The sequence below is a fragment of the Lichenostomus cassidix genome, unplaced genomic scaffold (genome assembly GCF_008360975.1).
Source record: "Lichenostomus cassidix isolate B80296 unplaced genomic scaffold, HeHo_3.0 HiC_scaffold_583, whole genome shotgun sequence".
Lineage (NCBI taxonomy): Eukaryota > Metazoa > Chordata > Aves > Passeriformes > Meliphagidae > Lichenostomus > Lichenostomus cassidix.
The window spans coordinates 1-122,463 of record NW_028147961.1 but is presented as its reverse complement, the minus strand read 5'-3'; the positions used below and the strand labels follow the sequence as shown (position 1 = coordinate 122,463).

At 53.4% G+C, this 122,463-nt stretch overlaps 5 protein-coding genes across 9 annotated transcripts; 3 read left to right on the top strand and 2 right to left on the bottom strand.

Annotated features, from left to right (window-relative positions):
- The first annotated feature begins 20,006 nt into the window (after positions 1 to 20,006).
- Positions 20,007 to 37,562, top strand: LOC146420503 (lysyl oxidase homolog 1-like). Of its 2 annotated transcripts, XM_085048198.1 has the most exons (7): positions 20,007 to 21,018; positions 27,249 to 27,357; positions 27,942 to 28,079; positions 29,695 to 29,851; positions 33,705 to 33,800; positions 35,244 to 35,359; positions 37,449 to 37,562. In XM_085048198.1, exons 1-7 carry the CDS (start codon positions 20,052 to 20,054, stop codon positions 37,453 to 37,455), a joined length of 1,590 nt encoding a protein of 529 aa, XP_084904324.1. In that variant the 5' UTR covers positions 20,007 to 20,051; the 3' UTR covers positions 37,456 to 37,562. The 2 variants fall into 2 exon arrangements, with proteins under 2 accessions (XP_084904324.1, XP_084904325.1); XM_085048199.1 differs by lacking the exons at positions 35,244 to 35,359; positions 37,449 to 37,562 and adding an exon at positions 26,966 to 27,161.
- Positions 37,563 to 38,979: 1,417 nt separating this feature from the next.
- Positions 38,980 to 47,929, bottom strand: LOC146420502 (zona pellucida sperm-binding protein 3-like). 2 transcript variants are annotated; one of them, XM_085048204.1, is made up of 9 exons: positions 47,406 to 47,929; positions 45,380 to 45,498; positions 44,719 to 44,822; positions 42,527 to 42,713; positions 41,422 to 41,542; positions 40,494 to 40,585; positions 39,684 to 39,811; positions 39,347 to 39,430; positions 38,980 to 39,146 (listed from the first exon to the last, which is right to left on the bottom strand). In XM_085048204.1, exons 1-9 carry the CDS (start codon positions 47,730 to 47,732, stop codon positions 39,019 to 39,021), a joined length of 1,290 nt encoding a protein of 429 aa, XP_084904330.1. In that variant the 5' UTR covers positions 47,733 to 47,929; the 3' UTR covers positions 38,980 to 39,018. The 2 variants fall into 2 exon arrangements, with proteins under 2 accessions (XP_084904330.1, XP_084904332.1); XM_085048206.1 differs by lacking the exon at positions 47,406 to 47,929 and adding an exon at positions 47,304 to 47,370.
- A 5,360-nt stretch (positions 47,930 to 53,289) lies between these two features.
- LOC146420501 (protein PML-like) lies at positions 53,290 to 59,314 on the top strand. 2 transcript variants are annotated; one of them, XM_085048202.1, is made up of 7 exons: positions 53,290 to 53,456; positions 54,426 to 54,990; positions 56,196 to 56,752; positions 57,257 to 57,300; positions 57,626 to 57,694; positions 58,172 to 58,319; positions 58,675 to 59,314. In XM_085048202.1, the coding sequence occupies exons 1-7, from the start codon at positions 53,423 to 53,425 to the stop codon at positions 58,755 to 58,757; spliced, it is 1,500 nt and encodes a 499-aa protein (XP_084904328.1). In that variant the 5' UTR covers positions 53,290 to 53,422; the 3' UTR covers positions 58,758 to 59,314. The 2 variants fall into 2 exon arrangements, with proteins under 2 accessions (XP_084904328.1, XP_084904327.1); XM_085048201.1 differs by having other exon boundaries at positions 57,197 to 57,300.
- Positions 59,315 to 61,981: 2,667 nt separating this feature from the next.
- Positions 61,982 to 69,219, top strand: LOC146420500 (inhibitory synaptic factor 1-like). The gene is made up of 4 exons (XM_085048203.1): positions 61,982 to 62,150; positions 63,702 to 63,851; positions 64,442 to 65,472; positions 68,507 to 69,219. Exons 3-4 carry the CDS (start codon positions 65,263 to 65,265, stop codon positions 69,104 to 69,106), a joined length of 810 nt encoding a protein of 269 aa, XP_084904329.1. The 5' UTR covers positions 61,982 to 62,150; positions 63,702 to 63,851; positions 64,442 to 65,262; the 3' UTR covers positions 69,107 to 69,219.
- A 2,902-nt stretch (positions 69,220 to 72,121) lies between these two features.
- LOC146420499 (CD276 antigen-like) lies at positions 72,122 to 90,315 on the bottom strand. 2 transcript variants are annotated; one of them, XM_085048207.1, is made up of 8 exons: positions 90,258 to 90,315; positions 87,403 to 87,535; positions 86,142 to 86,492; positions 84,588 to 84,884; positions 82,908 to 83,048; positions 81,619 to 81,660; positions 80,477 to 80,512; positions 72,122 to 73,630 (listed from the first exon to the last, which is right to left on the bottom strand). In XM_085048207.1, the coding sequence occupies exons 2-8, from the start codon at positions 87,446 to 87,448 to the stop codon at positions 73,611 to 73,613; spliced, it is 933 nt and encodes a 310-aa protein (XP_084904333.1). In that variant the 5' UTR covers positions 87,449 to 87,535; positions 90,258 to 90,315; the 3' UTR covers positions 72,122 to 73,610. The 2 variants fall into 2 exon arrangements, with proteins under 2 accessions (XP_084904333.1, XP_084904334.1); XM_085048208.1 differs by lacking the exon at positions 81,619 to 81,660.
- Positions 90,316 to 122,463: the final 32,148 nt, after the last annotated feature.

The following is a 122,463-nucleotide window of genomic DNA, read 5'->3' as shown; positions in this document are numbered from 1 at the left end:
CGTTGTCCTTGGTCACGCAAGCCATCGCGGAGGTGCCGGCGGGGACACTGGAGTGACACGAGAGGGACGTGGGAGTGACACCAGCCCGGGTTCAGGACAAAGCCATCCCCGCCGCGGGGCTGGGAGTGACACGGGAAGGACACGGGAGTGACACGGGGGTGACACGGAGTGGGTTCGGGACAAAGCCACCCCTGCAGTGCCAGGAATGACACGGAGCGACACGGGGGTGACATGGGAGTGACACGGGGGTGACACGGCCCGGGTTCGGGACAAAGCCACCCCCGCGGTGCCTGGCCGGGAGTGACACGAGAGCGACACAGAAATGACACGAGAGCGGGTTTAGCACAAAGCCACCCCTGCGGTGCCGGGAGCGACACGGGAGTGACATGGGGGGGCACAGGAGTGACACCAGCCCGGGTTCAGGACAAATCCACCCCCCCGCGGGGTCGGGAGTGACACGGGAGCGGCACGGGGGTGACACCAGCCCGGGTTCAGCACAGGGCTATCCCCCGCCGCCGGGAGCGACACGGGAGGGACACCGGAGTGACACGGGAGTGACACCAGCCCGGGTTCAGCACAAAGCCACCCCTGCAGTGGCGGGCCGGGAGTGACACGGGAGCGACACAGAAGTGACACGGGAGCGGGTTCAGCACAAAGCCACCCCTGCGCCGCCGGGAGGGACACGGGAGTGACACGGGACTGGCACGGGAGCGACACGGGGTGCCAGCAGGCCGGGTTCAGCACGAAGGCAGCCCCGGCAGGCTCCGCGGTTGGCGGCGCGGCGCTGAGGAGCCCGCGGGGCGCGGGGCGAGCCGGAGCTGCCCGGGAGCGGCCCGGGGTGCACGGGAGGGAGGGCGGGAGAGCCCCTTAACCCCTGCCGGGCCGGGGCGGGCTGGAGCCGTGCCGCGGGAGGGGCTGCGCTGTCTGACACCCGGCCGGGGTGCGAGGAGAGCGCCGGGAGAGCAGCTGGAGCTGCGCGGAGCCTTCGCACGGCAGCTGGTGCGAGATAATGAGCGAGAGAGGGGGAGAGAGAGAGAGGGAGGAGCCGGTGTGGGGTGGGATCGTGATACCGGAACTGTGGATGGGCTGGGATCGCAATCCTGCTATCCATGGAGAGCTGGGATCCCAATGCTGTGTCTATGGATAGCTGGGATCCCAATCCCGGTTCCTATGGATAGCTGGGATCCCAATGCTGTATCCATGGATAGCTGGGATCCCAATCCCGGTTCCTATGGATGGGCTGGGATCCCAATCCCTGTCCCCATGGATCCCAATCCCGGTCCCTATGGATTGTGGGATTGCTGGAAGGGTCACAGCAGATGGAAAAGGGAGTGTGGCAGCTCAGAGGGACACCAAGGGGATTTAGGGGACCTGGCTCAGGATCTTGGGACCGGGATGGATCTGGATCCACGGATGGATTCGGGATTGTCCCGTGTCCTCCCAGAGAGCCTGGCACGGCTGTGACCTCGCTGTGACCTGGTGACATCCGGGCCCAGCCGGGGCACAGGGAGCAGGCAGTGGTGACAGGGACAGGCTGGGGACACTTGCCCTGCCCTGCTGTCCAAGCCAAGCCCTTGGGACCTCTTGGTGAGCATGGAGATGTCCCCAAGATGTCACCATCTGAGATGTCCCCACGGAGATGTCATTGGCCCTGGGAACAAATTTGGGATGAAACCTCCTCCCCAGGGCCATGGGGACAAGCTCGGGTGTCCCCAAACGCGGGGACACAACCCGGGAACTGCCACCCTCTGTGGGGAACAGGGAGGGAGGGAGGGAGGGAGGGAGGGAGGAAGGAAGGAAGGAAGGAAGGAAGGAAGGAAGGAAGGAAGGAAGGAAGGAAGGAAGGAAGGAAGGAAGGAAGGAAGGAAGGAAGGAAGGAAGGAAGGAAGGAAGGAAGGAAGGAAGGAAGGAAGGAAGAAAGGAAGGAAGGAAGGAAGGAAGGAAGGAAGGAAGGAAGGAAGGAAGGAAGGAAGGAAGGAAGGAAGGAAGGAAGGAAGGAAGGAAGGAAGGAGCGAGCTCTGGGATGGTGAGGGATGCAGGAGGAGCTGATAAATAAAGCAGGAGCCGAGCTCTGTGCATTATGCAGGAGCCAGGGGATGCAATTAGCAGGGCAGGCTCGGGGCTGGGCAGGGAGGGGTCTGAGCGCCGGGGGGCGAGGGGGATGCTTTTCCCTGGAAAAGCAACTCCTTTTCCCTGGAAAAGCAGAGAGAAAGAGGCTCTGATTCCCTGGAAAAGCAGGAGAAAAGCGACTCCTTTTCCCTGGAAAAGGGGAGAGAAAAAGGCTCGTTTTCCCTGAAAAAGCAGCTCCGTTTCCCGGGAAAAGCAGGGGGAAAGAGGCTCCTTTTCCCTGGAAAAGTGGGGAGAAAGCAGATACTTTTCCCTGGAAAAGCAGGGAGATGTCTTCAGAGCATCTCCTGCCTGCCGGGATCGCCTTTTCCAGGGAATTTCCCGGGCCAGGCGTGTCCCCGAGTGCATCCAGCCAGGCCAGGGGACAGGGACACAGCTGGGGACAATCTGGGCAAAGCCGGGAATGTCTCCCCGCGGGAAGCAAACTGTTGCTCGGCAGCTTTCCGCGGAAAAGGGGAGCCTTTTGAGGCGTCCCAGAGCCACCCCAGAGGGGTGCAAGGCTTGGATCTCTCCCGGCGGGAATTCCACCCTCCGGAATCTCCCCCATTCCGTGGCCCTTTCCCGGATCCCAAATCCCGGCTCTCCTCCATTCCCACCGCCCAGCTCCCGGCCGCTCTCCCGGCATTCCCGGATCCACATCCCAAATGCGGCTCGGGATCGGCGCCGCTCCATCCCCGCGTTGCCATGGCGACGGGGCGGCGGCCGGGGGGGATTTGGGATGCGGGAAGCCTTTTAGTAACCATAGTGAGGCCGCCGGGGCAGAAGGGAATTGCTTTGCCAGCCGGAAGGGGCAGTTCAGGGATGGGAGCAGCGGGAAGGGGATGTGGGGCTGGCGGGGGGTAAAAAAACCCCAAAAAAGCAGCGCCGGGCCGAGGTGGGAATGCCTGGGAAAACAGCTGGGAATGCCGGCGTGGATCCCAAAAGGATGAGATCCCAGCTCCAGGGATTCCAGCGGGGTGAGGCTGGAGAGGAGGGAGAACTCTCAGGATTTGGGGTCACCGTGAGGGGATGGGAGGTGGATGGGGATTTGCTTTTGGGATAGCCCAGCCTCCTGGCAGCGCCTCGGCCCCACTCCTGACCCTCTGGACATCCCATAAATCCCACAGTCCTGCTTCCGGGGACACCGGGGCTTCCTGTGCCCCACTCCTGACCCCTGGACATCCCACAGATCCCCCATTCCAGGGACTCCGGGGGTTGTTTTGTCTCGCTGCCGATCCTCTGATATCTCACAAATCCCCATTCTCAGTTCCAGGGGTTGCTCTGCCCCACTGCTGACCCGCTGGACATCCCACAGATCCCCCATTCCTGTTCCCAGGGACACTGGGGTTTGCTCTGCCCCACTGCTGACCCCCTGGACATCCCACAGATCCCCCATTCCTGTTTCCAGGAGCTGTCCTGCCCTATTCCTGATCCCCCAAATCCCCCATTCCCATTCCAGGGACACTGGGGTTGTTCTGCCCCACTCCTGATCCCACAAATCCCCCATTGCTCTTTCCCCACTCCTGACCCCCTGGACATCCCCCAAATCCCCCATTCCGGTTCCCAGGCACACTGGAGTTGCTCTGCCCCACTCCCCATCCCCAAATCCCCCATTCCCATTCCCAGGGGCTGTCCCGCCCCACTCCCCATCCCCCAGTCCCCATTCCCGTCCCCAGCCCGCCCCTGTCCCTCTCCCGAGGCTCGGCATGACCTTGGCGCGGCAATTAGCGCAATTAGCGCACAAAAGCCCCTCAAGGTCGCCGGGAATGAGGCGAGGCAGCGGGGGAGGGGACAGGGGACAGGGGACAGGGGACAGGGGACAGGGCTGGCGTGTGTCCTGGGGGAGGTGGTGGCACCCGATGGACCAGGGAGGGACAGGAAACCTTTGGGCTGCGGCACAAAAATAAAATAAAATAAAATAAAATAAAATAAAATAAAATAAAATAAAATAAAATAAAATATAAAATAAAATATAATAAAAAATATAAAATAAAATAAAATAGAATATAAAATAAAAATAAAATAAAATATAAATAAAATATAAAATAATAAAAAAAATAAAATAAAATAAAATAAAATAAAATAAAATAAAAATGGGAATAAAAACGTCTTTTAAAAAGAAAAAAGAACAGGAAAAAACCCCCCAACAATAGAAAGTAAAATACCAATGGAAAATAGTAATAGAAAATCGAATGGCTACATGAGATAATAATATAAAATAAAGTAGCAATATAGAATCAAATAACAGTATGAAAATAGTGTAATATAATGTAGTGTAAAATAAAGTAATATAAAATAAAATAAAATATATAATAAAATATAATATAAAATAAAATATATAATAAAATATAAAATAAAATAAAATAAAAATAAAATAAAATAATAAAAATGGGAATAAAAACTTCTTTTAAAAAGAAAAAAAGAACAGAAAGTGAAACACCAATAGAAAGTAAAATACCAATAGAAAATAGTAATAGAAAATAGAATGGCTATGTAAAACAGTGATATAAAATAAAGTAGAAATATAGAATCAAATAACAATATGAAATAGCGTAATATAATGTCGTGTAAAATAAAGTAATATAAAATAAAATAATAGGCAATAAAAATAAAATTATCAAATAATCAAATAAAATAATAAAATAATAAAATAGAATAAGAACAGGAAATGAAATGGTGTCCCTCGGTGCCGCAGCACTCCCGCGATGGCATGCCGGGTGCTGCTCTGCTCCCGGGCAGTGGCTCTGCCTGCAGGGACAATGACCTGAGACACGGGAAAACCCTACAGCCCGCGGGCCGGGAGTGACCTGCCCTGTCCGTGCGCCTTAGCGCTTAGCTCTTATCGCTTATCTCTTATCTCTTGTCTCTTGTCTCTTGTCTCTTGTCTCGTCTCTTGTCTCTTATCGCTTATCGCTTGTCTCTTATCGCTTATCGCTTATCTCTTATCTCTTATCATCTCTTATCTCTTATCGCTTATCTCTTATCTCATCTCTTATCGCTTATCTCTTATCTCTTGTCTCTTGTCCCTTAGCTCTTAGCTCTTATCATCTCTTATCTCTTATCTCTTATAATCTCTTACCTCTTATCTCTTATCTCTTATCTCTTATCTATCTCTTATCTGTTATCTCATATCTCTCATATCTCTCCTATCTCATCTCTATCTGACATCTCATGTATCTCTTATCTCTTATCTAACATCTCATATCTCTTATCTCATATCTCATATATCTTCTATCTTACTACTTATCTCTTATCTCTCATCTCTCATATTTCATACATCTCATGCATCTCATACATCTCATATATCTCTTATCTAACATCTCATATCTCGCATCTCATATCTCATATCTATTTTCTATCTTCTTATCTCTTATCTCTCGTATTTCGTACATCTCATATATCTCATGCATCTCATATGTCTCTTATCTCTTAACACGTCGTATCTCTTATCTCTTACCCGCCCTGATCCCACTCTGCAGACCCCAAACCCACCCTGATCCCACTCTGCAGACCCCAAACCCTGCAATCCCAGTCTGCAGACCCCAAACCCCCCAATCCCGCTCTGCAGACCCCAAACCCCAAACCCACCCTGATCCTGCTCTGCAGACCCCAAACCCCAAAACCCAAATGCCAAACCCCCCCAACCCCACTCTGCAGACCCCAAACCCACCCTGATCCCACTCTGCAGACCCCAAACCCCAAACCCACCCTGATCCCGCTCTGCAGACCCCAAACCCCAAACCCACCCTATCCCACTCTGCAGACCCCCAACCCCCCCGATCCCGCTGTCCAGACCCCAAACCCCAAACGCTCCCCTCCCGAGCTGCTCAGGGATTTTTGCCCCATTCCCCCCGTTATAGGGCCGGGGGTGTTTCCCTCCCCATTCCCCATTCCCGACCCTATTTGGGGCAGGTGGGTCACCAGGGGGTCGCAGCTCCCCATGGACACCCCGAGCTGCTCAGAGCACAAACCCCAATCCCCCAAACCCATCAGTGGGGTGTCTGTGGGGTCAGCGGGGTCATTGCCAGGTCCCTGCAGCTGCCAGGACCTTTATTTATGGCCGAGAGGACCTTGCAGGACCTTTTCCACCCCGAAATGGGATTATTCCGTGATTTATTCATCCCCGTTTCCCAAACTGGATTTGGGGTCCTCAGTGCCACCCCGGTGGCTTCTCATGAGATCCCTGTGGGGTCTGCTGGTGGGAGAGAATCCCTTGGACCCTAAATCCTGAAATTTGGGAGATCTGAAATCCCGAAATTGAATTCCTTGGGCCCTAAGTCCCAAAATGAAATTCTTTGGACCCGAAATTCCAACATTGAATTGCCCAGATTCTAAATCCCAAGATGTAATTCCTTGGGCCCTAAATCCCAAAATTTAACTCCTTGGACCCTAAATTCCAATATCTAACTCCTTGGACCCTAAATTCCAATATCTAACTCCTTGGGCCCTAAATCCCAAAACATAATCCTTTGGGCTCTATTAAATCCCAAAATTTAACTCTCTGGACCCTAAATCCCAAAATGTTATTCCCTGGACCCTAAATTCCGACATTAAATTCCTCAGACCCTAAATTCCCAGAACAAACTCCCAAACCCCAGGAGCCCATTCCCAGGGCTGGCACCTCCCTGGCCCCACGGGTGTCCCCATGGTGTCACCTTCACCCCACAGCCTGGGCTTGAGGTCACCCCATGGGGCATCGGCGGCTTTAGGACCTGCAGGATAACCCCAAATGGTTTTGGGGCTGCCACTGGAGACCCTAAAAGACCCTCCAGCCCCATAGAAGTGTGTGGGGTGACTCTAATGAACCCAGCTAATGAGCAATCGGCGATTAATTGATCAAATAATTGATAAGATGGTGTGGGACAGCCCCGGATCGGGGGGGGGGGCTGATATAGGATCACCCCCTAATTAGCGCTCAGCAGACCCTAATGAGGCCCTAATTAACATTCCAGCCCTGGCCCTCTTCCCAGCGAGCTCCTCAGCAACCCCGGGATAATTAACCTCCAGGGGCTGGGAGAGCCTTTGGGATAAACCCGGGAATGAAAAATCCGGGAATGAATATGGGAATGAAAAGTCCAGGAATGAAAAGCTGGGAATAAAATATCTGGGAATAAATCTGGGAATAAAATATCCGGGAATAAATAATCCGAGAATGAAAAGTCCAGGAATAAAATATCCAGGAATAAAAAATCCGGGAATAAATCTGGGAATAAAAAATCTGGGAATGAAAAGTCCAGGAATAAATCTGGGAATAAAAAATCCGGGAATAAATATGGGAATGAAAAGTCCAGGAATAAAAAAGATGGGAATAAAAAAGATGGGAATAAAAAGTCTGGGAATAAATCCGGGAATAAAAAATCCGGGAATAAATCTGGGAATAAAAAATCCGGGAATAAATATGGGAATGAAAAGTTCAGGAATAAAAAATCCGAGAATAAAATATCAGGGAATAAATCTGGGAATAAAAAATCCGGGAATGAAAAGTCCAGGAATAAAATATCCAGGAATAAAATATCCGGGAATAAATCTGGGAATAAAATATCCGGGAATAAATCTGGGAATAAAATATCCAGGAATAATTCCGGCCCTGGAGCTCCAAGCAGGGGCAGAGCAGGGCACTGTTTCCGGCTGCCCCATTCCCAAAAATCCACCAGTTTTCCTGCCTTTTTCTTCCCGAAGGGAGAGCAGGGGAGGGGCTGAGAAACATCCCAAAATATCCCATGGGAATCACCCCAAATCTGCTTGTTTTGAATTCCAAAACATTCCATGGGAATCATCCCAAATCTGCTTGTTTTGAATCCCAAAACATTCCATGGAAATCATCACAAATCTGCAACCCCATTGGTGTTGAATTCTGAACATCCCATGGGAATCACCCCAAACTGGGGGCTGAATTCCAAAGATCCCAAAACATTCCATGGGAATCATCCTAAATCTTCTGGTGTTGAATTCCAAAATATCCCATGGGAATCATCCCAAATCTGCCTGTTTTGAATCCCAAAACATTCAATGGGAATCATCCCAAATCTGCTTGTCTTGAATTCCAAACTATCCCATGGGAATCATCCCTAATCCACCATCCCATTGGTTTGGGGTTCCAAAAATCCCATGGGAATCATCCTAAATCTGCTTGCTTTGAATTCCAAAACACTCCATGGGAATCATCCCAAATCCACCATCCCATTGGTGTTGAACTCCCAAAATATCCCATAGGAATCACCCCAAATCTGCCTGTTTTGAATTCCAAAACATGCCACAGGAATCACCCCAAACTGGCGGCTGAATTCCAAAGATCCCAAAACATCCCAGGGGAATCCCCCCAAACCCCCACCCCGCTGCTCAGAGCCCCATCCCGTTGTTTCACGGGAATTGGGACAAACCCCGCTGGAATTGGGGTCGGGATTTGGTTACAAAACCTGCTCCTTACAAAACCCTAATCCCTGCAGGCCCTGATCCCAGCAAACATGAGCAGATTTGGGGGATTGTCCTCTCCCTGCGGGATCCGGGCATTGCACGGGGGGGACCTCCGACCGCTCCAGATGTTCCCAGATGTTCCCAGATGTTCCCCCAGGTGTTCCCCCCAGATGTTCCCCCATTCCCACCCTTTCCACCCCACAATTCCCAGCGCCATCCACCACCACCAGCGAGCAATTTTATTTAATTTATTTTATTTTCCAGGAGGGGAAAAAAATTGGAAATTTCCACCCAAACGCTGCACCCTGTGGAAAATCCCCTCCGGGTTGCTCTCCCACCCCATTCCCTGCCTTTTTCCCGCTTTTCCCGGCGCGGGCAGGCAGGGGTTAAGCGGGCTGGGGGAAGGGAATGCAGAGTGGAGAGGGGGCGGATTGCCCTTCCATCAGCTGCCGGGGTTTTGATTCCCATAAAAGCCTCCCACGCCTTTTCTTTCTGCCATAAAAGGTTCCCACTCCTGGCTTGTTTTCCCCCATAAAAGCTCCACTCCTGCCTGCCGCTGAAATTGCCGCTCGGTAATGGGGGGAGGAGCTGCGGGAGATGGTGTTCCCGGGATTGGGATATTGCCCATGGAGCCAGGGTGGGATGGAGCCCGGGGAGTGGGAATTGTGTCCCAGTCCTGATCCTGTGGGTGTCCCAAAAATCCCCCATTCGCTATCCTAAAAATCCGCCATTCCCCATCCCGCAAAACTCCCATTTCCCTGCTCCAGACCCCCTGGACATCCCACAAATCCCACATTCCCATCCCGACAATCCCCCATTCCCATCCCACAGATCCCCCATTCCCCATCCTGAAAATCCCCCATTGCTATCCCAAAAATCCCCCATTCCCCACCCCGCAAAACGTCCATTTCCCTGCTCCAGACCCCCTGGACATCCCACAAATCCCACATTACCATCCCGACAATCCCCCATTCCCCATCCCGAAAATCCCCCATTCCCATCCCGAAAATCCTGCATTCCCCATCCCACAAATCCCCCATTCCCATTTCCCTGGTCCTTACCCCCTGGACATCACACAAATCCCCCATTCCCATTTCCAGGGACATGGAAGGGTTCTTGTGCCCTACTCCTGATCCTCTGGGCATCCCACAAATCCCCCATTCCCATTTCCCTGCTCCAGACCCCTGGACATCCCACAAATCCCCCGTTCCCATCCCACAAATCCTCCATTCCGATCCCACAATTCCCCCATTCCCATTTCCAGGCAGGTTTGTTGTGTCTCACTCCTGATCCTCTGAACATCCCACAAATCCCCCATTTCCCATCCCATAAATCCTCCATTCCCATCCTGAAATTCCTGCATTCCCGTTTCCAGGTGGGTTTGTTGTGTCCCACTCCTGATCCTACGAACATCCCACAGATCCCCCATTCCCTATCCCACAAATCCCCTATTTCCACTTCCAGGGGCACAGGGGACCTGTGCCGCACTGCTGACCCCCATGCCATCCCACAAATGCCCTGTTCCCATTTTTTGGGGACATTGGGAGATTTTGTGTCCCACTCCTGATGCTCTGAACATTCCACAAATCCCCCATTCCCCATCCCACAAATCCCCCATTCCCCATCCCATAAATCCCCCATTCTGATCCCACAAATTCCCATTTCCAGGCTCAGGGAAGGATCAGGCAGGCTGGGATGGATCCACAGGAAATTTCGGGAATGGAATGGAATGGGAATCCTTCGCCTTCCTGGAGAAATTTGGGATGTGCTGTCCATGGATCCTTGGGATGAGATTAATCCCAATTTGGGGCAGATCAGCCCCTCTGGGATCCATCCCTCCTTCCCCACCCCAAAATTCCCAGATTTGGGGTCCCTTCGTGCTCTTTCCCTAAGATCCCGGTGGGTTCTGCCCCACGAGAGAATCCCTTGGGCCCTAAATCCTGAAATTCAATCCCTCAGGCCCTACATCCCAAAATGTTGTCTTTCAGACCCTAAATCCCAAAATGACATCCCTCCGACCCCAAATTCCCCAAACAAACCCCAAAACCCCCTCCTGTCCCCCAAACCACGGCTCCACCCCACTCCACCCCTCTCCCTGGGGACATTCCAGCCCCGTCCCGAGTTTAATCGGATTTCATCCCTGATTTTACCCGGATTTTTCCCAGTGGGGGCGGAGCAGGGGAGCCTTGTGTAACCCCATAATCCCGGTGGGAAAAGCGCGGGGAAGGATTGGGATCGGGCTGGGAACAAGGTGGCCTTGTGTTGGGATCTTCTCCAGGAAAACAGGGAGGGAAACTGTGGGATTCAGGACTGGAAAAGGGATTTTCCCCCACAGATCCCGGGAAGGGCCAGAACTGAGTGTTGGGGTGCTAATTAGGGTGTTAATTAACCCCAAGGGAAGCTGCATCCTGAGAGACTCCATTTGGGATTTCTTCCGAATCAAAAATTCCCAAATCTTTGTGAGCTACCAGATTTGGGGATGGCAAAAGGATTGGAAAATCACCCAGTGTCCCACAAAATCCATTTGGGAATGGGGTGGGTGTGACCCCAACCAGGGTGGGTGTGACCACTTTGGGGACATTTTGGGGACATTTGGGACATCCCAAATCCCTCATTTTCCCGCATTCCCATTTCCCGATAAGCCGCTGGAGTGAGGGAAGGAACGGAGTCAGCGACCTTCTCCTCCTCAAATCCACCGCGGCATCCTCGGCATCGCCGTCGCCATGGCAACCGTGCTCCTGCTTTTGTTCCCAAAAAATCGGGGAGGCGGGATGGAGCCAGCGGGAGATCCAGGGATGAGCTGATCCATCCGGGAATGTGGATCTATATGGGAATGTGGATCTATATGGGAATGTGGATCTGTAATGGGAATGTGGATCTATATGGGAATGTGGATCCATCTGGGAATGTGGATCTGTATGGGAATGTGGATCTGTAATGGGAATGTGGATCTATATGGGAATGTGGATCCATAATGGGAATGTGGATCTATATGGGAATGTGGATCCATAATGGGAATGTGGATCTGTATGGGAATGTGGATCCATAATGGGAATGTGGATCCAACTAGGAATGTGGATCTATATGGGAATGTGGATCCATCTGGGAATGTGGATCTGTATGGGAATGTGGATCTGTAATGGGAATGTGGATCTATATGGGAATGTGGATCCATAATGGGAATGTGGATCTGTATGGGAATGTGGATCCATAATGGGAATGTGGATCCAACTAGGAATGTGGATCTATATGGGAATGTGGATCCATCTGGGAATGTGGATCCATAATGGGAATGTGGATCTATATGGGAATGTGGATCCATAATGGGAATGTGGATCTATATGGGAATGTGGATCCATCTGGGAATGTGGATCCATCCAGGAATGTGGATCTATATGGGAATGTGGATCCATGCAGGAATGTGGATCTATATGGGAATGTGGATCCATGCAGGAATGTGGATCCGGCTGGGGAAGCACAGGTTCCTCCAACCCCGTGAGAGGAATTTTTCTGGGATCAAAGCGGAACTCTCTGGATCGACTCGTCCCAGGAGGCCATCAATAAAATATCATGGACAAGAGGCCTAGAATTCCAGGATTATCCCAAAAACCACTCCTGGGTGGTCTGGGGAGCCCATAAATAAAGTGTCACAGACAGGAGGCCATGAATTCCCAGGCGAATTCCAGGATTATCCCAAAAATCCCCACAGTTTCCTGATAATTCTGAGTTTATCCCTCCCCAGGCTGTTCCTGCAGGGAAGGAACCCCCAAACCCCCAGTTTGGGATCAGCACCCTCAGCCCCACCGTGGATTTGGGATTTTTCACCCACACAGGGATATTGGGAAGGAAATCCCTGTCCTGCTCTGATCCCCTACAACCCCAGGGATATTTCCAAGCTTTAAACACAATTTTTTGGGATTCAGAGGGAAGAACCCAAACCCATCCACAGGGAAATATGGGATCCATGGATTTCCCCATCCCTGGCCCTGCTGGGACTCCAGTTTGGGATCAGCACCCTCAGCCCCACCATGGATTTGGGATTTTTCACCCACACAGGGATATCAGGGAGGAAATCCCTGTCCTGCTCTGATCCCCTACAACCCCAGGGATATTTCCCTTCTTCAAACACATACTTTTTGGGATTCAGAGGGAAGAACCCAAACCCATCCACAGGGAAATATGGGATTCATGGATTCTCCATCCATCCCTGGCGCTGCTGGGACTCCAGTTTGGGATCAGCTCCCTCAGCCCCACCATGGATTTGGGATTTTTCACCCACATGAAAACACTGGGAAGGAAATCCCCGTCTGCTTCCCCCCATCCCGATTCCCTACAACCCCAGGGGTATTTCCCTGCTTTAAACACATACTTTTTGGGATTCAGAGGGATGAACCCAAACCCATCTACAGGGAAATATGGGATCCATGGATTTCCCATCCCTGGCACTGCTGGAGCCAAGGAATGATTAATCCCAACCATCTGGCTCTGCCTGCAATCTGCCGCCTCCTCCTCCTCCTCCTCCTCCTCCTCCTCCTCCCTCGGGATTCTCCCACTTTCCCCCCAATTTGAAGAATCTGCCTCAGTTTCCCCACCTGTGGGACGCGCCTTGTTCCCGGGAAAAGTTGGGAAAGGCCTGGAGAATGAGGAGGAGGAGGAGGAAAAGTGGGAATCTGGGAATCGTCGCGGTTTCCAGAGGTGGACGGCTTTTCCGAGCTGGGGATAATGGGATTTGGGAATTCCTCGTGTCCTCTCGCCTGTCGCTTCCCATCAGCTTCACCTCCAGCAGGACATCCCCTCTCCCGGTTGTTTTTTTTGGGATTCCGGGGAGTTTAACCCTTCCCAGGATCCTGGAGACCTGGAATTCCTGGCCAGGAGTCGCAGGGAGCGTTGGGGGATTTCCTTGGATGTTGCCGTTGGGCCAAAAGCCACTTTTCCACCCAAAAAACCATGGATTTGGGACATGCTGAGGTCAAAGCCAATCCCTGTGGGTGCAGAAAGTCCTCATCTCTGAGATGTTGGTCCCTCCTGGGATTTTAGGGATTTTTGGGATCAATCTATTTTTGGGAAAAATCTCTTTTGGGGATTTTGGCGATAAATCTATTTTAGGGATTTTTGGGATCAATCTATTTTTGGGATTTTTTGGGATCAATCTATTTTTGGGATTTTTTGGGATAAATCTATTTTTGGGATAAATCTATTTCAGGGATTTTGGGGATAAATCTATTTTTGGGATAAATCTTTCGGGGGGATTTTGGGGATAAATCTATTTTACGGATTTTGGGGATCAATCTCTTCTGGGGATTTTTGGGATCAATCTATTTTAGGAATTTTTGAGATAAAACTGTTTTGGGGATTTGGGGGATAAATCTATTTTTGGGATAAGTGTATGTTAGGCATTTTTGGGATAAATAATTTTTTAAGGGATTTTTGAGATAAATCTCTTTTGGGGCTTTTTGGGATCAATCTATTTTTGGCATAAATCTATTTTAGGGATTTTGGGGATCAATCTATTTCAGGCATTTTTGAGATAAATGGGATTTTTGGGAACAAATCTCTTTTAGGGATTTTGGGGATAAATCAATTTTTGGGGATAAATCTCTTTTGGTGATTTTGGGGATAAATCAGTTTTTGGGGGAAAATCTATTTGGGGGATTTTGGGGATCAATCAATTCCAGGCATTTTTGGGATCAATCTCTTTTTGGGGATTTTTCCTCGGGGTTTCTCAACCCCTCCCCGGAGCTCCTCCTGGGCTCATCCTTGGGGATTTTCCAGGCTCACTTCCCTCTCCAGCCCAGCCGGTGCTTTGAAGCCGCCAGGAGATCCCAGGAGGATGAAGGTTGTTCCTCCTCCTCCTCCTCCTGGTCCCTTTGTTGTCCCTGCCGGGTGGCCGCGGGTGGCAGTGCCAAATGTCCTCCCGGATCAGCGCATCCATGCGCCGTGAAATCCCACACTGAGCCTCCATCTGTCCGCCTGATCCGAATCCCGAATCCCGCGGAAAACCGGGAATGTCACCAGGAGCCATGTGGGCTCGGGACCCGCGACAATTGGGGTCAAATCCGCGCCTTGTTCCCACATTTGGCGTTTCCTTCCCCCGCGGTGGCTGGAATGGCGCCGGGAGAAGCGCCGGGAGGTGGAATTCGGTGGGTTTGGGAAGGTTTTCCCCCAAATTGAGCTTCCCAAGGGCTGGGAAAGGAGAGGAGGGTGTGGGGTTGGATCCCAAGGATTTCCCTAAGGATTCCCAGTGGGCAATCCCACCTGTATCCCAGCCAGAAATCCCAGGATGAGTGAGCCCTGCTGGTGCTGAGCCAGCCCTGCCCATCCTGCAGGATTTTCCCACCTCCGGAGCATCCCAATCCCCCAAAGATGGATAACTCAGCTCTCTGAGCTCCATCATCCCATGAAAATCCCAAAAAACGGCGCAGAGGGAGAACCTGCGGCTTTTCCAGCCTCCCCACTTAGCAGGAACGTGCTGATGTGGAAAAGCCGATGGGAATCTCATTCCTGCTGGGTGGGGATGGAGGAGCTGCGGTGGATAATTCCTGGTGTTGGGATGTCCCTGATGAGGGTGACCTTTGGGAAATTATCCTGAGGCAATGGGCTGATGGAATTCTGGGGATAAATGGATGATGGGTGATGGATGGATGATGGATGATGGATGATGGATGATGGATGATGGATGATGGATGGATGATGGATGATGGATGGATGATGGATGGATGGATGATGGATGATGGATGGATGGATGATGGATGGATGGATGATGGATGGATGGATGATGGATGATGGATGGATGATGGATGATGGATGATGGATGATGGATGATGGATGATGGATGGATGGATGATGGATGATGGATGTTGGATGATGGATGATGGATGATGGATGGATGATGGATGGATGATGGATGGATGGATGGATGATGGATGATGGATGGATGATGGATGATTGATGGATGATGGATGATGGATGATGGATGGATGATGGATGGATGATGGATGATGGATGATGGATGATGGATGGATGATGGATGATGGATGATGGATGGATGATGGATGATGGATGATGGATGATGGATGGATGATGGATGGATGATGGATGATGGATGATGGATGGATCCATGGAATTCATGGATGGATGGATGGATCCATCGATAGATCCATGGATTCTCTCCAAATCCAGGATCCAGCTGGGAAAATCCATCCCAATGGGATCAGGATGATCTCCCTGTCCTCAGCAGTGCCAATCCCAGCACATTCCCAGGATTTTTCACATCCCCCTGGGAATGCTCAAAACCCCTGGACACCCTTTTTGGGTGACCCTGAGTCATCCCTCAGCTCCTGGTTCCCAAAAATATCCTGATATTGAAACATCAGGGATACCAGCAAGCCATCCCAGACTCCTTGGATTTATTGGAATTTTATGGGATTTTCCCGGTGCTTCCAGGTGTCCTCCCATGCTGTTCCAATCCCAAATCCCAGCCCAGTGATCCAGGATGGATTTTATGGAATTTCCACTGGAATTGAGGCCATCTGGGGGTTAAAAATCTGGGAATTTTCCTGCTGGATGTTGTTCTTGGAATCCTCTCCATCCCCCGGATCTTGGAAAACTCCTCCCCAAACACTGGGATTTGCATCCACATTGGGGAAAAAAAGCTGGAAAACAACTTTTTTGGGGAATCCTTCCTTGCCCCGCGATCCCGGATGACCCCAAATTTATCCTGCATTCCCAAATCCCGGATATTCCCTTTTTATTTCCCCAATCCCAAGGCCTGGTTTCCCATTTTCCCACTATCATCCCATTTTTCCAGGGATTTTCCCAATCCCAGAATTCCCTCCTATCCCTGAGACCCCTCAGGGCCTCTCCCTGGTTTTTTTTTTGGGAAGGCAGCTGGAGAAATTTAGCTCCGGCTCTATTTTCAGGAATTCTGCCTTGGATCCAATCCCAGCTTCTCCCAGGGAAACATTCCCAGCCTTTCCTTGCTTCCCTCAGCTCCAGGAAAAACAGGGATGGGGAGGAAAGACGGGAGTGACCCCAAAATCTGGGAATTCTCTTCCCGAATGCTCCGAGATGGAAAAGTGGGAGTTTCCTTTGGAGGGCAGATAGGGAAAACTGAGGGATAAAATTCCCACCATTCCCGGCTGGAATTCCATCCCTGGGAGCTGGGAATTGATGAAGGGTTGAAGGAATTCTGGCTTTTCCTTGGAAATGTTGGGAATTTCCTCAGAATTTCCTTGGAATTTTCCCCTCTCGGGACAGCCAGCGGGGGATGTTGTCTTCAGAGATCCCATCCCAAAAATCCCTGGGAATTCCCGTGGGAAACATGTCCGGGTTGAATTCATCCACCCTGGAAAACGGAATTTGATTCCAGGATTAAATCCCGAATGTCTCCATTGGGAAAATCCAGGGATTTCTGGAGCTGCCCAGTCTGGTGATTCCCAAAAAAAGTGAGAATTTCAGTGATCCATTCTTTATCCGTCTCTTTTCCCAAATTTTGGGAATTTTGGGATCTGGGAAGCATCTCCAGCAACATTCCAGCTTTTCCTGTTTTCCAGTAAAGGAGGGATCGATCCCAAATTGGGAATTATCCCAGTTTTTTAAGGGGATGGGGAGTTCCCTGCGGAGGTTTGGGATAAAGGGAAATTCCAGAGGGATAGAGAAGGAAAAGATTCCCAGGGATTTCCCAGGAATTCCTCCATCCTCCACCTTGGGGCTGAAAAATTCCCAGAATTCCCAGGTTGTCCCCAAATTTTTATCCTTCCAGGCTTGGCAGGATTCGCTTTTCCCGGGAAAACTGGGAAATCATCCCGGAAAAAGCAGGATATCCCGGAATTCCCGCCGGGAATTCGGAGAGGTTGCCGGTAAATCCATGGATTCCCGGAGATTCCCAGACCACTCCGATCCCGATCAATCCCGAGAACTCCCGATCCCGAAATTCCCTTTTTTCCGGGATTGGCCCTCCGGCGCGGGCTCTTGGCGCCCCCTGGCGGCGGCGACACCGCGGGGACAGCGGAGATTCCCGGGATGGGGAATTGGGGATTTGGGATTCTTTGGGATTTGGGATTTGTCCCCACGGTCACCTCCTGTCCCCAGTGTCACCTCCGTGTCCCTGTCCCCGCTCCGACCCCTGGGATTTGGGATTTGGGAGTCGGGACTTGTCCCCATTGTCACCTCCCGTGTCCCTGTCCCTGCTCCAGCCATGGGAATTTGGGATTTGGGATCTCTCCTCTGTGCCACCTCCCGTGTCCGTGTCCCCTCTGCCACCTCCCCATTCCCCAGTGCCACCCACCCTGTCCCTGTCCCTGTCCCTGTCCCTGTCCCTGTCCCTGCTCCAGCACCGTGTCCCCTCTGCCACACCCCCGTCCTTGTCCCCAGTGTCACCTCCCCGTGTGTCCCTGTCCCCAGTGCCAGTCCCGGTGTATCTCTGTCCTTTCTGCCACCTCCGTGTGTCCCCGTTGTCACCTCCCCCAGATCCCTGTGGCCAGTGCCACCCCTGTCCCTGTCCCTGTCCCTGTCACCTCTGTCACCCTCCGTGTCCCTGTCCCTGCTCCACCCCTCATGTCCCTGTCCCCATTGCCACCCCCTGTCTCCATTGTCACCCCCATGTCCCCACTGCCACCCCTCCATGTCACTGTCCCCACTGTTCCTTCTGTCACCCCCTGTGTCCCTGTCCCCAGTGCCACCCCCGAGTGTCCCTGTCCCCACTCCGACTGCCGGGATTTGGGATTTGGGACCTGTCCCCATTGTCACCCACCCCATCCCCAGTGTCACCTCCGTGTCCCTGTCCCCATTGTCACCCCTCCGTGTGTCCCCAGTGTCACCCGCCCTGTCCCCAGTGTCACCTCCTTGTCCCCAGTGCTATCCCCTGTCCATGTCCCCACTCTGACCCCTGGGATTTGGGACCTGTCCCCATTGTCACCTCCCATGTCCCTGTCCCTGTCCCCAGTGCCACCCCGGTGTCCCCAGTGCCAGCCCCGTGTCCCTGTCCCTGCTCCGGCCATGGGAATTTGGGATTTGGGATGAATGGTGCCGGCAGTGGCACTGTGTCCCCTTGTCCCCAATCCCGGTGACATCAGCCGGGCTGGGAATGGGATCAGGAGCCTCCCGGAATTCCCAACCCTATGGAGATCCATTCCCGCCCTTTCCCTGTCCTCTTCCCTCCCTAAATCCCTAAAATCCCCAAAATCCCATCCCTGCCATCCCAGATCCAGAGCGGACACCCCAGTGCCACCCCCTGCCCTTGTCCCCACTCTGTCCCCGCGATTTGGGATTATTTGGGATTTGGGGATTCCCTCCCCGGATCCCATTTTTCATTCCAATTTCCGGTTTAATTCCAGGTGTTTGCCGCCGGATCAGCCATAATTTCGGATTTAATATCCAGGGGAAAATTCCAGATGGAGCCGGAGAGGCAAAATCTGGGAGAAAATCCCATTTTTTTGGGACACAGTTTTCCCTTGGAAATCTTTGGGGAGGGAATGGAGTGGCTTTGCCAGAGGCTCGCCCTGGAAATCAGGAAGTGGTGGGAATTTTGGGGGAAAAAGGGATCCTCCAAGGGTTTTTAAAAAGCGGGGGAAAGTGAAAATTCCAGTTTTTATCCCGACTGGATGCATTTCCTGCCTTCTCCTGAATTCAGGATCAGCTCTGGAAGCATTTCCGGGAGCAAATCCCGCAGAATTCCCCCCAGATTTTGGGCGTGAGTCATGCCAGGGTTTAAAAAAGTGGGGAAAAAGTGAAAATTCCGGGTTTTATCCCGACTGGAGGCACTTCCTGCTGATCCCTGAATTCAGAATCCGCTCTGGAAGCGTTTCTGGGACCAAATCCCGCAGAATTCCCCCCAAAATTTAACAGCGTGAGTCATTCCAGGGTTTTAAAAAAGTGGGAAAGAGTAAAAATCCCGGATTTTATCCCGCCTGGATGCACTTCCTGCTGATTCCCGAGTTCAGGATCCGCCCGGGAAGCTCCTCCTCGGCTCCAAACTTGCCGAAATTCCACCCAAATTCCAGGATCTGAATCCCTCCCGTGCCTCCAGCCCGCGCTCCCTCCGCGATTCCCGAGCAGGAGGAGGAGGAGGAAAAGGAAAAGGAAAAGAAGGAACAGGAGGAAAAGGGGAAGGAGGAGGAGGAGGAGGAGGAAAAGGAGGCAAAGGACGAGGAGGAAGAGGAGGAACAGGAGGAGGAGGAGAAAAGGGAGGAGGAGAAGAAGGAAAAAGAGGAGGAGGAGGAGGAGGAAAAGGAGGAAAAGGAGGAGGAGGAGAAGGGGGAGGAGGAGAGGGAGGAAAAAGAGAAAGAGGAGGAGGAAAAGAAGGAGGAGGAGGAGGAGAAGGAGAAGGAGGAGGAGGAAAAGGAGGAACAGGAGGGAAAAGAGGAAAAAGAGGAGAAGAAGGAGGAAGAGAAGGAAAAGAAGGAGGAAAAGGAGGAGGAAGAGAAGGGAAAAAAGGGGAAGGAGGCGGACTAGCGGCACCGCAGCTGCGGCGCTCCAGGCTCGGTTCGGGCCCGGCAGCGGCCGGGAGGAGCCCCGGCAGCGCGGCGGCAGCGATGTCCCCTCGGGCGCTGTGGCCGCGCTGGGCGCTCTGGGCCGGGCTGGCCGTGCTGGCGGCGGCGCAGGAGCCCTGGCGGCAGCTGATCCAGTGGGAGAACAACGGGCGCCTCTACAGCCTCCTCAACAGCGGCGCCGAGTTCGTGCCGCCGGGGCAGGAGAGGCCCGCGGGCAGCCGCCTGTGGCTGGCGGGCACCGGAGCCGCCGCCGCCGCGGGGACCGTGCGGGGACAGGCGCGACATCCCTTCGGCTTCGGCCAGGTGCCGCCCGACTGGCGGGACGGCCCGCTCGGCGACGGCGCGGCCGCGGCGGGACAGCGGCGACAGCCGGCGGGGGGACAGCGGCGGCAGCCCGCGGTGACGGGGGGACAGCGGCGACAAGCGGGGGTGGCGGTGGCGGCGGGGGGACAGCGGCGACAGTCGCCCAACTCGGCCGCCACGGCGCCGGGGGTGGCGGTGTCCTCGTTCGCGTTCGCGGGCGCGGGGGTGGCGCCGCACGGTGTCCCCTACGAGGGCTCCCGCGGCTCGGCGGTGGCCGGCGCGGGGGTGGCGTTCCCGTTGCAGCCCGAGGAGCGCAGTCCCTACGGAGCCGCGCCGTTCGACGGGCTGGACCGCCGCTACTCGCACAGCCTGTACCACGAGAACGCCGCCGCGCCGCCCCAGGGCGACCCCGAGCCCCAGGCCGGGCTGGAATCCATGGAAAACCTCCAGCTCGGCGTGGGCTTCGGGGCGCAGCTCCCGCCCTACGAGCAGCAGCCGCCCTACGGCATGCCCCAGCCGCCCTACGGCATGCCCCAGCCGCCCTACGGGATGCCCCAGCCGCCCTATGGGATCCCCAATCCCAACGGCAACCCCAGTGCCGAGGGGTTCGTTCCCGGCCGGAGCCCCGAGATCGCCCAGGCAGTGCCCGACAGCCAAGGCCGCCTCAGCGTGGGGAGTGTCTACCGGCCCAGCCACGGGGCACGGGGTGAGTGTGGGGCTGGGGTTTGGAGTTTGGGGTGTTCCCAGTCCCGGCATTCCCTGGGGTGAGTGTAGGGTCTGGGTTTTGGGGTTTGGGGTGTTCCCAGTCCCGGCATTCCCGGGATTCCCTCTGGATCCGTGTCCGGAGCCACCGTGCCCCAGGGATGTCATCCCTGTGGATTTTGGGAATGACGGGTGAGGTGGGAAGTGGGGGAAGGAGCACGGCCTGGTTTGGGGGCTGCGATTGGGGTGGGACTGTGCTGTGTCCCAGGGAATCCCAAACTTGTGGGACGGGACTGTGCTGTGTCCTGGATCATCCCAAACTTGTGGGATGGGGCTATGCTATGTCCCAGGCAATCCCTGGGGTCTGTCCCTGCTCACCCCATAATTGTGGAATGGGACAGGGCTTGATCCCGGTGATCCCACATCCATGGGGTGTCCCTATCCCATGGATTGGGATCAAATCAGGATGGGGCAGGGCTGGATCCATGGGGTGTCCATGGATTGGGATCAAATCAGAATGGGGCAGGGCTGGATCCAAGCTGATCCCGTTATCCATGGGGTGTTTGGGATCACAGCAGGATGGGGCAGGGCTGGATCCATGGGGTGTTTGGGATCACAGAGTGATGGGACAGGGCTGGATCCATGGGGTGTTTGGGATCACAGCGGGATGGGGCAGGGCTGGATCCATGGGGTGTTTGGGATCACAGAGGGATGGGGCAGGGCTGGATCCATGGGGTGTTTGGGATCACAGCGGGATGGGGCAGGGCTGGATCCATGGGGTGTTTAGGATCACAGAGGGATGGGGCAGGGCTGGATCCATGGGGTGTTTGGGATGGGGCAGGGCTGGATCCATGGGGTGTTTGGGATCACAGCGGGGTGGGACAGGGCTGGATCCCAGCTCCATTCCCAGACGGATCCTCACTCCCCCATTCCAGCCACCCCAGGGACTGAGGTCATTCCTTCCCCACCCCCCTGACCCCAATCCCGATGAAATCCCATGGATTTCCCCGAGCTTTTCCAAGGGGTTTCTCTCCGTGCCGGAGGGCGTGAGGAGCCCGCGGGATCCATTCCCATTCCCGGCCCATCCCTCAGGAATCCCAGCCCAGCCCGACCCCGTGACCCCCTCGGCCCCATCCCTGCTTTCTGGGAAAAGCCCATCCCGGAGGATTCGGTGGGAAGGGCTGATCCCAGCCCTGCCCGGGCCGGGCGAGGCAATAAACACGGGCAGGGCGGGAGCGATCCCAGAAAAAACTCGGGAATGGGGATTTTAGGGAGAGGAAAAACCGGGAATGGGATGAGGGAGAGTTTCAGGGATGAGGGACGCATTCCCCAGGCTCCGCAGCTGCCCCGCGGATGACCCGCAGCGGCCGCGGGAAGCGGGGAAAATTCCTGCCAAATTCCTGCCAAAATCCTGCCAAAATCCTGCCAAATTCCTGCCGTGTCCTTCCAGGATCCCTGGAAGCCGAAGGTGGCTCTGCCAGGGATTTCGGGACACCCAATTCCCGGAGCTCTCCCCCTTCCCGGTTTTTGCCTGGATCCATTTAAAGACAATTGAGCTCATCCCAGGGAATTCGGGACACCCAATTCCTGAAGTTTTTACTGGATAAAGGGGATAGAGATCATCCCAGGGAATTCTGGACACCCAATTCCCGAGTTTTCCCTGGATCAGTTCGAAGGGAATGGCTGTGAAATCCCGGGAATGGCCTCTCCAGGGGTCACCAGCGGGGTTTTGGGAATGTTGTCACCTCCCAGGGCCACCGTCGGGACTTAATTGGAGCAAATCCTTCCCAAAGCCGGATGGGGCGTTAATTGCGGATTATTAATTATGAATTAGGAGCCCCGAGCTCCTCGGGCGCCTCCTAATCGCGGCGGGATCAGCAGGAATGCTCGGCATTCCCGGCCCCGGCTGGGGGTTAATGAAGGAATCCGATCCCGCCGGCCGGATCCGGGAATTCTGGGGCTTTCGGGGGCAATGGGGGTGGGTTTGGGGTCCCTGCTGCTCCTGGCTGCCGGGAAATCTGGGAAAAGGGGTTGGGAAAGATTTGGGGTCTGAGCCGGAGGTGGGAGAGGGCAGGGGGATCCGGATCCCAAAGGGTTAACTGACCCAGATCCCAACCCTGATCTCATCTCCAGGGGTTCTCTCATCCCAGTCCCGACCCTAATACCATCTCCAGGGCCTTCTCCACCCCAATTCTATCTCCAGGGGTTTCTCATCCCAGTCCCACCCTGATCCCATTTCCAGGGCCTTCTCCACCCCAATCCCATCTCCAGGGGCTTCCCCCATCCCAATCCCAATTCCGATCCCATCTCCAGGGGTTCCCCACCCAGATCCCATTTCCAGGGCCTTCTCCACCCCAATCCCATCTCCAGGAGGTCTTCATCCCAATCCCAACCCCAATCCCATCTCCAGGGGTTCCTCATCCCAATCCCAATCCCAATTCCGATCCCATCTCCAGGAATTCCTCATCCCAGTCCCAACCCAGATCCCATCTCCAGGGGTTCCTCACCCCAATTCCCACCCCAATCCCGATCCCATCCCATCTCCAGGGGTTTCCCCTATCCCAATCCCAACCCCGATCCCATCTCCAGGAGGGATTTTCTCCTTGACCCCATGGGTTGGGTCCCCTAGGGTTGGTTTTGGAAGGAAATAGCATTTTGGGAATTCTGTGGGGTGATGGGAATTCGGGTCCCACTGAACCGGAGTCGGGGTGTGGGGTGTCACTCCTGGATGGGCTGGGAGAGGTTGGGATTCCTGGGAAAGTCTCCCTTTGCTGGGTTTGGGATTGGGATTGGGATGATCCTGGGGGTTCAGCTGGCTCCTGGGAATCCCAGGGATCTGTGGGGAATGGGGATAGGGATTGGGATGAGGATGATGGGATGGGATAATGGGATTGGGATGTGATAATGGGATGGGATGGGATGGGATGGGATGGGATAATGGGATGGGATAATGGGATGGGATAATGGGATGGGATAATGGGATGGGATAATGGGATTGGGATGGGATGGGATTGGGATGGGATGATGGGATGGGATGGGATAATGGGATTCAGGAATGGGATGGGATGGGATGAGATGGGATAATGGGATGGGATAATGGGATGGGATGGATGGGATGGGATGGGATGATGGGATGGGATAATGGGATGGGATAATGGGATTCAGGAATGGGATGGGATGGGATAATGGGATGGGATAATGGGATGGGATAACGGGATGAGATGGATTGGGATGGGATGAATTGGGATTCAGGAATGCCAGGGTCCCACATCCCATTCCCACCGCTCCCAGCCCCACCATTCCCATTTCCCTGCCCAGCAGGGAGCAGCTCCCTGTGGAAAAGCCGGGATTTTCCCGCTCACCCGCACACCTGCACAAACAGGGATTTGTTATCCTGATTTTCCCCGGGAACGGATGGAAATCCCCTCCGGCAGCTCCCGGGGTGGCCGAAGGGCCGGGTGGGAAATCAGAACCTTTTCCCGCTGGGATCATCCCGATCCAGGGGCTGTGGGATGCTGGATTTTCGGGAAGCAGGAATCCCCCTGGAATCTGGGGTGGGCTGGGGACGCTCGGGGTGCCGTGGGGACAATTCCCGGGATCCCCAGAGCTGCGGATGCGGTGTGACCCTACAGAAACAACGGGGCCATCCCGGGGCAACATCCAGAAAATCCAAGTCCCATAAAACTCCCGCTGCTCCCGGAGTCGGATTTCGCTCCGGAGCTTCCAAGAATTCCTTAAAAACAGCAGCGGGGAGGGAAAAAGTTTATAAGGGATGGAAAAACATTGCCTCGGCTGGCGCGGGGTTGTTTTCCATGGGGCTCTTCATTCCTGATCGCTGTTGTTAGGGATTTTTTGGTTGGGGATTTTCGGAGGGAAGGGGGGAGAAGCTTTTCCGAGCTGTCCCGGTTTTTTTGGGGTCCCGGCGGGAATTACATCAGCGGCGATGAGCAGGGAATGGGGCAGGAAATGAGCTCCAAAGGAGTGACGTGATCCCTCCGGGGAAGGCGGGAAACAAGGAGGCATTGTTCTCCTTTCCAGGGAAAAACGGGAAAAGTGGGGAAAATAGGGAGTCGGGCTGGGAAATGGGGATGGGGGCAGTGGGGATCCTGGGGGTGGGAATGGGGTGGGAATTCTGGGAATGGGATGGGGAATGGGAATGGGGAATGGGGAATGGGATTGGGAGGGAATTTTGGGATGGGATTGGATGGGATGGAATGGGAATGGGGTGGGAACGGGATAGGATGGCATGGGAATTCTGGGAATGGAATGGAGAATGGGAATGGGAATGGGGATGGGGATGGGGATGGGGATGGGAATGGGAATGGGAATGGGAATGGGATGGAGATGGGATTGGGATGGAATTTTGGGATGGGATGGGAATGGGGAATGGGAATGGGGAATGGGAATGGGGAATGGGAATGGGGAATGGGAATGGGAATGGGAAAGGAATGGGATTGAGATGGAGATGGGATTGGGATGGGATGGGAATGGGGAATGGGAATAGGGAATGGGAATGGGAATGGGGATGGGAATGGGGATGGGATGGGATGGGATGGGAATGGGGTGGAATGGGAATGGGAATGGGGATGGGATTGGGATGGAATTTTGGGATGGGATGGGAATGGGGAATGGGAATAGGGAATGGGAATGGGGTGGCAATGGGATGGGATTGGGATGAGGACAGGGATAAGGATAGGAATGGAAACGGGTCAGGCTGGTCCCGTGGGGAAGGGAAACTGAGGCACGGGCAGCATCCCCCATCCCGATCCTTGCCGAGAGGCCATTCCAGGACAATTCCCGGGCTGCAGGAGGAGCCTTTGGGAAGGGAGCTGTGCGAGGGAGGATTTCATGGGACGGGCTTGATCCTCTTTAAATCTATGCAGGGAAAACTCGGGCAGTGGGTGTCCTGAATCCCCCTGGATCAGCTCGATTCCCTGTAAATCTAGCCAGGGAAAACTCGGGAAGTGGGAAGGCTGCGGGAATTGAGTGTTCTGGATTGCCTGGGAATTCCAGCCCCATAAACTAGGGATAACGGCGCTGGCCCGCCTGTCCCCCTGTCCCTCTGTCTGTCCCTGTCCCTCCAAACCCAGGGAACCCTCTGGAATTTAGGGAGAGGAGGGATAACTCAGGAATAACCCCTCCTCCCCCCCGGTTTTGGGGTGGAAAACAGGGAATAGGGCAGGAAATTGGGATTTTCCTCTCCCGGTGACCCCAAAGCCTGGCCGGGAGTGGGGAGTCGCTGCCGGCAAAGGGAGGAGTTGGGATTTGCCAGGCGAGCCGGGCGGGAGGAGAGGAGGGAAGGGAGGGAAGGGAGGGAAGGAGGAATTTCCAGCGGGAAATTGGGAAAACCTGGCGGGGGCGGAACTGTCCCGAGCGGCGCGGGGAGGAGGAGCTGCGACACCAAATGGTGTCCCCAGGGGTGTCCTGGAGCCGGTGACACCAAATCCTGTCCCCAGGGGATGTTCTGGTGACCCCAATCCCTGTCCCCAGGGATGTCCCTGTGCTCAGTCCCAGATCCTGTGTCCCCAGTCCCTGTCCCCAGGGGATGTCCCCACGCTCAGGGCTGTCCCCACATTCCCACAGGTTTCCCAGATCTGATCCTGGATCCCAGCTGTGTCCAGGCCTGCAGGAGCCATGTCTCTGTGGCATGTCCCTGTCCCCACAGGATGTCCCTGTGCTCAGTCCCAAATCCCATATGTGTCCAGGCCTGCAGGAGCCATGTCCCCAATCCCTGTCCCCAGTGGGTGTCCCCAATCCCTGTCCCCAGTCCCGCAGGTCTCCCGGATCTGGTCCCAGACCCCAATTACGTCCAGGCCTGCAGGATCCCTGTCCCCAGTGGGTGTCCCCAATGGTGTCCCCAATCAACCCCACAGGTCTCCTGGAACTGGTTGCAGACCCCAGTCCCTGTCCCCAGTGGGTGTCCCCAGTGGTGTCCCCACTCAACCCCACAGGTCTCCCAGATCTGGTCCCTGACCCCAATTACGTGCAGGCCTGCAGGATCCCTGTCTCCAATCCCTGTCCCCAATCCCTGACCCCAATGGTGTCCCCAATCAACCCCGCAGGTCTCCCAGATATGGTCCCAGATCCCAATTACATGCAGGCCTGTAGGACCCCTGTCCCCAATGGTGTCCCCAATGAACCCCGCAGGTCTCCCGGATCTGGTCCCAGACCCCAATTACATCCAGGCCTGCAGGCTCTGTGTCCCCATGGGATGTCCTTGTCCCCACCCCGCAGGTCTCCCGGATCTGGTCCCAGACCCCAATTACGTGCAGGCCTCCACGTACGTGCAGAGAGCTCACCTGTACTCCCTGCGCTGTGCCGCCGAGGAGAAGTGCCTGGCCAGGTGTGTGCAGGGCTGGGAATGGGATAGGGGATGGGAATGGGGATGGGAATGGGGAGAGAGGGAATGGGATGGGGATGTGGGGATAAAGGGGAAAATGGGATGAGGGAAGGGGAAAGGGAATGGGGAGAGGGGAATGGGGAAATTAAATGGGAAAGGGAAAGGGAATGGAAAGAGAGGAAGGAAAGTGGGAATGGGAATGAATGGGAATGGGAATGGGAATGGGAATGGGAATGGGGATGGGGATGGAATGGGGATAGGAATGGGGATGGGATTGGGATTGGGAATGAATGGGAATGGGAGTGAGTGGGAATGGGAATGGGGATGGGAATGGGGAATGAATGGGAATGGGGATGGGGATGGGAATGGGAATGGGATTGGGATTGGGATTGGGATTGGGAATGAATGGGAATGGGAATGGCAGTGGCAAACGCAGCAGGAAGAGCCCAGCCAAGCCCAGCAGGTTCCCCTTTCCAATCCCTCCCTTTTCCCTGTGGGAATTCCCTCTGGCAAAGTCACTGCCCTGCCAGGGGCTGATGGCACTGTGCCACCACCGGTGCCACCCGCTGACTGTCCCCTGTCCCCAGCACGGCGTACGCGGCCGAGGCCACCGACTACGACGTGCGGGTGCTGCTGCGCTTCCCGCAGCGCGTCAAGAACCAGGGCAGCGCCGACTTCCTGCCCAGCCAGCCCCGCCACAGCTGGCAGTGGCACAGCTGCCACCAGTGAGCGTCCCGCCTGTCCCCAACCCCCAGGGGCACCTCCGAGGGCTTCCAGTGGCATTTGGGTGGCATTTGAGTGGCATTTCTCCTGTTTCTTGCTTTGCTTTGTGACTTTCGTGGCTTTGAGGCCATTGGGATGTTGGTGTCACCTTGCTCCATCGCTTTGTCCCCAAGGCCACCAAGATGGCACAGCTGCCACCAGTGAGCGTCCTGCCTGTCACCAGCCTCCGGTGGCACCTTCAGGGGGCTTCTAGTGGCATTTGAGTGACATTGTGGTGGCGTTCCCTGCATTTCTGGCTTTGCTTCTTGGCCTTTGTGGCTTTGAGGTCATTGGGATGTTGGTGTCACCTTGCTTCATCGCTTTGTCCCCAAGGCCACCACGCTGGCACAGCTGCCACCAGGGAGTGTCCCCGACTGGCCCCAACCCCCAGTGGCACCTTCAAGGGCTTTGAGTGGCATTTGAGTGACATTTGAGTGACGTTTGAGTGACGTTTGAGTGACGTTTGAGTGACGTTTGAGTGACGTTTCCCCTGTTTCTGGCTTTGCTTTGGGATCTCAATAGGGACAGGTCTTCCTTCTCCTCCTTGTCCCCAAAGCCACCGCGCTGGTGGCAGTGGCACAGCTGCCACCAGGGAGTGTCCCTGCCTGTCCCTGTCACCAATCCACCCCCTGGGGACACCTTCAAGGGCTTTCAGCGGCCTTTTGGTGGCATTTTGGTGGCAGTTCCCCCTTTTGGTGACACTGCTTTGAGGCCTTGGTGGGGTTGGTGTCACCTTCCTTCAGCTCTTTGTCCCCAAAGCCACCGCGCTCCTCATACCCTTTTTGATGTCCCCTCGATTGTCCCTTGACCGTCCCCTGATTGTCCCCAATTGTCGATTGTCCCCCTGAATGTCCCCTTAATGTCCCCCTGATTGTCCCCGAGTGTCCCCTTGGTGTCCCCTGGTTGTCCCTGATTGTCCCCATTTTGCTGTCACCTGCCTGTCCCGCTGTGTGTCCCAAACGTGTCCCTGATTGTCCCCTTGATTGTCCCCTGATTGTCCCTTGCCTGTCCCCATTTCAGTGTCCCCGACTGTCCCCCAGTTGTCCCCATTCCGATGTCACTCTCCTTGTCCCCTGGATGTCCCCTGGGTGCCCCTGCCGGTCCCCTGCCTGCCCCCCACATGTCCCCAACTGTCCCCTCGGTGTGCCCTGACTGTCCCGTGATCATCCCTTGATTATCCCCCGATTGTCCCCAACTGTCCCTGATTGTCCCCCGACTGTCCCCATTTTGCTGTCCCTCAGTGTCCCGCACATGTCCCTTGATTGTCCCTTGCCTGTCCCCATTTTGGTGTCCCCAAATGTCCCTGACTGTCCCCTGCCTGTGCTGTGTGTCCCCAGCTGTCCCCAATGTCCCCAATGTCCCCAATGTCCCCAATGTCCCCAGCTGTCCCCAGCTGTCCCCAGTGTCCCCAATGTCCCCAATGTCCCCAGCTGTCCCCAATGTCCCCAGTGTCCCCAATGTCCCCAGCTGTCCCCAGCTGTCCCCAATGTCCCCAATGTCCCCAATGTCCCCAGCTGTCCCCAATGTCCCCAATGTCCCCAATGTCCCCAATGTCCCCAATGTCCCCAATGTCCCCAGGCACTACCACAGCATGGCAGAGTTCAGCCACTACGACCTGCTGGATGTCACCTCGGGCCGGCGGGTGGCCGAGGGACACAAGGCCAGCTTCTGCCTGGAGGACACCACGTGTGACTTTGGCCACCTCAAGCGCTACGCCTGCACCGCCCACACCCAGGTGACAGCTGGGGACAACAGGGGACAGCAGGGGACACCTCCCCGGGCCACCCCCGCGTCCCTTCTGTCCCCGTTTGTAGTGCTGTGCCTACACCCAGGTGACAATGGGTGACACCCTGCTGTCCCCAAAGCACTTTGGGTCCGTTTTTGTCACTTTTTGGTCACTTTTTTGTCGCTTTTGGGTCACTTCTTGTCACTTTCTGTCCCCGTCTGCAGTGCCAGGCCTGCACGGGCCACACCCAGGTGACACCACGGGGACAATGTGGCACATCCCCCCCAAGCCACTTTTGGTCCCTTTTGTCACTTTTCCCCCCTTTTTGTCCTTATTTTCCCCCTTTTTTTGTCACTTTTTGTCCCTTTGGGTCACTTTTTGTCCCCTTCTGTCCCTTTTTATCCCATTTGTCATCCTGTTTTGTCCCCTTCGGTCCCCTCAGGGATGCTCCTTGGTGTCCCCAAGCCACCTGAGTGATGTTTATGTCACTTTTGGTCACTTTCCCCCTCTTTCTTTTCCTCTTTTTGTCCCTTTTTGTCCCCTTTTGTCCCTTTTTTGTCCCTTTTCTGTCCCTTTCCCTCCCTTTTTGTTTCCCTTTCAATCCATTTTTGCCCCTTTTTTTTCCACTTTTTGTCCCATATTTGTCCCCAGGGCCTCAGCCCAGTGTCCCCAAGCCACCTGAGTGTCACTTTGGGCCACTCTTGGTCCCTTTTGGTCACTTTTTTCCCCTTCCCCCCATCCCCTTTTCCCCCCATTTTCCCCACTTTTTCTCCCCATTCTCCCCTCTTTTTATCCCATTTTTCCCCAATTTTCCCCCATTTTCCCCATTTTTATCCCATTTTCCCCATTTTTATCCCATTTATCCCATTTCCCCATTTTTTCCCATTTTTCCCATTTTTATCCCATTTTCCCTCTTTTATCCCATTTTCCTCACTTTTCCCCACATTTTTCCCAATTTTCACCCATTTTTCCCCTTTTCCCCACTTTATCCCATTTCCATACTTTTCCCCCATTTTTATCCCATTTATCCCATTTTTATCCCATTTCCCCCACTTTTGCCCTCATTTTCCCCCAATTTTTATCCCATTTTTCCCCTTTTCCCTCCCATTTTTTCCCATACAATATAATTTTCCCCATTTTTATCCTATTTTTCCCCACTTTTTTCCCCCATTTTCCCCCCTTTTCCCATTTTTCCCCAATTTCCCCCATTTTATCCCGTTTTCCCCAGTTTTCTCCCATTTTCCCCAGTTTTTTTTCCATTTTCCCCATTTTTATCCCATTTTTCCCAATTTCCCCCATTTTATCCCATTTTCCCCCCTTTTCCCTCCCATTTTATCCCATTTCCCTCTTTTTTCCCCATTTTTCCCCAATTTTCCCCATTTTCCCCCTTTTCCCTCCCATTTTTCCCATTTAAAATAACTTCCCCATTTTTATCCCATTTTCCACTTCCCCCATTTTTTCACTTTCATCCTATTTTAGCCCAATTTCCCCCCTTTTTATCCCATTTTCCCAATTTTTATCCCATTTCCCCCATTTTTATCATGTTCCCCACATTTATCCAAATTTTCCCACTTTTCCCCATTTTAATTTCCCCCTTTTACCCCATTCCCCATTTTATCCATCTTTTTCTCCATTTTTATCCCATTTTTCCCATTTTTATCCCTTTCCCCCCATTTTTATCTCATTTGCTCCCCTTTTCCCTCCCATTTTATCCCATTTCCCCCAGTTTTACCCCATTTTTCCCCTTTTCCCCCCCTTTTCCCCATTTTTATCCCATTTCCCCACTTTCCCCCCCTTGTTATCCCATTTATCCCATTTTTATCCCTTTTTTCCCACTTTTTCCCCGATTTTTATCCCATTTTCCCCATTTTATCCCCTTCCCCCCATTTCCCCCCATTTTATCCCATTTGCCCCATTTTTATCCCATTTTCCTCACTTTTCCCCATTTTTCCCCAATTTTCCCCATTTTCATTCCAGTTTTTCCCTTTTTCCCTCCCATTTTTCCCATTTAAAATAACTTCCCCCATTTTCCCCATTTTCCCCCAATTTTCCTCCATTTTTATCCCATTTTCCCCATTTTAATCCCATCTTCCTCCATTTTTCCCCAATTTCCCCCATTTTATCCCATTTGCCCCATTTTTATCCCATTTTCCTCCTTTCCCCCATTTTTCCCCAATTTTTCTCCATTTTTATCCCATCTTTCCCCCATTTTCCCCATTTTACCTGCTTTATACCCCATTTTTATCCCATTTTTCCCCCTTTTCCCTCCCATTTTCCCCATTTTTATCCCACTTCCATTTTCCCCATTTCCCCCATTATTATCCCATTTTCCCTCACTTTTCCCTTCATTTTTCTCCCATTTCCCCTCATTTTATCCCATTTTCCCCATTTTTCCCCAATTTTCCCAATTTTTATCCCATTTTTCCCCCTTTCCCCCCCAACTTTATCCCACTTTCCCCCCTTTTCCCTCCCATTTTCCCCATTTAAAATAATTTCCCCCATTTTTCCCCCATTTTCCCATTTTCCCCATTTTTCCCCATTTTTCCCAAATTTTCCCAATTTTCCCCAATTTTTCCCAAATTTTCCCCATTTTTCCCTTTTTCCCCAATTTTCCCATTTTTTCCCATTTTTCCCCATTTTTCCCATTTTTCCCTAATTTTGCCTTTAATCCCATTTTCCCTTTTCCTTCCCATTTTATCCCATTTTCCCCAGTTTCCCCCCTTTCCCCCACTTTTATCCCATTTTCTCCACTTTTATCCCAATTTCCCCCATTTTTCCCCAATTTTCCGCAATTTTATCCCATTTGCCCCATTTTTTCCCATTTTCCCTCTTTTTATCCCATTCCCCCCTTCCCCCATTTTATCCCATTTTCCTCACTTCTTTTTCCCCCATTTTCCCCCATTTTAATCCCATTTTTCCCCCAGTTTTCCCCCATTTTTACCCCATTTTCCCCCTTTTTCCCTCCCATTTTTCCCATTTAAAATAATTTTCCCCATTTTTATCCCATTTCCCCCATTTTCCCCCAATTTCCTCCATTTTTACCCAATTTTCTCCATTTGCCCCATTTTTATCCCTTTTCCTCCATTTTTATCCCATTTCCCCCCATTTTACCCTGACTTCCCCCATTTTTTTCCCATTTTCCCTCTTTTTATCCCATTCCCCCCCCTTTCCCCCATTTTATCCCATTTTCCTCACTTCTTTTTCCCCCATTTTCCCCCGTTTTAATCCCATTTTCCCCCCAGTTTCCCCCATCTTTATCCCATTTTCCCCCTTTTCCCTCATTTTCCCATTTAATATAATTTTCCCCATTTATCTCATTTCCCCATTTTCCCCAATTTCCTCCATTTTTTTAATTTTCTCCCCATTTTTATCCCATTTTCCCCACTTTTTTCCCCCATTTTCCCCCAATGTCCCCCTTTTCCCCCTTTTTCCCATTTTCCCCATTTTCATCCCATTTTCCCCATTTTCATCCCATTTTCCCCATTTTCATCCACATTTCCCCATTTCATCCCATTTCCCCATTTTTTCCCATTTCCCCATTTTCCCCAAAATCGCCATTTTTCCAATTTTCTCCATTTGCCCCATTTTTATCCCTTTTCCTCCATTTTTATCCCATTTCCCCCCATTTTCCCCCATTTGCCCCCTCTTTTTATCCTGTTTTTCCCCCCTTTCCACCATTTTGATTCCATTTTCCCCATTTTTATCCCTTTTCCCCCCATTTTATCCCATTTTTTTCCCTTTTCGCTCCCATTTTATCCCATTTTCCCCATTTTTATCCCATTTTTCCCACTTTTTCCCATTTTTATCCCATTTTAATCCCAATTTCCCCATTTTAATCCCAATTTCCCCATGTTACCCGCAGGGGCTCAGCCCGGGCTGCTATGACACTTACAACGCTGACATCGACTGCCAGTGGATCGACATCACCGACGTGCCGCCCGGCAACTACATCCTCAAGGTGACCTGGGGACAGCTGGGACTGCTGGGGACAGCTGGGGACATTGGGGACAGCTGGGGACAGCTGGGGGCACTCGGGGACACCTGGGGACACCTGACGACACCTTGGGGACACCTGGGGACACCTGGGACACCTAGGGACAGCTGGGGACAGCTGGGGACAGCTGGGGACATTGGGGACACCTGGGGACACTTGGGGACATTCGGGGACACCTGGGGACACCTGGGGACAGCTGGGACAGCTGGGGACACTTGGGGACATTGGGGACATTGGGGACAGCTGGGGACATTGGGGACATTGGGGACACTTAGGGACACCTGGGGACACTTGGGGACATTGGGGACACTGGGGACAGCTGGGGACATTGGGGACACTTGGGGACATTTGGGGACAGCTGGGGACAGCTGGGGACACTTGGGGACACTTGGGGACACTCAGCGACACCTGGGGACACTTGGGGACACTTTTTCCCTTTTCCCTGGTTAGGTTTGAGGTTTTATTTCCTGTTTTTTCATGTTTTTCCTGATTTTCTCTTTTCCCTCTTAATTTTGGGGATTTCCCTAATTTTCCCTGTTAATTTGGGTTTTTTCCCCAATTTTCCCTGTTAATTTTTGGGGATTTTCCCTAATTTTCCCTGTTAATTTGGGTTTTTTTCCCTGTTTAATTTTGGGGATTTTCCTGATTTTCCCTGTTAATTTGGGGTTTTTCCCTAATTTTCCCTGTTTATTTTTGGGTTTTTTTCCCTAATTTTCCCTGTTAATTTTGGGGATTTTTTCCTTTCCCTTTCCCCGGTTTATTTTTGTGGGTTTTTTCCCCACCCCTGTTTTCCCCTTTTCCCGATTAATTTTTGGGGGATTTTCTTTGCCTACCCTTTCCCCCATTTATTTTTTGGGATTTTTTTCCCCCCTTTCCTCTTCCCTGCTGATTTTGGAATTTTTCCCCTGATTTCCTCTTTTCCCTGTTTATTTTTGAGATTGTTTTCCTCCCACTTTTCCTTTTCCCTGTTGATTTTTGGGATTTTTTCTCTGATTTTCCCTGTTTCTTTTGGGGTTTTCCTTCCCTAGATTTTCCCTGTTTCTTTTGGGTGGTTTTTTTCCCCTTTCCTTTTCCCTGTTGATTTTGGGATTTTTTTCTCTGACTTTCCCATTTCCCTCTTGATTTTGGGATTTTTTTCCCCTGATTTTCCCTGTTTCTTTTGGGGGATTTTCCTCCTGATTGTATTTAGGATTTTTTCCCCCCTGTGCCTTTTCCCTTTTGCTTTGGGATTTTTTTCCCCTGATTTTCCCCATTTATTTTTGGGATTTTTTCCCCTGATTTTCCCCATTTATTTTTGGGATTTTTTCCCTCCCCTGCTCTTCCCAGCTCATTCCCACCCCGATTTTCCCCGTTTTTTTCCCCCCTGCTAATTCCCGGGCTGACTTTTCCCGTTTCCCACATTCCCAGGTGCAGGTGAATCCCAAATATCTGGTTCTGGAATCGGATTTCACCAACAACGTCGTTCGCTGCCACATCCACTACACAGGGCGCTTCGTCTCTGCCTCCAACTGCCGCATCGCCCAGTAGGGATCCAGGAATCCCATCCCAAATCCCATCCCAAATCCCAGTCCCATCCCAAACCCCAACCCCATCCCAAATCCCAATCCCATCCCAAAACCCAATCCCATTCCCATTCATTCCCATCCCCATTCCCATTCCCAATCCCATTCATCCCCATTCCCATCCCAAACCCCAATCCCATTCATTCCCATTCATCCCCATTCCCAATCCCATTCCCACTCTTTCCCATCCCCATTCCCTATTTTCCCATCCCCATCCCCATTCCCATTCCCATTCCCATTCCCACTTTCCTTTCCCTCTTTCCATTCCCTTTCCCTTTTCCATTTAATTTCCCCTTCCCCTCTCCCCATTCCCTTTCCCCTTCCCTCATCCCATTTTCCCCTTTATCCCCACATCCCCATCCCATTCCCTCTCTCCCCATTCCCAATCCCATTCCCAATCCCATTCCCAATCCCATTCCCATCAACACACACACCTGGCCAGGCACTTCTCCTCGGCAGCACAGCGCAGGGAGTTTCCAAATTCCCATTCCCATCCCCATTCCTTATTTTCCCATTCCCATCCCCATCCCCATTCCCATTCCCTTCATTCCCATCCCCATTCCCATTCCCTTCATTCCCATCCCCATTCCCATTCCCTTCATTCCCATCCCCATTCCCATTCCCTTCATTCCCATTCCCATTCCCATTCCCATTCCCAATCCCAATCCCATTCCCATTCATTCCCCATTCCCATTCCCTATTTTCCCATTCCCATCCCCATTCCCATCCCCAATCCCATTCCTATTTCTATTCCTATTCCCATCCCCATTCCTTATTTTCCCATTCCCATTCATTCCCATTCCCATTCCCATTCCCATTTCCATTCCCACTCCCATTCCCATTTCCATTCCCATTCCCATTCCCATTCCCATTCCCAATCCCATTCCCAATCCCATTCCCATTCATTCCCCATTCCCAGTCCCTATTTTCCCATCCCCATTTCCATTCATTCCCTTCCCTATTCCCATTCATTCCCATTCCCTATTTTCCCATTCCCATCCCTATTCCCATCCCCAATCCCGTTCCTATTCCTATTCCTATTCCCATCCCCATTCCCATTCCCATTCCCATCCCCAATCCCATTCCTATTCCCCATTCCCATCCCCATTCCCTATTTTCCAATTCCCTATTTTCCCTTTCCCCTTCCCATCCCCATTCCCTATTTTCCCATCCCCATCCCCACTTTCCCACCCTCCCTTGCCCATCCCATAAAACCACCACTCTGGGGCTCCTTTTTCCTGATTTTCCCCCCTTTTTTTCCCATTTTTTCCCTTTTTTCCCCACTTTCCTCCCTTTTTTCCACTTTATTCCCTTTTTCCACTTTTCCCCCCTTTTTTCCTTCTTTTTTCACCTTTCCCCCACTTTTTCCCCAGTTTTCCAGTTTTTTTCTTTTTTCCCTGCTTTTTTCCCATTTTTTCCTTTTTTCCCATTTTTTCCTTTTTCCCATTCCCCCCTTTTTTCCACCTTTTTCTCTTTTTTCTGCCTTTTCCCATTTTTTCCCCTTTTTCCCTTTTTTCTGCTTTTTTCCACTTTTTCCCACTTTTCCCCCTTTTTATTCAGCTTTCCCCCTTTTTTCTGCTTTTCCCCCTTTTATCCACTTTTTTCAGCTTTTTTTCCTTGATTTTTTTCCCTCTTTTTTCCCTCTTTTCCCCCTTTTTCTCTGCTTTTTATCCTTTTTTCCTGCTTTTTCTCCTTTTTCCCCCACTTCTTTCCCTTTATTTCCCTGCCTTTCCAGCCCATTTTTTGTGGTGAAGGGCAAAAAATATTTGCGATTTGGGGTGGGAATTGGGGTTTTGTTCCTTTTCCATGGAATTTTCCGGGATTTGGGGCCATTTGGGGTTGGAGTTTTGTTACTTTTTAATGGACTCTCCCAGGATTTGGGGTGGGAATTGGGGTTTTGTTCCTTTTCCATGGCATTTTCTGGGATTTGGCCATTTGGGGTTGGTTTTTTCACTCTTTTCCCACGGAATTTTCTGGGATTTGGAGCAGGGTTTGGTGTTTTGCTCCTTTTCCATGGAATTTTCTGGGATTTTCCCGTGTTTCCCTGCAGATCCTGATGGCAGCTGAATCCCGGGAACGTCCCTGTCCCTTTCTCCGGGAAGTGCCTGAGGGGCTCCTGTGGCCCCAAAATTCCCCTTTTCCCAATAAAAACTGGGGAAGCCAATAGGACTCTTGGAATGTTCCCTTATCCTGAATTTGTCCTTCATTCTGGGACAGGAATGGGGTTGGGAATGGGAATGGGGTTGGGAATGGGGTTGGGAATGGGGTTGGAATGGGGAATGGGAATGGGAATGGGGTTCGGAATGGATTGGAAATGAGGTGGGAATGGGGTTGGGAATAGGGTGGGAATGGGGTCGGGAATGGTGAATGGGGTTGGAATGGGGTGGGAATGGGGTTGGGAATAGGGTTGGGAATGGGGTTGGAATGGGGTTGGGAATGGGTTGGGAATGGGGTTGGAATGGGGTTGGAATGGGGAATGATGGGGTGGGAATGGGGTGGGAATGGGTGGGGAAATGGGGTTGGAATGGATTGGGAATGGGGTTGGAATGGATTGGGAATGGGTTGGAATGGGTTGGAATGGGGTGGGAATGGGGTTGGAATGGGATTGGGAATGGGGTGGGAATGGGGTTGGGAATGGGAATGCAGTTGGGAATGGGGTTGGAATGGGTTGGAATGGGAATGGGAATGGGAATGGGATTGGAATGGGGTTGGAATGGGGATGGGAATGGAGGTGGGAATGGGGTTGGGAATGGGAATGGGAATGGGGTTGGAATGGGGAATGGGAATGGATTGGGAATGGGGTTGGAATGGATTGGGAATGGATTGGGAATGGGGTTGGGAATAGGGTGGGAATGGGTCGGGAATCTTTTGTGGGACTCTAGGAGTCCCTAAAGTGTCATAACTCAAGAGAATAAACTGGATTTCCCCTACAATTAATATTCCAATCTCTCATTATCCTGTCATCATCATCATCATCACCATCCTGCTATTATCCTATTATTATCCTATTAATTTATTCCATCCCTACATTCTTATTTTCCTGGATTCTCCCACTTTGGATTTATTCTTCTCTTACTCCTGATTCATTTTTGCCAAATTCTTCCCACATCCAATGTTCCTTAAAGGAATTTTATAGGGCTGGGGCTGGATTTGGGATCACGGGGCTTGAATGGGGACACTGGGGTGGGATAATGGGATAATGGGATAATGGGATGGGATAATGGGATGGGAAAATGGGATGGGATGGGATGGGATGGGATTGGGATGGGATAATGGGATGGGATGGGGATGGGATAATGGGATGGGATAATGGGATGGGATGGGATAATGGGATGGGATAAATGGGATGGGATGGGATGGGATGGGATGGGATGGGATGGGATGGGATGGGATGGGTACAGTGGGATGGGATAGGGACACTGGGACAGCACTGGTGGCACCAGGACAGGACCGAGGACACTGCCAGCCCCATTCCCTCACTGTCCCCAGAGTGACCACACAGTGACCCCAGAGTGTCCCCACAGTGACCCCAGAGTGACCCCCCAGTGACCCCCCAGTGACCCCAGAGTGACCCCACAGAGGCTGTCGGTCCCTGCAGGGTTTATTGGCAATGTCATCGCTCAGGCCACACTGCGGCCACTCCTGCGCCCCAGGGCCACTGCCAGCACCGCCACGGCCACCAGCACGGCCACCGCCGCCACCGCCACCGCCACCACTGTCCCTGTGCCCAGCGCCGCCGCCTCTGCACCTGCAACGGGACGGGACTGTCACCCAGCGTCACCCAGCCTCACCCAGTGTCACCCAGTGTCACCCACTGCCACCCAGTGTCACCCAGTGTCACTGGGGCCACTGCAGAGGGCTCTGCGATGGGGACTCGGTCACAGATTGTCACTGGGACTGCCACCAAGGGGACTCTGGGAGTGACCCTGGTGGCCCGTGGGGACTCACCCTGGTGGCCCTGTGGCCGCTGTCCCTGATGGTCACTGGAGAGCAGCACTGGCCCGATGACCACGTCAGCTTCGGCCGCGGAGCCTGGGGACAGCGAGGGACAGTGAGGGACAATGGGGACAGTGAGGGACAATGGGGACAGCGAGGGACAGGGAGAGGGGACAGAAAGGGTCAATGAAGAAGCAGCACTGCAGAAGGACCCCCTGTCCCCGCTGTCCCCCCTGTCCCCTCTGTCCCCCCCATCCCTGTTCCCTCCCTGTCCCCTGTCGCTCACCCTGGCTGTCCCCTGCCACTGTCCCCAGTTCCCAGTCCCCTATTCCTGTCCCCTGTCGCTCACCGGTGCCATCGTGTCGCCGGTAGCGGTGTCCCCATGGCTGCGCTGACCGCGGGGACAGCGCGGGGGTGGCGCAGTCGCCTCGCTCACAGCAGCTGCAGATGTCCCTTGTCCCCTCCAGAGGCGCCCAGCTGTGCGGGGAGGGGACAGCTGTGTCACCGGGGGGGCTGTGACACAGCTGTGACACACCTGTGCCACTCCGGGCAGTGCGCCAGCTCAGGGAGTGTGACAGCCCCGTGCCACCCCTGTGCCACCTGCAGTGTCACCTGTGTGCCACCCGGGGGGATGGGACACCCCAGTGCCACCCCTGTGCCACCTGCAGTGTCACCTGTGTGCCATCCGGGGGAATGGGACACCCCAGGGTCACCCCGGTAGATGTGACACCCCTTTGCCACCCCTGTGCCATCCGGGGACTGTGCCACCCTCATGCCACCCGGGGGGATGTGACACCCCTGTGCCAACCCCAGTGTCACCCCTGTGCCACCCAAGGGCTGTGTCACCCTGTGCCACCCGGTGCCACCTGCTGTTCCCACTGTCCCTGTGTCCCTGCTGTCCCCTCTGTCCCCGGGTCCCCCGGGTCCCCGCTGTCCCCTCTGTCCCCTCTGTCCCCATGTCCCCGTGTCCCCTCTGTCTCCTCTGTCCCCTCTGTCCCCTCTGTCCCCTCTGTCCCCGCTGTCCCCGCTGTCCCCTCTGTCCCCTCTGTCCCCATGTCCCCGTGTCCCCTCTGTCCCCTCTGTCCCCTCTGTCCCCTCTGTCCCCTCTGTCCCCGCTGTCCCCTCTGTCCCCGTGTCCCCGTGTCCCCGTGTCACTCACGTGTTGTGGCCGCGGTGGAAGGAGCAGGCCTTGTTGACAGGGTCAGGACTTTGCTCGGCCGGTGTCACCTTCAGGTGGCAGCTGATGTAGATCTGGGGACACAGGGGACAGTGGGGACACCGCGGGGGCACTGAGGGGTTTGGGGTCACCCTGGGGCTTGGGGACATGGCTGGGGACACTTTCTAGGCTTTGGGGTCACTTTATGAGGTTTGGGGTCACTCTTAGGTGTCCCTGCAGGGTTTGGGGTCACTCTGTGGGGTTTGGGGACACTCTGTGGGATCACTGAGGGGTTTAGGGACACAGGTGGAGACATTTTCTAGGGTTTGGGGTCACTCTGGGGGGTTTGGGGTCACTGAGGAGTTTGGGGTCATTGGGGGGTTTGGGGTTTGGGGTCATTCTGGGGGGTTTGGGGTCACTCTCCCAGGTCCCTGCAGGGTTTAGGGTCACTCTGTTCCCTACCAGGTTCCTGAGGTCACTCTGGGATTTGGGGTCCCTGAGGGATTGGGGGTCACTCTTTGGGGTCTCTCTGGGATTTAGGGTCTCTCTCTGTCCCCTACCAGGTTCCTGGGGTCACTCTTTGCGTCACTCTTTGGGGTCACTGTGTCCCCTACCAGGTTCCTGGGGTCCCTATAGGATTTAGGGTCACTGAGGGATTTGGGGTCACTCTGGGATTTGGGGTCACTCTCTGTACCCTACCAGGTTCCTGGGGTCCCTATAGGATTTGGGGTCACTCTCTGTCCCCTACCAGGTTCCTGGGGTCACTGAGGGATTTGGGGTCACTCTCTGTCCCCTACCAGGTTCCTGGGGTCCCTATAGGATTTAGGGTCACTGTCCCCTACCAGGTTCCTGGGGTCACTCTCTGGGGTCACTGTCCCCTACCAGGTTCCTGGGGTCCCTATAGGATTTAGGGTCTCTCTCTGTCCCCTACCAGGTTCCTGGGGTCCCCGGCGAAGCGGAAGGCGTCCACGCGGAAGCGCAGCATGTCCGGCCGTGGCCTTGGGGACACGAAGGCCGAGCTGGTGGCATCTGAGCGTCCGTCCACCAGGCACCTGCGGGGACACCGCGGGGACACCGCGGGGACATCCCCACGGTCACCTAACCGCCCCAAATGGCCCCAAAACGGCCCCACGGGGTCACCAAATGGCCCCAAATGGCCTCAGGTCACCCGTGGAAGTGACAAGGGCTCAGCACCTCCTGTGGGACCCCAAAATGGCCCCAAATGTCCCCAAAGTGTCACCCTGCCACCCCAAAATGGCCCCAAATGTCCCCAAAGTGTCATCCTGACACCTCCAGGGTCACCCTGCCACCCCGAAGTGGCCCCAAATGGCCCAAGCTGGCCCACGGAAGTGACCCCTTTCTGTGACCCCCAATTGTCCCCAAATGTCCTCGATGTCCCCAAAGGTCACCCACTGGAGTCCATAATGGCACAATGGGGTCGGATGAGGTGTCACCACCCCCTGACCCCAAATGTCCCCAAGCTGCACCAAAATGTCCCCAAATCTTCCCCAGATTTTCCCTAAGTTGTCTCCAAATTGTCCCCAAATGTCCCCAAAACTGTCCCCAAAATGTCTCCAAACTGCACCCAAATTGCCCCCAAAATGTCCCCAAATCTCCCCAAACACCTCCAAAACAGCCCCAAAATGTCCCCAAACGTCCCCAAATCTCCCCAAAACTGTCCCCAAAACATAACAAAACTGTCCCCAAATGTCCCAAAAACATCCCCAAATTGTCCCCAAAGCTCCCCAAATGCCCCCAAAACATCCCTAAAATGTCCCCAAAACATCCCCAAACGCCCCCAAAACTGTCCCCAAATGTCTCCAGATTGTCCTCAAATTGTCCCCAAATGTCCCCAAAATGTCCCCAAATGTCCCCAAACATTCCTAAATGTCCGCAAACACCCCCAAAACTGTCCCCAAAAGTCCCTAAATGTCCCCGAACCATCCTCAGAATGTCCCCAAACATTGCTAAATGCCCCCAAACTGTCCCCAAGCTGTCCCCAGCTGTCCCCAGCTGTCCCCAAACAGTCCCCGTACCCGTTGAAGTCGATGATGGCGTAGTGGGGCGATGCCTCAGCGCCGGGGCTGAGCGCAGCCACGCAGGAATCCACGAAGAGGCGCAGAGGGACATGGCTGCTGGTGGCAGTGCCACCAACCTCGGCCTGGATGTGCAGCACGTCACCCAGCCGGAACCCCGAGAGATCCCGCTCAGCGCTCCAGTCCTCTGGACAGCGGGGCGGGCGGACAGAGATGGGGGAGAGAGGAATTGGAGCCTCAGCCTGATCCAAATCCTCATCCCAATCCCTATCCCAATCCTGATCCAAATACTGATCCTCATCCTGATCCTCATCCTGATCCTGATCCTGGTCCTGATCCTGATCCTTATCCCAATCCTCATCCTGATCCCTATCCCAATCCTGATCCAAATACTGATCCTCATCCTGATCCTGATCCTGATCCCAATCCTGATCCTGATCCCAATCCTCATCCCAATCCTCATCCCAGTCCCCATCCTCCTCCTCATCCTGATCCCAATCCTGATCCTGATCCTGATCCTGATCCTGATCACAATCCTCATCCTGATCCCAATCCTCATCCTGATCTTGGTCCTGATCCCAATCCTGATCCTCACCCCGATTCTGATCCCCATCCTCATCCCAGTCCTCATCCTGATCCTCATCCTGATCCCGATCCCAATCCCAATCCTGATCCTGATCCTGATCCCGATCCTGGTCCTGATCTCCTTCCAAATCCCAACCCCGATCCTGATCTTGATCTCAATCCCGATCCAAATCCTAATCCTGATCCCAATACTGATCCTGATCCCAATCCCTATCCTGATCCTGGTCCCAATCCTGATCTTGATCCTTGTCCCAATCTTGATCCCAATCCCAATTCTGATCCTGATCTCAATCCTGATCCAAATCCTAATGCTGATCCAAATCCTGATCCAAATCCTAATCCTGATCCCCGTCCTGATCCCAAGCCCAATCCTGATCCCGATTCCAATCCTGATCCCAATTCCCATCCCAAAGCTGATCCTGATCCTGATCCCAACCCTGATCCCAATCTCAATTCAAATCCTGATCCCAATCCTGATCCTGGTCCTGATCTCAATCCTAATCCTGATCCTGACCCCAATCCCCATCCCAATCCCAATCCCAATCCCAATCCCAACCCCACTGCAACAGCTGGGGCTGGTGAGGGGTTCGAAGGAAATGGGGGAATTCGGCCTGATTTGGGAACAAAGATGGGACATTCCATGGGAAAGGTTATGGAGATGGCACTGGGAATGCTGGGGAATGCATGGAAATGGGGAATTCCGGGTGATCTGGGAATGGGAACAGCAGCATTCCATGGAAAACAGGGAATTCGGGGTGCTCTGGGAATGGGGGAATCCCATGGAAATGAATGCCCAGGGTTCCCAAAAAGTGGGGAAATCCTGAAATTCCCAATCCCATGCACAGTTCCGTCCCGGGTACTACTGCCAGGACAATTGGGAATCCAAAGAGTCAGGAAAAGGGAAAAGGGAAGAGGGAAAAGGGAAAAGGGAAAGGAAGGGAAGGGAAGTTTCAGGAAAGGAAAGTTTCAGGAAAGGAAAGTTTCAGGAAAGGAAAGTTTCAGGAAAGTTTCAGGAAAGGAAAGTTTCAGGAAAGTTTCAGGAAAGTTTCAGGAAAGGAAAGTTTCAGGAAAGGAAAGTTTCAGGAAAGGAAAGGAAAGTTTCAGGAAAGGAACGTTTCAGGAAAGGAAAGGAAAGTTTCAGGAAAGTTTCAGGAAAGTTTCAGGAAAGTTTCAGGAAAGTTTCAGGAAAGTTTCAGGAAAGTTTCAGGAAAGTTTCAGGAAAGGAAAGTTTCAGGAAAGTTTCAGGAAAGTTTCAGGAAAGTTTCAGGAAAGTTTCAGGAAAGTTTCAGGAAAGTTTCAGGAAAGTTTCAGGAAAGTTTCAGGAAAGTTTCAGGAAAGGAAAGGAAAGGAAAGGAAAGGAAAGGAAAGGAAAGGAAAGGAAAGGAAAGGAAAGGAAAGGAAAGGAAAGGAAAGGAAAGGAAAGGAAAGAGGAAAGGAAAGGAAAGGAAAGGAAAGGAAAGGAAAGGAAAGGAAAGGAAAGGAAAGGAAAGGAAAGGAAAGGAAAGGAAAGGAAAGGAAAGGAAAGGAAAGGAAAGGAAAGGAAAGGAAAGGAAAGGAAAGGAAAGGTTCCCAGAAATCCCGGAATGGCCAGAGTTCCCGATGCTCACCGTTCATGAGGCGCAGGGAGAACAGGAGCTTCTCCTCGCTGGCCAGAGCGGAGTTGAGAGGAGCCCAGGTGGGGCGAATGGCGCCGCTGGTGACGTTGTCCCGCCTGGGAAGGGAGCGGGATTATTGATCGGGGTTATTGATTGGGATCATCGATTGGGATCATTGATCAGGATTATCAATGGGAATTATCAATTGGGATTATCAACTGAGGTTATCGATGGGGATTATAGATTGGGATTATCGATCAGGATTATCCATTGGGATTATCAGTCGGGATCATTGATCGGGATTATCAATTGGGATCATCGACTGGGATTATCAATCGGGATCAATGACCAGGATTATCGATCAGGATCATCGATTGGGATCATCGATGGGGATCATTGATCGGGATTATCGATGGGGATTATCGATTGGGGTTATCGATCGGGATTATCAATCGGCATTATCGATCGGGATTATCAATGGGGATCATCGATGGGGATTATCGATCGGGATCATCTATCAGGATTATCGATCGGGATTATCGATCAGGATCATCGATCGGGATCATAGACTGGGATTATCCATCGGGATTATCCATTGGGATTATTGACTGGGATTATCGATCAGGATTATCGATCAGGGCGGTGGGTACTGCGGGGTCGGGGGCAGGCTGACCGGGGGTAGTGGCACTCGATGGGGATGACGGCAGGGTCACTGCGCACGATCACCGGGTTGCTGCCGGGGCTGGGCGAGTAGCTCAGGAGGGTGCGGTAAATCAGGGAATCCGGAGTGACCTGGGGAAAACGGGATAAATGTCACCGGGAGTGATGGGGGATCCGTGGAAATGGGGGAATCAGGAGTGATCTGGGAATAAAAACGGGATAAAAGTCACCGGGAATGATGGGGGATCCATGGAAATGGGGAAATCCGGCATGATCTGGGGGAAAATGGGGTAAAAGTCACTGGGAATGATGGGGGATCCATGGAAATGGGGAAATCAGGGGTGATCTGGGAATAAAAATGGGATAAAAATCACTGGGAGTGATGGGGGAATGGATGGAAGTGATGAAATCCAGAGTGATCTAGGGTAAAACAGGTTAAAAGTCACCAGGAATGATGGGGGAATCTGTGGAAATGGGGGAATCCGGGGTGATCTGGGAAGGAAAATGGGATATTCCGTGGGAAAATCACCAGGAATGATGGGGGAATGCATGGAAATGGGAGAATCTACTGTGATTTGGGAATAAAAATGGGATATTCCGGGAGCAAGGCCAGGGGGATGGCACTGGGAATGCTGGGGGATCCATGGAAATGGGGGAATTGGGAGAGATCTGGGAATGGAAAGGGAGGAATTCCATGGAAAAGGTCACCCCTCACCCCGGCAGCACCACTGGGACACAGAGGCAGCTTTTCCAACCGGGAATGCGGGGGAAATCCAAGGAAAATGGGATGGGAAAGGGGGTGGAAAACTGAGGGGATGGGAAAGGGGGAAAATGGGATGGAAGGGGGAAGGAATGGGAAAGAGGGAAAAGGGCATGGAAAAGCTCTGAGGGGATGGAAAAGGGGGAAAGGGGGTGGAAAAGTGGGAAATGGGGTCAAAAAGTTGGGAAAAGGGGGTGGAGAAGATAGAAAAGAGATGGAAAAGTTCCGTTCCCAGAGGGTTCAATCAAACAGGAGGGAAAAGGGATTTTCCCGGCGGAATGGGGAAAGCTGCGGGATCAAGGCTCCGGTTTGGAATGGGGAAAGCTGCGGGATCAAGGCTCCGGTTTGGAGGAATTCCCCGCTCATCCCTGCCCTGGAACGCTCCCGATCCCGCTCTGCTCCCCATCTCGGATTGCCCTGAACACCTGGGATGCGCGCAGCCCCGGGAGCTGCTCCAGGCGGGAATTACGAGCGGAATCCCGGGATCAGGATCTCCCTGAAAACCTGGGATCTGCAGGAGCCCAGGGAGCAGCTCCGGCTGGGAATCCAGGGCAGAATCCCGGAGGGAATCCCGGGATCCGGACTCACCTGGATGTCTCCCAACACCCCGGGAAGCTCCAGGCGGGAATCCCGGGATCGGGACAAGGACTCACCTGGATCTCCCTGCAAACCCGGCAAACCTCCCCCGGGAGGAGCTCCATCCAGCTGGGAATCCCTGGAACATTCCCGGTGGGAATCCCGGTGGGAATTCCGGGATCAGGACTCACCTGGATCTCCCCCAACACCCCGGGAGGCTCCAGGTAGGAATGCCAGGATCGGGACAAGACTCACCTGGATCTCCCCCGACACCGCAGGAGCCTCTCCAGGCGGGAATCCCGGGATCGGGACGGGACTCACCTCCCTTAACACCCGGCAAACCTCCCCCCGGAGGAGCTCCATCCAGCTGGGAATCCCGGGCACATTCCCGGTGGGAATCCCGGGATCAGGACTCACCTGGATCTCCTCCATCACCCCGGGAGGCTCCAGGTAGGAATCCCAGGTAGGAATCCCGGGATCGGGACGGGACTCACCTGGATCTGCCTTCAAACCTGGGATTCCAACGACCCCCGGGAGCCTCTCCAGATGGGAATTCCGAGCAGATTCCCGGACCGAATCCCGGGATGGGATCAGAACTCACCTGCATCTCCCTTCCAAGCTGGGGAAGCTGCCCCGGGAGCCTCTCCCTCTCCCATTCCCGCTCCCATTCCCGGCGGGAATGGCGCCCCAGCCCCGCCCTCACCTGGACGGTGCTGCCGCACTCGTGCAGCCCGGCGCTGAAGGTGACAATATTCCGGGACGGATCCAGGCGGGAATGCTGGCAGCCCGCCGGGCCCAGGCTCAGGTCGGCGGCGCTGACCAGGCGGCCGTTCCCGAAGAGATCCCTGTGCACCGAGACCACCAGCTGCGACTCCTGGCACTCCACGGCCACCGGGATGTGGGGTCGGGAGCGGGGATCTTCCCCCCAGCCCCAGGCGGTGCCGTCGCGCTCTCCCCACTCCCAGAGCGGCGGCGACATGGCCGAGGGTGTCACCCGCAGCAGGAGCAGCAGGAGGATCTGGGAGCGCATCGCGGCCGATCCCCAAAAATCGGGATTTCTGGGAAGCGCGCTGGTTTGGGGATGGGTTTGGGGAAGCGGCGGCTCCCGGCGGGTTTTTATCCCGGCGGGAATTTCCCCCCCCGCCCCTCCCTCTGCCGGGGTTTGGGGACCAAGGGCAGCCCGAGGGGACAGCGCGGCATTTCCGCGGGGATTGTTTGTCCATCCTTGGAGCCGCGGGGAGTTGTTTGGGTTTCCCGGCTGATAAGGGGAGCTGCAAGGCTCCGCTGGTCCCCCCGATCCCGAATTCCGGGCAGAGTCAATCCCAGGCAGAATTCCAGGGATAACTCAGCCCAGCACCCCCGGAAAGCTGTTTTTTTTATCCCCCCAAAAAAGATGAGATTTGGGGTTTGGATCATCGGGAATGACGGAGACCTCACCCCAAATTCCAGAGCCCAAATCCCTCATTTTTTAAATCTCTCCCGCTTATCCCTTTCCCTGGGTTTCGAGGAAAAACAGGCAAAGCTCCTTAAAAATCAATCCCAGGGATTTTCCAGCCTCGTTCCTAACAATCCTCATTTTTCTGGAGTTATTTAATAAACTTTGTTATCACAATCCTGACTTTTTAATGGAATTCCTGTCCCTCCCTTGGGATGTTCTCCCTTTTTCCCGGGGATGCTCCGTTTATTCCCAAATCCCAAATCCCTCTCCGGCTTTTTGGGATCTCCCTGGCCAACCTCAGGCACAGCGGGAACCCCCTGGATTTTGGGAATTTTTTTTCCAGCTGGAAAAGCCGAAAAACTCCCCCAATTTTCCCAGTTCTGGGAAAACGCGGGAAAACAGGAGGTTTGGGGGACAGGCGGCGATCCCGAGGGAATTCCCGCTGCGCTTGGACTCCACATTCCCAACAATAATTTCTGGATCGCTGTCACCCCTCCGCTTCCAGGGACTTCCCGCTCATCCCTACCTCCAGGATTGTTTTTTTTCCATGTTTAAAATACCTTGGAGAGGCACCGGCCGAGTGGAAATTCCCGGAATTCCAGCGGCTGAGCCTCTGCGTCAGGGAGATAAGGAGCCGCTGGAATTGCGCGGCCCGGCAGGAATCCTTGGATCCAAGGATTGGCGGGAGAGGCCTCTCCTCATCCCTGAAAACAAATCCGGGATTTGGGGCGTTCGGGGTTTGATCCCTGCGGGAAAAAATCCCTCAGGATGGATCCCGGAGGGGAAATTTTGGGGGAAATTCGGGTTTTTTCCGTGGAAAAATGGATTTCTGCCTCTCGGTTTGATCCCAAACAAAGCCAGGAAAGAGCAGGAGAGGAATTTTCGGGAAAAGCAGAGCTCGGGGAGTCCCTGGAAAACTCCAAATCCAGGTTTTTCCCACCCCGTTTTCCCAAAAAACCGAATTTAAAGTCCCAAAATCCTTGGAATTCTGCCCGGGAAGGAGCTGCTGGACTGGGATGGAGGCTCTGGGAATTCCAAGGGTTTTTCCTCATCCCAAATGTCCTTTTGGCAGGGAATTTGGGCATTCCCAGGGTTTGGGCTTCAAAAATCCCTCTGGATCCCAAGGGATGATCCCAAAAAAACCTGGGAAAGGTGCGGATCGGGAAGGAATCCATGAGGAAAATGTCCCAGAATTCCCAATTTGGGGCCTAGGAAGGGATTGAGGAATTTTTTTTTCCCCAATCCAAGGGTTTGGATCACCAGAAATCCTGAATTCGGCCAGGAGTTCCATCCCAAGGAATTCCAGGTGGGGTTTTCCCGGGATTTCTGCCTCCAGGAGTGCTGGGTGCTGCTCCAGCTCCATGGAATTCCTGGAAAAACCCCTGGAATTCCAACGGCAAGGAGCAAATTTCAGCTCCTCCCGGGGCTCCTTTTCCCATCAATCCCCCAATCCCAAACCCCTGGAATGCACAGAATTCCTAAAAGAATTCCTAAAGCTAAACCCCAACCTCTCCCAGCCCCTCGTCATCCCAGGATTTTGGGGACGGAGTGGAAAAAAGCTGGAATTCCACCCCAAAAAAGGAGGGAAAAAAGGGGTTCAAATGGGATTTCTGCCCCTCTCGGGAGCAGAGGAAATTCCAAGCGCAGGAATTCCAAGGATTGTTTATCCCTGGCGGCCAAGGCTGGTGGGATCCAAGTATTCCAAACAATCCTTGGGATTCCCGGGGCTGGAATTTCCCCACTGCCTCCTTCCCTCATCCCAAAATGGAATTTATTTCTTTTTTTTTTCCCCAAAAAAACGACTCCAGGCAGGAGCGGAGAGACTCGGGATTTTCTTGGATTCCTGGAATTTCCGGCAAATCCACGGAAAAATGAAAGAATTCAGGGATTCATCCCAAATCTCAATCCTGACGGGGATTTTTCCAGGAATTCCCAAATTCTGGGAAAAGCTCCTGGAGCGGGATGAGGTTGGATAAAACTCCAGGGATGGGGAAAGGGGAAAATTTGGGATTAGGGAAGGGAAATGATTGGGGAATGTTGGATCTGTTTCATCCGGGAAGAGTTTTTCCCTTTTTCCAGAGGTTTTCCTGGTAAAAATTCCTGGGAAATTCCTAATTTCGGATGGGATTTTGGGATTCCTGCGGATCCAGAATTCCCAGGAGGCAAATCCAGCCCCAAACCCGGGAAAAATCGGGAATGTGCTTCCAGCCAGAGCTGGGATCCCAAAGCTCCCTTTTTCCCGGGATTTCTGAGCCTCTGGATCGGCCGTGGATGAGGAGAGATCCTGCAGCAGAAATTCCCTAAAATCCCCAAAAAGTTCTGCAAAATTCTACAAAATTCCACAAAATTCCACACAGTTCCCACAAAATTCCCACAAGATTCCCCCAAATTTTCACAAAATTCCCAGAAAATTCAACAAAATTCCATAAAAATTCAACAAAATTCCCCAAAAATTCCACACCATTCCACCCAAATTCCACAAAATTCCACAAAATTTCCCCAAAATTCCACAAAATTTCCCCAAAATTCCTCAAAATTCCTCAAAATTCAAAAGAAATTCCCACAAAATTTCCCCCAAATCCCAAAATCCAGCCCCATTCCCATGGGAATTCCCACCAGGCCGCATCCCTTTGGAACGTCGGGAATGAGTTTGGATCTTCCCAGAATTCCCGAGGATATCCCGGGAGTTTTCCATGGGAATTGGGCTGGGAAAGGCTGCGAGGTGATCCCAATCCTCCCATCCCGACTGGGAATTTCCATGACAAAAATCTGGGAATTTTGCCATCCCGCCATTCCCGGTTTTCCTGGGAATTCCCAGGGTGGCTCCGAGAGATCCAAACCCTTGGGAATTGCGGAATTCCATGGAAAACGGCGGGATGAGCTCATCCCAGGGTTGTTCTTGGAGTGAAATTCCCGAGAAAAATCCACTTGGAATCCACAGAGCGAATTCCTTCGGCACGGATTTAGCGGGATTTCCCAGAAATTGCCGGGAAACGGAAGGAATCCATGGAAAAAACCGTTGGGATTTCAGAATTCCATGGGAATTCCCGCTTGGAAGTGGAGGATGGAATGGCATGGGAGATCTCCTGGTGTTCCCAAAGTCTGGGATCACCGGGAATTCTGGGATTACCGGGAATTCTGGGATTACCAGGAATCCCAAACTGCTTTGGGGTCAGGAATGGAACCCCAAAAGTGGTCAATCCCATGGAATTCCGGGATTCCAATCCCAACCCTGGCAGGTTTTGGGGTCACCTGGGGTTGGAGGAATCAATCGAAATCAATCAATCAATCAATCAATCAAAAATCGATTTTAGAACTTCCCACCCTTTATGGCATTTTTTAATTTTATTCCAGTAACTTTGGGGGTTTTTTACCATTTAGAAATATTTTTAAAAATTTTTTTCTTTAAAAACGATTTCCAATTTTTATCGTTTATGAGACTTTCAAGGTTGGGGGATTTTGAAATAAATAAATCAATCAAATTCCCGATTTTTGCAATTTAAGACATTATTTAGGCTTTTTTTTTCTATTATTATTTTCCTTTTTCCGCTTTATGATTGTTAGGGGATTTTAAAAAATCAGATTTTTATAATTCACGATATTTTAAGGTTTTTTAAAAAAAATAATGGGTAATTTTTGCAATCCATGAAAATTTTTAGGGTTTTTTCCCTAAATCATAATTTCTAATTTTGAAAATTCACGAAATATTTTAGGGTTTTTAAAACAATCCCCAATTTTTACAACAGATGAACATTTTTGGGTTTTTGGATGATGAAAGCCAGAAATAATTCTATTAATTTTTTAGGGTTATTAATTTTTTTTTATTTTCATACTTTATTGTAAAAATTTATTTTAAAAATAATTTCCAATTTGTTGCCATTGAAATTTTCTAGGAAGCAGCGCCCGGATTAGTCCATAAATAACTAATTAAATGAGTTAGTTAATTAATTAGTTAATCCATCGATTTCCCCATGGAATATCGGCTCCAGTCCCAAATCCCGGGATTCCCCTGGAGGTGGCAGCAGCGGCGAGGAAAATCCTGGAATTTTTATAGGAGAAAAAAAAAAAAAACCAACATTTTCCCACCTTTTCCCGGATCCCGTCTTGTCCCCAAATCCCATCTTGTCCCCAAATCCCATCCTGTCCCCAAATCCCAGCCCTAAAAAGGGTGGGAAAAGGGTTTTTCGTGACAATTCCCACTCGTTGGGGTTGGCAGTGGGATGGGGATCCTGGCGGGACGGCTGGGAATAGGGCTGGGAATTGCCTTGCGACTGGAATCCCATCCCAGATCCTACATCCCCAGCCTCACCCCACATCCCCATCCCAATCCTACATCCCAATCCCAGTACTCCCATCCCCATCCCACATCCCAATCCCTATCCTCATCCCGATCCCAATCCCAATCGCAGTACTCCCATCCTATATCCCAAATCCCTATCCCGGGATTGGGATCCCAAATGCCAATGCCAATCCCAATCCCACATCCCTGTCCCGATCCCAATCTCAATCCCAATACCCAGCCCGATCCCAATCCCAATCCCAGTACTCCCATCCCATATCCCAAATCCCCATCCCGATCCCGATCCCAATACTCCCATCCTATATCCCAATCCCAATCCCCATCCCCATCCCCATCCCAATCCCAGTACTTCCATCCCATATCCCAAATCCTCATCCCATATCCCACATCCCCATCCCGATCCCGATCCCGATCCCGATCCCAATCCCAGTACTCCCATCCCATATCCCAAATCCCAGTCCCGATCCCGATCCTAATCCCGATCCCAATCCCAGTGCTCCCATCCCCTATCGCACATCCCCATCCCATATCCCACATCCCCATCCCGATCCCAATCCCAATGCCAATCCCAATCCCAATCTCAATCCCAATCCCAATCCCAATCCCAACCCCAATCCCAATCCCAGTACTCCCATCCCATATCCCAATTCCCAATCCCGATCCCAATCCCAATCCCAGTACTCCCATCCCATATCCCATATCCCATCTCCCACATCCCCACCCCGATCCCAATCCCGATCCCGATCCCAATCGCAGTACTCCCACCCCATATCGCACATCCCCACCCCGATCCCACCGTTTCCCCTTTCCCGTCCCCTCCCCCCACCCCGCCCTCTCTCCCGCAGCTCCTCCTCCCGCTCCTCCCGTTCCCCTTCCGTTCCCGTTCCGGTTCCCCTTCCTATTCCCTTCCCTTCCCCGTTCCCGTTCCCGTTCCCGTTCCCGTTCCCGTTCCCGTTCTCCCGGGACCCCCAGCGCTGTCCCCATGCCCGGCAGCCCCGACCCCGCGGCGTCGCCAGGTACCGCCATGTCCCCAAAGTCGCCCCAAAAGGGACCCGCAGGGCTTTCCCGCTCGGCTGTGGGGTCGGTTTGGGGTCTGGGGTCGGGTTTGGGGTCTGGGGTCGGTACGGAGTGTCCTGGCGGTATTTGGGGTTTTGTCGGCGCTGCCGAGCTGGGGAGGCCCGGGGGGGTTCGGGTGGGGACAGGGACACCTTTGGGAACAGGGACACCTTTGGGGCCAGGGACACCTCTGGGGCCAGGGCCGGTGCTGGGGACACCCCAGCGCTGCCGGTGGGGTTCGGGGCAGTCTTTGGGGTCGCGGCCGGGCTGTCCCCGCTGTTCCGTGTCCCTGTCCCCGCTGGCGGAGCAGGAAAGGGCGGTGGCACCGAGCGGCTTCGCTTTCGTTTCGCCTCGGGCTGGGAAATGCTGAATTCCGGGAAGGGAAGAGCTCGGGAGAGGGGGATCGGGGAGTGCGGGATGGGATGTGGGATGTGGGATCGGGATGGGGGATTGGGATGGGGATGGGAATGTGGGATTGGGATGTGGGATGTGGGATTGGGATGGGGATGGGGATGTGGGACAGGGATGGGATGTGGGATCGGGATGGGAATGTGGGATCGGGATGGGGAATACTGGGATGGGGAATACTGGGATGGGGATTCAGGCAGCGGGATAGGGATGCAGGAGCAGGGAATGCCAAGGGTCCCACAGGGAGAGTGGGGAGGTCGCACATCAGGGAGAGCTGTCCCGGGCAGGAGGGATGGGCACACCCCGCCTGCCACCCCGCGGGGGATTTTTCTCCCATATTCCCTGCAGACAGAACCGGACCGGCTCTGCCGCAGCTCAGAAATCCCTCATTCCGGGAAGGGGACGAGGTCGGGAGGGTGGGAAGAAGCTCCGAGGGTCCCATAGGGAGAGCAGAGGGATCAGGGGAGCGCACCGGCATGGGGCTGACCCCAGCCTCCGCCCGGCGGGGGGTTTTCCCGCAGATGGCCCCGGAGCCGCTGCCCCGCCAGCCCCCCCTGCCCCGCCGGCCTCTCCCACCCCGCAGCCCGCGGAAAACGCGCAGAGCCAGGAGGAGGACGACGATTTCCAGTTCCTGCTGTGCGAGAGCTGCGGGCAGGACTCGCCCCAGCCGCAGCTGCTGGGCTGCCTGCACTCGCTGTGCCCCTCGTGCCTGGGCCACGCCAAGCCCTCCGGGCTGTGCCCCGTGTGCCGCGCGGCCACCGCCGCCACGGCGGGCACGGACAACGCGCTCTTCGCCAGCCTGCGCGGCCGCCTGGCCGTGTGGCGGCAGCTGCGGAGCCCCGGCGGGCCGTGCTGCGGGCGCTGCCGGGCCGAGGCGGCGCGGGTGTGGTGCGAGGAGTGCGAGGAGTTCCTGTGCGGCCGCTGCCTGGAGGAGCACCGCTGGTGGCACAAGAAGGGCGAGCACCGCGTGCGCTGCCTGGACGAGATGCGCCGCAGCTCCGCCAGCAGCTTCCTGCAGGAGTCGCGCGGCTCCTGCAGCCTCTTCTGCACCAGCGCCAGCCACGCCGGGGAGAGCCGCGTGTGCAGGTGAGCGACACGGAGGGACAGGAGAGCTGAGTGTGCAGGTGAGGGACAGGGAGGGACAGGAGAGCCGCGTGTGCAGGTGAGCTACAGGGAGGGACAGCTGAGTGTGCAGGTGAGGGACAGGGAGGGACAGCTGAGTGTGCAGGTGAGGGACAGGGAGGGACAGGAGAGCCGCGTGTGCAGGTGAAGGAGAGCAGGGAAAGCTGAACGTGCAGGTGAGGTAGGACTGAGTGTGCCGGTGAGGGAGGGCAGGTGAGGGAAGGAGATCCCGGATTCTGTCCTATGGGATGCAGTGGGTTCGGGGTAGGCATGCTGGATCAGGATGGGCTGGAGCAGGGGGATCCCGAATTGCAGCCTGGAGCCAGGTCTTGTCCTGGCCCCAAATCTCGTCCTGTCTCCAAATTTCCTTCAGTCCCCAAACCCCGTACTATCCCCAGACCTCATACTATCCCCAGAAATCATCCAGTCCCCAAATCTAACCCCATTTCCAAATCTCTTCCCATCCCCAGGTCTCATCTTGTCCCCAAACCTCATGCTGTTCCCAAGTCTCATCCCGCTCCCAAACCTCGTCCTGTCCCCAAATCTGATCCCATCCCCTAGTCTCATCCTGTCCTCGAATCTCATCTAGCTCCCAAATGTCATCCCACTCCCAAATCCCATCCTGCCCCAGGTCTCCTCCTTTCCCCAAATCTTGTCCTGTCCCCAAATCCTATCCTGTACCCAAACCTCATCCCATCCCCAAATCCTGCCCTGTCCCCAAATCCCGCCCTGTCCCCAGCTCCCGTCCTGTCCCCAAAGCTCTGCCCGAGGGGTTTTGTCCCCTGCCTTTGGCACAGGACAGTGTGACCCCAGTGCCCCCCCGGCTGTGCCCGGGAAGGGCAGGGTGGGATTTAGGGAAAGGTCCCTAAAGTGCCCCAGGCACTGCCCCGGGAATGGTGCCGGCCCCAAAGACAGCTCCCAGGGACAGGAGGCATTTTGGGGTCGGGGGTGGCACCCCGTGATCCTTGGAGTCCTTTCCCGCTCGGGACATCCCACAGCTCCCTGGGGGGCGGGAGGGACCAAGCTGGGTGAGCCCTGTCCATCCGGGAGCCAAATCCCAGAGCAATTCCTGGGGGAAATCAGAGCCGGGAGGCCAATCCCGGTACCCCCGCAGCCATTCCCGGTGGAATTCCCGCTGCCCCCTGACTCCCCCATCTCCCCCATCACAGCATCTACTGCCCGCGCTGCGAGCGCGCTCTGTGCTGTCCGTGCGCGCTGCTGGACACTCGCCACGCTCCCTTCCGCGACCTCCGCGCCGAGAGCCGCCGCCGCCGCGCCGAGCTCCGCGAGCTGCACCGCGACCTGCGGCAGCTCCGCGACTCCTTCGCCGCCTCGCTGGAGCGGCTGCGGGCCGAGGCGGCCCGGCGGGACGAGGCTCGGCGGCTGCTCCGGGAGCGGGTCCGGGCGATCTCGGAGCGGCTGCAGCGCCTGGTGCGGGGCGAGGCCGAGGAGCTGCGGGCGCTGCTGGAGCGCGGCGAGGCGGAGCAGCTGCGGGCGGCCGAGGGCGCGCTGCGGAGGGTGGAGGCGGCCGAGCGGCTGGCCGAGAAGCTGGGCCGCTACGGCGGCGAGCAGGAGCTGATGGACATGGAGCCGCTGGTGCGCGGAGCGCTGCTGGAGCTGCGGAGGCTGCGGCCGCCCGAGGTGCGCGAGATGCGCGAGCCGCGGGACATCGCCGAGTGCCGGGCGCGGCTGCGGGCCATGGTGCAGCGAGTGACGGGCCGCGCCGGTGAGCCGGGGCAAGGCAGGGCGGCCGGGGGGCGAGGGGAGCCGTCCCGGAGCGGGGATGGGGCCGGGGCGGGGCGGGACCTGGCTGGGATGGGCACTGAGAGTGGTGGGGCAGCCGGAACTTCTCCTTCTTCTCCTTCTCCTCCTTCTCCTTCTCCTTCTCCTTCTCCTTCTCCTTCTCCTTCTCCTTCTCCTCTTCCTCTCCTACTCCTCTCCCAGGTCTCTCCCGTGTCTCCCCACTCCCCCAGGATGCGGGGGATCCATATTTTTTCCATAGTTTTGATGGCTAAAGTCCCTTCCCGCTGTCCCCCCGATCCTGCAGTCTCTGGCCATCCTTATTCCCACTTTCCCAGATCCTCCCTAAGCCCCTGAGCCACCCCAAGCCACAGGAAATGGGATCAGAGCTACCCTTTCCCTGCTGTCGGGTGCGATTTTCCCATTCCAGCTGCCGCAGGAGCTCCGGAGGCTCCAGATCGGGATCGCATCCCTGTTTTGTCCCTTCCAGGCACCGATGTCCCCGAGGATGAGGCAGCCCTGGAGAACAACCAGGTGAGACCTCGGGGTGGTGACACCTGGAGAGAGCTCCTGTCCCATCCCAAACCTGGATCCCTCCTTCCCACGCCTGTCCCAAGGGTCTCCTCCTGCTCCCCATCCCAGGATTCCCGGTTTTCCCTCCAAACTCCCAGGACTGAAGAACCCCCTCGTGGTCCTACCCCATCCCTGATTATCCACGGGAAATCCACAACCACGGCACCAACCTTGGTGCCACATCCAGCCCCATCCCGAATTCCCCGTGCCTCAGTTTCCCCATTCCCGAGGGTGTTCCCACCCCTCCCCAAGATCAGAGTCCATCCTAACGCTGCTCTTCCCGCAGGAAGTGGATCCCAGCCTTCCCCAAATCCAGAGTGTCTCCTCTGGCCTTGACGAGATCCCTGGAGAGCAGGTGAGGCCAATCCATCCCATCCCATTATCCCATCCCATCACAATCCCATCCTATTATCCCATCCCATCCCATCCCATCCCATCCCATCCCATCCCATTATCCCATCCCATCACAATCCCATCCTATTATCCCATCCCATCCCATCCCATCCCATCCCATCCCATCCCATTATCCCATCCCATTATCCCATCCCAATCCCATCCCATCCCAATCCCATCCCATCCCATCCCATTATCCCATCCCATCCCATTATCCCATCCCAATCCAATCCCATCCCATCCCATTAGCCCATCCCAATCCCATCAAATTATCCCATCCCATTATCCCATCCCATTAGCCCATCCCAATCCCATCCCATCCCACTATCCCATTATCCCATCCCAATCCCATCCCATTATCCCCTTATCCCATCCCATCCCGGCGGCAATTCCAGCAGGAATCCCGCAATTCCCGCCCGTCTCTCCTCCCCTTTCCCAGCTGCTCCCAGGCTCCTCCTGGCACAAGCGTCCCCCGCCCTGCGCCGAGAAGAGCAGCCAGATCTCTCCCAAAATCCTGAAGCTGGAATGCGAGCAGGAGCCGGGCCCCAGCCGTGCCGAATCCCGCCGGGAATGCCGCAGGGACACAGGTGGGCAGCGGGAATGGCCGAGTTATCCCGGCTTTTCCCGCCCTGCGGGATCTTTTCCCGACTCTCTGCATCCCATGGGGTGAGGGATCCATGGAGGATCCATGGGGTGAAGGATCCATGGGGTGAGGGATCCATGGAGGATCCATGGGGTGAAGGATGCATGGGATCAAGGATTTATGAAGGATCCATGGGGGAAGGTTCCGTGGAGGATCCATGGGATGAAGGATCCATGAATTATCCATGGGATTTGGGATCCGTGGGGTCAACAGCAGTACAGTTCCCCCCACCAAGGCACAACAAATCCCGGGAATGCCAATCCCACAGGATCCCAAATTTCGGGAATTCTGCCTTGCAGGGAGTGACAGCGTCATCGTCTGCAGCTCGGACAGCGACGAGGACACCGTGGTGGTGACAGTGACACCAGAGCCACCGCCCTGATCCCGGAATTCCCAGAATTCCCAGGCTGCCATTCCCGGGAGCTGTTCACTTGGGGTTTCCTCCTCTCCCGAATCGATCCTGAATTCTGTCCCTGGCTAAGACTGAATCCAGAATATCCAGAGCAATCCCAAATCCCACCTGGATCTGCTCCAGGCCAGGATCCTCCTTACAGTTTCCTGGGAATGTCGTTCTCTTCTTCAATCCCATCCGGTTGGATCCCAGAATGAAATTTGGGATGGAATGTGGGATCAGTGCCGGCAGATCCCGCAGATCCCACCCTTGGCTGAGGTGGAGAGATGATCCCAAGGATGAGATCCTTTCTGGGATCCTCCATCCCCACCAGGGAATTCCTTAGGAAACGAGCTCAGCCAGTTTGGGATTGGGATTGGGATTGGGATTGGGATTGGGATTGGGATTGGGATTGGGATAGGGATTGGTTTTCCATCGTAACTGGGGTTTTAATCCCTGGTTAATTTTTAATTTAATTTGATTTTAATCCCATTTTTTTTATGACCTGATGCAGAACCTCTCATCAATAAAACTATTCCCAAATAAAATTCCAGCCCTGTCCTGTTTTTCCTGGCTCTCCTGATTGATCCCTAATGGAAGGAAAAAAGGGGAATTATGGGGCACAGATCCCAGGGATGGGATTTTAGGGATGGGAGAAATCCCTGAGTGAGTCAGAGACCCCAGGGATAAAATTCCCACGTTCCATGAGCGGAATTCCAACCACATTCCCAGCATTCTGAGGCTGTGGGGAGCTGGGAAAGAGGAAAACCGGGAGCCCCATTTCCCGGGAAAAGGGTGCAGGGTTGTCCTGCAGGGAAAACAGGGAATGAGCCGAGGTTGGGGTATGGATTTGTTTTTATTCCACTTTTCCCATCAGAGCTCCTCCTGGCCTGATCCAGGCTGGTTTTCCTGTAGGATTTTCCGGGATCCCATGGAATGGGCAGCTGCAGGAGCTGGATCCCGATGGGATGAGCCCAGAGCAGCAGAAATCCCTGGATTTGTGCTTTCCTGCCTCAATCCCAGCTGGATTCCGGCTCTGCTTTTTTTCCCAGATCCCGTTTTGGGGATTCCAGGCTTTTGGGGACACCCCAGGCTTTGGGATTCCAAGCACTCCCAGCTTTGGGGACATCGGGCCATCGGCCCAGCGGTGGCACCTGGCCTTGTCCCCATCCCGACCCCTGGGATTCCCGGCTGGAGTTCCTCAGCCTCGGGGTTGTCCCCAAAGGTGACCCTGGGGGTTCTGGGGACACGGAGGGATCCCAAAATCCCAACCCCAACCCCTGTGCCCACCACAGCCCAGGTGTCCCCAGGCAGGTGGCACTGAGTGTCCCCACGGAGGTGGCGCTAGGTAAACGCTGGTCAATCTCGAGTTAATTAGGGTAATTCATTAACATGCCTATGCAATAAGTGATACAAAGTGACAAAATGAGTGGCACGGCGGCTAGGGACAGATGCCACCGGCAGGTGTCACCTTCGAGCAGCGGATCCGGGGCTGGCGCTGCTTTGGGGACACTGGGGACACCTGTGACATCTGTGACACTGGGGACAGTGGGGTGACACTGGGGTGACACTGGGGACACTCAAGACATTGGTGACACTGGGGACACTGGGGTGACACTGGGGTGACACTGGGGACACTGGGGACACCTGTGACACTCAGGACACTGGGGACACTGGGGACACTGGGGACACCTATGACACTCAGGACACTGGGGACACTGGGGTGACACTGGGGACACTCAAGACATTGGTGACACTGGGGTGACACTGGGGACACTGGGGACACCTGTGACACTCAGGACACTGGGGACACTGGGGTGACACTGGGGACACTGGGGACACCTATGACACTCAGGACACTGGGGTGACACTGGTTATGGGATGTCATTCCTAATCCCAAAGCTTATGGGACGTTATTCCCACCCCAGCCGCGATCCCAAAGGTTATGGGACATCATTCCCAATCGCAAAGGCTATGGAACTTTATTCCCATGCCAGCAGCGATCCCAAGGGATCCGGGATGTTATTCCCAGAGTCACCAGGCTGTGGGATCAGGATCAGCTATCCCCACCCTGATCCTGCCAGAAATGGGGCTGGCACTTCCAGTGGGGCAGAACAGTGCCAAAAAAACCCCAAAATCCTGGGAAAAGGGTCTAAAACTCCCCAAAATCCCAGTGCCAGCAGGCGGTGTGACACCATCCCAGATGTCCCTTCTGCGCTGGGAAAATTCAGTTTCTGGGAAGAATGGGAGCATCCCAGGGATTTTGTAGGGCCATAAATAAATTGGGTGAAGGCAGTGGCTCTGCTGGGAGGATATTGATGATCCCGAGTGGATGGGATCAATAATTCATGGTCACATCCAATCCAGCCAGGATCCAACTCTGGGAAAATGGGTCGGGGAGCAGGAGGGGGAAATGGGATGGGAAAATGGGATAAATCCTGCCTGGTTATGGAAATGGAGTTCTGCCCACCATCCATCCATCCATCCCTCCAACCATCCCTCCATGGTTGTTCTTTCCCATTCCTTGGATAATTCTCCCTCATCCCACCTTGGTTTTTCTCACATCCTCCCAAATCCCCCACAGATGGGCAGGAGGCAAATCCAGAACTATTTTAGAGACGGGAAAAAGAGGGAAAAAGGAGTCACATCCCAAGGGAGTGACCCCAGTGCTGCCTCAGTTTCACGATGTACCTCTTCCTGTCCAATTCCCTGTTCCATTCCCTCTCCATTCCCTCTCCATTCCCTGTTCCATTCCCTGTTCCATTCCCTCTCCATTCCCTGTTCCATTCCCTGTTCCATTCCCTGTTCCATTCCCTGTTCCATTCCCTCTCCATTCCCTGTTCCATTCCCTGTTCCATTCCCTCTCCTTTCCCTCTCCATCCCCTGTTCCATTCCCTGTTCCATTCCCTCTCCATCCCCGCTCATTCCCGCTCCATTCCCTCTCCATCCCCGCTCATCCCCGCTCATTCCCGCTCCATTCCCGCTCCATTCCCTGTTCCATTCCCTCTCCATTCCCGCTCCTTTCCCGCTCCATTCCCTCTCATTCCCGCTCCATTCCCGCTCCATTCCCTGTTCCATTCCCTCTCCATTCCCGCTCCATTCCCTCTCCATTCCCGCTCCATTCCCTCTCCATTCCCGCTCCTTTCCCGCTCCATTCCCGCTCATTCCCGCTGCCGGTGCCTTTAACTCGCCCCTCCCGGCCAGGCCCGGCCCCTCCGGTGACACAGCAGCGGCGGCGGCGCGGGCCGTGCCGGGAGCGCGGGAGCAGCGGCCGGTGGAGCGGGGCCGGGCCGGGGCCCCTCCGCCGCCCATGGCCCTGCCCGGGGCCCGCTCCGCCCGCCCGGAGCCCGCGGGGAGCGCGGAGCAGAGCCCGCAGCGCCGCCGGTGCGTCCGGGGGAGCGGGAGGGCTGCGGAACGGGGGGAGGCCCCGGTGCGTCCCGGGGGAGCGGGGACTGCCCGGCCCTGCCGAGCCCGCAGCGCCGCCGGGCCGTGCCGGGGGTCCCGGAGCGGGGACAGGGCGGGGGGGCGGGAGAGGGGAGCGAGGGTGTGCGGAGCGGGGGTGAAGGGGACAGCGACAGGGGATGGAGGATTGGGACTCTGGGGATGGAAGATGTGGAGCACGGGATGGAGACTCCGGGGATGGAGGATCCGGGAACCGGGGATGGAGCATTCGGGGAGAAGGGATGGAGGGTTCGGGGATATGGGATGGAGGGTTCGGGGATATGGGATGGAGGATTCGGGGATATGGGATGGAGGATTCGGGGATATGGGATGGAGGATTCGGGGAGAGGGGATGGAAGCGCTGGGGAGAGAGGATGGCAAATGAGAGCGGCGGGGATGGGGGATGCAGGGAGCGGGGATCGGGAATGGAGGCTCCGGAGATGGAGGCACCGGGAATGGAAGAGAGCGGAGGGGATGAAGGATCCGAGGAGCGGGAACGGAGGATGTGGGGAGTGGGAATGGAGGGTTCGAGGATAGAGGATGGAGGATTTGGGAACCGGGAACGGAGGATTTGGGAACCGGGAACGGAGGATTCGGGGAGCGGGAATGGAGGATGAGAGCGGCGGGGCTGGAAGATGTGGAAACCGGGACTGGAAGATGCGGGGAGAGGGGATGGGGAATGCCGGTACCGACATCCTCCATCCCCGAGCCCCGGCGGATGCGGGAACCGGGGCTGGGGAACGCCGGTACCGGGTGAGGGATGGCGGTACCGGGTGAGGGATGTTGGTACCGGGCTGGGAGATAGCGGTACCGGGTAAGCGATGGCGGTACCGGGTGAGGATGTCGGTACTGGGCTGGGTGCTACCCTCCCCGCGTGAGAGATGGCGGAACCGGTTGAGGGATGTCGGTACCGAGCTGGGAGATGTCGGTATCGGGCTGGGAGATGTCGGTACCGGGTGAGAGATGCCGGTACCGGGGTGAGCCATGCCGGTACCGGGCTGAGGACGTCGGTACCGGGCTGACGGGTGGCGGTACCGCGGTGAGGGATGCCGGTACCGGGCTGGGAGATGTCGGTACCGGGCTGGGAGATGTCAGTACCGGGAGAGATGAACGTACTGGGTGAGGGATGTCGGTACCGGGCTGAAGGATGTCGGTACCGGGCTGAGGGATGTCGGTACCGGGCTGGGAGATGTCAGTACCGGGCTGGGAGATGTCAGTACCGGGGTGAGGATGGCGGTACCGAGGTGGGAGATGCCGGTACCGAAGCGGCAAACGCGCCCCTCCCGAGCCCCCCGCCCGGGCCCCGCTCCCCCCGCGCCGTCGCCGTTCCCGGGGGGGCATCCGGGGGCACCGGGCGCTCTCCCCCCGCCGCGGCCGAGGCGGGGCCGGGATTTGCGGCGCTCGGGAGGGGAGGGGGAGGGAGCGGCTGTCACCTCCGGTGCCGTGTCTGTCCCCCGGTGAGGTGTCTGTCTGTCTGTCTGTCCCCCGGCACAGGCACCGGAGCACAGCTGCCCCGGTCCCGGTCCCGGTCCCGGCGGGGAAGCCCTGAGGGAGGAGGAGGAGGAGGAGGAGGAGGAAGCACAGGAAGGAGCGGCGGGAGAGGGAAGGACCGGGAGTGGAGCCGGGAGCGGCGGGAGAGCAACGGTGAGGCCCGGGGGCCTCGGGGTGTCCCTGTGTCCCTCCGCGTGTCCCTCGGGGTGTCTCCACGTCCGTCTGGGTGTGCCTCTGGGTGTCCCTCTGTCCCTCGGGGTGTCCCTCGGGGTGTCCCTCTGTCCCTCCCTGTGTCCCTCGGGGTGTGCCGGAGCTGCTCGGGTGTCCCTGTGGGTGTCTATCTGGGTGTCCCTGTATCCCCCTGGGTGTCCCTCTGTCCCTCGGGGTGTCCCTCAGGGTGTCCTTCTGTCCCTCCCTGTGTCCCTCAGGGTGTCCCTCTGGGTGTCCCAGTGTCCCGGAGCTGTTGGGTGTCCCCGCGTCTCTCCGGGTGTCCCTCTGGGTGTCCCTGTAGATGTCCCCGTAGATGTCCCCGTGGGTGTCCCCGTGGGTGTCCCCGTGTCCGTCTGTCCCTCCAGCCGGCCCCGGGAGGCTCAGACGGGGGGGATGGGGTGGGACAGGGGGAGGTGACAAAGGGGGTGACAGCGCCATCCCCAGGCTCCATCCTGGCTCACCGCGCCCCTTCCCGAGGCTTTTCCGGGCTCCGTGTCCCATTATTGTCCTCACTCGTGCCCCCGTTCCCGCAGGAGGGGACCTTGTCTCAATTGTCCCCAGGACAGCCGGACACCACCGCTGACCGAGGAGCCGCCGTGAGGGGACACGGAGCCCTCCTCGGGGACACCGAGCCGCGCGTCCCCTTCCCGCTGGAATCGGCGGAATCCCACTCTTTGGAATCGCTCTTCCTGAAAAACCCCAACCTCATCTCCTCCTCCTCCTCTCGGTGTCACCTCACGGCCACCAACTGAGCTGCCACCTCCGCCCGGTGCCCGATCCCGGGCCGTCCCGGTCCTGATCCCGCTGGGAGGCACCGGTCCCGATCCTGATCCCCGCCGATCCCACCGGGAAGCTCCACCCGAATTCCCTGGCCGGGAAGCGCCGATCCCAATCCCAATCCCGATCTCTCCCGATTCCACCGGGACGCGCTGCCGGAATTCTCTCACCGGGAAGAGCCGATCCCCATCCCACTGGGAAGCTCCACCAGAAATCCCTGAGCCGGGAAGAGCCGATCCCGATCCGTCCCGATCCCGCCGGGAAGCACCGATCCCGATCCTGATCCCCGCCGATCCCACCGGGCAGCTCCACGGGAATTCCCTGGCCAGGAAGAGCTGCTCCCGATCCGTCCCGATCCCACCGGGCAGCTCCACGGGAATTCCCCGGCCGGGCAGCGCCGATCCCTATCCCGATCCCGATCCCGGTCGCTCCCGATCCCGCTCCCGCTCCCGATCCCGCCGGGCAGCGTTAAGATGGTGAGAGCTCCCCGCGCCGCTGGGGCTGCGCGGACCGGGCCGGGCGGGGAGCAGCGCGATGGACACCGGGCCGGGATCGCCGGGATCGTAGGGACAGGAGGATGGACTCGCGGAACCCCCGGGAAGCGCGGCCCGGGGAGGAGCGGAACCGCCGGGAGGAGCAGCGGCCCGGCAGCAGCGGCAGCAGCGACTGCAGCAGCGGCAGGAGCGACGGCGAGCGGGAGAGGATCCGCGGCCGCATGCGGACGGTGATCGGGCAGCTCGAGGGCATCCTGCAGGAGCTCAAGGAGGTGGCCAAGGAGCTCCGAGAGGTGAGGAAATCCCGGGATAACGGGAGGAAAATGGGAGGGTGATGTTCCTGCTAATGGCCAAGGAGCTCCGAGAGGTGGGAAAATCCTGGGAAGAAGGAGGGAGAATGGGAAAAGCCCAGGTCGGGATGGGGGAGAGGAGGCAGCGCAGTGGCAGCACCGGGAGGGATCTCCTTGAGGTGGATTTCTGAAAAAAAGGAGGGAATTTGGGATGGTTTGCGAAATCCCGAGGCTGGAAAACTCCCGGGATAATGGGGGTGACAATGGGAGAGTCCTGTCCCCATTCCAGAGCCAATTTCCCCATTCCTGGGATGGGATGGGATGGGATGGGGAGAGGAGGAAGATCCGTGGCAGCACCAGGAGGGATCCAGTGCCTAAAAAACAGGAGGAAATTTGGCCTGGATTGCAAAATCCCGAGGTGTGAAAAGTCCTGAGGTTTAGACCCTCAGCCTCTCAGCCACAGGAGGGATCTGGCTCAGGTGCAGCTGGATTTTCCCTAAAAAAGGAGGAAATTTAGGATGGTTTGCAAAATCCTGGGGTGGGAAAACTCCTGGGATAATGGGGGTGACAATGGGAGAGTCCTGTCCCCATTCTAGAGCCAATTGTCCCCATTCCCTTTGATCCCATCAGTTCCCACCCTTTGATCCCATTGGTTCCTTTGATCCCATCAGTTCCCACCCTTTGATCCCGGTATCCCATCCCTCTGACCCCAACCCAGATTCAGGGATCTGAAGCCACCAACCCCAACACCCAGCAGTGAGCTCCGCCTTGGTCTGCATCCAAAATCCTCCAAATCCCATAAAAACCAGGATGGGGCTCCACATGTTCCACTGGGAAAATTCCTATTTTAGGACAGCTGGGATTTTATTGGGAAGCTCCTGTCTGGCACCAGGGATTCATCCCAAACCTTGTTCCCTGTTTGTAGGGCACAAATTCCCTGGGAATATCCCTAGGATCTCATCCCGAACTTCCTCAGCTGCTTTTAGGGGGACAAATCTTCCCCAATTCACTGGGAGGACAAATTCTCCCCAGTTTGCTGGGAATTCATCCCCTCCAAGCAAGGCAGGTTTGGGATGAATCCCTGGGATGTTCCAAGGAAATTGGGTGGAATTTTTCCCCCTCCAAGCAGGGAAGGAGGTTTGGGATGAGGGAATTGGGGGGATTTGTTCCTTACAAGCAGCTGAGGAAGTTTGAGATGAATCCCTGGGGATTTTGCCAGGAAATTGGGTGGAATTTTTCCCCTATAAACAGGTGAGGTTTGGGATGAATCCCTGGGGATTTTCCCTGGAAATTGGGAATTTTTCCCCCTCCGAGCAGGAAAGCAGCTATGGGATGAGGTAATTGGGGGGAATTTTTCCCCTCCAAGCAGGAAGGAGGTTTGGGATGAATCCCTGACAATGTTCCTGGGGAACTGGGGTGGAATTTTTCCCCTGCGAGCTGGAGAAGCTTCGCCAGCCTCAGCGAGGGGGAAAAGAGAGGGGGGAGCAAATCCCAAATCCTTCTTTCCATGTAAATCCCCCGCGGGTGCCGGGTGTCAGTGAGGGATTTAACACCCGGCTTAAAATAGGGAATGATCCCAAAAATAGCCCCCAGTGACACTAATCCCGGGATGGGGCCCAGAAAGGGATGGGAATGGCCATGAGTGACACTGATCCTGGGATGGGGCCGGGATCGGGATCGGGATCGGGATTGAGATTGGAATTGGGATTTAGATAGGGATTGGGATGCCTTTTCCGCTGTCCCCACGCAATCCCATTAATGAGCTCAGGTGACAGGGAACACTGGCCCTGTCCCCAGATTCGTGGGAACAGAAAGGATCCCATTCCTGCAGGATCATTTGGTGCCAGGCCTTTCCCAAGCATTCCTGCCCTTCTTCCCGATTCTTCCTTATCCTGAAAAAGAAGAGGTCAGGCAATCCCTGGTTTTCCTCTTTTCTTTGAGTTTTGCCCTTTTTTTTCCCAAAGGAAAGTGGAAAAAATTCAAGGAAAATGGGTGGAAAGGGAAAAGGGCTTTTCCTGATTTCTGGACTTCCTTGTGGATGTTCCTTGGAAGTTTTGGGGTGGGAAAACAACTTGGAAATGCCAGGGGAAGAGTTGGGTCCATGCATGGATCCATCCATCATCTATCATCCATCCATCATCCATCATCCATCCACCATCCATCATCCATCATCCATCCATCCATCATCCATCATCCATCCATCATCCATCATCCATCATCCATCATCCATCATCCATCCATCATCCATCATCCATCATCCATCATCCATCATCCATCATCCATCCATCATCCATCCATCATCCATCATCCATCATCCATCCATCATCCATCATCCATCATCCATCCATCATCCATCATCCATCATCCATCATCCATATCCATCATCTCATCCATCCATCATCCATCATCCATCATCCATCATCCATCATCCATCATCCATCCATCATCCATCATCCATCATCCATCCATCCATCATCCATCCATCATCCATCATCCATCATCCATCCATCATCCATCATCCATCATCCATCATCCATCATCCATCCATCCATCATCCATCCATCATCCATCCATCATCCATCATCCATCCATCATCCATCATCCATCATCCATCCATCCATCATCCATCATCCATCATCCATCATCCATCATCCATCATCCATCCATCCATCATCCATCCATCATCCATCCATCATCCATCATCCATCATTCATCCATCATCCATCTATCATCATCCATCATCTATCATCCATCCATCCATCATCCATCCATCATCCATCCATCCATTCATCCATCATCCATCATCATCATCCATCATCCCATCATCATCATTCACCATCATCCATCCATCATCATCCATCCATCATCCATCATCCATCATCCATCATCCATCATCCATCATCCATCATCCATCATCCATCATCCATCCATCATCCATCCATCATCCATCATCCATCCATCCATCATCCATCATCCATCATCCATCCATCATCCATCATCCATCCACCCCTCCATCCCACAATCCCTGTGTCCCCAGGTGGTTTCCCAGATCGATCGCCTCACATCCGACTTCGCTCTGGATCTGGAGCCAGACATTTGGACTCCAGCCACAGCCAGCAGCACCTCCAGCAGCGACAAAGGCCCTCTGGACTTTGCCGCCTCTGACATCCTGTCGGACAGCTGGGAATTCTGCTCCTTCCTGGACGCCTCCACTCCGTCTGACCCCGGCGACTGCCCGGATCCCGCGCGGAACGCTGCGGCGCCGTTCCGGCTGATGAACGGGGGCGTTCCCAACGGCGGCACGCCCGACTCCTCCAGCGAGGAATGCTTCGGCAGCGCCGCCCTGCCCAAGCTGCCGGCGGCACGGCCGGCGGGAACGCGGGAGCGCGTGCGCTTCAGCGACAAGGTGCTGTACCACGCGCTCTGCTGCGACGACGACGGCGACAACGACCCCGCCGCCGACGCTCCCGAGGATCCCGCCGGGAAGGGCCAGCGGGAGCCAATCCCGAGGAATGCGGGAACGATCCCGATGCGGAGGGCCATGAGGAACAGCAGCACGCAGACCGTGGCGGATAAGAGCACCCAGACGCTGCTCCCGTACGTCCCGGCCCGGCGGAGAATTCCCAACAAAAACTGAGGGTTTGGGAAGGGTGGGAGCTGGGGGGGAAATCCTTGGGAAAGGGGCTGGAAAATATAAATATATATAAATACATATAAATATATATTTCAATAAATCCGTACTCCTCATAAGAGCGGCGTCAGAAGGTGGCACAGAACGTTATCCCAATGAGATCCTGAAATCCTGAGATCCCAAGATCCCGAAATACCAATGAGATCCCAAAATCCCAATATCATTGCAAAATCCTGAAATCCCGAGATCCGGAAATCATAAGATCCCAAAATCCCAATGAGATCCTGAAATCCCACTCATTTTCCAGGCTCAGGGAATTTTAAACTGCTTTTTTTTTTAATGGATAGATCAGGATCAATGGATAGATCGGGATCAATGGATAGATCAGGATCAATGGATAGAGTGGGATCAATGGATAGAGTGGGATCAATGGATAGATCGGGATCAATGGATAGAGTGGGATCAATGGATAGAGTGGGATCAATGGATAGATCGGGATCAATGGATAGATTGGGATCAATGGATAGAGTGGGATCAATGGATAGAGTGGGATCAATGGATAGATTGGGATCAATGGATAGAGTGGGATCAATGGATAGATCGGGATCCATGGATAGATCGGGATCAATGGATAGAGTGGGATCAATGGATAGATTGGGATCAATGGATAGAGTGGGATCAATGGATAGATCAGGATCAATGGATAGAGTGGGATCAATGGATAGAATGGGATCAATGGATAGATCGGGATCAATGGATAGATCAGGATCAATGGATAGAGTGGGATCAATGGATAGAGTGGGATCAATGGATAGATTGGGATCAATGGATAGAGTGGGATCAATGGATAGATCGGGATCCATGGATAGATCGGGATCAATGGATAGATCAGGATCAATGGATAGAGTGGGATCCATGGATAGATCAGGATCAATGGATAGAGTGGGATCCATGGATAGATCGGGATCCATGGATAGATCGGGATCAATGGATAGAGTGGGATCCATGGATAGAGTGGGATCAATGGATAGATCGGGATCCATGGATAGATCGGGATCAATGGATAGAGTGGGATCAATGGATAGATCGGGATCCATGGATAGATCGGGATCAATGGATAGAGTGGGATCAATGGATAGAGTGGGATCAATGGATAGATCGGGATCCATGGATAGATCGGGATCAATGGATAGAGTGGGATCAATGGATAGAGTGGGATCAATGGATAGAGTGGGATCAATGGATAGATCAGGATCAATAAATCATCCAGCATGGAGAAATAGTATCCACAATATATATATGGACAGCCAGCAGTTCCACAGAGCAGGAATGGGGCATGGATCGGGATTTGGGAATGTTGGAGGAAGGGGAATTTCCCTTTCCCTTGAGGTTTCAAGCAGGTTTGGTTTAGGAGAAATCCATGGGATCAGACTTTTGCGGCTGAGGGGATTCAGGATGGCACTGGGATATCCCTGGGATGTCATTCCCAACTCCAAGAGGGGATCACCAAAACCCCCGGGAATGAGGAGCTGGGCTTGGGAAACCTCCCCCTGCCCAAATTCCCAACTTTTCCAGTGGGAATATCCCTGATTCCAAGCCCTGCATCCATCTGAAAACACTGGAAAATCCCACTTTTCCTCAAGTCCCTAATTCCGCTTTTCCACCTCAAAACGCTGATTTTTTTGGGAAAAAATCAGGTCTCGCTCCGGAAAACAAAGGAATCTGGAGCTCCAACCCTGCCCTGGGCAGTTTTCCCAGTTTTTCCGAGCTTTCCAATGGGGTCAGGCTGTCCCCATGTCCTTCCCGCTGGCATCACTTCCCACAGAGACACATTCCCACCCCAGAGCATTCCTGGCACGGGATTTTTCCACGGTTTTTCCGAGCCAAAAAACGCCACCTTGACTCCTGGTTTGGAATTCAGGTCAGAGATGCTCCATTCCCAAAGTTTGCTGAGTTTTCCGCGGAATTCTGCTCAATCCCACCCAAATCCAAGCGGGAAAAGGAAGCTTTTCCCCCCAAATTGCGTTGGATCCCATTTATATTTGATTTTTCAGGAATATCCTGGGTTCCCATGGGAATATCCAACACCAGGGTGAAGCCAGCATTTGATTTTTAGGAGTTTTACAGCCCCTGGCCTGTCGGGAAATTCCAATTAATCCATGGAATTTTTGCTGGTTAAAAAAACTTTTACCGAAGGATGACTGGGAAGGAGAAAAAATTGGAGAGTGAGGGAAAAAGGGGAATGGGGGGAAAAGGGGGAATGGAAAAAAAAGGGGGAATGGGGGAAAAAAGGGAAATGAAAATAGGGAATGGGAGAAAAGGGGGAATGGAAAGAGGAGGAATGGGGAAAAAGGGAAGATGGGTAAAAAAGGGAAATGGGAAAGGAATGGGAAAGAAAGGGAATGGGGAAAAGGGGAAAAATGGGAAAAAAGGGGAAAATGCAAAAAAAAGGGAAATTGGGGAAAAATAGGGAGAATGGAAAGAGGGAATAGGGAAAAAAAGGAATTAGGAGAAAAGGGGAATGGGGAAAGGACGAATGGGGAAAAAAAGAGGGGAATGGAAAAAAATGGGGAAAAAAAGGGGGAATTGGGGAAAAAAAGGGGGAATTGGGAAAAAAAGGGGGAATGGGGGAAAAGAGGGAATGGAGAAAAAAAGGAGAAATGGGGGAAAAAAGGGAACGGGGGGGAAAAGGGGCAAATGGGAAAAAAAAGGGAATGGGGGAAAAAAGGGGAATGGGGGAAAAAGGGGAAATGGGGGAAAAAAGAGGGGAATCCATGGATTATGGGATCAGTTCCGGTTTTCCCCACCACTGGGTGGCACTGGGGACACGCCTTGGAGCAGCGGGAATTGGGGAAAAGCTGTGGTTGGAAATCCACACAATCCAGGGAAAAGCCCCCCTGGAAGGACCCTCCGGAGCTTTGGGATTCGGCTGATCCCGCTGGAATCTCCAGGAGGGAATTCCTCTGGGAATTCCAATCCCTAAGAGCAATCGCTGCCCCAATCCCAGAGAGCACGCGGAGCTGGGAAAGGATGGACCGGAACGATCCCAAATTTATTCTTCAAGGCACAACAATCCCTTCCGATCCCGGATTTTAAATAAGGAATAAAACCGAGGAGCCCTCGGGGGCTTCCCAAGCCTTCAGAGTGGGATTGGGATCGGGATCGGGATTGGGATCGGGATTGGGATCGGGATCAGGATCAGGATCAGGATCAGGACGGTCCAAGGGCACTTGGGGTGACCCCAATAATGATGGGAGGAGCTCAGGATGGGATTCCAAATCCCATGGGAATAACGATCCCTGTTCCCATGGGGGATCTCACCTGACCAGCAGGTGCTTCCCAAAACACCCCAATGGGATTGGGCAGTTAGGGCTGGGATGAGTCCAGGGGGAAGCACAGGGAAAAGGATCTGGAGAATCCATTGGGATCCCATTCCCGTTCCCAAAGATCCATCAGGATCCCATTCCCGTTCCCGAAGATCCATCGGGATCCCATTCCTGTTCCCGATGATCCATCAGGATCCCAGCCCCATTCCCGATGATCCATCAGGATCCCATTCCCGTTCCCGAAGATCCATCGGGATCCCATTCCCATTCCCAACAATCCTTCAGGATCCCATTCCTGTTCCCCATGATCCATCAGGATCCCAGCCCCATTCCCAATGATCCACCAGGATCCCATTCCCATTCCTAATGATCCATCAGGATCCCATTCCTGTTCCTGATGATCCATCAGGATCCCATTCCCATTCCCAACAATCCTTGAGGATCCCAGCCCCATTCCCGATGATCCATCAGCATCCCAGCTGCATTCCCAATGATCCATCAGGATCCCAGCCCCATTCCCGATGATCCTTGAGGATCCCAGCCCCATTCCCAATGATCCATCAGGATCCCATCCCCATTCCCAATGATCCATCAGGATCCCATTCCTGTTCCCAATGATCCATCAGGATCCCATTCCCGTTCCTGATGATCCATCAGGATCCCATTCCTGTTCCCGGAGCGTCCAGCGCTCCAGCCGTCATTCCCGAGGCTCTAGGCTGGGAAGGGCAGGGAAAGAGGCCCTGGAAAGCACCTGGAGCAGGGAATGGGGAATGTCCATCCTGGGATGGATTGGGAGGATCCCAATCCCCCATTTCTCCAGGAAGAACAGTCTCCCCAATCCCATATTTCCCTGGGAAGAACCATTTCCCCAATCTCACATTTCCCTGGGAAGGATGGATCCCAATCCAATATTTCCCTGGGATGAAGCGTTTCCCCAATCCCCTATTGCCCTGGGAAGGATGGATCCCAATCCCCTATTTCCCTGGGATGAAGTGTTTCCCCAATCCCATATTTCCCAGGGAAGAATGGATCCCAATCCCTCCTTTCCCCCAGAATGGGCTTGGATTGGGATTGGGATGGGATTGGGATTGGGATTGGGATTGGGATGGGATTGGGATTGGGATGGCAGCAGTTCCTTATTCCCATCGGGAACACCCGGCAGCTCCAGGGGATCCCAGCCGCTGTCAGTCGATTTCCTGGGAAGCTGGAGGGAAAGGAAATCCGGATGAAAAGAATCATCAATGGAGACATGAGGAAAGAATTCCGAGCTCTAAATGAATCAACTCAATCCATATTAAATCAATAAATTAGTCTAGTAGCAAATTAATAAATTAGTAGGGCAATAAGTTCAGAAATTCATGAATCAATAAATTACTTATTACATTAATAAACCCACAAATCAATGGATTCACAAACCGATAAATGAATAAATCAATGCATTAAGACATAAAGCAATAAATTACTTCATGATTCCACAAATAAATCAATAAAATAATGAACTGATAAACTGATAAATTAATAAATCAATAGAAGAATAAATTAATAAATTAAGTAATAAATTAACAAGGCAATGAGCTCATAGATTCATGAATTCATAAATCTATAAATTACTTAATTATTCCATTAATAAATCCATAAAACAATGCATTTATAAACCAATCAATTAAAAAATCAACAAATTAATAAAGCAATATGTTCATAAATTAATAAATAAATCACTCCATGATTCCATGAATAAATCCGTAAAATAGTGGATGAATAAACCAATAAATGAATAAATGAATAAAGCAATAAAGCAATAATCTCATAAATTACCGAATTCATAAATCAATTAATTACTTAATGATTCCGTGAATAAAACCATTAAATAATAATGAAATAACAATAAAATCGGGAAGGGTTAATTCCCAATAATCAAATCGGGAAGGGATAATCCCCAGTAATAAAATCAGCAAGGAAACCCCAATTCCCACAGAATTCCAGAACATTGATGGAAAAATGGAAAATGTGGAGGGGAAAACCCTTCAAACCCCAAAGGATGTTTCCCACCCGGATTTTAGGACTGTCCTAGGTTGCAATATTGATGTAGTTAAGTATTCTATTACCACCAGCTGTGGGCCATTAGCTGCTATCACCCACTCCGGATGACAGGCAATGGGCCATCCGTTAGCTATTATCACTTGCTAACGACCCACCCCGCATGACAGGCAATGGGCCATCAGGGACCCACCGTGTGACTCATGGACTTATCTCATCCCATTGTGAGATGCTCTGCCGAGGAGGGAGGAGCCAGGTGTTCCCACCTAGATATAACCTGGCCCTGGACCTGCCTGAGCTAGCCCTGTCTACTGGGTTCCCAGAGGACCAGAGCTACTACTGGATCTTCAGCTGGAGACTGGACCTTCACAGGATCACCGCTTCAACTGGACTACTTCAGTTGGACTGCTACTACCACCCTAACAGGGTGTTAGGTTGTATCTGACTTTGTCAGTGCTTTTCCTTATATTATTTCACTTATTTTTAATTTCAATCTTGACTTGTGATCTCCCACTGGTTTGTTTTCAAACCAAGACATATTTTGGCGCCCAACGTGGGGCTCAACCTGGGGAAACTCAGAAATCCTATCACCATGATGCTCAGCTTATCTGTATGGGTGCTTTATCTCGCTCTCTATATCTTTCCTCAAATGGGAAACTATCTGCCCGTCGTATTGCTCTTGTTACGATCAGGGCATGGCATGAAAATTGCTGTATTGGTTTATTATGCCTATTGCATGGTAACCTGTGAGGCGATGAATACCATTCGGAATATATACTCGACTTTGTCTGCCTGGCCTAACCTGAGCTGCTCCATCTGGGACCTCCTCAGCAATCGCACCCACCCTCTGGGGCTAGGAGGAGAGAGCGGTTTCTTCCAGCCTTTCAGGTCAGGCACAGCCATTTTTGACAATATTGAGTTCTCTCTGGATGCTAGGGATGGCATAATCTTTTTGTTAGTTCTGTTTTCTTTGACCAGCACCGTTTACCTCATGCTGAAGAACAGAACAATACTTTGTCTTCTTGAGGAGGAGAAACGAAGCAAGTCAGCAGGCAAGAGGAAAAGAACCAAAGGAGCAGTCAATGTCTCACCACAGACCATTGCCGAATCAGAACAGCCAAAGCCAGTAGCGGTTGCCCCCGTCCAGAAAAAGAAATCCAAGAGCAAGTCAGTCCGCACAGCGACTGATGAGGATGCGGCAGGACCATCTCACCAAGCAGAAGAGACAGAGCCAGAGATCATCACTCGCTCTCTATCCCTGGGGGAGCTGCGTGACCTACGGAGAGAATTCACCCGGCAGGCGAATGAGTCCATCTTGACCTGGCTGCTCCGTATCTGGGACGCCGCAGCTAATGACACCATTCTGGATGGAAGTGAGGCCAGACAACTGGGATCCCTGTCTCAGGATGTGGTCATTGACCAGGGGATTGGGAAAACCCAGGAAACTCTCAGCCTCTGGCGGCGATTGCTGCTGAGTGTACGTGACAGATACCTGTGCAAAGAAGACCTCCAGATGCACCAAAGGAAATGGAACACAATAGAACAAGGTATCCGATGCCTGAGGGAATTGGCCGTGCTAGAGATCATTTTTTCAGACAACGAGAGATTCCCCAAGAGCCCAGATAATGTCCGGTGCACTTCACAAATGTGGCTAAGATTCGCGCGGCTCGGACCAGAGATATACTCTCGTTACCTGGCAACATTGCAGTGGAGGGAAGGCGAAGACCAGGTGGGCGTGTTAGCAAACAAACTGAGAATTTATGAGGACACTGTCACCGCCCCACTACGCACCCAGGTCTCATCGGTAGAAACAAACCTGGCCGAGCAAGTCCGGAGATTGATTGAAGAGAGCCATCAGAAACTACGGAAAGAGCTCACAGAAAGATTTTTCCATGCCACACCAAAACCAACCCGAGTCTCTGCCATCAGGAGCAGACGTACTCCAGTCAGGGAAAGAAAACAAACTCCACGACGGGACCTCTGGTTTTTCCTTCAAGAGCATGGGGAAGACATGAGGAAGTGGGATAGGAAACCCACCTCCACCTTAGCAGCCCGGGTACGTGAATTGAAAACAGAAACATCCACTTCAAGAAGCTCATCTAGGTACAACACTGCCCCAGTCTCTTGTGGACAGAACCCCCGACAGAATGGAAATGATAATATGACTGATCCTCTTGAAGGAACCTCAGGAACACATTTACAGAAGAACATCGTGCACCAAAAACAGGATTAGAGGAGCCCTGCCTCTAGCCAGGTAGAGGAAAGGGATAATCGGATCTATTGGCCTGTGTGGATCCGATGGCCTGGCACGTCTGACCCACAAAGATACACGGCTTTGGTTGACACCGGCGCTCAGTGCACCCTGATGCCATCCAGGTATGTGGTGACCGAATCCATTTCTATTTCTGGGGTGACAGGAGGATCCCAGCAGCTGACTGTACTGGAAGCTGAAGTGAGTTTAACTGGGAATGAGTGGCAGAAACACCCCATTGTGACTGGTCCAGACGCCCCATGCATCCTCGGCATAGATTATCTCAGGAGTGGATATTTCAAGGACCCGAAGGGCCATCGCTGGGCTTTTGGGATAGCAGCCGTAGAGACAGAAGACATAAGACAACTGAATAGCCTGCCTGGTCTCTCAGATAACCCGTCTGCTGTAGGACTACTGAGAATTGAAGAACAGCGGGTACCAATTGCTACAGCAACAGTGCATCGCCGGCAATACCGCACTGACAGAGACTCTGTGGCCCCCATCCATAAGATGATTCGGGATCTTGAGAGCCAAGGGGTGGTCAGCAAGGCTCACTCACCCTTTAACAGCCCTATATGGCCGGTGCGTAAGTCCAGTGAAGAATGGAGACTGACGGTGGATTACCGTGGCCTGAATGAAGTCACACCACCACTGAGTGCTGCTGTACCGGACATTTTGGAACTTCAGTATGAGCTGGAATCCAAGGCAGCAAAGTGGTATGCGACCATCGACATTGCCAATGCCTTTTTCTCCATTCCTCTGGCAGCAGAGTGCAGGCCTCAGTTTGCTTTCACCGGGAGAGGTGTGCAGTACACGTGGAACCGACTGCCCCAGGGGTGGAAGCACAGTCCCACCATCTGCCATGGACTGATCCAGGCTGCACTGGAAAAGGGTGAGGCTCCAGAACATCTGCAGTATATTGATGACATCATTGTGTGGGGGGACACAGCAACGGAAGTATTTGGGAAAGGAGAGAAAATCATCAGAATTCTCCTGGAAGCCGGTTTTGCCATCAAGAAGAGTAAAGTCAAGTGACCTGCCCGAGAGATCCAGTTCCTGGGAGTAAAGTGGCAAGACGGACGGCGTCAGATTCCTTCTGAGGTCATCAATAAGATCATCGCGATGTCTCCACCAACCAACAAGAAGGAGACGCAAGCTTTCCTAGGCGCCATAGGCGTTTGGAGAATGCACATCCCTGAGTACAGCCAGATTGTGAGTCCTCTCTACCTCATAACCCGCAAGAAGAACGATTTCCACTGGGGCCCTGAACAGCAGCAAGCCTTCACCCAGATCAAACAGGAGATTGCTCATGCGGTAGCCCTTGGCCCAGTCAGGACAGGACCAGAGGTAAAGAATGTGCTTTACTCTGCAGCCGGGAGCCATGGTCTGTCCTGGAGCCTTTGGCAGAAGGTGCCTGTCGAGACCCGAGGTCGACCACTGGGATTCTGGAGTCGAAGTTACAGAGGGTCTGAAGTCAACTACACTCCCACCGAGAAAGAAATCTTGGCAGCTTACGAAAGAGTCCAAGCCGCCTCAGAGGTGATCGGCACAGAAACACAACTTCTCCTTGCACCCCGACTGCCAGTACTGGGGTGGATGTTCAAGGGAAGGGTTCCCTCTACCCACCATGCCACTGATGCCACGTGGAGCAAATGGATTGCCCTCATCACACAGCGCGCCCGTATTGGAAACCCGAATCGCCCTGGGATTCTGGAAATCATAACAAACTGGCCTGAAGGTGAGACTTTTAAATTATCTTCAGAAGAAGAAGAGGAGAAAGTAGCACGTGCCGAGGAAGCACCCCCGTATAACGAGCTGCCGGAGAGGGAAAGACGCTATGCCCTCTTCACCGATGGGTCCTGCCGAATTGTAGGCGCAGATCGGAAATGGAAAGCTGCAGTATGGAGCCCCACACGACAAGCTGTACAGGCTACCGAGGGACAAGGTGGATCGAGTCAGGTCGCGGAGCTTAAAGCCATCCAACTGGCTTTGGATATTGCCGAACGAGAGAAATGGCCAAGGCTCTATCTCTACACTGACTCCTGGATGGTAGCCAACGCGCTATGGGGATGGTTAGATCGCTGGAGAAAGGCCAACTGGCAGCGCAGAGGAAAACCCATCTGGGCCGCTGAGATTTGGCAGGACATCGCCGCCCGGGCAGAAAAGCTGACCGTGAAAGTTCGACACGTGGATGCACATGTACCCAAGAGTCGGGCTAATGAAGAGCATCGTAACAACGAGCAGGTGGACTGAGCTGCCAAGGTGGAAGTGTCACAGGTGGATCTGGACTGGCAGCACAAAGGAGAATTATTTCTAGCTCGTTGGGCCCATGATGCCTCTGGTCATCAAGGGAGAGATGCGACATACAGGTGGGCTCGTGACCGAGGGGTGGACTTGACCATAGACAACATCTCACAGGTCATCCACAGCTGTGAGACTTGCGCTGCAATCAAACAGGCCAAGCGGGTGAAGCCTCTGTGGTATGGTGGACGGTGGTCAAAGTACAGGTATGGGGAAGTATGGCAAGTTGACTACATCACACTTCCCCAAACCCGCCAAGAAAAGCACTATGTGTTGACCATGGTGGAAGCAACCACGAGATGATTAGAGACCTACCCTGTGCCTCATGCTACTGCCCGAAACACCATCTTAAGTTTGGAAAAGCAAGTCCTGTGGAGACATGGTACCCCTGAGAGAATCGAGTCTAACAATGAAACCCATTTCAAGAATAGCCTCATAAGCACCTGGGCTAGAGAACACGGAATTAAATGGATATACCACATCCCCTATCATGCACCAGCTGCCGGGAAAGTTGAACGGTGCAACGGACTACTTAAGACAACTTTGAAAGCACTTGGCAGGGGAACCTTCAAAAATTGAGAACTGAACTTAGCAAAGGCCACCTGGATGGTTAACACAAGAAGTTCTATCAATCGAGCCGGTCCTGCCGAGTCCGAACCTTTGCACACAGTGGATGGAAATAAAGTCCCTGTGATACATGTAAGAAGTTTCTTAAAAAAGACTGTTTGGATTAGTCCCACCTCAGGCAAAGGCAAACCCATCCGTGGAGTGGTTTTTGCCCAAAGACCTGGTTATACTTGGTGAGTGATGAAAGCAGATAGAGAAACCTGTTGTGTACCACAAAGAGACCTTATCTTAAGTGAGAACTGTGTAGATAATAATAGAATAAGGGGTAAATAATGTCCTAGGTTGCAATATTGATGTAGTTAAGTATTCTATTACCACCAGCTGTGGACCATTAGCTGCTATCACCCACTCCGGATGACAAGCAATGAGCCATCCGTTAGCTATTATCACTTGCTAACGACCCACCCCGTATGACAGGCAATGGGCCATCAGGGACCCACCGTGTGACTCATGAACTTATCTCATCCCATTGTGAGATGCTCTGCGGAGGAGGGAGGAGCCAGGTGTTCCCACCTGGATATAACCTAGCCTTGGAACTGCCTGAGCTAGCCCTGTCTACTGGGTTCCCAAAAGACCAGAGCTACTACTGGATCTTCAGCTGGAGACTAGACCTTCACAGGATCACCACTTCAACTGGACTACTTCAGTTGGACTGCTACTACCACCCTAACAGGGTGTTAGGTTGTATCTGACTTTGTCAGTGCTTTTCCTTATATTATTTCACTTATTTTTAATTTCAATCTTGACTTGTGATCTCCCACTGGTTTGTTTTCAAACCAAGACAAGGACGAAAACCAGGGAATGATCCCGAATTTCCCGGGCAGATCCACTCACCCTCTTTGCTCTCCGTGTTTTCCAGCAGCTGCAGGGCTGGGAAAAGGGAAAACATTCCATGGTCAATCCATGCCCTTCCCGAGGGAAACACCCAAAATTCCCATTTTTTGGGAGGAAAATCCCCGAGAGTGTCACTGATCTCTGATTTCCCTACGGAATTCCAAGGGTTTGTTCCCGTGCTGGAGAATAAAGGGAATAACTGGGAGTATCATGGACCTGCTGGGTGTAGGGAAATTCGGGAATTGGGAGGTTTTATTATGGAATTGTGGGGTTTTATTAAGGAATTGTGGGGTTTTATTATGGATTTCTGGGGTTTTAGTAAGGAATTGTGGGGTTTTAGTAAGGAACTGTTTGGGTTTATAACGGAATTCTGACATTTTATTAAGGAATTGTGAGGTTTTTTAAGGAATTGGGAGTTTTTATCAAGGAATTGTGTGGTTTATTATGGAATTGTTTGGTTCCATTATGGAATTCTGTTGTTTTATTAAGGAATTCAGAGTTTTTATTAAGGAATTGTTTGTTTTTAAGCAATTGTTTGGTTTTATTAAGCAATTGTTTGGTTTTATTAAGGAATGGGGTGAATTATTAAGGATTTTTTTTGTTTTATTATGGAATTGTGAGGTTTGTTAAGGAATGAAGTGAATTACTAAGGACTTGGGGTGTTTTATTAAGGAATTCTGAGGTTTTATCAAGGAATTGTGGGGTTTTATAATGGAATTGTGGGCTTTTATTAAGGAATTGGGACATTTTATTGAGGAATTGTGTGGTTTTATTAAGGAATTGTGGGATTTTATCATGGAATTGTGAGGTTTGATCAAGGAATTGTTTGGTTCTATTATGGAATTTGTTGTTTTATTAAGGAATTGGGAGGTTTTATTAAGGAATAAATAATTTTATTGTGGGGTTCTATCACAGAATTGTGAGGTTTTATGAAGGAATTGTGGGGTTTTATGAAGGAATTGTGGGGTTTTATCATGGAATTGTGAGGTTTTATGAAGGAATTGCACGGTTTACCAAGGAATTGGGGTGTTTTCCCGAGTTTCCCGGGTGGTTTCCCAGGGATCAGCCAGCTCAGGGCTGTCGGAACAACCGGGAATTGGGTCTGTGTTGACCTCCCAGAGATCCCCAGGTGAGGCACCCACCTGTCTTGGGCTCTTCCCCCTCCTCATCCTGCTCCTGTGTCCCTGGAAAAGAACAATCCAGGCCTGGCACACCACCCAACCCCATTCCCGAAATTCCCAGCGGGAAAAGCCCTGGATCCCAGGGATATCCCTGCTGCCGGCTGGAATGGCATCCATGGATCCCACAAATCCTCGGGATATCCCCTCAGCCCTTCCCTCTCCCAGGATTCCGGGAGTTTTCCATCCCTGCTGCCATTCCCAGCAGGAAAAATCGCTGGAAAAATCACTGCTTCCCAGCCAGACAAAATCCACGGAATCAAGGTCATTCCCGAGGGGCTGCAGTGGAAATTGGGAGCAAAATCCATGGAAAAAACATCATTCCTGAGGGTGTGGGAACTGGGAGCAAAATCCATGGACAAAATATCATTCCTGAGGGTGAAAATTGGGAGCAAAATCCATGGGAAAAAGATCATTCCCGAGGGTGGTTCCAGAAAAATATCAACAGAGAATTCCTGGGGTTTTTTTCCTGGAGGAAATCCTTCCTTGTGGCCACATCCAGGGATCATTCCCAGCAGGGGAGGAAAAGGAGGAAAAGGAGGAAAAGGAGGAAAAGGGAAGCTCTGGGCCCTGGCTCGGCATTCCAGCAGGGAAAAGCAGGATACACACTGGGAAAAGAGGGATACAGGATGGGAAAAGCAGGAAACACACTGGGAAAAGCAGGAAACAGGCTGGGAAAACTGGGAAACAGGCTGGGAAGAGCAGGAAACACACCTGGAGAAGTCGGATACACACTGGTAGAAGTGAGAAACACATAGGGAAAAGCAGGAAACAGACTGGGAGAAATGGGAAACGCGCTGGGAAAAGTGGGGAAAAGGCTGGGAAAAGCTGGAAACACACTGGGAAAAGTGGGAAAAAGGCTGGGAAAAGAGTGACACAGGATGGGAAAAGTGGGATACAGGATGGGAAAAACAGGAAACAGGCTGGGAAAAGTGGGATACAGGATGGGAAAAACAGGAAACGCACTGGGAAAAATGGCAAACACACAGGGAAAAGTGGGAAACACACTGGGAAAAGCAGGAAACAGGCTGGAAAAGTGGGAAACGCACTGGGAGAAATGGCAAACACACTGGGAAAAGTGGGAAACACATAGGGAAAAGCAGGATACAGGCTGGGAAAAGCCGTCTGGGAAGGCTCTCCATGACGATGTCCCAGTGCCACCAGCCCAGTGTCCCTCGGGAGGTGCCACTGGTCAAACTGGTCCCGGTTCCCCCCATCCATCCCATTCCCGAGTTTCTTTTCCCGGGATTTACCGGCGTTCTCCGGCTGCTCCCGGCAGCTGTCGCGCAGTTTCCGGTGGCACACGGCGGCCAGGATGGCCAGCAGGACCAACACACACAGCGCCAGGGCCACCGTCAGCCACAGCGCCACGGCCGGGAACGGGGCAGAGTGACCTGGGGACGGGAAATACCGGGATCAGGGCTGGGAAACAGCAGGATCAGCAACGGGAGAACAGCTGGATCAGGAGTGAGAAATACCAGGATCAGGGGTGGGAAACAGCGGGATCAGGAGTGGGGAAACAGCGGGATCAGGAATGGGAAACAGCTGGATCAGGGGCAGGAAAGAGTGGGATCAGGAGTGGGGAAACAGCGGGATCAGGAATGGGAAACAGCGGGATCAGGAATGGGAAACAGTGGGATCAGGAGAGGGAAACAGCGGGATCAGGAATGGGAAACAGTGGGATCAGGAATTGGAAACAGCGGGATCAGGAATGGGAAACAGCGGGATCAGGAATGGGAAACAGTGGGATCAGGAGAGGGAAACAGTGGGATCAGGAGTGGGAAAGAACGGGATCAGGAATGGGAAAACAGTGGGATCAGGAATGGGAAACAGCTGGATCAGCAATGGAAGAACAGCTGGATCAGGAATGGGAAAACAGTGGGATCAGCAGTGGGATCCAGGGGGAGCCCACTGCCGGGGGGAGCTGGGATCTGGGGTGAACTGGGATCCGGGGTGACCCCACACCCAGGGTGACCCCACACCCAGGACGGTCCAACATCCCAGCGCCATGAAATGATTCCCCTGTCCCCTGCGTGCCACTCACCCTTGTTGGGGGCAGATGTGGAATGGTGATATGGGGTGGAATGGGGATACGGGGTGGAATGGGGATACGGGGTGGAATGGGGATATGGGATGGCATGGGGATATGGGATGGAATGGGGATATGGGATGGAATGGGGGTATGGGGTGGATACGGGGTAGAATGGCAATACAGGGTGGCTTTGGGCACTGTCCCCCCATAGGTGGCACTGGCTGGTGATGGTGACGGAGGCGTGCAATGGGGCTATGGGGTGGAATGGGGCTATGGGGTGGATATGGGGTGGATATGGGGTGGCTATGGGGTAGACACAGGGTAGCACTGACCGGTGATGGTGACGGAGGAGTGGAATGGGGATATGGGGTGGATATGGAGTGGATATGGGGTGGCTGTGGGCACTGTCCCCCCTCCAGGTGGCACTGACCAGTGATGGTGACGGAGGCATGGAATGGGGCTATGGGGTGGATATGGGGTGGATATGGGGTGGATCTGGGGCGGCACTGACCAGTGATGGTGATGGAGGTGTAGGATGGCACTATGGGGTGGATATGGGGTGGATCCAGGGTGGATATGGGGTGGATCCGGGGCGGCACTGACCGATGATGGTGACAGAGGTGTGCAATGGGGCTATGGGGTGGATATGGGGTGGATATGGGGTAGACACAGGGTGGATATGGGGTGGACACGGGGCGGCACTGACCGGTGATGATGACAGAGGCGTGCAGTGGGGCTATGGGGTGGATATGGGGTGGATATGGGGTGGATATGGGGTGGATCTGGGGCGGCACTGACCGGTGATGGTGACGGAGGTGTGGGATGGGGCTATGGGGTGGATATGGGGTGGATCCAGGGTGGATATGGGGTGGATCTGGGGTGGATCCAGGGCAGCACTGACCGGTGATGGTGACGGAGGCGTGGCCGCGCTGCCGCAGCGCGGTGTTGAGCACCAGGCAGGAGTAGGTGTCCCCCGGCTCCACGGGCACACGCAGCACGCTGCGCACCTCGAAGAGCCCCTGGGCGTTGGCCACCTGCCACGTGGTGACGTTGGCGCTCAGCGTGGCCCCGCGGCCGTCACGCCACTGCACGCTGGCCTCGGGGTAGCCGCGCGCCGCGTGGCACGTCAGCGCCGCCACGTCCCCCGGCCGCAGCGCCCGGCCCGGCTCCAGGTGCACGCTGGGCTGCGAGTACGGAGCTGCGGGAAAGGAGGGATTGGGATCAGCATCGGGATCAGCATCGGGATCGGGATCGGGATTGGGAGAAAGACAAGGTGGGAATCTGCCTGGCTGGAGGGTCCTGAATTTTGGACTGATGGGGGCCATGATTCCGGCAGGGAACGAGACACCTGTGGCTGCTGGGCAGAGCCATGGGCACCCAAACTGGGATAAGGTCCAAGGAAAACAAGGGAGTACCATGGGATCCCTGTCCATCCAAGATGGTACAACATCCAGGATGATCCAGGATGACCCAACAGCCAGGGTGACCCAGAATTCATGGATCATCCTGGATAACATGGGAGGGACACACAGGTAGGTGGCATCTCAGGGCTGTCCCCAGCCAGGCCACCCCACTGGAAGGAGACAATCCCACATCCAGGGGGACAATCCCACACATAGCAGCGAACTGGGAGCACCTTCAGCTGTCAGGAGCAGCCATGGCCACCCAAACTGGGATAAGGTCCAAGGAAAATGAGGGATGCCCACGGGAGGGACACCACACGGGCAGGTGGCATCTCAGCACCATCCCCAGCCAAGCCACCTGACATCCAGGCAGGTGGAACCTCCCTAAAAGTGCCCAGGAAGCACCCAGGGACCTGCCTGGGAAACCCCCAGCAGGAACCACCCAGGAACAACCTAGGAACCCCACTGGGAATCCCCTTTGGGCCACCCTTGGGGACACGCTTGGGGACACACCATGGGCCACACCTGGGGACACACTACGAGCCACACTTGGTGCCACACTTTGGGGACACACGTGGGGACACCCTTTGGGCCACACTTTAGGATACAGCTGGGGACACAGTTGGGCCACCCTTTGGGTCAGCCTTTGTGACACCCTTTGGGCCACCCTTTAGGACACACTTTGGGACACCCTTGGGGACACTTTGGGACACACCTTGGGACACTTTGGGACATACCTTGGAACACACTTTGGGCCACACTTTGGGCCACACCTTTGGACACTTTGGGACACCCTTGGGGGACCCTTTGGAACACTCTGTGGTCACCCTTTGGGACACCCTTGGAGCCACACTTTGGGACAGACTTGGAGACACATTTGGGACAAATTTGGGGACACCCTTGGGGACACATTTTCAGACAGACTTTGGGCCACCCTTTGGGACATACACTGGGACACACTTGGGGACACACTTTGGGACAGACTTTGGGCCACCCTTCAGGACACCGTCGGGTCACCCTTGGGGACACCCCGTGGCCGGGCCAGCCCTCACCTGCCACCTGCAGAGCCACGGCGGCGCTGCGGTGGTCGCGCACGCGCACGAAGCAGGTGAAGCTGCCCTCGTCCTGGATCTCGACGCGCCGCAGCAGCAGCGACACGTTGCCGCGGGACAGCTCCTCGCGGAACAGCTCGGTGCGGTTGGCGAACGCCCGGCCCTGGTCCTCCAGCCGGTCGCGGCCCTCGGCGAAGCCGTGCACCAGCCGCTTGGTGTCCGTCAGCTGCCAGATCAGGCTCAGCTCCGACAGCGTGAAGTTGGCGTCGGGAGAGAAGGAGCAGCTCAGCGTGGCGTCCTGGCCGAACAGGGCCACCACGGGCTCCTCGGGGACCTGCAGCTCCAGGGCGCCTGCACAGGGGAGGGACAAGGGGTGAGGATATCCAGGGATTTGGTGTTGTGGCCAAACAGGGCCACCACAGGCTCCTCAGGGACCTGCAGCTCCAGGGCGCCTGCGGAGGGTGAGGGATGTGGGGTGAGCACTCTGGGAGCACCTGTGGGATTTTCCAGCTGGGTACTGGCTGAGGAGATCCAGGGATTTGCGGGCAGGTGGCAGCTCAGAAGTGTTCCCACAGGAGGGACACACGGGCAGGTGGCAGCTCAGGACTGTCCCCAGCCAAGCCACCCCACTGGAAGGGGACAATCCCACATCCAGTGCCAAACTGGGGCATCTTCAGCTGCCAGGAGCAGCCACGTGTGGCTAGCACAGGTTTTTCCCATGAGAATTTTCTTGTGTTTTGTAAATAAAGATAAAGTTTGGATGTTGTTGGAACAGTGTCCCAGAACTTGGACAGTGCAGGCCTGGCCAATCAGGCCTGGGGGAAGGCTTCTGACTGACCAATCTGGGTGACTTTTGAGAACTCTATATATGTGATGAAATCAAAACAATAAAGGTCATTCCTTCTTGCCACTGAGAACTGATGCATTCATTGCTCTGCTAGCTGCTCAACAGCGACAGCCATGGGCACCCAAACCAGGATAACATCCCAGGAAACTGAGGGATGCCCATGACAGGGACACAAGGCAGGGCCACATAGGCAGGTGGCATCTCAGAACTGTCCCCAGCCAAGCCACCCCAGTGCCATGACACAATTCCAGCCCATCCCAGTGCCATGGAATGATTCCATCCCAATGCCATGGAATGATTCCAGTTCATCCCAGTGCCATGGCACAATTCCAGCCACCAGCAGGACAGCTTTGTGGGGATGAGGGTGGCACTAGGGACATTTCCCTCGGGGCAGTGCCCCCCAGCTCCACTCACCTGCCAGGCTGAGCACCAGGAGCAGCAGGAAGAGCATCCTCGGCATGGGAAAAGCCGGGATGAGGCAGCAGGAGCGGGCAGAGCCTCAGGAATACTCGCAGGGAGGCTCCGCCCTGGGAAGCAGTGCCCTGAGCTGAGGGAAAACACAGGGAAACACCGGGATTGGGCTGGGAAACAGGGACAAAGGGTGAGGGATGGGAACTGGGCTGGGGATCCATCCCACAGCAGCCATTCCTGATGGTCCCACTGCAGCCATTCCCGGGGATCATCCCACACCAGCCATTCCCAATGATCCCACACCAGCCATTCCCGGGGATCATCCCACACCAGCCATTCCCGGGGATCCCACAGCAGCCATTCCTGGGGATCATCCCACACCAGCCATTCCCGGGGAGCACCCACCCCACCATGAAACACGGGAAGGGATCCCTTGGCCCTCCAGCTCCGGCACGGGCCGAGAGATCACAGCATTCCCGGGCCAAGGGATCGCAGCATTCCCGGGCCAAGGGATCGCAGCATTCCCGGCACTGCAGAGCCGGAGGCAGCTCCGGAGGTGCTGGCCGTGCCCCGGGGAAGCCACGTGAGCCTTTCCCTTCCTCGCCTCCTTCCCCTCTCCTCCTCCTCCCCTTTCGTTGCTGTCTTTCGCAGCTTTTCCCGGCGGGGCCGGGCTGTTCCATGCCCGCGCTCCCGGAGGAGGCAGCTCGATCCCGGTGTCCCAGATTTAACCCCAGGCTGAAGGGAGGCAGGGAGAGGCTGCAGAATCCCGGCTCAGCCGCGGCAGGGACATCTCCGGGATGGGCCCGTCCCGAAAAAGGGGAATTAAAGCGGGGCGGGATGAGGGGAGAGCGAGGGCACAGCGCCCGGACCGCGCTGGATTCCAGCTCATCCCAGCGAGAGATTCCCGAGGATTCCGCGTGACCCGCGCTCCTCCCTCGGCCTGCAATGGGATTGGGATGGGGCGGCCAGCGGCACCGCTGCTGTCCCCTCCCTGTCCCGCTGCTGTCCCCTCCCTGTCCCACTGCTGTCACCTCCCTGTCCCACTGCTGTCCCCTCCCTGTCCCACTACTGTTACCTCCCTGTCCCTGTCCCTGTCCCTGCACATCCTAGGGTCCCGCTGTGTCCCCTCCCCGTCCCATGACTGTCCCCTCCTTGTCCCCTCCCTGTCCCATCCCTGTCCCTGCACATCCCAGGGTCCCACCATGTCCCCTCCTTGTCCCCTTCCTGTCCCCTTGGCACTGGCACTGGCACATTTGTGGGGTGGAGGGGTGCAGCAGGAACAGCTCTGGGCTCATTCCCTAAATGCCCTTTAACCAGGGACATGGCAGCCCCAAAGGGCAGCTGGGGTCAGCTCCTGTGGGGGAAACTGAGGCACGGGGAATGGGGAAACTGAGGAATGAGAATGGGGGAAAACTGGGGCAGAGGAATGGGGAAAACTGAGGCACAGGAATGGGGGAAAATGAGGCACAGGGAATGGGGGACACTGAGGCACAAGCGAGGCCCACTGCCCAGGCAAGGGAAACCATGACTCATCCCCCTTGGAACTGCTCCCTTTTCCTGGGGATGCTGAATAAATCCCATTTTCCAGGTATGGTGACCAACAATCCCTGCCAGGCCAGCTCAGGGTGTCACGGGAAGGGGACACCAACCCGTGTCCCCAGTCCCCGTCCCACAGTTGGGAGTGCCACTGCTCCGTGACTCAGTTTCCCCATCCCTGTGGTGGGATCTGAGGACACCAGACCTGAGCTCCAGTTGGGATGGAAGGAATCCCACAAAAACCTCCAAAAACCCAGGGAATAATTCAATCCCTCGGGAATCATACGTCACCCATTCCCTATTATTTTACAATTCCCAGATTTATCCACCGCCAAATTATCACCCTGAGGTGTCGAGGAAACACCTACAGATCCAGGGAGAAGTTCTCGTGGGGATGGGGTGTGGAAAAATGGGATACAACCCCCAAATCCCGGGGGGGCAACTGGGGTGTGGTGTCTGGGGTTAGGAAGGGACGGGGATTTGGGGTGATTCCTGGTGGGTGGAAAGGATAAGGATTTGGGGTGATCCTTGGATAGTGGAAGGGATGAGGATTTGGGGCAACCCCTGCCAGAGGAAGGATGAGGATTTGGGGCGATCCCTGCCGGAGGAAGGCTGAGGATTTGGGGCGATTCCTGACTGGAGGAAGGCTGAGGATTTTGGGCGATCCCTGACTGGAGGAAGGATGAGGATTTGGGGCGATCCCTGACTGGAGGAAGGATGAGGATTTGGGGCGATCCCTGACTGGAGGAAGGATGAGGATTTGGGGCGATCCCTGCCGGAGGAAGGCTGAGGATTCTGGATGTAGCCCTGGCCGGTAGAAGGAAGGAGCTGGGGGTTATCCCCGCTCTCCGCGCGGGGAAAAGGGAAGCAGCACTTCCTCTCGGGATCGTGTCCCACGCTCAGCGCTGCATATCAAACCGGGCGGCTCCAGCGGGATTCCCAACCATGCCGGGACTCCCCTGCCCTGCAGCCACCCCCGCCACGGGGACACCGCTGTCCCCCGGGACTGCCCCGCACCGCGCCGGGGGAACCCCCACAGCCCCCCAAGCCCCGCGGGAGCCCCCGAGCCCCCCAGCCCCGCAGCCCCGAGCGCCCCCGGCCCGGGGAGAGCCATTCATTCCTTTATTCCTCCCTCCGTCCGTCCGTGTGCCCGTGAGTCCCGGAACCCCGCCCGCAGCCCAGCCCCGGCCCGCGGGAGGGGCAGCGGCGGCGGGGCGGCTCCTGCCCCGCTCCCGGCCGGACCCCGAGCCCCCGAGCCCCCGAGCCCCCCGGGCCCCCCGAGCCCCCCGGGCCCCCCGAGCCCCCCGGGCCGCGGCACTCACCGGGCCGGCGGCGGAGGCAGCGCGGGCAGCGGGGGCGGCCCGGCACGGCTTGGCTGCGGCCGCTTCCTGTCGGGAAGGGCGCGGGAGGAGCCTGGAGCCGGCACTGGGAACGGGGGACTGGGGAGCTGGGAATGGGGAGCGGGGAGCTGGGAATGGGGAACTGGGGAGCCTGGAGCCGGCACTGGGAGCAGGGGGCTGGGGAGCTGGGAATGGGGGATTGGGGTGCCTGGGAATGGGGGATCGGGGAGCTGGGAATGGGGGACTGGGGAGCTGGGAATGGGGAGCTGGGGAGCCTGGGGGATTGGGGAGCCTGGGAATGGGGAGCACTGATCAGGGATTGGGGTGCACAGAACCAGAGATTTCAGAGACCCCAAATTCAGGATGAGGCGCATGGAGCCAGGGATTTCAGGGACCCCAAATTCGGGATGTCCCCTTCCGGTGACACCCAGTCGGGAAGAGCAAGACCCCCGGACTCACAAGGCACCAGGACAGCCTCCCCCTGCACGGAGGGATCGTGGTTTCCTTGGAAAAGCCATCCCAGCACCTTTTGGGGTGGCTTTTGTGGGGTGCAGCCCCGGGATCCAGCACATTCCCGAGGCTCCGTGGGAGGTTTGGGGTTTTCAGAGCAAAGGAAGCTCCTCACCCTTTTAATTACAGGGAAAGCTGCAACACTCAGAGCTGGAGAGCTGGGAATTCAAAGGCTCTGAGCTAAAATAACCCCAGACGAGCTATATTTAAACCATTCCATGTTTTTTTTTTCCCTCCCTGGCAGGCGAGGGAGGATTTTGGAGTGAGGGAGCTGGTGAAGGGCTGCCCACCGTGACCTGAGCAAGGATGGCACAGGATGAGACCAAACCACCTCAAAATGGGGAGCCCTGGGCTGCATGCCTAGATGTGCCCTGAAAATCAAGAGGATTTCTTTAAAGGGACTTTTAGGATTGGCTCATCCCACCCCTGCCATGGCAGGGACACCTTCCACTGTCCCAGGCTGTGCCAAGCTCCATCCAACCTGGCCTAGGACACTTCCAGGGATCCAGGGTCAGTCACCCTGTGCCAGGGCCTCCCCACTCTCACAGGGATTAATTCCTCCCCAATATCCCATCCAACCCTGCCCTCTGGCACTCAGAAGCCATTTCCTGTGTCCTGTCCCTCCATCCCTTGTCCCAAGTCCCTCTCCAGCTCTCTTGGAGCCCCTTTAGGCACTGGCAGGGGCTCTGACGTCTCTCTGGAGCTTCTCCTCTCCAGGTGAACACCCCCAGCTCTCCCAGCCTGGCTCCAGACCAGAGGAGCTCCAGCCCTGGAGCAGCTCCATGGCCTCCTCTGGACCTGTTTCCTGCTGACATTGGATCCAGGGCTGGATCTCACCTGGGCAGGGCAGGATTCCCTCCCTCCCTCCCCCACTGCCCACGCTGCTGGGAATGTCTGGATGCAGCTGGCACAGTAACTCCATGGGCAGATCCTGCATCAAAGCTCAGCACTCCAAAACCACAGGTGGAATCCAAGTGTTAAATAGAAACACCAAAAAAAATTTAAAAAAACCAAAAACCAAAGAACAGTAAAAATGAAGAAGCTTGGAAACAAAGGCAGGTTTTTAACATCAAAAGACAGAATTAAAATCCGTGCTGTTTGCAGGTCTGCTTGTAATTAAAGATGAAAGGACTTCCGGGGGGGAATTTCAGTCAGGGATGTTCTCCATCCCAAATGATTTTTTTGGCTTATTTTCCTTTCTCAACCCCTGCAGTAGCCAAGCTTTATGGGGAGAAGAAATGTGCATGATGGATGGATGATGGATGATGGATGGATGATGGATGGATGATGGATGATGGATGATGGATGATGGATGATGGATGGATGATGGATGATGGATGATGGATGATGGATGATGGATGGATGATGGATGGATGATGGATGGATGATGGATGATGGATGATGGATGGATGATGGATGGATGATGGATGGATGATGGATGGATGATGGATGATGGATGATGGATGATGGATGATGGATGATGGATGATGGATGATGGATGATGGATGATGGATGATGGATGATGGATGATGGATGATGGATGGATGATGGATGGATGATGGATGATGGATGATGGATGGATGATGGATGGATGATGGATGGATGATGGATGATGGATGATGGATGATGGATGATGATGGATGATGGATGATGGATGATGGATGATGGATGGATGATGGATGGATGATGGATGGATGATGGATGATGGATGATGGATGATGGATGGATGATGGATGGATGATGGATGATGGATGATGGATGGATGATGGATGATGGATGATGGATGATGGATGATGGATGATGGATGATGGATGGATGATGGATGATGGATGATGGATGATGGATGGATGATGGATGATGGATGATGGATGATGGATGATGGATGGATGATGGATGATGGATGATGGATGGATGATGGATGATGGATGATGGATGATGGATGGATGGATGATGGATGGATGATGGATGATGGATGATGGATGATGGATGGATGATGGATGATGGATGGATGATGGATGATGGATGGATGATGGATGATGGATGGATGATGGATGGATGATGGATGGATGATGGATGATGGATGATGGATGATGGATGATGGATGATGGATGATGGATGGATGATGGATGATGGATGATGGATGGATGATGGATGATGGATGATGGATGGATGATGGATGATGGATGATGGATGATGGATGATGGATGGATGGATGATGGATGGATGATGGATGGATGATGGATGGATGGATCCATGGATGGATGGATGGAAGTGCTGGGAGAAATCCAGTCTCCCCACAAGGTTTCCATGGCCTGGGGGTCAGCTCTGGAAACTGGGGCTGTTTCTCCATGGAAATGCTGCACAGCTCCAGTTCCCACCCATTTGGGATGCGGGAATTAAACATGTGGTGCCCAGGAGAATCATTCCCCTATTTCCTACCAGCACAGGGCGTCCAGCACTTATTATCCTCAGCATTGATTCAAGGCAGGGGCTGGAGAGCAAATCTCACCTTCCATCCCCCAAAACCTGCCAGGATCATGGAATCCCGCAATGGTTTGAGTTGGGAAGGACCTTAAATCCCAGCCAGTGCCACCCCTGCCATGGCAGGGACACCTTCCACTGTCCCAGGCTGCTCCAAGCCCTGTCCAGCCTGGCCTGGGACACTTCCAGGGATGGGGAAAACAACCCGTTCCATCCTGCTGATCCCTTTGGGAAGCCTTTGGTGCTGCATTCCCATGGTGCATTATCCACTGCGGGATCCCTGGATTTATGGAGTGGGAAACTCCATAAATCAGCTCTGGAACATCCCAGTGCCAAACCCGAAGGATGTGGAGCAGCAGGAAGGGGTTTGGGAGGATTTTGAACCATGGGGCAGCACAGTGGCAAAAAAAGGAGAAAAAAACCCACAATCCCAACCAGGCTGCCTCTGGATAACCCAAATCCTACTGGCTCAAGAGGAACAGCACTGGGATTCCTTGGATGTGGCCATCCCAGCTGTCCCTCAGTTCACACCAGCTCCAGAAAAGGGTTTTCCCTGAATCAACTGAGGTTTCATCCACCCCCAAATCCCTACAGGACCCAGGATGGCAACAGCTAGAAGTGCCAGAAGTCTGGGATGCTCCGCAATGCAGCTGAACTGATCCCACTGAATTCATTGGAATATTCACCATTTATTGGGGTCAGCTCCCCAGATTCCCACCGGGGTGTCTTGGCACAAGGGAAGGAGTGGGAATGTGCACTGGGGAGTGAGGACAGGGACACTGCAACCACCTGGCATTAATTTTGTCCAAAGCGGTGTGAAATCAGCCCGAGGGGTGTGCAAGGGTGGTGAGGGAGGGTGGGCAGGGGGTCACCTCCAGTGCAGGGCCTGCATCCCTGGAAAATGTTCAGGAGAGCCTTCCCGAGCCGTGTGCGTGCCAAGGGCAGGCTGTGCCAGCTGTGCCCGGCGCTGAGCCCAGCCCACACGGCCTCCCCAGCCCAGAGGTCGTTATTTTTTAAAACGGAATTAAATTTGCAGCAGTGCCAGCAGCAGCCCTGGATCCGGTGACATCCTGGGCGGGATCAGCCATTCCCGAGGGGTTTATCCCACTCGGGGCTCCCGGGGTGGCTGTGGGGCTCCAACACCCCAAACCCACGGCATGCCCTGCCTCCCTGCCTCCCTCGGGAGTGGGGAGATGACTCTGCCCCGTTCACCGAGGTTTTTCCACAGCCTGCAGGATGAAAAGGCTCCTCTGTTCCTGCCAGGCACGCAGGGATATGAGGAGCCAGCTGTTCTCCAGGCCCTCCCCCAGACACGGAAAATGAGGCCTTTTTCCTTCTCCTTTCCTCCTGCTTTGTTCCCACATCCTCCCACACCCAACCCCTCTGCCCTGGGATTCACCATCCCCTCACAGCCAGCAAGGACAGCAGCAAGAGGGCAAAAATGGGGACTTTTTCCCCCCCAAATCGAATAAATATGAGGCCTTCTCCCTCAAAGGTGTCATTCCAGTTTCACAGTGAGACACCCAGGGCCTGTCCTCCCTCATCCTCCTGCAGCCAGCCTGGAAGGCAGCAGAATTCCACCTGAAAAACTGGGGCCAGAGAAATTCCCAGAGAAGCAGGCAGGAGCCAGAGGTTCCTGCTTCAGTCCCAAAGCACGTGCACCATTTTGATCTCCCAGGAAATGAGTTCAGCTCAGCTATCTGTCAAGATCAGCCAGGAGTTTTCTTATCACAGAGAAGCCACCAGGCTTTGCTTCTGCCCAGCAACACCTCTGCAAGATCACTTCCAGCGTGGCTTTCATCACTCAGGGGTTGGCAGAACACAGGTGTTATCCCTAAAACCTGTTATCCCTACAATCTGTTATCCCTAAAACATTTAATCACTCCAGAGGCTGGGAGAACACAGGTGTTATCCCTAAAACCTTTCCTATCCCTAAAATCTTTCCTATCCCTACAATCTGTTATCCCTAGAATAATTAATCACTCCAGAGGTTGGGGGAATAGAGGTGCTATCCCTAAAACCTTTCCTGTCCCTAAAATATCTTATCCCTAAAACATTTAATCACTCAGGGGTTGGGAGAACAGAGGTGTTATCCCTAAAACCTTTCTTGTCCCTAAAACCTTTCCTATCCCTAAAACCTTTCCTATCCCTGAAACTTTTCCTATCCCTGAAACTTTTCTTATCCCTAAAACTTTTCCTATCCCTAAAATCTTTCCTATCCCTAAAACATTTAGTCATTCCAGGGGTTGGGAGAACAGAAGTGTTATCCCTAAAACCTTTCCTATCCCTAAAATCTTTTCTATCCCTAAAGCCTTGCATCTCTCCAGGGCTTGGGAGAACAGAGGTGTTATTCCTAAAACCTTTCCTGTCCCTAAAATCTGTTATTCCTAGAGCATTTCATCTCTCCAGGGCTTGGGAGAACAGAGGTGTTATCCCTAAAACCTTTCCCTGAGACCTTTTCTTCAAGGAAAAGTTTTCTTCTTAGAAAGAAAGGAGAGGTTTCTTCTAAACCACAAGCGATGTGCCAATAAACACCTGGGCAGTGCCAAGGAACACCTAGAGAGTGCCAAGAAACACCTGGGCAGTGCCAAGAAACTCCTGGGCAGTGCCAAGAAACTCCTTGGAGGGGAGGCCAGGGGTCACCACGTGCCCAGGGAAGCGGTGACAGCACAGCCCAGCTATTGGAAAACAAACCAGTTAAAAAATTTTTATATAACTTCAATCAGGCTTAGTTTGATTTTGCCTTGGGGAAAAGAATTTTTGAAGTTTTTTTTTTAAATGTGGCACTGCTCTACGGAGATGAGCTTAACATATCAACAAACTGAAAATAAGAACAAACTAAAAAAAGAACAAACATCAACAGAACATCAGCGTTAGGGTTATAAACATCTACCCCAGCCACTGCCTAGTCCAAAAAAGACTGATAAGAAAAACAAAAAATAAAGAATTAACACCAAAAGCGGAAAAATTCAGATCCAATAAAAAACCAAATACTAAAGGCTACTCAACTTTAGACCAATGAACATTGAAACAATAGATCTCTGTAAGTTCTGACTGTATAAAGTTTGGGGAAAATCTTCCAAAACTCATTAGTCATGGAAGGATTGTCTCTGCACACCTGGGCTATGTGTGGATGGAATGATTTCTGTGGCACATCCTGGCCAGAACAACATCCTGGCCAAAAAATAAAGTCATGCCTTGACTCTAGTCTGGAAAAGACATAAGAAAATCAAAGAATGAAGATCTAATTAACATCAGAGGCGAAGAAATTTGGATCCAGTAGGAAACTGAATACTAGGGGCTGCTCAACTGTGGACCAATGAACTTTGGAACAACACATCTCTATGAGTTTTGACTGTATCAAGTTTGAGAGAAAATCCTGCAAAAACATGTGTGTTTGGAATATTTTCCTTGGCACATCCTGGCCAGAAAATACAGTAATGCCTGATTCTCTATCACTTCAGATATCGTGCTAGATGGTTTTTATTTTCTTCCCGATTTTCAGGGACAGCACCAGGAGATTCCCACTGGCAGGGACGTTGGCACATCAGCTGGCTGCTCCCACATGCTGCTGGGGCAGGCTTGGGGCAGGGACCCATCTGGGGCTGGGCCACAGGGCCATTCCCACAGGAATTCCCACAGGGATACAGGGAACTTCGGGACAGTGATCCATGCAAACACGGAGCCTTTTTTTAACCTTTACCCCGCGGTTTGTTTGCTCAAACAGAGCCCAGCGAAGGGCAGATGTCAGCAAAGCCTGGAACAACCTCTGCATCCTCCTCATCTGCTCTGCCTGCACACCGCATGGTCTCGGCAGAGGGGTTTTCCAGAAGTTTGGAAGCCATTCCTGTTGTGTCAGGGAGCAGCTGGAGTCCCCGGGATGGGGACAGAGGGCAGCAGCTGCTCCTGGTGCAGCTGCCCAGGCTCTGAGTGCAGCTCCTGCTGAGCTCAGCCACGCTCCACACCCACCCGTGGCTTGGGAGAGGCAAAGCTGCCGGCAGGGACTGCAGGGATGAGATTCCTAGCCTTCCTGCCCCTCCAGCCTTTCCCAGCCTTCCTGCCCCTCTCCAGCCTTTCCCAGCCTTTCCCAGCCTTCCTGCCCATCTCCTCCAGCCTTTCCCCTCCAGTCTCTCCAAGCCTTCCTGCCCCTCTCCAGCCTTTCCCAGCCTTCCTGCCTCTCTCCAGCCTTTCCCAGCCTTTCCCAGCCTTCCTGCCCCTCTCCAGCCTTTCCCAGTCTCTCCAAGCCTTCCTGCCCATCTCCAGCCTTTCCCAGCCTTCCTGCTCCCTCCAGCCTTTCCCCTCCAGTCTTTCCAAGCCTTCCTGCCCCACTCCAGCCTTTCCCAGCCTTTCCTAGCCTTCCTGCCCCTCTCCAGCCTTTCCCAGCCTTTCCCAGCCTTCCTGCCCCTCCAGCCTTTCCCAGCCTTCCTGCCCCTCTCCAGCCTTTCCCCTCCAGTCTTTCCAAGCCTTCCTGCCCAACTCCAGTCTTTCCCAGCCTTCCTGCCCAACTCCAGCCTTTCCCCTCCAGTCTTTCCAAGCCTTCCTGCCCCTCTCCAGCCTTTCCTAGCCTTCCTGCCCAACTCCAGCCTTTCCCCTCCAGCCTTTCCCAGCCTTTCCCAGCCTTCCTGCCCCTCACTCCCGGTGAGCCCAGAGCTCCTTCACTCCCCCTGCCCAGCCCCCCCGGCTCAGCATTCCCCTCCAGGCTCCCTGACAGAGACACCTCCATCCTTTGCTTCTCTTTAGGGCTGCTCTGCCCAATTGATAATTTTTTTTCCGCAAGAATTTATTATTTTTTCCCCTCGTTCTGCTTTCTAGAAGCATATGGGAAGGAGGTTTCAGCCTTTCCACTGAGACTGGCTTTTTCCTGCGCCCGTGCTTCCCTAAAAGTGTAATTCAAACAACTTTAATTGTACATTATTTTCTCTCTGAATTGCCCCCATGGATAATTTATCTTCTTTTAGTGTAGCTGGAGGGAAATACAATCTTATCTTTCAGCTCCAGCAAGGCTGACAATTTCCTATCTTCTGATGCCTCTTGCTCTTTACTATGTTGGGGCTTTGTTAGAGAGTTGATTAAAGCAAAATTGCTTTTTGCTGCAATTTTGCTGCAATCTAACCCAGAAATGCCCAAAGAATCACAGTCATCTTTCACAATGCTCCTGTGTTCCCTGCTGGAAAAGTCTCTCCTGCCCAGGCTGGAGCAGCTGGAATTCAGCACCGGCTGAAACATTTGCCATAAATTAAACCTCCCCTATTGTCCCTCCTGGGAGCTTTAGGAGGTGAAATAGTGGGGATATTCAGCCCAATCTGGTTACTCACTGTTGTTCATTTCCTCCTGTTGATAAAAAAATCTTCTCCTCATAAATTACTTTTCTTTTAACGCCTGCATCCAGCCCCTCCCCGGCCTCTCCACTGCAATTTCCTCAGCTTGTTTTTCAAGAGTCTGAAGGCCAAATATTGTCCCCAACAGCAGCCAGAGCCTAAAATCCCCAATTCTCCCATTTTAGCCCGTTTCCAGGCCTCAGTGGACCACAGAACCATGGAATATCCCGAGTTGGAAAGAGCCCACAAGGACCATCAAAGCGCAACCGCTGGCCCTGCAAAGGCCACCCCAGGACACTGAGCAGCCCCAGCCCTGACTCCACTTTTGGGGGTTTAGAGCAATAATTTGGGGCTGGCCTGGGTGACTCTGCGGTTTTGGTAACCCCCAGCCAGCTGGGAGAAGATTCCTGGATCTAGACAGTGCATCACACCTCAGCCTTGGGACAGCTTTCAGGCTCCATCCCTCTCCTTCCAGACCCCAAGGAGAGGTGACCCCATTCACCACGAGAATGTCCCTTGCCCAGCCTGGAAGCTGAAACCAGGCCAGATTCACCTCATTCCAGCTCCAACCAGGAGCAGCTCCCTGACTCTGGAGCACCAGGCAGCAGTTGGGGGTCCCAGGCAGAGCTGCTCCAAGCCATTAAAATCGACCAGTGCCCCCTGGCTGGACCCAGCTCTTCCTCACCGCTGGTGTTTATCTCAGGTGTCCCACTGCCGAGGGAGCATCGATGACAGCATGGCATCACTGGCTGAGCTACACGTGCCCCAGGGCAGCAGAGGAGCTGCTCAGAGAGAGCCGCTGAGGGCAGAAAAACCCCTGGCTGGTGGAACCTGCAGCGTGCAGCACCAGGAGAATGCTATTTATCATTTCCCATGTTCCCAAGGCCAGCTGCCGGTATCCGTTTGGATTTAGCCGCGGGAGGATCAGCTGCAGGGCCGGGGGAAATCACCATTCCCCAAGAGGGGCGTGAAGCAGCACAAGGCGGTGCCCCCGCGCTGCCACGGCTGCCGGTGCCAGCTGGGCATGAGCTGCTGGCTGCCCCTGTGTCATTGCACACTGATCGCGGCTCATTGTCTTCATTTCATGTTAATCACCGCTCTTTAGGCACATGGATTATCGGCCTTTCTGCCTGGCTGCCCGCGCCCCGGGGCGGCTGCGGCCGCGCTCGATGATGGCGGTGGCAGCACAGCTCTCAGCGATGGATGGGGCACTGAGCTGTCCCCAGCCCCACCAACCAGCCCCGGGCACCCCGCAGGGACCCTTCCGTGGGGTGGGACAGGAGCCATGATCCCAGGAGGGAATCCGCCTGCTCGATGATAGCCACGACAGCCAGTTCTCAGCAATGGATGGGGTAGCGACATGTCCCCAGCCTCAGCTCCCTGAGGTGTCCCTGGATGGAACAAACAGGGATGGCACCAGCTCTCCTGCCTCTTGGGCAACCAGTGCTGAGTGCCAAGTGCAGGGGGCACTGAGGGCCCTGGGCAGCCCCACCTGGGATGGGATTCCCACCCTCGGGCTTGGGAACCCTTTGAAGCTCAGCCCAGGGCCGGCCTGGTTAGATCCGAGCCCCTGGGGTGCTGGTCCCTAGCTCAGCCCCAGCTATCCCTGCCCCTCTGGGCCCCAGGGAGCTGAACGCTGGCCTGATTCCCCAGCTGGAGCTCAGGCCTGGATGGTGCCTCTGGCTCTGCCCAGGGATCACCTGCCCGTGTCCAGCCCTGGCTGCTCTCCCTGCCTTGGGGCTGCTCCTTCCCTGCCAGCCACGGTGTGAGAAAAGAGGTCCACTCTCCTGCTAGGATTAAAAAGGTTTAATAAAAGACAATAGAGGACAGATAAAAGCAAAAGGTCAGCGCTGGATGATTTGGCATTCAGCCAAAAAAGCACACCTGGTATGGACAGAGACACCCTTTACATACCCTTCAGCCTAATACATATTCATAAACAGTTATACATATTCATATTTTTCTCCAAACTCTTTTGCACGTTCTGGGAACTGATCCGCCTCCTGGGAGCATGCGCAGTCATCTGTCATTGATCTGTTCTCACTCCCAGATTGTGGTTCCTGCAGCGACAGGAGCTGATAGTTGCAGTGTCAGAGGCAGGGTCCGGCCGGGGGATGGGATCCAGTTCAAGCAGACACTTCAAGCATTCTAATCCAACTAGAACAGCTATTTTACTGCTATTAAACTCAACTAGTACTAGAAAGAAAGACCTTAGTCATCATCACACAGCAATTTTTCACAACCAGGCTACCTCTATAAGAAAAAAATTAAAATAATACACATAGTATCCATTGTGATATTTGCGAAAAGCCAGCATTATGATATGTATTTAGCACACACGGTGTTCCCTTTCCTTCCCCACCCCTTCAGGAGAACAGCCCCCATTGCTGCCCCACTTGTCCAAAGCCCGACCCAGGGCTACTAAAATGCCACGGGAACAGTCTGAGTGTTAGCTCAGGACACAGGGCTGTCCCTGCAGCCACCAGAAGAGCCCAAATCGCTGCTTTTCCCCTCCCCAGCCGGAGCTCAGCTGCAGGCACGGCCCTGGAGCCAGCCCTGTGCTAATCCAGGGCTGCCACCTGCCGTCTGCTCCTGCCCGATCAGCCGCAGCTCCACCTCTGCAGCCTGGAAATTCCTCCAGATGTTCCAAGTTTTCCCCCTGTGCCTTCCTGGAGCCCCTCACTGGCACCCAGGAGCACGTCAGGGTGTAGGATGGCTGTCCCCACGCATCCTGCCTGTGGCTGGACGGAGCTGCTCCCAAAAAAAGTGATCCCTTTCCTCAGGGCAATGAGGTCAGGGAATGGCTAAGTTGTTGGACCCCATTCCCTAAAAAATTGGGTGGAGAAAAACATTACAGTGGATGAAAAATTCGCAATGGAGACAAATAATTTTGGGCTGGGTCAGAGAGGAGGGAGTGGGGGAAGCAGTTTGATTGGTCTCCCTCTCGCTCCTTCCCTGCAGAAAATAAGGTCAGACGAACTTTCTGTCAGAACAGAGCCGATCTCAGCCCTGCTGACATTCCCCCCTGGACTGCGTGTTTACATTCCAAACCAGCCTGCCCCACATCACCCTTTCTGTCAGGACGTTTGTTGGGCACGGAGAGCCATTCCTGCTCGGAGAGGAAAGCACAGAGTGAGTGACACCACCCTGACACGGCTGACAGAACATCTGAGCACGGGGGAGGAGGGGATGGCTGCGAAGAAACCATTCCCCGTGGGATTGGCAAGTGGCAAGTCAGCTTTCTGCCAAGGAATAAAGCACATCTAGATTTCCTTTATGACTACTCTGAGATCTTTCATGTCGGTTTTTTTTTCCTGTGCAGCTCTGCCTTTGACTTTTTTCCCTCAGAGCATGTCACTCTGTGATTTTACAAGCTCCCCCTTCTCCTCTCATTCCTCAGAGCATTAGGGGTTTTTTTTTTTCAGTTGAATCTTTTCCCGGCTGTTTAGGATGAAAACGGAAGGGGTCACCTGTGCAGCACGGTGTGTGCGAGGCAGAGAGCCTCTGTGGTGACACACCCCGATGGTTTGGTGGCTCCCTTGTTATCTGATGAGGTTAATGTCGTTCTCCAGCTCCATTGTGCCTGTGGGAGATGAATATCCATTAATCAGCTCGGAGTTACCTTTTGGGATCGCTGTTTTCCTGGCACGTGGCCCTGGGAGCATTATCTGATGTTATCTCAGCCCTGAGAGCAGCTGGAAAACAGGAGGTTTTTGCTGGACTCTGAGTGTTTCATGCTCTGCCCTCCACTTGCAACAGATTCAAAAGGTGACTCCAAGTGAGGCAAAGCAAAGAAATTCTTCCCTGAAGGGTGGAGAGGCCCTGGGATAGAATTCCCAGAGAAGCTGTGGCTGCCCCTGGATCCCTGCAAGTGTCCAAGGCCAGGCTGGACAGGGCTTGGAGCAGCCTGGGATGGTGGGAGGTTCTCTGCCCATGGCAGGCGGTGGAATAGGATGATCCTTAAAATCCCTTCGACCCCAAACCTTTCTGTGAAAGCTTTCGAGTGCCAAAGGGTGTCACTAAACACATCAAAATAACAGCAGGGATCTCTCAAACACTCACAGCTGCAAGAAGAAAAATCCCCACCCCCCCCAAAAAAAAGTTCTTTGCTGCTCTCTGAGAACTGAAACTCTCCTCTGAGAACGGAAAGTCTCCTGAATTTCCTGCCGATTATGGGGTTTTTCTTACTTCCTCTTTGCTTGTCTGGCTTCCAGGATTTGCTGTCTTCCTTGTGCTGGAGGAATAAGCAGGGAATAATGAAAACTGAGACCCCCAGGTGAAAAGATGGGTCTTGATTGAAGGGAAAATGCAGGGATTGGAAAACTTTGACAAGCCTGAGTTTTTCCTGTCATTCCTGAAGCCGGGAATCACCATTCCCACAGGAGCCAAACACATCACCCTGCTCACAGTCAATCTGCTGAAATATCAGGACTTTCCTCAGCACTGAGCCACTGTGGTGGATCCAGTGCTGGCAAATCCCCTTTTCCTGCATAGCTCCAGCCGCAAGGGGATTCCCTCATCCATGGAAGATCAGGAGGGTTTTTTTGGCCATAGTTTACATGGCTGGACACCTGAGTACTGCAGAAATAGACCCTGTTTCATAAATATTAGGGATTTGTAGGAACTCTGTGCTCTGAGAGACTCTGGATCAGATCTGTGAGGACACCTCCTGGCCCTGGTGACTTTCTGCCCTGCTCTCTTGTGCTGTATGATCCCAAATCCATGGATCATCTCTGTGCAGAGCCTACATTCTCTGCCTGGGGAACCTCCTCAAACGGGAGCCTTCCAGGGAAGCTCCAGGGCAGTGTCCCAGGTTTGTCCCCAAGGCAGAACCAGAGGAACACAAGTGACAGCTGAGTTATGCAATTGTGGGGAGAAACTCCAGCAAAGCTGAGCTGGTGACAGAGGGGGGAAAAATTCCTGCTGCTAAGTTGGGCGCGGGCCTCTGGCAGCGTGAGTCACCCGGAGCTGCCATGGTTACGGAGCAGGGATTACTGTGCAGATCCAGAGCCCGCTCCCTGGCAGGCACGGCGCTCTCCAGCTCCAAACTTGGAAAACAGGCACTGGAGGTAAGGCCTAATAGCGAGTGGGTGTCTGCGAGGAGCAGATTGACAGCAAAATCCTGGGCAAACAGCGGGCAGAGAGCAGCATGAGGGGCACTGCGGTGTAACACTATGGTTTTGCCCCTTTTTGTCTGCTTTGCAAGGGCTGCTGTCAGAATTGTTCCACAGAGAAGGAGGAAAAAGGGGATGTTTCCGCACCGCGGTGAGAAAAAGCAGAGTAGTGTGACACAGATGAATCAGCTGGCACCACCTGTGAGTCATGGAAATGCACCATGGAAATTCTCCAGCGCAGTGGAATCTCTGAGGCACATCAAACCTGGCATCCTCGGGGAGCCAGGGGCAGCCAGGATGATGTAGGGCACCAGCACGTGGCCAAAACCTCCTGCTCCTCACCGTGACCTCGCCCCTGCCCTCCTCACCCGAGTCCCCAGGTGCTCAGGCAGGGAGTTCAGCAGGGTTTTCATGGGAAAGGAGTGTCTGATCCTTGCTTTCAGTGAGTCACGGCGGCGATGAAAGGACATGGAGTGTGTTTGCTGACGATCAGCTGAGACTGACCTGGGCAGGGTGAAGGAGGAGGGAACTCAAGAAACCAGGATGGTTTGGAATGTCACCACAGTGCTGCACCCACTCCCCACCCCATTGTGGGCACACCAGTGAAACAGGGCTCTGCAGCAAGCTGGAAATCTGATTTGGAGGGATTTTCGGCGATTTTTTTCCTTCTCTGCTGGTGTGTCCCATGGTCTCCTACAAGCCTCGTATTTCCCCACCATCAGCTGAGGTCACTGGCACAGAACAAAGCAAGAGCAAGGAGCAAATTTGACCTGGCGCCTGTGATTTATGACAGGAAAATAAGGAAAAGGGACCCAAAGCTCACCAACAGCCAATTTCCAGCCTGCTTGGCTGGTCCAGTCATCCACGAGTGATTTTTTGTGCTTTTTCCCACAATTCCACTGCTAACACGGAGCAAACACCTTTACTTCATGCAGCCTCGATTTCCTGTTTGTGCAAAAATGACACGGGCCTTCAAAGTTTTTTGTATGGAAGCACAGAAATGATGGATAGAATGGTGTTTAAAATTATTTTGGTCTTTTTGTGGGAGTGTGGACCTGAAGCTGAACAATTTGGGGTGGACTTTGGGTTCCTCTGACGCGCTGCAGCCCCTGCAGAATGGCACAGAAAATCCCTAAATTGAGTATGAACAGAGCCAAATGTGAACCCTTGCCTTGTATTTGCCAGTGTTTTTAGCCCATGAACAGAAGCAAGGAGTGTGGTGCTCCTCACACTGCAGCTGGAGGGGCTCTGCCATGGTGTTGCTGAGGAAGGGCTCTGCCATGGTGTCTTTGAGGGGACAGTTCCCACAGGAGGGGCTCTGCCATGATGTCCCTGAGGGGACAGTTCCCACAGGAAGGGCTCTGCCATGATGTCCCTGAGGGGATGGACTCCTCAGGCAGGCTCTGCCATGGCACCCTCAGTGCCTCTGTTGGAAAATACACCAGCGTAAAAATTTTGTATAACTTTAGTCAAAAAGTTCTGCTTATCTTTACCCCGGAAAAAGGAATTTTAGGTTTCTTCCGGGACATTGTTCTACCAGATGAGGTCTGGTGGACTCAGCCTATTAACAGACTGGGAGTAACCCAAAGATAAAGGCAATCAGCAGACCATCAACAGGACATCAGTGGCTATCTAAAAGCCCAGACCACCTCCAGCAAGAGTGAAGACATCCTGGCCCAGAAAGGACTGATAAGAAAAACCGAAGAAGGAAGAATAATCTAATTAACATCAGAGGCGAGGAGATTCGGATCCAATGGGAAACTGAATACTGGGGGTTTGCTCAACTTTAAACCAATGAACATTGACCAAATACTTTCCTATGTATTTTTACTGTATAAAATATCTGAAAAATCAAATAAAAGTTATGTGTCATGGAATGACTGTCTCTGCACAGCCAGGCTGTGTGTGGATGAGATGATTTCTGTGGTACATCCTGGCCAGAACAACATCCTGGCCAGATAATAAAGTAATGCCTCGACTCTCTTAACATTAAAATGTTTTTGGAGGGTTTTTCTTTTTCCCACAGATTCGGTGACACCTCTGAGAGGACAGTTCCCTCAGGCAGGCTCTGCCATGGTGTCTTTGAGGGGACAGCTCCCTCAGGAGGGGCTCTGCCACGGTGTCCCTGAGGAAGGGCTCTGCCATGGTGCCTCTGAGGGGACAGTTCCCTTGCGAGGGGCTCCACCATTGCCCTCAGTGGCCCTGAGGAGAGGCTGCCTCAGCTGGGCTTCAGCATGGCGCCCAGGCGGCTGGATCCCTCAGGAGGGGTTTGCTATCACACCCTCGGTGCCCTATGGGGATGAGATCCCTCAGGCAGGTTCTGCCATGCTGTCCCAGTAGGGCATCCAGCACGCTGCCTCTGAGAGGAAGGTTCCCTCAGCAGGGGCTCTGCCATCTCAGTGCCCCGATGGGGATGGATTCCTTGGGCCAGCTCCTCCACAGTGTCCCTGGGGGGATGAATCACTGAGGAAGGGCTCCACCATGGTGCTCTCAGTGCCCAGACAGGGCAGACTCCTGAGGTGGGGCTCTGCCATGGTGGCCCTGAAAGGACAGATCCCTCTACAGGAGCTCCACCAGCGCACTCTCAGCGCCCCAAAGAACTGCTCCCTCAGGCAGGCTCTGCCATGGCGTCCCTGAGGGGATGGATCCCCGAGTAGGGGCTCCACCATCACGCCCTCAACGGGAAGCTGCCTGAGGTGGGATCCACCATCGTGCCCTCAGCGCCTGAGACGGTTCCCTCACGCGAGCTCCCTCAGGGTCCCGATCCCTCAGGCCAGCTCCGCCATGGCGCCCGTGGGAGGACGGTTCCTTCAGGCGGGCTCCGCCATCGGGGCCCTGAGGGGAGGCTGCCTCAGGCGGACTCCGCCATGGCGCCCCCGAGGGCACAGCAGAAAGCGCAGAGGACAGCTCCCCGCCGTCTGCGCGTCCCTGTCCCGCCGCCAGCTGGGGAGCTCGGGAAGGAGGGAAAGCCGCAGCCGGGGAGCCTCGGCGGCGCTGAGGAGAGCGGACTAAGCGCAGCCAACATGGCGGCGCAGGGCGGGCGAGGCGAGCGCTGACACCGCCCCCCCGCTCCCGTCCCTCCCGGCGGCGTCGCCCCCCGCCCCCGGCAGCTCTCGCGAGAGCGGGCGCTGCGCTGCGGTAGGAGGTCGGCGGAGAAGGACGGACGGAGCCGCCGCCGCTCCCGCCGCCGCCTCACCCTCCTCACCTTCCTCCTCCTCCTCTTCCTCCTCCTCCTGCCCCTGCCTCGGGAGGATGCCGCGCTCCGGGCCGCTCCCCGCCGCCTTCTCGCTACTGCTGGTGACGGCCGCGCTGCTGCCGGGACCCGCCGCGGCGCAGAACGGTGAGGGAAGGAGGGAGGGAGGGAGGGAGGCGGCGGGGGGAGCGGGAGGGGGCGCGTTGCTATGGCGGCGGGTGCGCTGTGGGCAGCCCCGCGGGTGGGGGGCGACCCTGCCTTTGGGGGGAATCCCTGCTGATCTGGGGCCCTCGGGGGAACGGGGGAAGGAGGAGAAACGGGGGGAACAGGCTAGCCCCCCCTTCCCCCCCGGCTCCTCCTGAGGCGCCTGGTGCCGCCGGTAAAATGGAACATCTCCTCATCTCCTCCCGCCTACTGAACCTGCAGCTGCCGGGCCGCCTTAAATCATTTATAATGCAATAAACCCCCTAGTTCCTTAGCAACTGGAGAGGTCCTTCTGATAGGAGCGTAAAAGAAGGAATTAAAAAAAAAAAAAAAAAAAGGAAGAAACAACCAACCCACCACACCCCGAGCGCTCTCGGTTCTTGTAGGATAGCGTGAGCTAAATCCAGCGCGGAGCCTCCTCCCCGGCGAGCTCGCAGCCAAGTGCATGACAATTAGTGGCAGAGCGGAGCGGGGCCAAGAGCTGCTCCTTGCAGCCGAGCCTCCTGCTCCGAGGAGATCCTGCAGCGCCCGGGAGATGGCCGTGTGATCGCGGCGGGCCGGGCAGGGCTGTCTGCCCCAGCGGGGCTCTCCGGAGAGGAGATGCTCCTAGTGCAGCATCATGCTGGGGCTGCCGGGAAGGGCAGGCAGCTCGGCTTCAGGAGGCCCTGCTCCGGATCCGTGGGGAAATTCGCCCTCTGGATCCACTGGGAGGAAGGGATGTCTTGTTAAGACACCAATTCCACGCTGTTTTCATCATTTTGTCCTTTTTTCCTCTGTCCATCCTTTCTGCTCTGCAGATAATGCTCACTCCTAGAGGTTTTCCCGCTGGTGAGGTGAATTTTGCCTTGCAGCATGAGGTCCTTGGCTCTTTGCTCTAGGGGAATCCTGGAATCCGAGGTTAGCTTGGGTTGGAAGGGACCTTAAAGCTCATCCATTCCACCCTCTGCCATGGGCAGGGACACCTCCCACCAGTCCAGCATTGGGGCTTTCTGTGTGTGTGGCAATGCTAGGAGAAATCTAGATGGGAGAAACGCTGTCCTAAAGATCCCAGATGAGAATTATTGCCTGAGCACGTGCAGATTTTGCAGTGTGAGAGCAGCAGGGAGAGTTTGGCATCCACACTGAATGAAAATGGGAGGCTCTCTGCAGAGTGAGGCACTTGGTGGAGTGTGGGAAAGCCCTGCTGGGGCTGTGTGGGAATTAGGGATCCAGATGCCGTGGGGTTGTGGATTCAGTGTGGTTCTGTGGCACCCGAGCATCGCCATGGCACTGCTGAGCTCCCAGAGCAGTTCCAGCCCTGGGCTGGGGTGGAGTGAAGTGGGTCGGGTGCTGTTCATGCAGGAGGAGCAGGGAAGGTGTCAAATGCCAGCAGCTGGGATAACAATCCCAAATGGCTGGGGGCAGCGCTGACATTTGGCGTTTGACAGCTGTCACAAGGCTGGAGGGCAACCTTGGAATGAGTTTTGAGGAGAGCTGGAAAATGGCTTTATTGTGACTTTCGTGCTGGGCATGAAGCTGACCCAAGCTGGTCTGGGCATGAGGGGAGATTGCAGACCCCTGGTGTGTCCTGAAAGTTCATTCATTTTTATTTTTAATGAAGTGGTGAGGGAGATAGAGTTTCTGTGATGCTGGGGGAGCTCACACAGGTGAGTGAAAATCTGCTGGGGAAGAAGTGGAGCACCCCAAGCCAAGTGAAAGGCTGAGACCCTTCTGACAGTTCAACCTGTACCCTAATTTTAATTTAAAGAATGTAGGCCCTGCTGCAGAGGAACTGAGGCTTTCCCAGCAAATAATGGCCCATGGGAAGCTTCCTGAAAAAGAACAATTCCTCTTTGGCATGGAGAACAGGTCCAGCCACTTCCTGAATCGTGGCTATTCCTTTAGATATCCCTTAAAAACCACCTCTCACCCGCGGGTGTGTGCTTTGAAGGGGCAGGGGAGGATCCCAAAGGGCACAGGCAGCAACTGTGTTATCTTTTATTGATGGGGAATCATCAGAGTAGGAAAGGTGATAGTCCAGGTGCTGCCGAGTTCAGGATGATAAAGGAATGGACCTGCTGGAACTTGAGGTCACCTGGAGCAGAAAATTCCCAGTGTTTATGGGAAGCAGCTCTTTTTCCCCACCTCTGATGGGAGATCACTGCTGAATTCCCAGTAATTTTTTCCAGGCTTAATGCAATTCAGGATATTTGGAGGCTGGCTCACCTATGGATTTAAGCTTGCTGAAACTGGAAGGAGGTTTTTGACGCTTGGGTGGCTTATTTTGAAAGCTCTTGCATCAACACCTTGAGATCAGAGGAAAATGTGTCAGGAATTGAACTTTTCCTGAATATTCTGCTGGGAAAATTATCAGTTTCTGCTCATGGCTTGTATCCAGAGCAGAGTTGAGATGGAATTGGGAGGGAGATGGAGAAACATGAGGAGGAACAGCTGGAAAAAGTCAGTTTGTCAAGGAGATCTGTGTTTAACTTGTAGTTTCTAAATGTAGCTGTTGGGAAATCACTTCAATGCTTCAAGGCAGACAGCAACTCCTCGTGGAGGTGATGAAAACATGACTTTTCCACTTGCTGTTTCACCTTTGCAGTATCTTTATTTTCTAAACAAGCGGCTGGAAAACCAGAGGCTCTAGTGTGGTAATAATTCCACCGTAGAGTGGTTGGGGTTCAAAGATGATTTTGTGGTCTCAAGTCGCTGCCCCCTGTGAAATCTGCAGTAGTTTTCCAGCAAACCAACACGTGAGTTGGACTGGGAGCAAGTTGGAAAGTTCTTCCCTAAAGTGCACAGAGTTCTTCACCATTCCTGAGGACTTAAGGATGCTTGGGTTGCTCGAAGCTGGACATGAGTGGAAATAAAAGCAAATTAAGCCAGTTGGTGCTTGATTAGTTTATGCTCTGCATGGATGAAGAAAGAACCAGCTGGCTAAAACCAGAATGTGGATTTTCTGTTGGCAGAAACCAGTAGAGAAGTGACCATAAAATCAGGAAAATGAGCCGAATTAATCCTTAATTCTTAAAATTAATTTCTCCTTAAAGGAGCAAGTGACAAACTTTCCCTTCATCGCTGTTTGTGGCTGCTGAGTCTCATCCATTCCAGCACCGCCTGTGCCGTGCCTTTTAATGGTCCCCAGATAAAAGTGAGGAATGGTTTCCCAGAGCATTTTTGGAGCCTGAGTGTGGGCTGAGCAGCGAGGAGAACGTTCAAAGTTCTCTTCTCCTCCCCACCAGTGCTCTTCTCCCTCCTCCTCCTCCTCCAGCTCCCGCTGGAAGCTGCGATCCAGGCGGGATGACTAACGTGTTGACACTGGGAAATTCCGCCAACAGGTAAAGAGGCAACAACTGCTGACAATGGCCTGAATTCCCTCGAGGAACAGGGAGGGGCTGGAATTGGGGTGGAATAGGAGTGATAACTGCCCTGCCAGCACTGCCCACTAAATCTCGTGCAATCCATCAATGGCTCTCCCTTCACAATGAGCTGTTTCTCCTGCTGCAAGCACAATCCGAGAGGAGTCAATTGTAAAATCTTGCCTGGTGAAGGACAATGCCAGCCCTGTGATTCATGCCCGGGCTGCTCCGGCTCCCACGGCTGGCATTCCAGCTCAGATCAACTCTTCCTGCTTATCTAGGAGCTCCTGAAATTCCATCGAAACCTTCCCAGCCGCTATTATTTCTGTCAGCGCAGTTTAGAGGGGAGAAGGGTGTCGCCTTTCGCTGGGAATTGTCCCGGTGGTCCTCGGGAAGTTGTTTTCCTGGTTTCTCCAGTCACGTTTTGGACAGTGTGAGGTGTGAACCTGGCCGTGCTTCCAGCTGGGCTCAGCCGAGTGGAAGGATCATTCCCAGTGTTTTGCAGATGGCATTCCCGTTTGCATCCCAGATTTTCTTCCAGAAGATCATTGCTGAGCCCTGTCCAGCAGGGTCCTGCCCTGGTCAGCTCTTTGCTGCTGTTGGCATTTCCTCTGCTGGCCAAAGCAAGGAGCTCTTGGATGTTCTGTTCCAGTGGCATCTTCCCCACTCGTGCTCTTCTCCCAAGTCCTGTATGATCTTCTCAGCCCAGCCTGAGTTGGCTTGATCAGCCTCAGAGACCCTCTAGCCCATCAGCAACTTATTTTCGTTTTGTTTCCATCTCCTTGGTCATCACTGCAGCCACTAAAATCCACACACGTGCAACACCCGCTCCGTTAATGAAATTTATTTTAGGGTTTTTTTCTATAGGGCAGTGCTAAAACCTTCACTAAACTCAGGAGTAGTGTGTCCATTCTCCTCTAAAGTTTGATTTTGATTAACATTAGAGCAGGAGGTCACATTGGTGTGGCCAGCAAAGCTCAGATAGCCCTCACAGCTTGGATCTTCCTTACCCCAAGCCCTTGTCCATTTTTAAGAGTTTCCCAGCAGAATTCTTCTTTCTGGAGGCTGGAATGGGGCAGACTGGTCTGGGATTCCACAGGCTGGTGGATGTTTGAGGATGGGCTTTGTGTGCTCAGGCAGACTCTTCAAATCAGGAGTATTTGGGAATTAATACAACGACTTTTCTTTTTCCCCAGTTCAGTCCAGAATATGAATTCTGACTTCTGTAAAGCTGGAGGAGGGAGATTGGCTGTTAAAGCATAACTTAGGAATTACCAATGCTCTCCATCAAATCCAATATCCAACCATTCAAATCATGGTAATTATCTGTGACTTTATTTTCACAGCCCTAAAAATTGTACTTGATCTGTTCCATTTTTTTTCACTCCAAGTTAAACACTTTGTTTTTGGTGTCTGGTGCTTCTTGGGTTTTTTTTTTTTTTTTTTTGTGGTGTTGGAGGAGATGGAGCCAAAACTAAACATCATTTCAGAATTTCAAAGCTGGAAAGTCTTTATTCCAATGTAACATAACTACCGTAGACCTAGCAAAATTCAATTTTTTTTTGAAAGCCAGGTGGGTTTTTTTTGAGGAATACTGTGGAAAACTGTAGGATTTGGGCTGCTGGCCAAATGCTACCTAAAATGGAATCTCAGGGACACAGTTGACATCAGCTGTGGTGGCTTTGTTACATCAGAGCAAAAGCAGGGAAGGGATGTTGGGAAAGGCAGATTTTCCAGAGCAGGAGCAAAGTACCCAAGACAGGGACTGACAAATTAAAGAGATTTGCACTGTGAGGTGTTTTTATAGAGGAAAATTAGATCAAAATGTCCTGTTCTGGTTTGAATAAACAAAAAAAAAGAAGAAAAAAAAGGTGGTCTTTGCTGTAATCCCTGTAGTTTTGCATTCCATGGTTTAAAATCCTCATCGGTGACAGGGTGGAACCAAAGGTGTAGCTCCTCATTTTGTGAGGGATTTTGGGGCTCCTGCACTCGTTTGGAACCCTAAACTAAAGCATTTTGTGATGGTGTGTCACAGCATGGGGAAACGAGAGGAAGGGAAATATCACGGGCTAGAAAAAAAAACCACACTCAGCCCAAAACCTCAGCTGGAAAAGTGGCTGCAAACGCCTGGAATTCCGGAGCTTGGGAAAACTGACAGAGAGCCTTGGAAACGATGAGCAAATCGCTCGGAGTGCCTAGAAAAGAGCTCGGGAGGGCTTTTGGCAGCAGAGAGCTCCCAGCAGCCACGAGGCAGAGCCAGGCAGCCGGGAATAATTCCGTGAGGGCGGACAGCAGGAGTTTGCAAAAACAGATGCTCCGAGCATTTTTAAACCTGAGCCAGCACCAGCTTGGCTCAGCACTCCGGGGGTTCTTTTTTTTTTTTTTTTTTTTTTCCTTCCCAGGGTTTGGTGGAAAAGCTTTGTGGTGGTTGAGCAGAGCCTGCCTCGGGTTCAGGCTGCGAGGGGGGAAGTGTTTTAATTCCTGTCATGTCAGAGTGCTGGGGATGGATTAAATCATGCTGGAGTGGTTTGAGAGCAGCTCTGAAGCAGAGTTCAGCTGCTCTGTCTGTTAGCCTGCTGAAATCCATGCCTGTGGTGGAATGTTAGGAAGCTCCTGTCTCCATAGAGGGTTGGAAAATCCCTAAAATGCAGTTTTGCAGCTTGTTTTTGGTCTGGTTTTCTCTGCACCTTCAAGCAGCAGCAGCAGCAAATGCTGTTTGTTCTCCTGTGGTGGATCCTTCCTGACTGAGGTGTTCCAGCCTCAATGTACAGGTGGTTCACCTAAAGCAGCCTTTCCCAGGGAATGCAATGGTTGCAAGCAGCTGACTCACATTTTCATGGCATCATGGAATGGTTTGGGATGGGAGTGACCTAAAAACTCATCCCTGGCAGGGACACCTCCCCCTGTCCCAGGCTGCTCCAAGCCTGGCCTTGCACACCTCAGGGATCCAGGAATTCCTCCCAGCCAGGAATTCCTTCCTAATATTTAACCTAAACCTGTCCTCTTTCACTTCATAGCCATTCCCTGTGTCCTGTCCCTCCATCCATTGTCTCCAGTCCCTCTCCAGCTCTCCTTTAGCCCCTGGCAGGAGCTCTGAGATCTCTCTGGAGCTTCTCTTCTGCAGGTGAACATTCCCAGCTCTCCCAGGCGCCACCCTTGGAGCATCCAGGCAAGCCAGGAATAAACAGCATGCAGAAAATAAATAGATATAAATATAAATCTATATAAAGCCAGCCTGCTGGATTTAGCAGAGTGGGAAATGTTTGTGTGGTTTGTAGCTGAAGATGTGCAGTTTGGACTGAAGCTCTGGATTCCCTTCATCTGCTCTAGTGCATTTTCTTGCTGGGGAGCAAAAAAATAAGAAAAATCCACTGAGGATGCTGCTCTTTGTGCTTCACTTTGCTGTAAGAAATGGGATATTTGGTCCCTGTGGCCTAGAAGTGAACCCAGCCAGTTATTTTATGTGGCACACACCCTGTAATGGTGAAAATCATGGTCAGCTCGGGATTCCCCCTTCCAGCAGCACCTCTGACCTTTGTGTTTCTGGAAATACTTCAATTTGATCCTATTTATGCCAATTCTTCATGCAAAGATAAATAATTCTGATGCTTGAGCACCTCCCTGTAAGCTCAGACACGAGGGTAATTTCATATTTTAATTTCTTTTAATAGGATATTTATGATTAGATTTTTTTTCCCTACTGTAACTTTCTCTCTTTGCTTCTGGGAACAAACCAGAGCCAAGACAATTCCCATTTCTCCCCAGTTTTGAGGGTGCAGAACCCCACAGAAGGCTTAGAGATTGCATTGCTGGTTTCCTGTCGGTCTCAATTTGTTGCATTTTGAACTGACAGGGTTTTCAACACTTAGCTGCAGGTTCTGAAGCGCTCAGCAGCAGCTTCTGTTCTCACTTGCGGGTGAAGGATGGTTTAGAGCTGCATCTTTGGGGGCTCAGGCTCCCAGAGCTCCTATTTTTAGCAGCGATTGGGTGACCCCAATCTTGAGCCATATGGAGGAAGGGGGAAAAAAAGGTTAAAAAAAGAAGTGGGTTTTGGTTTCCAGGAAGGGAATTTTTGGGAGAATGGAGCCAAACCGACAGGAGGGGCTGCCCAGGGTGGGCACTGGCTTGGTGCTCTCCTCCTACTGACAGGGGCCTCAGCCTGACAAAATGGATTTATAAATCCCAAAGGATTTTCCAAATGTCACCCCATCGTCCTCCTTTTGCAAAGTGAAGCGGAGCTGTTGCCTCTCAGAGATGGAGAGCTGCTAAATAAAGATTTTCCCTTGAAAAAAAGTGAATTTGCCCTCAGATGGCAATGGGAAAACCACCTTTGGTTCAGGAAAAGCCTCAGCAGCAAATTTCCAAGGGCTGGGAGAAAATTCCTACACATTTGCCCTGTTTTTGCTGTGATCTCCACTGTTCAAGTTGGATACATTTATCTGTGGGGTAAATTCTCCCAGTGCTTTTGCTGGGCTCTAGTAAGGTATTAAAAAAAAATAAATAAAATTTAAAGCTGCTGTAAAATCGCTGCACGATGGGATGTGGCCCCTTGTTGGAGAGCACGAGGGGCTCCTTGGTGCTGTCATCTCGTGAAGGACCAGGTTTTGAACTGAATATAAACCAGAACCTTTTTGCTCGAGGTAAGGGATTAGCTCAGATTTTGTTCGGCTCACCATTTCTGTTCCTCACCATAAAACCCCTACAGTGTAATTCAGCACAATCGCTGTGGGTGCCATGCTGGTGATACTCATTTCTTTAAAATTTCAATTCAGCAGAGGAAGGCTTCTCTCAGTGCTTTATTTCAGCTGCCTTTCCTGCTGCCTGCTCGAGGAGTGCAAATCTGCTTGGCCTTTAATTGGATTTTGCTTTTGCTGGGGAAGCACCGGGAGCTGCTCTGGCTAAAGCTGCAGGGCTCCCCCTCAGCTCCAAAGCCCCAGGCTCCAAAATAACCCCAAACCGGCCTGTTGGGGGTGGTTTTTTGCCCTTCAGCACATGGATATGGCGAGAGGTGGGTGCAGAACGGGGAGATGTGAGCGCTGTGGCTGCAGGGAGGTGATTCCTGCCCGGGGATTAGGATGCACTAATCCTGCCCGGGGCTGCAGTTGAATTTCAGCTCAGAAATGGGGTGTTTGCTGCTGCCCGGGTTATTTTGGGCCCTGTAATCCCAGCGGTGTCAGTAGGCCACCGAGATCAAACCCTGGGCTCTGCTCCTGCATCCCAGCTCCGGGAATACTGCACAGGGCAAACAGGGATTCGGGAGAAATGGGGGAAGCCAAACTGCTGGGGGAAAAGTGCTGCTAAAAATGCAGATTGGAGCAAGGAGCTCGATGAGCAAAGCAGGGCAAATCTGCTCCACAAACTGAGGCATCTCTGCTGCTTCTTAATCCATTTGCTTCCTGATTTTTCCGTGTAACTGGAATTCTGTCATTCTCCTGCTGCCTGGATGCACTGAGGTGACAGAGCTTTGTCCCTCTGGATGCAGCACTGAGCAGGCAGGAATTCTCTCCAGCCATGGAGAGCCTAAACTTGGGATAATGAAAGCATCTTGAATTATCAAACCTGGAATAAGAAAAGCATCTTGCATTCCTAAACTTGGAATAATGAAAGTTAGCCCCCTGTCCTGCAGCAGGACCAGCATTTCGCACCTCAGGCAGTTCAAACTCTGATTTAGGCTCAGAAATGTTTGCAGTGCATTATCCCCCCTGCTGCTGCCATTCCTTGTGCACACAGAGGAATTATTTTTGTGGCTGAACGGCTTCTCCTCAGCCTCTGTTACATAAGCCAACAATTGAGCAAAGGGCATTTCTTTTGAAAGGTCGCCGGGTGGAAATGTCCTTTCCCTGCCTCAGCCGGAGATGGAGCAGCTCCTGCCTCCTGCAGGATGAACAAAAGGGAGGGAAAAACCAGCTCTGCCATTGAGGAGCTGCTCTGCTGCCGAGAAATGGAATCAGCCTCCTGTCAAACACTCATTCGTTGGATCAGGAAAGGTCAGAGGAGAACGAGGAGCGCTGAAAACCTCGAGTTATTTAAAACCCTCACACTGGGCCGTTAGAGAACTAGGCTGAGGATTTTGAATAACTAATCTGACACAGGATGGTTTTTATTACCAGCATTTTAGGTGTTTTCAGTATCTCTAAGGCAGAAATTTAATGGTCTTCAAAAATGTTGAGATCTTCAGTTGCTGTGACATGGGGACAGCAAACAAATAGAAATTGCTGTGTGCAGTAATTCTGATTTTCTTTCCAGGGAAAAAATAGTTGTTAACATTGATTTTTTTTTTTTTTTTTTTTTTTTTTTTTTTGGCTTTCTGCTCCTGGCTCTTTCTGCTTTGGAGGGATTCTTGTCTATTCCTTAGCCGCAACACTAATATTCCTGTTTTCCCTGAGAAAAAAAGGGGATTAAAGCAACAACTGCTGGCTGGGTGGATTTTCCCCTGCCAGCACCGGTGGCTGTAAGCCTTTGTGTCCCTGAGATGTGCCAGGGAGCAGCGTGAATGGGAAGAGCAGGAGAACAATTCCTGCCTGTGCCGAGGATGAGGTGGGTTTAATCCTCGGAACAAACTCCCTGTGGGAGGAAATCCACAGGCTCTGTGGGACGTGCCAAAGCTGCATTTTCCATGGGATTACAGGGAGTGTAATTCCATGAGCTGGCATTTCCCTGGAATGCTTTGCCATCCCTGTCGGTTTCATTTGGGTTATGTAATCTGTGGAATTGCCTCGGGAAGTTGCCCAGACCTGGCTGTTTTATGGCACAGGATGGAAATGGCACCCAGTACATGGAACTGTGCTTGGGAAGTGCCACAGCACTTCTGCACTGGTATTCTTTCCTACTTTGATTGAAATACGGGGAAAAAGTGCTTTTTAAAGCACTGAACTTGACCTGAGTTCCCAGGCAGGGCTTCAGGTTGGTCAGAGCTGGCTCTGTACCACCTTTATCCATCCATTGTTTATTCCAGAGGGCTGATCCAAGTGTTTGAAGGAAATAGAGTTTCCGTGCTTCCTGCAGAGCTGAATTCTTCCATGCCAAGTTTGCAGATGATGCTGCATCCAGGTTGTCCCAGGCAGACAGAACCACTTCCACAAACTTTATCCCTTCAAACTGCCAAGGCACAGAGCCCTGGAATGTTCTAGTTCATGCTTCGAGGTCTGAAGGGAGCAGATGGGCTCCAAACACCAGGCCTGGGTGAGGAAGGAGCTGCAAATCGGAGCTGAAACTCCATCCAAAGGAGTTTTTGAGGGAAAATCCAGGCAATTCCTGCACTTCAGAAGGTGACTGCAGCCAGTCTGGATGCACAGGTTATAAATTCTTATTCTGACTGTTGTTCCCCTGTGGGATATTCCAGCCTTAAATCCATTCTCAGGATTGTAACCCCTGCCCACAGCCCCTGGAATTGTGTGTTCTGAGCCAGACAGGGATGGATTTGTGGGGAAAGCAATTCCCTGGAGCTGGGGAAAACGTGGCTGTGCTTGGATGTGTTTCCTCAGGGAATTACGGCTGCTGAGAGGAGTTTGTGCATCATAAAGTGTCTGTAAAACAACAGTCGGCTTTCAGAAGTGTGGAGTGGTGCATCCCTGTTTTTATTCCAAGGAAACTTGGATAGGGAGAGTCTCACCCTAATCTGATGGGTTTTTTGGGCCAGAGGAGCTCCAGGAATCCTTCCCAGGATTTCCAGGAATCCTTCCCAGCCCGAATTCCCTGATCATAAGCAGGAGCCGATCCCAGGATGGCCTCACCCAAACCATTCCCTTAGGATGCTCCGAGTTTTCCCTTCAGCAGAGCCACGAATTGTCTATAAATGCCGCAGAGAAATGGTTGCCGCCGAGCTGAATGCAGGGAACGTTTGATCCGGGAGCAATCCTCAGGTTTCCGTGCCTGTGGAATGCTCCTCAGCCCGGCAGCAGCTCATGCATTTTAGATGATGCTCAGGGTAGTGTTTGCCTCTCCTCTCTCCCAGCTCCGGGAAGCTGCAGGATGAGACGGCAGGAATTAAATCCAGGGATTGCTCCACTCCTGGCCTCACCTGGGCACCTCAGGCCTGCCTTAAAGCTGCTCCAGAGCTGGAAAAAAATAAATGGAATTAATGCCGATTTTCTGATTCTGTGCTCCCTGGGGATGAAGGAATGGGAAAGCATCAGCCGTGTGGAAAATGGCTGGGAACAGGCAGGATGCTCTGGTGCCTCCTTGGAATTGAGGGGCTCACCCTCTTCCAGCTCAGTGCTGCTGGCATTTTTTGTGTATTTAACTCTTTTCCAAGATTTTCTGTGAATGTGAGTACTGGAAAGGAACAAAACATCGATTAGGGGAAAAAAACCTGCTTTTTTCCCACCCTTAATGGAGTAAAAATGCGATCTTTGACAAAGTGACAGGGAGACTTTCCCACCTTCAAAACTTCTGTTGCTTAATCAACGCCTTGCAGGGGACAAGGAAGAGGTGTTAATTAGCCAGAGCAGCTGATTAACACAGCCCCAGCTCCTGCCTGGCCTTTGCTGGGATATTCCCATGGAATTATAAAAATTGCCATGGAATGAAGTGGAAATCAGCCAGGCGAAGCCAAGTGGCTCTTGGTGGTCCTTACCTTTTCAGCCTGCATTTTTATTTATTTAGTTGAAGAATAAAAAAAAAAATCTGGCTGTATAATTTAGGGAAAAAAAAACCTCCAGGATTTTCCTAAAGGCCTGAGAGCAGTGAAATCCAAATGCTGAGAAGTTTTCCATGAGGGTTTTCATGTAAATACAGCCAAATTTGAAATCATTCAGTCCCACAGCAGTTACACTTTATTTCTTGTGGCTCCAGCCTGAAAATCGGGTTTATTTTTGCACTTGAGCTGTGTAAACTCTCAGCTGAGCCCTGAGCTGTGTTTTCTGTGTTGATTTAAGGGGGATTCACCTCGAGCAGCAGCCTCAGGGTGGGATGGGAGCATTCTGCTTTTTGGGGATTCCTTGGTCACAGTTGTATTCCTTGGGGTTGGAAACTTCCTTGGAAATAGCTTTTCTTCCTCTTTTGGGACCCAATTTGTCCATTGTGTGTGTTTATGTTCAACCTGGTTTTCGCTGTCTTTGAGCCTGGCTTAGCATCTCCTTCCCTCAGCTTGGGTTTTAAGGCAAAATTTTATTTTTTAAACTCTTTTTTGCACCAGACTTGAACTCTTAGACATGAAAATTCTCCCTGCTTTGTTCCTCCAGGGCCTTTACTCTTAATTCTTTTGCGCTTTAATTCAAATGAAAAAGGGTATTTTTAACCAACAGCACAACAGTTCCTGCAATGCAGGGGTGATTTTTAGATCCTGCTTTGTATATTCTTAGGCTGGCACATTTTACAGCAATTTTTGAGCTCTCAAAATCCTGTCTTTTCTCAAATTTCAACAAGAGTTTGCAAATGTGAGGAGCCCCTGGAATTTCAGTGGAGTTCTTTGTGCAGAACGAAACATTTCCGTGGTTTTAGAATTTTTAATTTAGAAATTAATGTTTCCTCGTCTCCATCCACACACGTGGTGGATGAGATCAAATCTCGAATAAATAAACCACTTTCAGAAGGGATTTCGTATCATTCCCACTTGTTCTTCAGGCAGAAAACCAGCAATAAACTAAAAAAGAAATGAATTGGTTGGAAACACAAACATAGTGGAATTAGCTGCAGGTTCTTAATTATTATCTGGCAGCATCACCTTTGGATGCAGTTGCCTGGTTTCATATTTTTAAGTTATTGCTAAGCTTTGTGCAGAAGTTGTAATAAAAGCTTAGTGATTCCCAGAGCTTTTTATTCCTTTTTATTTATAAAAAGGTTTTTTTATTCCAATTATAGAGACACCTTTTAATAAGAGGATTTCCAGGCTTCAGCTCATGGTCTGTCTGAAACACACCAAAAACCCAAAATTACCCCCAGCAAGGCTGGGCAAGGAGCTGTTTTACCCAGGAATTGCTGCTGGGTATTGGGGCCAGGGAGTGCTGGTCATTGGGGTCAGTGCTGGTCATTGGGGTCAGGGAGTGCTGGTCATTGGGGTCAGTGCTGGTCATTGGGGTCAGGAGTGCTGGTCATTGGGGTCAGTGCTGGTCATTGGGGTCAGGAGTGCTGGTCATTGGGGTGTCAGGAGTGTTGGTCATTGGGGTCAGGGAGAGCTGGTCATTGGGGTCAGTGTTGGTCATTGGGGTCAGGGAGTGCTGGTCATTGGGGTCAGGGAGTGCTGGTCATTGGGGTCAGGGAATGCTGATCATTGGGGTCAGGGAATGCTGGTCATTGGGGTCAGGGAGTGCTGGTCATTGGGGTCAGGGAATGCTGATCATTGGGGTCAGGGAATGCTGGTCATTGGGGTCAGTGTTGGTCATTGGGGTCAGGGAGTGCTGGTCATTGGGGTCAGGGAGTGCTGGTCATTGGGGTCAGTGCTGATCATTGGGGTCAGGAGTGCTGGTCATTGGGGTCAGTGCTGGTCATTGGGGTCAGGAGTGCTGGTCATTGGGGTGTCAGGAGTGTTGGTCATTGGGGTCAGGGAGAGCTGGTCATTGGGGTGTCAGGAGTGTTGGTCATTGGGGTCAGGGAGTGCTGGTCACTGGGGTCAGTGGTGGGTCAGTGTGGCCTGGTCCCTGGGGTCAGTAGGGCAGCTGGAGCTCACCCTTTCCCTGTCCCCTGTAGGATTTCCCGGTTGTTTCTCAGTGCAGCCCCTCCGCTGCTGGGTAATCTCTGCTCTGCTGAGTCCATAAAGTGCAGCATCTAAGGTTCATTCTGTTCACCTTTACCGTTCCTGTGGCTGTTCTTGCAGCTCCACCCAGCTGCCCTTCCAGCAGCACTGTGCCAGCCAGGGACACTTTCTGGGGACTCAGGGGGCCTTTTCTTGCCCCAGTGACCTTCAGGGACACTTTCTGGGGACTCTGGGGGCCTTTTCTTGCCCCAGAGACCCTTCAGGGACACTTTCTGGGGACCCTGGGGTCCTTTTCTTGCCCCAGTGACCTTCAGGGACACTTTCTGGGAACTCCTGGGGCCTTTTCTTGCCCCAGTGACCCTTCAGGATGTACCCCTAGTGCAGAGTTCCCGTGTCCTTGTCCAGCTCTGTGTCTCACTGTGGCCACACGAGGGTCAGGTCATTAAATGCTGTTGTTTAATGAGTGTTCACCAGGGATTTTCCAAGGCTCTGAGCCCACCTTTCCATTTCCAAACCCCATGGACTTGTCTGTCATCCTGAAAATGTGAGGAGAGGGAGGAAGCGATCCCAGTTTTCCCCGAGTGTCCCCACGCTGCCGAGGTCCCCTGGAGCACAGCAGCAGCCCAGGTTTTGCTGCATAATCCCTGTGCCAGCTGTGCCCTAATCCCGCAGGTCCAGGGGGGGCTGGGGGAAGGGGCTGGCTTTGAGGCAGCACTGTTCTCCTAAATGTCTCTGGAAATAGGATTGCAGGACAGTTCCGTGTGTGTGCTCCCAGAGGGCTCCGAGGCAGGATTTAGGGCATAACGAGGATATTTTGGCTGGAGCACAGATACCAGCCCAGCAGCTCTCTCTGAAGTGGGGGAACTGCTCAGGTTCCTTTGATGGTTCCCAGCAAAACAACCTTTTGGCCTGGGTGTGTTTATTCCTCTGAAATTTCCTTTCTCCTGGAGCTGGGGGGAGACAGCTACTCCAGGGAAAGAGGTCACTTGTCTCTTGGGGAATTCCCTGCCCTGCTAAGGAGGTGGGAGAGGAGGTCAGAGCAGAGTGGACAGCTGGCACAAGTTTGGGACTTTGCCCCTTGTGGCTCTGTGGATGGGCCAGGTGAAGAATCCTCCTCAGAGAGCAGACACCTAGCCAGGAACACCTTACCCTGCTCCATCCTGAGCTTCCCACAGCTGGAAAATGCCTGGAAATCCCTTGGTGTGGGTGTACAGGTGCATTCCCAGGGAGCAGAAGATCAGCAGGAACATTGGGAATTCCCTGCCCTCCATCCCTTGCCCACCCTGAGGGTTGGGGTTGAGGTTCAGCTGAGGTTCCCACGACTGAATAAAGCCTGGGAATCCCTCGGTGTGGAGGTGCAGGTGCATTCCCAGGGAGCAGAGGATCAGCAGGAA

What these genes read in the sequence shown, in the direction of transcription:
- LOC146420502 (XM_085048204.1), bottom strand. Translation starts at nt 47,732, where the DNA reads ATGCGCTCCCAGATCCTCCTGCTGCTCCTGCTGCGGGTGACACCCTCG. An exon ending in CTCCCTGCGCCTCATGAACG is followed by an intron (nt 42,714 to 44,718) that starts GTGAGCATCGGG and finishes CCCGCTGTCCAG; the next exon opens with AGGACTGGAGCGCTGAGCGG. An exon ending in CCGGGGACCCCAGGAACCTG is followed by an intron (nt 40,586 to 41,421) that starts GTAGGGGACAGA and finishes CTGTGTCCCCAG; the next exon opens with ATCTACATCAGCTGCCACCT.
- LOC146420500 (XM_085048203.1), top strand. Translation starts at nt 65,263, where the DNA reads ATGGACTCGCGGAACCCCCGGGAAGCGCGGCCCGGGGAGGAGCGGAAC. An exon ending in TGGCCAAGGAGCTCCGAGAG is followed by an intron (nt 65,473 to 68,506) that starts GTGAGGAAATCC and finishes CTGTGTCCCCAG; the next exon opens with GTGGTTTCCCAGATCGATCG.
- LOC146420501 (XM_085048201.1), top strand. Translation starts at nt 53,423, where the DNA reads ATGCCCGGCAGCCCCGACCCCGCGGCGTCGCCAG. An exon ending in CAGCCCTGGAGAACAACCAG is followed by an intron (nt 57,301 to 57,625) that starts GTGAGACCTCGG and finishes CTCTTCCCGCAG; the next exon opens with GAAGTGGATCCCAGCCTTCC. An exon ending in ACGAGATCCCTGGAGAGCAG is followed by an intron (nt 57,695 to 58,171) that starts GTGAGGCCAATC and finishes CCCCTTTCCCAG; the next exon opens with CTGCTCCCAGGCTCCTCCTG.
- LOC146420503 (XM_085048198.1), top strand. Translation starts at nt 20,052, where the DNA reads ATGTCCCCTCGGGCGCTGTGGCCGCGCTGGGCGCTCTGGGCCGGGCTG. An exon ending in GAGGAGAAGTGCCTGGCCAG is followed by an intron (nt 27,358 to 27,941) that starts GTGTGTGCAGGG and finishes CCCTGTCCCCAG; the next exon opens with CACGGCGTACGCGGCCGAGG. An exon ending in CCTGCACCGCCCACACCCAG is followed by an intron (nt 29,852 to 33,704) that starts GTGACAGCTGGG and finishes TGTTACCCGCAG; the next exon opens with GGGCTCAGCCCGGGCTGCTA.
- LOC146420499 (XM_085048207.1), bottom strand. Translation starts at nt 87,448, where the DNA reads ATGCCGAGGATGCTCTTCCTGCTGCTCCTGGTGCTCAGCCTGGCAG. An exon ending in GGAGCAGCCGGAGAACGCCG is followed by an intron (nt 81,661 to 82,907) that starts GTAAATCCCGGG and finishes GTTCTTTTCCAG; the next exon opens with GGACACAGGAGCAGGATGAG. An exon ending in GGGGGAAGAGCCCAAGACAG is followed by an intron (nt 80,513 to 81,618) that starts GTGGGTGCCTCA and finishes CCCTTTTCCCAG; the next exon opens with CCCTGCAGCTGCTGGAAAAC.